The sequence below is a fragment of the Hemibagrus wyckioides genome, linkage group LG18 (genome assembly GCF_019097595.1).
Source record: "Hemibagrus wyckioides isolate EC202008001 linkage group LG18, SWU_Hwy_1.0, whole genome shotgun sequence".
Classification (NCBI taxonomy): Eukaryota; Metazoa; Chordata; class Actinopteri; order Siluriformes; family Bagridae; genus Hemibagrus; species Hemibagrus wyckioides.
Genome location: NC_080727.1, coordinates 17840916 through 17970000, shown reverse-complemented (window position 1 = coordinate 17970000; position 129085 = coordinate 17840916). Strand labels below are relative to the sequence as shown.

General features: G+C 38.7%; 5 protein-coding genes and 1 non-coding gene across 13 annotated transcripts; 4 read left to right on the top strand and 2 right to left on the bottom strand.

The window, feature by feature from the left end:
* Window positions 1-11633: 11633 nt before the first annotated feature.
* On the bottom strand, window positions 11634-15409 carry znf346 (zinc finger protein 346). 2 transcript variants are annotated; one of them, XR_009207181.1, is made up of 8 exons: window positions 15265-15409; window positions 14733-14836; window positions 14460-14555; window positions 13731-13884; window positions 13408-13623; window positions 12820-12919; window positions 12351-12460; window positions 12130-12266 (listed from the first exon to the last, which is right to left on the bottom strand). XR_009207181.1 is itself a non-coding variant. In XM_058414699.1 (7 exons), the coding sequence occupies exons 1-7, from the start codon at window positions 15320-15322 to the stop codon at window positions 12122-12124; spliced, it is 873 nt and encodes a 290-aa protein (XP_058270682.1). In that variant the 5' UTR covers window positions 15323-15409; the 3' UTR covers window positions 11634-12121. The 2 variants fall into 2 exon arrangements, 1 of the variants encoding a protein (XP_058270682.1); XM_058414699.1 differs by lacking the exon at window positions 12351-12460 and having other exon boundaries at window positions 11634-12266.
* Window positions 15410-16927: 1518 nt separating this feature from the next.
* uimc1 (ubiquitin interaction motif containing 1) lies at window positions 16928-29616 on the top strand. 3 transcript variants are annotated; one of them, XM_058415840.1, is made up of 18 exons: window positions 16928-17366; window positions 17531-17606; window positions 17701-17825; window positions 18801-19091; window positions 19211-19663; window positions 20533-20599; window positions 20854-20987; window positions 21085-21447; window positions 22452-22706; window positions 23019-23074; window positions 23182-23300; window positions 24225-24280; window positions 24418-24658; window positions 24738-24798; window positions 27190-27298; window positions 28401-28449; window positions 29026-29071; window positions 29151-29616. In XM_058415840.1, exons 1-18 carry the CDS (start codon window positions 17238-17240, stop codon window positions 29341-29343), a joined length of 2823 nt encoding a protein of 940 aa, XP_058271823.1. In that variant the 5' UTR covers window positions 16928-17237; the 3' UTR covers window positions 29344-29616. The 3 variants fall into 3 exon arrangements, with proteins under 3 accessions (XP_058271823.1, XP_058271820.1, XP_058271821.1); XM_058415837.1 differs by having other exon boundaries at window positions 23016-23074; XM_058415838.1 differs by having other exon boundaries at window positions 16929-17366; window positions 23016-23074; window positions 29154-29616.
* LOC131369672 (small Cajal body-specific RNA 14) lies at window positions 20639-20767 on the top strand. Its single transcript, XR_009207320.1, has one exon. It is a non-coding gene; the product is annotated as a small Cajal body-specific RNA 14 (non-coding RNA).
* A 4089-nt stretch (window positions 29617-33705) lies between the features above and the next one.
* On the top strand, window positions 33706-45931 carry zgc:77151 (uncharacterized protein LOC337153 homolog). The gene is made up of 10 exons (XM_058415806.1): window positions 33706-33857; window positions 36694-36954; window positions 38333-38501; window positions 38619-38855; window positions 39581-39693; window positions 39793-39937; window positions 40055-40107; window positions 41402-41499; window positions 41592-41748; window positions 42568-45931. Exons 1-10 carry the CDS (start codon window positions 33837-33839, stop codon window positions 43807-43809), a joined length of 2496 nt encoding a protein of 831 aa, XP_058271789.1. The 5' UTR covers window positions 33706-33836; the 3' UTR covers window positions 43810-45931.
* A 10114-nt stretch (window positions 45932-56045) lies between these two features.
* Window positions 56046-116911, top strand: dbn1 (drebrin 1). Of its 3 annotated transcripts, none has more exons than XM_058415124.1 (15): window positions 56046-56251; window positions 95890-95945; window positions 98514-98626; window positions 99237-99311; window positions 101661-101807; window positions 102347-102424; window positions 102953-103104; window positions 103185-103242; window positions 103487-103540; window positions 104660-104774; window positions 106735-106818; window positions 110299-110394; window positions 112969-113375; window positions 114119-114224; window positions 114926-116911. In XM_058415124.1, exons 1-15 carry the CDS (start codon window positions 56169-56171, stop codon window positions 114976-114978), a joined length of 1677 nt encoding a protein of 558 aa, XP_058271107.1. In that variant the 5' UTR covers window positions 56046-56168; the 3' UTR covers window positions 114979-116911. The 3 variants fall into 3 exon arrangements, with proteins under 3 accessions (XP_058271107.1, XP_058271106.1, XP_058271108.1); XM_058415123.1 differs by having other exon boundaries at window positions 56047-56251; window positions 99237-99326; XM_058415125.1 differs by lacking the exon at window positions 106735-106818 and having other exon boundaries at window positions 56052-56251; window positions 99237-99326.
* Window positions 116912-120266: 3355 nt separating this feature from the next.
* LOC131368714 (proline-rich protein 7) lies at window positions 120267-128763 on the bottom strand. 3 transcript variants are annotated; one of them, XM_058414782.1, is made up of 3 exons: window positions 128553-128763; window positions 125953-126683; window positions 120267-121815 (listed from the first exon to the last, which is right to left on the bottom strand). In XM_058414782.1, exons 2-3 carry the CDS (start codon window positions 126251-126253, stop codon window positions 121364-121366), a joined length of 753 nt encoding a protein of 250 aa, XP_058270765.1. In that variant the 5' UTR covers window positions 126254-126683; window positions 128553-128763; the 3' UTR covers window positions 120267-121363. The 3 variants fall into 3 exon arrangements, with proteins under 3 accessions (XP_058270765.1, XP_058270766.1, XP_058270767.1); XM_058414783.1 differs by lacking the exon at window positions 128553-128763 and adding an exon at window positions 128409-128545; XM_058414784.1 differs by lacking the exon at window positions 128553-128763 and adding an exon at window positions 126989-127768.
* Window positions 128764-129085: the final 322 nt, after the last annotated feature.

Below are 129085 nucleotides of genomic sequence, written 5' to 3'. Positions count from 1 at the left end.
TTCACCACACTCGGGGAAACAAAGACTCACTTATTCTGCCAGCACTGACAGCTGAAAATATCTTTAAGCTTAGGCTGTGGCAATGAGGCTCTGCACGTGTGAAAGAGGGAGAGAGAGAGAGAGAGAGAGAGAGAGAGAGAGAGAGAGAGAGTAAAACAAGAAATTGTCATATCTTTATAAATTAATTGCTTTATGAATATTATTATAATTATTTTTGTAAGTTATTTTTAGGCTTAAGATATTTTGTGGCATTTTATTACATTTATTTCTTGCTTATGAAATACCAGGTAGTCAATACAAATTCTAGACAATTTCTAGAAACTTACAGCCTTAGTCTGATCTAATTCAAAAATACTGCTGCGTGTCACCTCCTGTTGTTGGTGGACGGCTGTGTCCAGAGGAACAGCAGGCCTCCCATGTGTGACCGTGGCCACAGGCCCAAGCCTCTCTCACCCCTCCAACACAGCTGTTGTTTTCAAGGCTCAGGGCTGCAGGTCAAGACCCAGAGACAAGCACAACAGCCTCAATGCAGCCTTTGTCTCTATGTAAGTAGACATACTTAAAAGGTGCGCCTTTTGGCCAAGTATCTCGACACACGAATCATACTGTGAAAGTCCGCGGCGGCCATTTTGAATGAAGAGTCCCTGTGTCACGATCACAATGTGGGACACCATCAAAGTTAGAACATGAAATGGTGTACAGTACTATTAAGAAAGGACAGGGCTTTCTAGAGGATACGTTTCGAACCTGTGTGCTTGTTGTTTTAATGTTAACAAAAAAAACATCTGTTCGTATCATGATCATTGTTTGAGGAATCTCTGTTGCTATTACAAGCTTGAATACCTATTAGCAGCAAAAATGTGCGATCTGTTAGAGATCCGTTTCACATTTCATGACCTTTATTAAGAAATTAAGAAACCCCACCGTTTACCTTGGAAACGAAAATGAGCGTGCATGCTCGGAGAAACAAGCAACAGATTGTTTAGCTCATGTATCAAGCATAATCTGTTCTTCTTAAATGATTTAAAACGGTCCACAGTAAAAGAAACCACCTGGCTGAGGACACCGGATTCTCTGCATGCTTTCTTGAATGGATAAACTTATTCCAAAACCAACTTTTTTTATTTTCATTTTTCATGAGCACTCTGTTCTCTCTCACAAAATTATATATTCCTGCTAGCTTTTTTTGCCCTAGCTGGTAGGAGGTAAAGACTATGTGGCAAATCACTTCCTGAGGAAATGTCTCTACCGCTAACAGAGCTCCTGGAGCGACTGTTATGGTAATCTGGCCGTGTTTAACGCTGCAGTATGTCTGTAGCCCGAGCAAGGAAATGCACCATGAAACGCAATAGCTTAAGGCAGGAAGCTGGGATCCAGTGAAGGAAGTGACAGGAAGCAAACATGGCAATCTCAGCATGTCTCGGCTCCCCTCTCCCTCCAAATAGCCTGCATCTTCGGCGGGGCCGGACTTAACCCAGTGGGGCAGCGTCTTGTTTTCAGTCGGAGTCTCGTCTCTCCTAATTTTACAGCTGGACAGAGAGCTTCAATGGAGCCACTGAAGCCACGGCTAGACAATAGACTGTTAGCCAAGCCAGCACACCAATCCAGGATTTCCTGGCTTACGGCACAAAAAAAAACTTTTCACAGTCACTGCACAATGAACGCTTTAGGAAACGAGTGTAGTAGCGGTAGTTGTAGTAGTACTCACAATCAGAGTTCTGAGATGTGTGCTTTGGAGTTATTGTTTGTACGGTCCAAAGCTCTTTCTCATCAAGTCAAGCCATGACTGCAATCGAGCCTTTTGTTATCAATACACAAACCACACACAAACCAGAGAACAGAGATGGATAGTTCATCCAGCTCTCTAACACAAACGCATGTTTGGGTCTGGAACGCTCGCCCACCATATGCTCCTCACGCAACTGGCACAGAACTTGCCGGACCTTGCTGATGGGCCTTAACTGATACAGTGCCAGCCTGCCTTGCTGACCTCCCCTCGGGGTACGTCTTGCCAGCCTTTCCCCCGGATTAACTACCTATTTCAAAGAAGGATCCCGACGGTTTGAAAGGGAATACCCTTGTATTCGTTTGTGTGGAGCTATTCATACCTCTCGGTCTTATCCGTCTATTGAGCATGATCTTATTCTTCTTAATAGACCCATCCTCTGCATGCCACTCCAGTCATGTGGACAGCACTTCCTCCTGAATGACTTGTAATCGGTCGATTTTACTGCCAAACGCCACAGGAAGATACCCACTCTCCATTAAAAACAGACATCTGAACAGAACCTATTTCCATGCAAATGTGTAAAGGCTCGGCTTGACACCGTCACGATTCTGCTGTTTTTGAAGTCTCTGTTTGATCGTGTAATTGGATGCTGTTTTAAACCTCCACAATTGCTGGTAAAGGGCTTTGTATTTTCATTATGTTAACCATCTTTTTACAAAAATAATTGTTAATAAAAAGAGCTTGTGTACTTTGCAGACATTCTCTAAGCCTCTCTTTATCATCGCTTTTGTTTTTGGTCACTCCTCAGTCACAGGACTGCTGGTCAAAGCAGTTAGCAGTCGCTTGGGCAAATGCTGACATCCTTCCTGCCCATTCTTATGTTGTCCAATTTCTGCCCTTCCTATCACCCCTGGTAGAGGATTTAATCTTCTTAAAAAGCAGTGCTGTAGGCTGGAGACGGAGATGTCCCGAGTCAGACGTTTGGGTGGCGAAGCAGACGGTCAGAAGGGTTCTTGGACCGTTCAAAAGTATCCAAAACAATGGCCATTGTGTGTTTGGAACAGGAGGAGTCATTGATTTAAAGCAGCAGAGTAAAAGATCTGTCTTCCTTAAACTCTTCAAGATTGGCTTCAAGATCGCAAGGACAAAAGCACCGCTCAGGTACAAGACCCAGAGGCGTGACGTGCGGTGACAAAGACATTGTGGACCTCAGTTACCACATTGTACACCGATTCTTTTGGTTAAATCAAATCATTTTTAAAAACAAAGAAAGCGTCACAAAAATACTGACCCAGAATCTGAAACTTGATGTACAGAGAGCATCAAATAAACCCTTTCAGCCTTTTTCAGATCAGATTTATTGCATGAACGTAGCCCAAAACCAAATATTAGTCTTGTTATTTTATAAGTACAATAATATTCTAGCTATTTGTTAGAACCATTCCTGAACTTTCCACCAACATTAGATCCAAGGGACCAAGCATAATATTTATAGACTTCATATTATTTCTAAAACTGGCATAGCCTCCACACGCATGTGTAAAACCTGATGATCCATGTGAGATCGAGTCCAGCCTCTGAACAATCTTAGTTTTGAACGATTAAAAAATAAGGCTCATAATTTATAACTGACATTCTAAGCTTTTTATTCCTGACAGAACTCATTAGGTCAGGAATAGTGGACATTATTTATAAGCTGATTGAATATTAAGGTTTGGATGATACTAATTCAGTACAAGGGAGTAAATTCTCTGAGCTTTGATAATAGCGGGTTGTGATTTCCAAGAATTTTAACAACACACATATCACATATCCCCTGCTCATGCTTCCTGGACCCTTCATTAAGAACCACTGACTTATTGTGACTCTTTTAGCCATTCATCATTTCCTTCTTCTGTTTCCTCACTAATAACAGATGCTACTACATTATTGGATACACATCCCGGACCTTTATCCCAACCTTAAGATCGAACAAGTCGATCTCTCGCAAATGTTATGCTGTTTTCTGCCAAACAGAGGTGCTGAATCTGGAGAATCATTTGCCTAGCTGTAGTACAAGATCCTTCGAAACGCCTCTGAAAGAAGGGTATTGTCCCGGGCTTCTTGCAGGACGGCTCTCTTTTGGTCAGCCTGCTTTCATTAGCTTTCCGTGTACAGGCCATTGCCACAGATCTGCTTCACATTCAACGGATCAAAGCGCAGGGAAAGGGCTCTGTAATGCAATAATGTGTGTCCACGGGGGGAGCCGTTCTCTGGGAAAGTGCAATAGGTTAGAATATCACTGAGATTTGCTAGTAGACCGTAACTGTTCACCTGTTGTCTGGTCCGGCTGGGCATTCGCAAAAATCACGCCATCTCCGCTTCCTCAGACACTTAAATGCTAGAAATGATATCCACATGCTGCCGTGTGGAAGATGCTCACTTGTGTTTGGGGCACCTTTCTTAAAATAACGAATATTTATTGCATTTAGTATGAACATACAGGATTTATGTTAATCAAAACAAGCCATGTGAAGTGGGAGCTAAAATTCCAGCACCATATGGAAAATCTTGGAATATTTTTTGTGTGAATAAACAAAACCATGGGATGGAAATGTTTAATGATTTTTATATTTCTTGATTGAGAATCTGAGCTATTTCTAGGACAAATTTCTGCTATTCATCATACTAACTACTTTGTAAGAAAAACATTTTCAGTTGACACACATTTTCAAGCGATAGATTTGATTATACACAGATTTTAGACAAATTAGCTTGACTGTATGCTGTCATTAAAGCAAAAAACACTGGAAAAAGAAATTTAGAGATTCTACTTTTCACCTATGCAGTTTGCTGATCATTAAAAAAAAGAAAGGCTAAGAAAGTATAAAGTAAATATAAAACGACTTTTTACAGACCAGCAAGTGGCTAGTTATTAACTATAAGAGCTTATTAATAATAAATATAATACTTTAGATTAATAATAATGGTTGCTTTGGTGTTTTTCACCCAAAAATAGCAGACCCCCAGACCACAGGATGAGACTCATTGGTGTAAAAGAAAGAAAACTGACTTTTTTATTCACATACAACAAAATGGCTTCTGTATTTCTCTCATCTCTTCGTCTCTCTCTCTTTCTCTTTCTCTCTCTCTCTCTCTCTCTCTGTTGCAGATCACGTGACGTGGCCCTGACAGGTGGCTGTTCGAACTGCTGGTTCACAGGTTGTGGCACTTGCTTCTACCCCGACTGCTGCGGATTAAACGTGTCCATCTGTCAGAAGAATTAGTCATAATCTGCAGGAATTTTCAGATTGCACGGCGTTTTGATCTGGTGGGAGAAAAGTAATCCGAACCCCACAGCCACCTGCAGCCGGCCCGGACCTCAGGAAGTGGAGCGCATGAGACTTTCGGGAAAAGACTAATCCCTGTTTAAGTGTCACATGCGCAAAACTGGCCACTTTAATAGGAATACCAGCAGCCATGAGATTATCCAGGCAGCCAATCAGGTGACAGCAGTGCTATGAAAACCTCAGCCAGTGGTCTCTTTGATGGTGGTGTGGGTGATGGTGCCAGACAGGATGGTTTGGGTATTTTGGAAATCTTCATCCAACCAGAGAACACGCCAGACTGGTTCATGTTCACAAATAAGCACTATTGATGTCTGTAGTCAGGAGAAAAGAATCCCAGTATGCGCAACATGTCAGACCTTGAGGTGGATGAGCTACAACAGCAGAAGACCACACTGGGTTCCTTTGCTGTGGGTCAAGAACAGGAATCTGAGCCTGCAGTGGACACTTAAAACGGATTGGCTAATGGTTTGATGACTCGATTTCTGCTGCAGGGTCAGAAATTTGTTTCCACAGCATGGATCTATGTGGCTGCTGGTGGTGAGGGTGGTGATGGTGGTGGTGGTGAAGGTGGTGGTAATGGTGATGGTGTTGGTGGTGTAGTATTGGTGGAGGTGTAGTGATGGTGGTGGTGTTGGAGATGGTGATGGTGGTGATGGTGTTGGTGGTGGTGGTAATGGTGATGGTGTAGTGATGGTGGTGGTATAGTGACGATGGTGGTGGTGATGGTGGTGGTGGAGATGGTGGTGATGGTGTTGGTGGTGGTGGTAATGGTGATGGTGGTGGTGATGGTGATGGTGTAATGATGGTGGTGGTATAGTGACAATGGTGGTGGTGATGGTGGTGGTGGTGGTGGTAATGGTGATGTTGATGGTGGTGGTGATGGTGTAGTGATGGTGGTGGTATAGTGACAATGGTGGTGGTGATGGTGGTGGTGGTGGTGGTAATGGTGATGTTGATGGTGGTGGTGATGGTGATGGTGTAGTGATGGTGGTGGTATAGTGACGATGGTGGTGGTGATGGTGGTGGTGTGGGGAACGTTTTCTTGTGATACATTGGGCCTTTTAATATCATTCAAACATCGTTGAAATTTCACAATTCATCTAAATATGATTGCTGTTGGTGACAATTTCTAATTAATGCATAATAGCTATAGTAAATAAACTATAGGAGCTAACAGCTATAAACTGTTTGCTCTCTGTCCCACATTCCTACACATCAGGAAAACATCCGTGTTTATTCCCTGCGCTGTTCTGTTCTCCGGCCCTGCTCCAGACTCATCCTTTACAGTTCATCGACAGAACAGAGTGAACTTCAGTCACCAGGCAAACAAACGTTTGACCTTCCCTTATCTCCAGCTCGAAATTTCACCCCGTGTTTATCGGACTACGTCAGCCCAGCATCCGATTCAGGGGTTTCGAAACAGCGTTGCTGCAGCACGACGGGCCGCGAACATTTGGCAACAGTGGAATCTTCAGGGACGTTGCGCTTTCGACATGATCTGTTTGAGTTGAAACCGAACATGCAGGTTGTGTTTGTTTTTAGAGGATAAACATTTCAAAGATATCGCAAAACCTCAAGAGGAAGATCTGCTCTTTTTGGAGACTGAATCATGGCTAGTTTAAGCCACAGAGAAAAACATATGCAAACAGCTGTGTGCTTCCTTTGTTAGCCTTTGCACATCTAATGAGCCTCAGGAAAAAAAAAATATGACAAGTTTGGTGACTGAAACAGATTTCCTGGAAATCCCCAAAGTTAAACATTTATGTGTACCACCCAAGGAAGGAATAATTTGCATCTGCTGTTGTTCCTACACACGTACCCGAGCTAACATAAGCGTATAATGATGTTAATAAACTTCTAAAAAGAAATAACATCAATCCATATATCCAGAGGCATTTTCTGCTCACTCAGGTAATAAAAATCATTCCCAAGACCCCGACAGCCCAAAACTCCGGGCTCCACATGCTCCGTCCTTGCCGTCTGTCATTCCTATCTGGTTTGCGTTCGCACAGCTTTGAGCCTTTGACCTCTAGACATCTCTGTCTCCTTCACACTCAGTGTGTGATACACAAATGACTGAACTGATTTGTGGATGTAGTAACTTAGTGGTTAAGGTATTGGATTACTGCTCAGAAGCTTAGGAGATAAAATCCCAGGTCCACCAAGCTGCCACTACTGGGCCCTTGAGCAAGGCCCTTGCTAAAAATATAAAATATAAGCTGCTCTGGATAAGGGCATCTCCCAAATTCTATAAATGTAAACTGAAAGGATGATTGAAATAGATCTAATAATGAATGGAAATGATTACACCTTAAAATCACAGGCATTAAAGATGTCGTTTTCACAGCAGCATGGATTTTCTAAAGCACTGATTTCTTAAACAGAGATAGAGGGTGGTAGTAGCTCAAGTGGCTAAGGCTCAGGGTTGTTGATCAGAAGATTGGGGTTCTTTACTGTGCAGTAAAGTATATATGACAAATAAAGACTACTTAACTGTTAATTTTAATATATCGCTAACGTACTTGAGAGAATTACGAGATGTAGTGGAAAGTGGGAAAAATCTCACTGCAGCAGTATGAGCATTGTGGAAAATGTAGGAAACGAAGTGAAAACATTCCTAAATGAAACCAAAATCTTCGAAATATTTTTTTATTTAATTTCGCTCAATTGAAAAAACATCGATGTGAAGCATTCAAGGGATATAAAAGCAAGCTTTCAGCATCAGGTCTACACACTACACATATGTAACAGCAAGAACTACACCCACTAACCATCCTAAAGCTTTCGGCTGCCACATATCTGCCATTTTCTCTCATCAAACTAGTTTATATCTTCACACCCAGCTCGTTTGTATCGTTTAGCTATACCGCTAGCTCGCATTTGAGCGAATGTTGTTATGTGGCTAGCCGTAGCCTAAATCGCCCTATGTTCCCTTTTCATTTTGCTTTGTGAATCTTTCTTCTTTAAGTAAAAGCCTCTTTAATTCCCAGCCCAGATCTTTCTTACTCATTTCACTCCTAATGAGATTTTCACCCACCGTCGGATTTGACAAATCCCTGTGATTTACCTAACTTTCGAAGCATTTCGAAGCTGAAAGGAAGAAGCTTTGTTTGTAGGGATCATCTAATTGCAGGGAACGTCTCCTCTTTCCTCCTGTCGAACTGGTGTGTATACGCAGCGAGTACAGGAAGGAAAACACTGTTTCGGATACACGTCACCCCCAGGGCCTGTCAGTTACCAGAAGTCATAATACAGAGACGTGTTTAGTGAAGAGAACGTGATTATTTTTCACAAAACCTGACCACGAGGGTTAGCAAAATAATCACTGAAGTGAGATATGACACTTAAGTGGACCTGGGCTTTATCTTTAATAACAAAAAGGTTTATTATTAGACTCGAGACAATGAACTAACCTTTATACAGAGGAAAATAAACTCTGGCTGTATTGGACTAAAGGTTGTACACGGTCCATTCACCTCAAACGCTAGACAAACAAACTCGTTTGATAAACCAGACAGCCATGTGGACATAAAAATTTTTAAAAAATCAGAGCATCACTTTATTTCAGACTTCCAAAAACTGACTATTAATCTTCTAATGTTTTGTAATGCATTTTTTTTCTGTAAACGTGACCACTTTTTGTTTCGTCTACTCAGAAAAACGTATTAGCTGAAGCAGAGCAATTAACAAGAAATGTTACGTTTTTAATAATTCGATATATTTTCAGTCATGAAAAATGGCTTTCTGTATGAGCTCTAAAGCAGTGACAAACCCGGCAACGTGATCGCGAACATGAATGCTTACGGAAAAAGTAATGACTGTGTGTTTGGTTAGTTGGTTTGAGGAACACATTGGGAGTGTGTGTGTTGGCTGTATATAAAGCTGGGCTGTTTATACATTGTGGCGCCTCACACACTACGAAGCAGGCCACCCTCCTCCCCTTCATCCCTCCTCCTCCTCCTCCAACCAAGTAAATAGATCTTATCAATGAAAACAGTGAACCCTCCCTCTGCGTTTTTATGAATGGAACTTCTACCTGTGCCAAAAAAAGCATTCATTCACCTTTATTACAGAGAAGGAATGTACCATCGAGACCTGAATTTAGGGGGGGGGGGACTTATGAAACTATTCCAGGGCAACATGAGTTTAGAACCAAATTTTAGATGGTTTAATGTCTTGATTGTGACAAAATCTACACAAACACGCACATACATGTGTTCATGAACAGTTGGAAAAGCTATACCATAATTTGGCAACACAAATTTCCATGACTACACCCTCAGGAGGAATATATCATCAAATCGATATTTACATCAAATGCCAAGGGCACCATCTAGAGGTTTCTGATGCTTTCTGCATCTCGAGTTGAAGAAACACCAAGAAACTTTTTTTTTTCTTGAAAACAATTTACTAAACAAAAAGGTAGTAATTGGTGCTCACAATGTATTCAAAAAAAAAAAAAAAAAGTCACAGAAGCTGATCCATAAGGCGACAATACGGCACTTTTTTGAAGCATTTTACACAGCCCTATACGTTAAACGAACATCTGGAACCAGATGTACGTTCTCGTATGACACATTTCTGTTACAATGCAATAGTCAGTTCGGCTGATGACTCAAGCCTTTCACATTGCTAGGATAGGAGTGTGTGTTCGTTAATATCCTAGATGCTAAGCAACTAAAATGCTTGGACATGCAGGACGTTTGGCCCTTTGACCATACTTTTTATTACCGGAGTGTAAATATAAAGGGTTAGTGCGCAGCCTCCGCCGTCATCATGTATTTGTCACTCTTTTATTTGCCACAATTGACTGAATGTTGAATGTTTGCTTCTTCTATGGTGGAAGATACAGCACTGAGTAAACTGGTTTAAAAAAATATGGACCACCATGAGGTCAGCTGATTTAAGAGTTTTTCTTTTTACCCTTAAAGTCTTAACACTCTCTATACGCTGACACGTCGTCAGGAATATCAGTCGGGTCACATTATCTAGATGGAGGGTACCATACATTTTATAACAATACGCTTATTATATTATAGATTTTTCAAAAAGAAAAAAAAAAAAAAATCTGCAGACAAAAAAACGTCCCAGGCAGCGGAGAACTTCGGCTCAGGAATTTACACCAGAGGAAATTGTACTTGGCAATTCCCGCAGCCCTATAAACTAAAACAGGAATTTTAATTACGATTCTCGTATCCGTACCACTGCTCCACCACCTGACCCCGTTTTTAATCTACAGGAGAACACTTGAGATGTAGTGCTACATTGAAATGGTATACACTCCATCTGTCCGTCTGGCCATAAATAACCGTTATATAAATCGCTTTGAGAGGTCAAACGAACACATCCTTGAGACAGGACTGATCAGTTTACACGCATGATTACCGGCATGACGTGAGGACATAGACAGCATGTTGCTTAGTCAAATAAAGTTAGTCAGTCTGTTAAACTTAAGACACACAGAGATACAAAATGACAGAGCCGTACTGGTGACATCCTTCTTAAAGGTGGGTATAAGGTCCTAATGTGTGGCCATGATTTAGTAAGAGATCATGAACACGAGTGTGTGTGTGTGTACACACTTCTGGAAAAGCTGCTGCTCATCTGTTTCAGTTAGGATATAAATATCTATGCACACACTTCATTTGTTATTAATTACTCATACTATACACAATACCTAATATTTACCCAAGAACTCTGTTTCCAAAAGTCTAGTCCTATAATACCCTTAAAATATACTTTGAACAGGAAGGAAGCTACTGCATATAAACTATTTCAGACCTTTGCTCTGGCTAATCTAATCAGTTCATTTGCTGGTTACGTCCCGAGAAGACGAGAATGTAGAAAATGCAGTAAACGGTTTTGTTTGTTCTACACAATTCGCTTTTTTTAATAAAAATTAATTGAATCTTACCCCCACCCACGGTCATAAAGCCCCACCCACACGATCTTTGCGTCTATACAGGAGGCCCATCCAAACACAAACAAGCATTCTGGACATTTGGTCACTTTTCCAGTGAGTTTCTCAGCTAATGGGCTTCTCATAATACTTTTGTCCTAAGGTCATACCTTATTTTAAATCATTTCCATACTTTGCAGGTTATTTGTAAGAAAGTGACCATTGCTAGCAAAAAGTTGTAGTAATGATAAATTGCGCATGTAACATCTTTAGTATTCGTTGAGATCATAAGAGTTGAGCAGCAGCTAATCCCTCCAAGTGTGTTGAGGTTTTTTTTATATATGTAGCCACACTTAATTTTCTTCTTTCCCAATTACCATGCTATTCTTTTTCTTTAAGGAGCGATGTCATCAGCAGAGTCCTGCACAAAATAAGATACTGTTTCTATTTTTTTTTTATTTTATTTTTTTTTATAAATTATGCAGTAAACAAAAACTGTAGCTCAGTTTTAACTTGCAGGTCCTAGACTGTACTCTGCAATGCCTTGGTGTTTTTTGTTTGTTTGCTTTTTTTTTAAAAAAAAAAAAAGAACAAATATCTACTGCCCCCTATTGGACAAAAGGTAACAACTCCACACTCATGGAACCGAAAAGATCAAGAAGCTATGATCTCTTTACTCTATATATATAAAAAAAAAAAAAATGCTTGTATAGCAACGAAAACAAAATTGATTACAAAATAAAAATAAAAGATACAGCTTTTTTTTATTAGTATTAAATAATTTAGCTCTTGCACAACCCCAGTCTTAGAAGACCGAAGTACAACAGGGAGAGGGGGGAGAAAAAAAAAGACAAAAAAATTAAAATAAAAAAAAAAAACATGTCGACCCTCCAGGAATAATTTCAGTCATTACACAATTCTGTGCAGCAGCTGAACTACTGTATTATTATAAGATTATATTCTTATTTAAACACTTGTTTTAAAAACAAAAACAAAAAAAAAGGATGGAGGTTAGAGGTGTTCACTCATCTACCGCTGAGTAAGAACGACACACCGTACAGAGCAACGAGCGATGTTAGAGCAGAATCTGGCGTATTGAAGGGAGACGTTGCCTTTGAATGAACAAAGGCGGCTCGTTGTGAAAGTGTTGAGGGTGGTGATGCCTTACAGGCCTCCTGACTCATAGTCCTGCTTTAAACTGCCCCAATCCTCTTGGGCTTGTTGCTGCTGGTTATAGCCATACACATAGTCCGGCTGTTTTTTTACCAAGGGGCTCACAGTGGAGTTGCCACCTTCCTTGAGTCGAACGCTGTGAAGAGAAGAAAACAGGTAAGTCTTTAGACAAGGATGCATTGATACCAATATTTCCGCTCCACACAGTACAAGTACATGCCTCAAGGTATGATAAGGATCCTGATGTTTATTCCCAAATTTAACACTCATTTAGTTTAGTTACAGTCTCAGTGGGTTTGAAGGTGCTTTTCTTTTCCATCTTGTATTTTCCTAAAAGGGTTAAATTCATATAAGTAGTAATACTCAGAAGTAAATACTACGACTACATAGAAATGAAAAAATATAAGCATCATTTTTCCAAATCCTTCAGAATATATTCATCATTTGAACAAGAAAAATGGTGTTGGCTAATTCTAGCTTAAAGAGAAGCTAAACAGTAACAAAAAGCAAACTGTACTAAACATTTGACCTTTTTCAGAGGTAAAAATACACCTTCAGAGATTTTTATATGCAGCCTACACCAGAAAGAATCGTTTAGAGAAAAGTCAGAAAATCAAATTAGTTGGTATAATGAGGAACAATGAGGTTATGAAGCACGGATGATGTTTTAGCTGCGATGGTATACATACTGGTTCTTGTGTTTGGCGCCGCTGATATGAGCCTGGTACTGTTCCACTGAATTGAGCTCAATATTGCACATGGTACACGGGTATCCCTTTACTGTCGAGGCTGAAAGGGAAAGCATAAGCAATCACTTCTTCTGTTTCTCAGAGACAGAGTTTTGTTATGTAGGCATGCGACATTACATACAATACAAACAGTACTGAAATCATCAGCAGCATGAGCAGGGGTTTGTACTTATAAAATAAAAATGCCACAAGATATTTTTCTTGTCCAGTTCTTACAAGATAGTACATCTCCTTATCTGGCTTGTAAAAATGAAATAAAACTTCATTGAAAATCTAAAGAAGAATTTTAAGCTAGTAAATTTGCAAGCTAGATTTGTCATTATGGCTAATGACACTTTGTTCATTCCAATATGGTTATTATACATCAGCTAAATTCTAGGCTTGTCCATTAAAAAATATTAAACCTGAACTCCCATTGGCTGGATTTTAGATCCATACATCTACTTTTTCATCTGTGAACTGTTTTGATATGTTTATTGAAGTACTTTTCTATTCTCCTTCACCGTGATGCTCATGTTTCTACATCACCTGGTACGGCGGAAGGCCCGAAAGTCTCCATCAGTTTCTGCTTGGTCAAATGTTTTTTGTGCTTCTTGCCACTGTAGTGTTGTTGAGCCATGACTGGGTTGTTGAAGGAAGCCTGACAGATGGTACAGAAGCGGTTAGGGTCGTGAACAGCAGAGCCTTGTCCTTCTCTGGTCTGTACATCCACCTTTTTCACTGGAACAATGGGCTGAGGAATGGCTGAGATAGAAACCACACACATATATATATACACACATCATACATACATATATATCTTTCCCTGAAAAAATAAAATATGAAGACTTTAATGATAATCATATTCATACCAGGTGCCTGTACCCCGAAGCTTTTTAATCTAAGATTCTTGGCATGCACTTTGCCTTGGTAGTGAGACTGAGCCACCACTGCAGACGAAAAGCTCATGTTGCACACGTGGCAGGCTTTGTATTTCTCCCCTTCACTCTGCACGACCTCACCACTCTGCAAGAAATGAAACACAAGATGCAAATGAATTAAAAACATACGAGTGACAACTTAAATCCAGAGGCATCATTTAATGTTTACACAGGACCTGATTACTCTGTATCCAGGATTGATTCTGGGTAATATTTTTTTGCAAACTGGGAGATAGCTGGCACATAAGTTAATTGTATTTGCCCCAAGAATAAGATAGAATGGTACCTGGCACTAATAGGCCTTGGTTTGTGCTTCTTGCGGTTCCAATTTTTTGACAACTAGGTGCAAAAATAACACTATGGTTCTAAACTGGGCCTGTGAGCATGCCATGATTGTGCAACAGATAGAAAGCTGAGCAAATCAGCAGAATATTGTTTTTTTTTTTGTTTTGTTTTTTATTCTTGGTCTCACAAAAGGGGTCATTATTATTTTACATGAAGACCATCGATTACTGAATGTCTCATGTATATGGTGAAGCTGTGCAGATCGATGTATTGAGGTGGAGCAGAGAGCAGGACCACAGGACAAGCAGGACCACAGGACAAACAGGACTGCAAATAAACTCTGTAAGTAAAGAAAAAGGCATGTTGCTCTCTTACTTCAGCATCGTGTGATGAGGGTTTGAACCTCTTGGCAAAGGGTTCGTCTTCGTGGGTGGCCATGTAACGTCTTACTTTGCTTGCATGCTTCTTGCTCTGGAAATGTAAAGCACAACTTTGAATCGGTTCTATGAATCGCCTTTCTTTAACGGCTCTATGAATCAAATCCATCAATCGACTCCCTGAATCGACTCGCATGTTGCCGTAGACTCTAAATCAAAACGATTCCAGAACACAGACATTCGACTCAGCTGAAAATATAAAATGGGCTACCTGGTAATGTGCGAGTTTTTGTGACTCTGAAATGAGGACAGCGTTGCACACTTTACACTGCGACTCAGAAAACAGGTCGCCATTTTCCTGGATCAGTCGATTCACTGGAACAGAAAAGTGACTTGTTGAATAAAACGATTCAGCCAACTCAACAGTCTGAATGACATTTTTTTTTTCAATGGACGCAATTTATTTTTAAGTGATGGGTCAATCTTTCTTTCTTTCCCATGTCTTAGTGTAATGCATGAGTGTCGAGACTTTGACAATTCTTTTACTCCTACTAGAATAACCTAAATAAACCAACACATGCCCTCTCCTTAACCATCCAGCGACCTTGTGGTGTCTCTCCAAAACTAGCTAAATGCTAACTGGCTAAAATTCTGCACCTAGCTCAGTGGCTAACAGGCTAGCTAGGTTTTATGGGTTGCATTGCCTTAACCTATTTCCCAATCAACTACCTGCTATTGTGCATGTACCATATTAATCAAGGTGTTGTTTCATATTGAATATATAAGCAAGGGAGATTATTTACCCTCCGCTGCCCCCGAAGGTAAATAAGGAGAATCTCCATTCGGTCCTCGGGTCGCCATGTTCAATAAAGACGGTGTGTTGAACGTTATTTCCCCTACCCGTATTCCGTCTAATCTTACCTCCTGCGCTGCGATTGGTTCATAGGCAGAAGCAGCGTGCCGTCATTACTCTTGCACATGCGCATTTGGATTGCAAATATCACAATAAACACAGGCAGATGATATAATGTAAGGTTGAAGCTACTGAAGAAAAAGTCCATCATCTTTCTCTCACTGGTTCTGTAATGGTGAAATATTTTCTCTCATGCTTTAAGTAAAGAAGGATCTTTTGAAATACCATGTCCTTTACCTCTGTTTAATTTGTGGTCCCCCCCAACAAAGTCATAAGAGAGAGAGAGAGATACTGTATTCATCCCAAAGGGAAATTCACATCTTCCAGCAGTATCCACAAACACAGGTAATAGATAAAATAGAAAGGAATATAACAAAAATACTAAAAACCTCAAATTAGGGAACAAAAATATAACAAAAAATATATCAAATAACAAAATGTTACACAATTTAACAAAATATAGCAGAAAAATACTAAATACAGAGATTTAAGGAATAAATATTGATTAGATATTAATTAGATGAAAAACAAGATAAACTAGATAAAGATAAAGAATATTTAATAGCATTTAATATGCTATTAAAGAATATATTGTCATTGCTCACATTTAGATAGAATTGGACAACATGCATGTGAGACTATCATCTAAATGGAAACAATCAACTATCAAGTATAATTTAACATAAGGTTGTAAAATATCAATTAATAGCCTTTATATATCAGTAATTAAATTCAGCTGCATTATGTTGACATATGACCCGTAAACACAGATGGCAGATTTGTTTTAACCTAAAAAGGTTTTAATATACAGTATCATAGCACATCCTTTGTGTGATTATATTTCATTATATTTGTCGCACACACAACCATACACAGTATAACATGTCCATGTCATAAAAATAGAATCAATTAGAATTAGAGAATTAAAAAAAACCCTGAAATAACTATAAAAGTTGGAAAGGGATGAAAGATTTACGATGGAAGACAACGATGGAAATGAATGAACACAACAGAAATAAAATGATCATTCTGATTTTTAAACTGATGTGAAAATAGGTTAGTAAAAAAGATTTGCCCGCAATTTTAGTTCTTTTGATATACTTCTTGATCGTTCGCTAATTAACAGCGAGGCCTATCATCAAATATCGAATTGGTGGATTAGATATCAAAATCATGTATTGTAGCATATTCAGTCATATCGTCCAATATCGAATCGTTGGTTTAAGTATCGTGTCGAAGTGAGAATTAGGGTTGCCAGATCTGTATGAGAAAAGCAGTAAAGCTAAAAACGTGTCAATATCCATAACTCATATCGAACTCCCATACACCTGTAATAGAGTCTTATATACTATATTAAAATATATACTGCTATGTAGTGTTATATTTCCAAATAACTGGATTTGACGGGAAACCCTGGAGCGTATCCGCGTTTCCCTCCCCAATAGTGGTATGTCACGTGACTTGAAAATGGCTGCCGCATTCTATCGTACTAGATAGTATGAAGAAATAGTACGCTAGAAGGCATGGATCCTGCTATTTCGCATACTAACTAGTACAGAAGTATTCAGGAAGTCAATGTTTGGGCCCAGAAAGTAGTTGTGTAAAAGGTGCACTGCTTGATAGCTATTAGCTCTACAGTATATTTCCCTGAATGAAGGAAGCAAGTTACTTTCGTTTGGTAGTTACTATTAGTTATACTTCATTTCAGTCATATTTTAGAAAGGTCAACGAGGCGCGCGTTCAGAAGTATTCCAGTTAGCCAGCTAATGTTTAGCTGTGAGATGCCTTAGCAAGCTCGGTTCTTGCTAGTTAGAAAGAAGTGAAGTGCTCGGTGTGAAATAGTGTCTCACACGGTATCACATCATGCCTCGGAGAAAACGGACCACGGGTCAGAATGAAAGACGCAAAAAAGTTCGTCGACGAGATAATAACAACGAGGAGGAGGACGAGGACAACACGCTGGTCATCTCCGACTCGGAAAGTGACGAAGAGGTGTGTGTGCGTGTGCGTGTGTGTGGGTTAACTTGGCTTTAAAGTCTAATCGTGCACATTTATTTACAACTAAACACAATCCTCTGACAGTCAGCTGAGCTTGTGTGTGTGTGTGTGTGTGTGTGTGTGTGTGTATACTCTGAAATGCAAATATATCCCACAAGGAAGAAGACTGTGCCATGGCAATGACTACAAGAACAGCACGACGCATAGAGAGAGAAAAGAAGGCACATGTGCAAGGTCTCAGCTCACCACAGACCACGTTACCATCAAATATTTCAGGTAAACATGTTGTATAAACCTATTAAATTTTTTTTGCCATTTGTGCACTCAGACATGACCGAGGAAGAGATGTTGGATCTGGCTTTGAGACTCAGTAAACAAGAGGCAAACTCTGCAACCCAGAGAGAACAAGTGGACGATGACAACATGAGAAAAGCTATTGCAGAAAGTCTACAGGTAAGATCATTTATCTCGGCATGTCTTTCGCCATTTGCGTTTACTGTAATAAACACTGCCTGGGTAACAAAAAAAACCACCTCACACACAGTAATCCAGTGCACCTTCTTTGTCCTTGATTGCATAACAAAATTTGTTTTGCCCATGGCATTGTTTCAACACCTTTATGTGACGTCACAACATTTGTTTCCATTCGTTTTTGGCTTGGATTGGACTTGTACTGACGACAGGAGAGTCAACCCACTCCATAAAGACTTCTTTCAGTCTGCGGTTTTTATTCAGGACTCTCTGTGTTGGCCAATTCAAGTGTGAAAATGAATCCTCATGCTCCCTGAACCACTCTTTCACAAATTGAGCCTGATGAATCTTGGCATTGTCAACCTGGAATATGCCTGTGCTGCCAGGGAAGGAAAATATCTGTTCATCAGTACATTCAGCAATTCAGCTGGCTTCATTTAATTGCTGTATAACGTTGCCGAGTCTAGACTTGACCAATTGATGCAATTGCAGAACACTTTCTAGTGGAGCCTTGTACAGTAGGTGGCCGGTGCATCTCCTCATGCGCTTCCCTTCTTACCCTGACGCACCCATTCGCTTCACAGTCCAGTCTTTGTCCTTATGCAAATAGAAGGCAGATTAGATTCACTAACAAGTGGTTTTGTTGTCGCCACACCACTGTTCCTGTAAGTTATCATCGCATTGTGTGTTGAAATGCTTTTAATTTCACTATTAAGCATAGTCGTGAGTTTCACCTACTGTTGTTTTCTTTCATGATGTGACTTCATCAAGCGGTTTAAAGATCTCCGATCCTTGCAGTGAACTTCACTGCAAATCAAATGGAGATTGTGTTTTAAAAGTTTTTCCACCTCATTATTGAAGAATTCCTGTATATGAAACTTATGAATGATTTTTAGATTATCCGTACTGATCTGTATGACTTTTTTTGTTTTATCTTTTATACCCACTGATCCCCAGGTCAGCTGCAGTAAATCTCCAGAAAGAAGCTCCAAGCGAACCAGGTCCGTGGCAAAGCCTCACCAAGACCGAGACACTGTGTCAGCACACGTTCGGTGTAAGCTCTCCTTTCCTAACGAGGATGAGAAAGACGGTGTGAACGATGACGAAGATCCAAAAGCACAAAGTGCTTTAAAAGGTCCTGAGGAGGACGGTCCACTTCCGCCGATGCCTGATCTGTCTCAGAGGTCCTTGTCACAACCTTCACCTCCAAGTCCGACCCTTCCCTCTGTGCCTTCTGCAGCATCTCAAGTTAGTCACTTTGTATCGCTGTCTGTTTCATTTGTTAGCAAGCTTACACTGCTGGATGGATTCTCACCCTAAGTAATGATTTGTCTGAATAAGGTTGTTTACTTTCTCTTATTAAACAGGAATGCCGTTCTTCACATCTGGCCAAACAGGAATTTAATGCACACTGTCCAGAGGGTGCGTCTTCACAGAGCGACTCTCCGCTCAAGAAGTCGCCCATCTTCCTCCGTCATTGCAGCGTAAGACTGAACCAGAACCTTCTGAGCGCGAGCAGATCCTCCAGGAACTCCCCACATACAACCAACAGCTCTCTCAGCTTAACCAGTCCAGACAAGTCCCAAAACAGCCCACCTCCTCCCAAAAGTCCTGTTTTTCCTAAAACTGACTTGAAAAGTTGCACTAAATCAACACGTGATTGCACTTCCCACAGCAGCTATACAGACAGTGTACGGAAACCTGAAGACACATTTCAAGAATCCTCAAGCCATAAATGCAGAGATTCCCCAAGACGCCTTTCACGCAGCAGGAAAGCTCAGACGTCGTCGCAAGCTTCAGTGTCTGAAGATGACAAACAGGTTTGTAAAGGTGTTTATTTTTCCAGGATTCAGGATACAAGATAGAGAGGGAATGTCATACACAGCCATCTTTGTTAACAGGAGCAGAATCTCCTTCAATTAAACAGTTTATTATATTTATTTCTGAGCTCCTGTAGTTGATAGAATCCCTTGAATTCTGTGAAGTGAATTGTTAATAACACAAGAACAGGTTAAACCTTATACTTTCTGTGATAAATAGCCTAAACTGTATCGTGCACATAAAGAATAAAGCACGCTTATAGGAAAAGAATCGACCTTAGGGTGGTGTGATGTGGCACTACACAAGCCAGATGTTGATTACTTCTTATAACAACACGTCACAAATCCTTTTATTCCACAGCTATTTGAAAACATTTCATGCTTTCTAACCATTTATGGTTACATATAATGTCATGGAATGTTCAAAAGTGTTGCGTCTTAACATTATAGCAGCTCTTATCATTGGTTTCTTCACCAGCTTCTATTTTAAGTTGTGAAGACACAAAAACATGTTACAGAGAAACACTAAACGTTTCCATGTTACACATTTCATACTTTAACTATGCTTTTTGTTTAAAATTATATCAGTCTTATATCCTTGTGAATGAGTGTCCTGAGTTACTACAGAAACTAAACGAAAGAATAATATGGCGTTAAGTGTCATAGATTACGAACAACTTTTGACCAATCAGCTTTGAGAATTTTGCTGCGATATTTAAGCAGCGACTGATACAAATATCATGTTTAAAATGAATCAGTTCTGGCAGAAATTCTATGATTTAAAAAAAACCTTGTGTATCTTTATGTTGAGTGCTTTATTATTTATTATTGTTATTTTCAAATTATTGATATTTTGCTTTAAATTGCAGGAAGCTGGCAAGGTGCAACAAACAAAGGAAGAAACCTCTCGGGGAACCGGGTTAAGCACTGTGTCAGGTAGAACGTTGTCTGTTCTCTTTCCTTTTCTGTGTGTGTGTGGTGTTTTCACCATGGCTGCAAAACCGAGCAGTGTCCTGCAGCACGTATGCACCACACAGAGTGACTGGTTCCTGCCGACAGGGCCTGCCAAGTTATTGGGCTTCCTGTGCGATGGTTCCATACAAACAATAACCACATGAATACCTTCTTTAATTTTTTTAAAAATACCAGATATCCGGTTATTAAATCGAATCTTTCCTATTTGGTTGCAGACACAGCACCGAACATGGACGCGTCTTCTCCTGCAGACGCCTGTCGTTTGGATGAGTATGTCAGTCACATGATCCTTCTTCTGTCAGATGATGATGATGACGACAACAATGATGACGATGAAGAAAACGACAAGGTATTTATAGAATTATAGTATAGTGGTAAATATGCCACTTAAAGACAGAACACACTGTGAGAAGGTACGTGATATTTATGTGTAGCATGTTTTACAGATTATTCCTCCAAGCCCAGTCTTCCCTCAGGACCGTGCTTCATGCACAGGCAAGCCGAAGCTCTCGCCAACGCAACGCTGCTTCTCCTCACCCACAGCCACACAAGATCACACCAAATCCTCTTCCCAGGCTCAGTCTGAACAGCCAAACGTTTCTAAAAAGTCTGCAGACTCTAGACTCGCACCAGCAGCGGAAGGGAAAGATGTAAGTGTTGTATCGTATTACTGGGGCGTCCCGTTCTGCCCCAAGGGGCAAAGCCCGGATGATTACACCCAAGTCATCCTCACCCAGCTGGAGGTGTATGAGAAGAGCCTGAAAGAGGCCCAGCGACAGCTACTGCACAAAGCTGACTGGGGTCTTCCTGTGAGTTTACACTTTTGTATAATGTACTGCTACATGAAAATCTTGTATTCTTTCTGAATTCTGATATTTTCATTGAATCCACAAAGGAAATATAAGTGACGTGTAGTGTAAAGTAAGTGAGCTTCCATCCAGTGTCCATGTGTGAATTGTAAATGATTTGTATGAGGGTTTCACAAGAATTTCTGTGTTAATGAAAATCCTGTAGATTCTAAATGAGTCCTCCTCAGTGTATGTAAACTTTTGCACAACTTAAAATATTGACCACTGCCAGGTGAAGTGAATAACACTGATGATCTCCTCATCATGGCACCTGTTAGTGGGTGGGATATATTAGGCAGCAAGTGAACATTTTGTCGTCAAAGTTGATGTTAGAAGCAGGAAAAATGGGCAAGTGTAAGGATTTGAGCGAGTTTGACAAGGGCCAAATTGTGATGGCTAGACCACTGGATCAGAGCATCTCCAAAACTGCAGCTCTTGTGGGGTGTTCCTGATCTGCAGTGGTCAGTATCTATCAAAAGTGGTCCAAGGAAGGAACAGTGGTGAACCGGTGACAGGGTCACGGGTGGCCAAGGCTCATTGATGCATGTGGGGAGCGAAGGCTGGCCCGTGTGATCCGATCCAACAGACGAGCTACTGTTGTTCAAATTGCTGAACAAGTTAATGCTGGTTCTGATAGAAAGGTGTCAGAATACACAGTGCATCACAGTTTGTGGCGTATACAGCTGCATAGCCGCAGACCAGTCAGGGTGCCCATGCTGACCACTGTGCCCTGCCGCCAACAATGGGCACATGAGCATCAGAACTGGACCACTTTTTTTAAATCCGGTGAAAATTTGTAGTTCAGTTTGTTTTACTAAAAGATTAAAAAATAGAATAAATGATTCCCTCATGAGCGTCATTACGATACAAACACTTTGCTTTACAGCTAAACTGCAACACACATCTGTTTTTATATAATTTAATCTTTTAAAATGCTTAAAGGTTTGGTGCTCTTCTTCATGCAGGTGTTCCCATGCCCGGTAGAGAGGCCACATAGCAGGAGGCTGAAGCGCCACAGAGCCCCTCAGCTTCTGGATGATGAGGAGGAGGAGGAGGAGGAGGAAGATGAGGGACGAGACGAGGACGGAAAAGAGAAAAAGAAAAAAGTGGCGCAGAAGGAAAGGGAAGCGTCTCAGTCTTGTTCGGAAGAAGCAGCGGAGGACGGTCAGCATGAAACCTACGTCGTCGTGTCCTCTCCTGAGCCGCAGGAGGAGCGTGGGGTGTGTGGTGTTCTTTATTAAAATACACCTGATCTCACCAGGCAGGATGTTAAACTTACTGTTTATCTTCATGGGTGTGTTGGATATTAGATATTCATATTTGTTTGTGATTTAGTAAATATTGCTTTTGGCCATGGTTATTATATATATATATATATATATGTATGGACATTTATTCTTTTTTTATTCTTTTTCCAGGAGGAGGCTCTTAAATTATTCTTTCTGTTTAACTAAAGAAGGGAACGTGAATGTTTGTTTTTCATTTATCTGTCCATTTAAATCCGTATATGCTTTATTTCTGTTCCACAGCAGAAATCACCTTTACTGCTTAAGCAAAAGGAGCCTACAAATACAGCAAAACCTTCTAGGTAACAAAAGTCTTTTACTAAATTAAACCAACTCTCTTGGAGCATTTTGGCACGTTTAACCAACACCCAATCAACCTGGCTATTAAACACAATGATTTCTTTTGTAGTTGTAGAAAGCCTATTTCTCAGGACCTTTCTGAAGACACACAGATACAGTCAGAGCCTGATGATCCCGGAGAGGAAGCTCAGAACGGAAGTTTCGATGTGGAGAACGCTGTGTGTCCAGGTATGTAGAGGATATAACGTGACTCTCTGTAGAAGATATCATGATGGGTATAAATTCATCACATTTCAAATTTATTCATAAATTCACCTCCGTAATGTTCAGTTTTTCCCCACATAATACACACAAAAACGAGTGCTTTTCAATGTTAAATTTCAGCTTTGTGATCAGAATGAAAATCAGACTCTATCACCAGCTCTACTCCTCATTCATCAAGTTGCTGAGAGTTGCTAAAAGTTCTTTCCACTCTGGATATTAGATTCAAGATTCAAGAGTTTGATGTCACCGGTAAACAGGAAACTGTCTGTTACAACATGCATTGAAATTTTTACTCTGTGAAATCTCCCCACAGCCTGTGACATAAATTCTAAAGAGACGATTTGTTTTAACATGTTACCGCATGTGTGTGAGTAAAATTTCTCAGCTATTTTATGAGCAGAACGTTCCCTGGAGATTTGAAACTCGTATCTAGCATGATCCACGGCCCTCGTCGTTTATTTCACATATTTATCAAAAAGAAAAGTGAAAAAGAAATTAGATGGGTTAAAGATTTACATAAATATCTAGAACAGTGTTGCTCTTTCCAAGTATATGGATAGGATATGTAGTATACTTTATTTCGTTGTATTTTGTGTTTGTTTTTAGACACACGGTCTCGTTCTATCGAGAGACTTAATACCTAAAAATATTTTTATTTTAATTTCATATATAAAGCAAGGGAAAGTAAAAACAAATGTTACTGTTACCTTCTGCCGGGAGGCGTCCAATAATCATCTAAAGAAATTATAATAATAAAATCAACCAAATTTTGTTGCATGTGATCCAATAATAAGAATTATCATTAAAATCATAGCCTTGATGATGCATTCATCAATACGGAGATAAGCTTGAACCGTGGTCATGTCTCTCCCCTGTGTTGAAATACAGAAACCCAGATGACAGAAGACAACACACCAGAGCTGATGGTGACCAGTCCTTCACAGGTACTGTGTATCTGTCTGTGTGCTTCATCTTCACGTCAGACTCCTAACATCACTGTAATAACATGTGTAATGAAGTATTAATAGCTGTTTTTACTCAATCATTTATCAGTATCCACTCACCGTTCTTCTCTCCGCAGTTACAACCCGACATTGACGTCATGGAGGTGGATGAAGTGACAGATCCACCCCCTGAAGCTGAGGAGAGGATGGAGCAGGAGCGTCCAGGTGAGGAGCAGTCATGGAGGGAGTCTGTTCCTTCTCAGGTAGAGTGTCCCATGTGCACTCGCTTCTTCCCTCTCTGTAAGATCGAAGTGCATGCGGCCTACTGTAACGGCACGGTGGAGGAGCAGGAGCAGGAACAACAGGACAACATTTCAGGTCAGCAAGTTTTTAGTTTTAACAACATGATTTAATACAAAAGATTTTTTTTCTAACTCCTGTATCCTCCTGTATTTAGGGAGTGCTCGACGGAAAGGTTCGAGAAAACCTGCTATGGAAGACAACGTGAGGTTTGAGAAGTAAGTAGGTATCACAGTGTCCCTTCATTTCATCTGCACGTTCTTAAACAACTGTCATCTGGCTCAACTTACATTTTAAGCATGAAAGGTCTTCAGGTTTTTAACCGGTATGTTCTCAAGCTATTCCTTGACGCCCCTAGACCGTTTTTTCCCCTCTGTCTCTGTGGATCATCTTGAAGAACTCATCTAGAAACTCTGCTAAAGACCATCAGCTTCTTAAATCTTAAACTGGATGTAGTCCATGATATTCAGAGCACCTACTATACGATTAGTAATATATAGGGTGTAGGGTAAGAGTGGTGATACCCTGACTATCAAAGGCATGTTCTCAATACACGATGTATATCTGTAGCTATAGAAACAGCATTGTATATCTACAGAAATGAATTTATTTGTTTTGTTATGTTTAAAAATAGCACTTTATTTCTCACATCATTCATAACTACTAGCTTTAGAATGTATGAATACATAATACTGAAAATGAGAAGGAAAATCTCTTAACACAAAACAGGAAGTCAGAGTGGGTTATTTCAAATAGCTCCTCCCCCTTTTAAATAGCCAGTAGCATTTAGCTTCCTTTATATACTGGATTAAGTCATGGCAGTTAGTTGGGAGGCGGGACTCTTAAGATTCAAGAGAGCGTTTTAAGGTGAGACTCTAAGATTAGTAAAGATTTAGATCAGAAAGTCACATTGCGACATCATATATTATAATATTGTTATGAGAAGTTAAAAATAAGGATGATTGCCATGTTTTTCCACAATAGTTTTGGACCCTTTTCTTAAAGGCTGCCAATTATTTAAGAAATAACTATAAAATGAGATTTTATGAAGCATTAAAAGGTAAAATAATATACACTACTCACAAAAAGTTAAGGATATTCGGCTTTCGGGTGAAATTTCAGGATGCACCTAAAATGCACTATAACCTTTACAGGTGAACTGAATTTGACCTTCTCTACACTTTTGAATGCACATGTCCAACTGTTCAGTGTTTCAGTACTTTTTGCATAACTTGCTGTTCTCTAACAAGGTGCTTAACGGCAAAATTCACAACTGGTGTTTGATTCATGAATCGACCAATAAATGTTCTGGTTCAATTAGAATTGGTATTTCAACAGTCCTCTTCATCATGCTGTTCACATTTTGACATCATGAGACCAAGACCACACCTAACAACTGATCAACAGTACCTCGCCATTGCGAGGCTTCAAACAGGATGTTCTCAGAGGGAAGTGGCCAAGTGTCACAGAGTGTCATCAGCAGGTTGCGATAGAGATACAGAGAGACTTAAAAGTGGCATAAAAGTGGACGTCCTTTGGCCACATCCCACGTTGATGACCGCTTCATTGTGAACAGTGCCCTGCGGAACCGGATGATGAATGCCACTCAACTCCAGGCACATTTAAGGAAGGTGAGAGGAACCCAAGTGTCACGTCAGACCATTCGAAACTGTTTACATCAGCGTGGTCTGCATGCTAGACGACCAGGCACAGGCGTCATCGTCTTGCATGGGCCAGGGAGCATTTACACTGGACCAGGGACCAGTGGGCCTCAGTGTTGTTGATGAAAGTCGATTCACGTTGACCAGAAATGATGGCCTCCAACGATCTTGGAGACGTCAAGGAGAGCGCTATGCATCAGCCACTGTTGTGGTGGTGTTACAGTCTGGGCAGGTGTGTCTACTCAATACAGAACTGCCCTACATCTTGTGACAAGCCAATACTACCTGAATAACATCATTAATTGCCCTTAATTAATTACCCTGGATTAATTAATCCAGTCGTTGTGCCCCTGCATGAACAACACAGGTCTAAATTCATCTTCATGGATGACAATGCTCCAGCTCATCGAGGTCGCATCATTAGGGAACGGCTGCTGGAGGCTGGGGTACCTCAAATGGAGTGGGCTGCACTTTCTCCAGACCTGAATCCCATAGAAAACCTGTGGGATCAGCTGAGTCGCCGTGTAGAGGCTCGTAACCCTGCACCCCAGAACCTCAATGACCTGAGGGCCGCCCTTCAAGAAGAGTGGAATGCCATGCCTCAGCAGACAATAAGTCGACTCGTGAACAGCATGAGACGTCGCTGTCAAGCTGTAATTGATGGTCAAGGACACATGACAAATTATTGAGACACTGACATTTACTGTTGTGGTATACCACCACTGTTGTTGGCTCTTGTTTCAATAAATTATTTGAGATGAGGAAATCACCATTGCATGCTTCTACTTAAATGCCCTACTTTCATGATATAATATCACTGTAGCATGAACGTTTTACATTTTCCATAAATTTCACCCAAAAGCCAAATATCCTTAACTTTTTCTGAGTAGTGTATATATACATATACTGATTTGTTTTTCTTTTTTGTTGTTGTTTTTTTAATATCAGATCAGAGCAGCGAGAGAAATGCTTCTTGTGTACAAAGTTTTTCACAAGTAAGGAGTACAACCATCACGTGGAACAGTGCCTTCAACAGAAAACACTCGGACCAAAGCAGGTAAGCCTTCTGAAAACATACACCACCTGTGTTTCTTTCAGAGCTTTGACTCTAAAAGATCTGTCAGTATTTACACAGGAAACGTTCATGTTCAGATCAGATAATCGAGCCGATCAGATCATGCAAATGTTGGATCAAAACACCTTTTAAACACAAGCACTTCCTGTTGGGATAGAAAAATGCTGATACAGTATAACATACAAGCCTGGGATCATTAAAAAACGAGAGAACGGCAAGCATTGAAATAAATATCTTACAGAAGTCTGGTTACTAATTATAATCGCATTAAATACGGCAAATTCATATTTTTTATAAATATTTGCTTATAAAATAGCACTTGATCCAGCAAATTATTATTATTATTATAATAGCGACGAGTTTTAGGCAATTAATGACTATTTATTTATTTTATTAAAATCTCCTTCACCCTCTTTAAATAGCCACGAGATTGATAAATTGAGGCTTTTATTCAACGTTAAATGATGAATTTGAATAATAAAAATGTAAAATTGATGACCATATCCTCGTGTTCATGGACAGTAAATTCATAAATAATACAATGAGTATTTTAAATGGTATTTGTCATTAAAAGGCATTGCATAGTTCTTTTTTATTTGTTTGCGTTTCTTTTTAACATGCAATATTTGCTCTGGACTTGATTCTGCTCCTCACTCAAGCTGATGTCATGCAAGAAGAATGGGTTTAAAGCTAAACATTGCATAACTGTGACACGCCTATGTTTTAGGCAAATTTCACTCGCACTGAAACGACTGGATAGCTTCTGTACTCCGAGAAAAGGGAATGTGTAGTGGGTCGGATTTAGAAGAACATGCTGCGTATAGTTTGCATAAAAATACAGTGTTTGTCCTCAAAACATGGTTTAATTGAAACAATTATTTAAAAACTTAATTATGTGCGGTGACTGTGATCAGTTTGTGCTTTGATTTTAGTCAGGGCTTTGAAATACGCTGATTCTGTTTGTTTTTGTTTGTTTGTTTATGGTCTAAATACCATAGTATTGACTGAACTGGAGCTGACTCTAACTCACGTGAGAGACGTCCACAAAACGATCTTCAAATCCCTCTTCTTTTTGTTTTTCCAGGGAAACGGCTTGCTTTCTGCCTTGAATCGGACAGAAACGCTGCATCTGGGTACGTAGACTTATATCTGATGTATATCTCGTCCATGAGTCAGGTAAAAATGAAGAAAACCGATAATTGTGTCAAACCATTTCATTTGGAACTCATATTTTATTCAATACATTAATATTGCATCCGCTACAGTGAACTTTTATTATTCGGTACGTTTCATATTCTGACATAAATACAGTATAATATACAACATGTAAGAACATTCAAGCAGCAATATAATGCAAAACACAGAGAAAGAAGAAGGTAAATCAATTCTAATAATGATAAGAAATAAAATGAAATGGCTGAGGTAGTTAGGACAGTATGACATGGGATGAATGATCTTGTTGTATTAATAATGGGCTTTACAGAAGTCCATTCCTTTAGGGAGTTCGGCTTCTGAAGCTCCAGTTCAGACGTGATCATTTGATTCTTTCATACAGCTTCCAGATGTTATATGATGGAGGATCAGGCTTCTAGCCATTTGGATGTTAATCGCAGCTGTTAGTAGGATTTGTAGAGGATCGATTTTCTGTAACCATTTTGATGCCAAAGCTACAAAGCCACATCTAAATACAATCTTTAAACTCATTTCAGATGACAGCGGAGCTGGACCTTCTAACACTTCAAACAAAAACAAACGGTGGGTTTTAATCAGTTCACGTGTACAAGCAGAGCATCCTGAGCTGTTCATATTAAAGCTGTGTGTGTGTTTTCCTCAGCAGCCTCGTAGACACATCCGTGACGCCTGGTGACAGCTCGGATTCTCAAGCTTCGGCAATTTACATCAGCTCGTCTCCCATCAAATCCTTCACTCCCATATCCGAAATCAAGGACTGCCTCATAAACTTCCAGCAGCAGTACTCGGACAGGACCAGCCAGAGACTCGGGAGGAAGAGGAAATTCAAGAGATAGCATTAGAAGGATATACTCCAAAGCATCAGTTATTGCTTTTATACCAAGGCTACGTTGTGTGCCCTTTTTTATATATATATATGTAATTTCTATACTGTAATTAATATCATTAAATGATTCAGTCATGTTATTTAAGGTGCCTTGTTATTTTGAATTTTGTAGATATATTATGGAATGTTGTATAAGGGCAAAAAAGAGAGAGAAAGCATCGATGAAACATTTTTGTAACTGATAATATCAAATCGTTATAAAATAAAATTGTTTCTTGTTTAATCTTATCTTTTTATTTGGAGTTAAATTCAAACATTTCTTATGTTTATTATCGTACACTAAGGTTGTGAGACCTGCTGTGACGCCCAACACTAATCTGCTTCCACTCTGAGTGAATACACTCCGTATTCATCACGCCATTAGCATTCAGCCGTAATCAGGGTCATTATCTTGCTAGCAAACGTTTGAAAGATGGGAGTGTTTTGTTTTTCTGTTTCGTTCTTTAAGTCTAAATGCAAACATAAAATCTTACTTTGAATGAAGCTGAATATATAATAACTGAGAAGTTCACAATCATGACAGAACTCTGTGTGTTATTCCAGCAGGTATTGAAATCTGAGAATACTTTGAGGATTTATCAATAAATACAAAGCCTTTTTTTTTTTTCTTTTAATGAACCAGTGTCAATACACAGTCTTTAAAGAAGTGCAGGCAAAAGTCTGTAATATTTGTATTTGTCAAGGAAAGACACACCTTCAGAAGCCACACCTGATTACATGTCAGTTTTTGGTTAATAGCTTCATCCTTAAAATATGTACAAGTATATCAACATATTTTGAAGGCGGATCAGAAACAGGTTTTCAGATGCATTTTAAATTATGCCACAGTTTGGAAAATTTGGGTGGTGACAGTTTTCCAAACTTACTTGTCCAGTCTGTCCCTGGTGTTGTGTCCAATTCGTGCTTTTGGATGACTGAAGTGAGATGCTTAAGATGCCTTTCTGCTTGGCCTGTTTGTAAAGAGTGAGTATTTGAGTTACTGTAACCTTTTCTGTCAGCTTGAACCAGTCTGGCCGTTCTTTTCTGACCATGACATACTAAAACCAACGATGACTTTCACCCATTCTGATTTTTGACGAGAGCGTTAACAGAAGCTCTTCACCTGTACCCACATGATTTTATACCCTCAGGTTGTCTACTGGTGTTCCTATTAAAGTGCCTATTGATTGTAGGTGCGTATAAAATCACTGATACACTTTTCGATGCCATGTGCACTTTAAAGACCTGGGTATGACCCACAGTAATTAATTAATTCATCTACATATAATCAGTGACAGCAGTGTACAGCATCTCTGCTCAGTTGTGCAGATTAGACGTGTGGATTATTAAGGAGAGCTCAGCGAAGGTTAAGAAGGAACTGCGGGCCAGATTTCAGACATTGATGTTGAATCTTCTTCTTCTTTTGGCTTTTCCCTTCAGGGGTCGCCACAGAGAATCATCTCTCTCCACCTATCCCTATCTTCTGCATCCTCAACACTTGCACCCACTAGCTTCATATCCTCACCCCAATTTCCACCGGCGCCCTGTAGGTCAATGGTGCCGATGGCGGTCGTTGTTAACCCGGGCCTCAACAGATCTGGTATGAAATTCAGAGTACTGACAATTCGCATGAATAAATTTAGCAATGTTTTATGCCAGATGCCCTTCCTGATGCAACCCTCTCTATTTATCTGGGCTTGGGACTGGCATAGAAGTCACTGGACTGTGGCCCACATGGCTAGATTATTGGCTGATGTTGAATAAGTTGATATATTACTGGAAGGAGAATATCTAATTCTGTGTTGCTGGTGTTTCAGGATTGGGTTCTGGCATCTGAAGAGAAAAATAATACCCTTTTTTTGTTTGACTTTGTTCTGTCTGATATCTGGTGACAGTAACAGGAAGTGTGATGTCAGGAGCATGAACGAGAGCCGCCATTACTGTGTGCGTGTGTGTGTGTGTGTGTGTGTGTGAGAAAGAGAGAGAGGGAGAAATGAAAAACTGACTTTGACTAAGCAACCTATCAATAAGCTGAACTCAGAATTATCTTCTTGTATACAAAATTAAGCAATTCTGAACAGCTTTTTTCAATCAAAAGTAAGTGTTTAAAAAGTCAGAACAAAAAAAGGCTGACAAATTTAACAGACACTGATAAAAAATCTTTAAAAAATATATATATTCCTGCACACCGAAATTAGCTTATTTTTCGCTTCTGCATTATCAAACCAACTGATTGATAGAAGATAACGAGCTGTCTGTTCTGTGTAACAGTGACACCCAGCGTTCAGTGCGAGGAACTGCAGCGTAAAAGCTGCAATGTATTTTTTCTGGCGGTTTTAAAAATGGCGGCGGCCACAGAATGATTCTCCAAACTTTCAGCCTTATTAAGATCACACGTTTCCCAGTATAGAGGTGGACTTACAAGTGTGTTAAAAAAAACCATACACGATTTATTAAACATCAAGCACCAAAATGACTTTAGAATATGTGATGCAATCGTTGTTATTATTAATCAATTTTTCTATCATTAGGTTTCTATTGTATGAGACTCTTTTGTTTACACTGCAGAACATGAGACAATATCTTGAATGTAGTTAAATGCATATAGTGTTTTCTATTATGAGATTACAATAAACCATGTATATTACTAAACTTTTACACGTATAGCTCGATATTTTTGAACTGATTTCTTACTTGAAATAACCTTATTCTGTTGAACTGTGATTTTTTTCAAATGATCAAATTGTAAGCATGTATAAAGTTAAAAATGTGTAAAAGCATCTTCAACAGAATAATAATACACTTGATTTAGATTTAGAATCTCATCATCAAAAAATATACAAAATGATCTATTCATATTTAAGATATTTTAATTTGCTGAGATATATTTTTCAGTGTAATTAAATAAAAAAATGTTTTTAAAAAAAGAGAGAAAAGAAAAGAAAAGAAATGCTTATATTCAGACTTTGAATATTAATGTGATTTGATAGTGGAGCTTTTGTAACTTGAAACCAGAAATAACTGTGTGTATATATATTTTCTTCTTCTTGTTTTTATTATTGTTTTTAAGTAGAGACTTCTGGAAAGATGGCAAGATTATTCTCAAACTTCTTCAGAAAAAAAAAAAACCCTAAGAGATTCAATTTGAATACTTCATTTATTATTATTTTTTAACTATTATTTTTCATTTGGTCTAGAATTCAATTGTGTATAGAACCTCTATACTAAGATTTGTAACTCTAGTTTGTTATCGATGATGTACATAATAATAATAATAATAATAATAATAATAATAATAATAATAATAATAATAATAATGTAGTTTGTTCACTTTGTTTTTATTTATTTAAAAAATATTAATAGCCTAATTATAATTGTTTAATTTTTTTTTCATGTATATTTAGGTAGATTTCATGCAGATTATTTTTTTAGCAAAATGATTCATGTATTTGAAAGATATTTTAAAAAATCCTATTATTATATTTAAAAAAAATCATATTATTTTTAAATTAATTAATTGTATGTATTATCTCTCTCTCCCGCTCTCTCTCTCTCTTTCATAGAGTCACTTTATATTATACGACGTGCTTGTTTCCGCCTCTACGCCTTTATATATATATATATATATATATATATATATATATATATATATATATATATATATATATATATATATACATACAAAAAACCGCATATAGCGTGGCAACGTCACGTGATCAGTAGCTTCACTGCATTTTACGACACTTGCCGAATTAAAGCTTGCCTTCCTCAGAGTAGGAGGGGGGAAGAGAGAGAGAGAGAAAGAGAGAAAGAGAGAGAGAGAAAAAAAGGAAATCTGTCTAATACCCTGACTTTCACAATATAATCAAAGAAATAAAACATCAAACTTTGTCCATTTGTCCAGTAAACAACCCCAGAATACCCCATGTTGACGTGCAAAAAAAAATCTTTCAATGACCAAATGCTGTGTTTTTATTTTAAAAATTATATATATGTATATTTAGATATATAATAAAGAGGAACATTAATCAAATGGGTTAATGATAAGCTAAATATTCTTTATTACAGCCTATTTGACGTTGGAAATAAATCGAGTCTGGCCACACCTAGATCCTGCCCTATTATGACACACAGAAAGAAAGATTGAGAGATTTTTTTTTTTTAATGTAGTTTAAAAAGACATTTATTTATTTATTTATTTTATTTTTTTATTTTTTTTGCTTTGTAGTGTTTCTATGGCTACATGCAAACCCCTGGGATTGGGCACAATAGAGGCAGATACTCGTGTGAATAACGATGTGTTTAGTGAATGTATATGTTTTATTCTTTCTTTCTTTTTTTGCCTTGTTATTTAGTAGATGTGTAACCCGATAGGGGGCAGAGAGAGCGAGAGCGAGAGAGAGAGAGAGAGAGAGAGAGAGAGAGAGAGAGAGAAAGGGGGGGGTGAGGGAATGTTGGACTGCAATGGAGCAGAATGCCATACAGGTAATGGAAACTCCAACTTTATATTACATTAAATCAACCTCTCGTTTCGTTTGCTATCCTCGAACAATTCATTCAGCCGAACGGTGATAATTTTCAGCCTTAATCTCAGAGGTCGCTTGATTTATTTTAGCTCGTGTAATATCGCCTTGTTTTGTTTGAATTCGCCTAAAACGCCGATTTGATACTCGTCCTATCAAAAGCCATGGACGTTTTTCTGTTGATTTGAACGGGAAAGTTTTTTTTGGGGGGGGGGCTTTGCCTTTTAAAAAAGTTAAGCCGAATTATTTTTTATTGTCGCCTTTCGATTTGTTCGACATGTGTTTCCCTGATCGCTGTCGAGTCCAGGCTATCATTATTATTTATTTTTTGCTATTTTCGTTAATGATTAATTTCTTTGTGTGGCGTGTCGGCTACCTAGCCCCCCCCCCCTCTTCTACCCCCACCCCCACTACTGCACTTTCTACATTTTTTTTTTTTACCCCCATAGAAATGTTTCATTAGTATTCGTATTTATTTTTTATTTCTTTCTGTTCGCTCGAATTCATATCGAGCTACTCGGGACATTTCCTCATTTTTATAAAATGCCACATTGTAGCTGTGAGTTCGCTCGGTCGGTCGTGTGAAGCGAACAAAATTAAACAGGAACTCTACTTTTTATGATTATTAATATTATTATTTTTTAATGACGTGAGATTTTTTTTTCACCAATATATTATATAATATTATGTAATAGACTTGACCTCGGTGGAGAGATCGATTGTTTATTTATGTATGTATTCTATTTAGGCGTAACATTTATGTGGCACTCCATTTTCTATATATATATATAAATAAAAGAATTTCACAGATAAGTAGGAACTAATTGGCAGCCCGAACACAATATTTCTTAATAAGGCTTTTACAAAAGCACAAAATGGCAGCTATTAGCCATTAGAAACATTCAAGACGGTAACATTTTGTTCTGATACAGCGAAGTAGACTTTAGGAAGTTGAGCAAAAAAATGACTTTAAATGTAAGCTAACTCTTACTTCTAAAGGAAGTTAGTGTCGTTGAATAATTAACATATAAACAGCCTGAAGCCTTTATCTTGTCTGGTTCTTTTTTCCCCCCCTCTTTCATATTACAACTATTTGCTGAAACTATTTTTTTATTATTTTTTTTTTTTACTTTAATCCTAGAAACAGCCATGTTACATAATACTTAGAAAAATAATCCTCACAAGAAGCACCAAGGTCAACTACTATGGGCTTTTACTTTGAGTATCTCTGCAGCCATGTTTTTTTGTTGTTTTTTTTCCCCTTCTTTCTACCAAACCTCCAATGATTTGGTGGTTTTTCTAGCGCAGAATCACTATACGGAGAAAAATGAGTGCTATTATAAAAATATACATTTTATTTTTGGCTTTGTAACCCAGCCTTAGTCATGGCCTGACACTGTTTTCCATGGTTTCAGAGCTGCACATGTGGCTTCTAAAGCTTTGCTCCCATAGGAGAAACCCTGCAGGGGGGTAATGGAGGCCCCGATGGAGGCGGTGGGGGTAGGAAAGGCCGCCAGTTGCTTACTTCCTTTCTCCCCATTGCTTTGTTAAAACAAAAAAAAAAAAAAGGCTCGGATTTACGACTGTGGAAAATATATATTCTACGTCACTTGAGAAGTTAATAGCCAAGACATAGCTAGCCTGTATGGCCTCCAAAGCTCTTATTAGGATTTACCCAAAATAAACAGAAAGAACTCAAGTTTACTGATATGTAGCTACATATTTCGGGCTTGGCTATGGGAGATTTTGTGTTATTTCTCGATTTTGTAGTTTTTAGGAAAATCTGGGCAATTTTCTATCCAAGCTGTTCCTAAACGGCGATGTCTTTTTTCAGCCAGAGAGAATCAAGATGTTTTTGGTTTACAGATGACTGTATTATCCCCCCCCCTTATTTAGAAGGCAGTGTTGTCTGTTTAAAAGAGTTAAATAGAGAGACGTACTCATAGAATCGAAGCTGAAGAATACAAGATCTTCGTCAGCAGTCGGTGATGTTGAGCTGCATAAATGTGATGGTTATTGCATAAATGTGATCATGTGAGGAAGGTGCATGTTGACCTTTTCATTTAAATCTCAGGGAAAGGGATTTGTTCTGTCTCATTTGGCCATTTGGAATGGAGACGTTTTATTACTCTTTATATACCAGAGCATTGTTGAATTCTCAAATCAGAAAATGTAAGATTTGATTCATTTCCTAGAACGTCTCGGCTCTGACGTTAGTGTCGGCTGCAAAAAGGCTTTAACTGCTATGCTCCTTGTTGTATGGTGGAAAAAAATGTTTTGGTATTTGACAAAAATATGTTTATATGGTGAATTTTTCCAGTCATGAGATGTTTAACATTTACAGAAGGAATCTTCAGTTTTAACAAAATCAGTGCGTTTTCAGGTCTTTCTGGAAATTGAGCTTGCTGGTTTCTTGGTAACGTGACAAACTACATTTTTTTAGTCTTCTTAACACAAAAAAGAGAGGAGAAGTAGAAAAGGAATGTTTATAGCTGCAGTAAACAGGAATTATCTTGTTTTAACCTGAAACACTGAAAAAGAGCAACTTGGTTCTTAAAAAAAAAAAAAGAAATTGTAATCATTAGCACATTTCTTGGGTATGTGAGGATTAATTAAATTCAGGATGTGCTCTTATTTTGTGAGAGGGATCAACTTTGGTGTTGTGACGACGGCTTTGTTGATTCATTTTCTCTAACACACCTCGTCATGTTTTTGTTTCTTACACGGACGCTGAGTTATCACGTGACTTTTCTTCGTTCCTGTAGCTGAATCCTGTGTTATTGTTCCCCTCTTGTCAGTGGTTAGGCCCCCCGTGCTGCCTGCGAGGCTCCTTCGCCTTCTACAAGTCGGTGAGCTGCAGGCCCGAGGCTGGCGGTCCTGTTAAAATCTGGAGACTCGGCGAGTTCTACTACGTGCGCTGTGGCCCTCAGGAGCCGGTGTGTATCGCTGAGATCACTCTGCTGTGGGAGGATCAGAGACAGCGTCACCCTCTGGCCAGTGCCAGACTCTATTACCTACCAGAGGACACCCCCAAGGGCAGGACTAAGGAACATGGAGAGGTGACTTGTCCAGATGCTATAATACTCTACATTTGTCTGTTTTTTTAGTGTCAGGGTGAATACACAGTAAAAACACAATTAAGGACAAGACATCATTTACCCAGAGTCTATCAATAATATCAGCGTTTGTGTCTTTGCCAAACAAAGTATTAAAACCTGCTTTTCCCCCCCAAATCTGGCTGTAAACCAGCTACTCTGGAGGAGTTTTATATCTGTAGAAGAGTCAGGCTATTGTTAAATTGTTTATCACATACCTCACGCACCTCTCAGGTGGATCATGTCTCTTATTTTTAAATCACATAACAGTGCTGGAGATCATCAAGGTGGTTTTTGTTATTTTACAGTAAGTCAAATTGTCTGGTCAGTTGAAATAAATTGGGTTCACCAAAAATACAGTCATTAACAAAAAATGTCAGTAAAATTAAAAGTTAATCAAACCAGGAAGTGACATAATAAACATTGTTTCCAGTCTATTTGTGGAAAAACGGAAAGAAGGGAATCATGCAGCTCTGATGACTCGACTAGACGAATGTGACGGTGGTCTGTTCTGAAAATTTAATCTCTAAGTCATTCCTGTTTGCAGAAGAGTTTCTGAACAGCTGTGTAGTTCATGTAATGTAGGAATTTAAAGCAAAAGGTTGTTATAAGCTAGAATGGATAAAATAACCCGATTTTTAAGGCAAGTCATTGGTGAATAAACATTTCGGGCCATTAAAAGGGGACAAATTTGTTTATTTATTTATTTACATACATGTTTATTCATTTATCCAAGTTTATGCTAGACAATTGTTCCAAGCAGAAATACAGATAGTAGAAGTACCTTTTGTATTTGTTTTAAAGACGCCGTGGAATTTTTTAACACTTGGGTTTTGTCTAAATGACGGCACCAGACGAACCCTAATCAGTAGCAGAAAAGTCAGAACATTGATTTCCATAAAACAAAAAAGTTACATGGACTAACCTCAGAGCACAACATGGACTAATTTACTGCCATGTTCTGAGCCAGACCTCATTAAATACACTGTGTTTTGTTTTGTGTTTTGTTGTTAGAGTCTATAGAGTCATTGTGCAAAACGAATGACTCCTGACTTTAAAACCCTTTGTTTTAATATTTTACTGGAAAGTTGGAGTTGCAGCTCGACGTGTGTGTGTGTGTGTGTGTTTGTTTGTTTGTTTGTGTGTGTGTAAGACTGAGTCATAGTTTTGGGAATCGTTAGCAAATCCTTTTCAATGCAACAAGTAGGATGAAATTTCTTTTTAAGCTAACACTTTGAACTTTTACTCTGAAGCAGTAAAAGCAGATTCTTCTGAAAGATGTGACTTTTGAGGAGTATGATCCGTGATGCACGGCTGTTTTGTGCGCATGTTTGTGTTTCAGGACGAAGTCATCGGCGTCTCTAAGAAGGCCGTGGTGCGAGTGGAGCATCTGGTGAAATGGACCTGTCCGGAGCCACCTCAGTGGAAACAGAACACCACGAACATCACTGACCTCTGTGTACTGAATGGTTCCTCTTGTTTAACAGATCCACAGGAAGTGAAAACCAAAGGTGATCTCCAGGGCTGTAATGGTGAATTGGTCTGCGTAACTCTGGTGAGAGATTTGGAGAACCAATGTTGCAGTCTGACTTTTTTTTTTTTTTTTTTTTTTCCCCCCCGTCCTCCAGATGATGTTTCAGGAGTTCAGCACAGGGTTAAGGTGCTCAGTTACCCGCAGTACTGCCGCTTTCGCTCCTTGCAGAAACGGATCCAGAACAACACAGCCCGACCCAGTCCGCAAGACCCTCACCTGCTGGCTTTGGGCTGGATAAAAATGACTCTACACAACACCCAGATCCTGTACTGCAGAGACACTTTCAGCCATCCGAGTCTGGGCACCAACCCGAGTTTAACGCCCGAGTTTGGTGAGTTTATTTTGCATTTAACGAGTATTTTAAATAAACCAAACAGCCCTCAGCTATCAGCACTTAGATGTGCAATATCATCTTTGGTGTAATCTTCTTTCATGCCACAGCATGTGGTTAGATGGCATGTGGTTAACAGCAGCTCTGATTAAAATGTTGTGTTTCTAGAGCAACCGCTCATCCATAAAGACCTGTACCGTATAGTGGAGGTCCACGTAATCTGAGGCTTAAACAGATTAACAGATGAGTTCTTCAGCATGAGAGAATAAAAAAAAAACATTTAATCGCCGATATAGTTATGTAAGGATTTGTTTCGTTTAACGTTTATGGAAGGAGTCTCCAGTGTCAGAGGTTCGTAACTGTTAGTAAGTAAGCGCCAGATCTTTCATAATATTAGATGTAACTATAAATGGTTAAAAAGCATGGCGTGTCATTCATTAATAAATAAAAAACAGAGTCGTAATAAACTTTGGGGTGCTTATGGTATCTCAGAATTACACTGGACCATACAAAGCATCCTGTCACTGATTATTGGCAAGTGTTTTATTCCTGTATTATTCAGACAGAAGTCTCCTGTTTAATGGCAAGTGTTTATTTAATGAATGTCTTTCCTCTCAGTAAATGCTACATGTACCCACAATGGGCTAAATGAAGCCATATGGAACAAATAATAAAATAAGCACAACTTTAAAATGGCCGCCTCATTTGTGTTGCGTTTGTGACAGGATGCCTGTCCGTAAGCCTGAAAGGAAGACCGCGGAAACGTCGCGGCAGAGATGGCGACGGAACCGATCAGCAAAACCTCAACCATTCCGAGTCATGGAGGGAGAGAACGAAGGCATGTCTTCGAAGCTATTTATATAGAAAGCATATAATTAAGCATTAAGCATGATGAACTGGATTATAATCGGAGATTAACGTGGGATGGTAAATGCAGGAAAACGTCATAAGCAACGTGGAGACGATCGACGGTCACTGGCTTCCGCATCCTGAGGAGAAGATCTTTCTGGATCAGCTGTATCTCTTCATGGAGCGCCGAGGTTCCCCCATCTGCAAGGTTCCTAACCTGGGCTTTAAAAAGAGTGAGTATTAGCTTCCAGGATACGTCAGGTTAAAATTAGCGATGTCCGACTTCCTCTTTTGACTTTTCTCCATTACATCTATAATGATCTGTAATGATCATTATTATTTGTCTGCAGTTGATCTTTTCCTGATGTACTCAGTCGTCAATAAGCTGGGAGGATATGAAGCGGTGAGTTTGAAATATTATATAGCGTGTATAAAATCAAATTTTTTTATTTGTTTAGTTAATGGGAATGCTTTTAAGATTCTTGTGAATCAGTGTGACTTTTGATTAAGTGGGGTTCTGATTTTATGCGATTCTGATACAGTGTGAATCTGATTCAGTCTGCTAATGATTCAATATGATTCTGATTCAGTCTGCTAATGATTCAATATGATTCTGATTCAGTCTGCTAATGATTCAATATGATTCTGATTCAGTCTGCTAATGATTCAATATGATTCTGACTCAGTCTGCTGATGATTCAGTGTGATTCTGATTCAGTCTGCTATTGATTCAGTGCAATTCTGATTCAGTGTCTCAAAAGAGGACAATAAAACCTTTTATTTAAAATAATAATCAAAACTGTCAATATTGTAACTTTTTATGTACATTTTGTTAGCCTTCATTTAAAAGTTTTTACTCATTTCATTTGTTTTCATGTTGGCTCTCCTCTCAGGCCCTTTTTTCAGTGGATGCAGGCAGAGCGCTGTTTAAAAATAACAATAAGCTTATTTTTGTCTGCGTTAGATTAATTAACTTTATACGTTCATAGACTATGACCATTTGTGTTTTATAATAGTCATTTCAGAGAAATTTGGTCCTTTTAAATGGCCACAAAATTTGTGAAACCCTGGCGCAGGGGCACAAATAAATCTTTCACAACAAAACCTTTACTGACTTTGTAATTTACTTGGTCTGTACTGAATTATGGCCACTTCTCAGGACGAGAAGGAGTTTTTCCTCCAACATCGGATAGAAACTTGCATTGTGTTTTTTTTTGTTTTTTTTTTTTGCCTTGTTTGTTGTATTCATGGAGTAACTTCTTTTGGTATAGCGGAGCTTATGCACAGCATACTTCTTGTCCAGTTGTCATAAAATCATGTAAAAGCAGAGTTTGTTCATTGTCGGATCTGAAAGTTAGCTTCACTAATTTTATGTAGCTTATCATGGATGCTTGAGTATGTGGAAGAGGGCAGACTGTACTTACGTCTGAGTTTGTGATGCCGGAAATATTGGCAGTTTAAAAAAATATGAACTTGGTTGAGTAAATTTATCTCTGAGGTGGTCAGATTCGGTTGATTAATTCCTTAAAGGATGCTCCACTAAAGTGCCCACCTTGATTCTCCTTCATCATGTATGGTCAGCGTTACTATAGTAACCAGCAGCAGGAACAACAACTGGAGATTTTGTAGTACAGGTCTGGTGACTATAAAATCATGTCAGGACTTGAACTTGAAATGAACTTGTGCTGTGTCTACAGGTGACCTCTCGACGCTTGTGGAAAGTGGTGTACAACGAGCTAGGAGGAAGTCCGGGCAGTACCAGCGCTGCCACCTGTACCAGACGACATTATGAAAAGTGAGTCACCTTCCATTACAGCAGCAAGTCCGTGGCTCTGCCCTCGCGATCCTCAGCTCACACGGTGCGTTTGATTTGTTCTTGAATCTCAGGTTGATGTTGCCATATGAGCAGCACATAAAGGGAGGAAACCAACAGCTGAACAAACCCAAGGCTCCGGTCCCTTCATCTGCTTCGGCTGCGTCCATCAGGAAGGTCGTGCGAGGGAGAGTTCAGAGTGCTCAGAGAAAGAACGGGGTCACTAGTCAGGTAAGACCTGTTTTGAGAAATACCTGTGGAATAAATCTTAGGCATCATGAGCGATACAAATCACCCTGAAGGAAACATTTGTGATGCAGGGAACACAAGAAATCACAGATTTTATTCTGGTGGAATTAATCACATTGGTGTTTGATGTTTATGGCATTTATTCACACACAACAGACGTTTCGCAGTAAAAGTGCAGGCTTTTTATATTTTATTAATGATTCATTTCTAGGCAAGTCTTCAAGATTCAATTCTTTTCAAGAAAATAAATAAATTGCTCCACAGTCCTCACTTTACAGCAGCAAACATCACTCGGCTGTTCCCTGTGCCAACCAACAGTTAGTTGAAAAAAACAGTGACACGTGTCATGTTAATGTCAGGGGATATGTTATCTGTGATTATTCTGTCACGATTCATTCTTTGTTTCAACTTTGCTTTTCATATTTTTACAAAGTGTAACACACACAAAACCAGTTTAGCCAGCCTGTGAAGTGCATTGCTAAAATTACAGCTAAAATTTCCAAATCAGATATTAAGGTTTTCTGTAACATACATGATATCGAAAAGTTTTTTTTTTTTTTTTTAAATTTTCTCCATATAGTACATAATTGTCATGAAGCAACACCGTTAACGTTAGTTACTAAGGTGTACTAGCAGATTGATCTATACCACCAACCTGGTGGACATCTAAACTTTTTAAAATGTTACACAGAAGCAAGTTTTCTTGAAAGTTTCTTTGTTTAATATTAAAGAGAACAGTGCTGAATCAAGTGTGTAAATTATTTGACTGATTTTATTTTTTTTTCTGATCTGCTTCATTAGGCAGCACCACCAGATGGCGCCAGGGCGCGGAAAAGAGGACGACCTCCTGGGAAAAGGACCGTTAAAGTTCTGGTTCGGGGCAGAGTTGGTAGACCCCCGTCTCACACTAAAGCTTCGAGTGAAAAGGTAGTGAGTAAAGTCCAGCCGATCACAGTCATTCAGGAAGTAAGGATTTCTCCAGCACCACCACTCACCACCCACATGCCCCAGCAGCAGAAAGCTGAGGAAGATCTCAAGGTGAAGCAGGAGGATGAACCTTGCTTATTGTCTGGACAATCTAAGCTACAGATTGGAGGCTCTCTGGAAGCGTTCAGCCCCACTAAGGGGATGTGTCCTCTGGACTTCTTCAGATCTCGTTTGGGTCTCAGTGGTGTGACTGGTCCGGAGAGAACTCAGGAGGCCTCGATTACAAGCCAGACCAAAGCCAGGAGTCCAGAAACACCAGAGAATTTGCAGCACCAGTGTTCTGGATGCAACTCTGCACATCCACCATGGACTGGAGGCCCAAGAGAGGGCCTGACCGCCAAACCTCAGCTGCCTCCTCTGAAGATCCTCCCGTTGGACATTGATTGTAGCCTTCAGTTGCACCAGCTTATGCACACTCGCATCGGCACGGCACATATGGACACGTTCACCAAGCGTCTCTCGGAAGCATTGGCTCAGGATCTTAGCAAAACCAACGGCCATGCCGTGCCTGTTTCCCAGGAGCAGGCTGTGCCTCTAAACTTGAGCAAGAAGCCCACCACCAAGAGGTCTTCAGATGACGTGGATTCCCAACGGCAAAGAGACTCTGAGGCCAAGCGGCTAAAGATGGAACCCGTAGATCTTCGCCTGACTCTAAAGCAGAATGGAGGTTCCTCAGGACAAATGGTAGTCCAGGATGAGCCAGCTGACCTGAGTTGTCCACGCAGGGCCAGGGCTCTTCAGGACAGGACTAGCTTAGACTTGACTGGATCTCAGGATTCACAATTATCTCCAAGATCCGATCTTAATCCTTCCACAGACTCCGTTTTCCCTTTGAGCATTGTCTCGTCATCGGGCACCACTCTGAAATGGCAGGAAACCGATTTGAACCCCGTGGATCTGAAGTTGGGCGAGACCCCTGAGAGACTTGGCGTTAATCAGAACACAGAATCTTGTCCTAAAGCTGAGCAGCTCTCCCAACATATTTCTTTCAAAGATTCCAACACAAGGGATTATAAAGTTCCCTCTCTCATTTCCAAGCCATCCCAAAGCTGTTGACCTGCAGACATGAAAGCAGATCAGAGTGTAATCTAAACGTCTAACTTACCATTCCTCACTCCTCTCTGTCTACTAATATATATATATATATATATATATATATATATATATATATATATATAATGACATATAGACACTCACTGGACACTTTAATAGCAACACTGTTCCTTTCTTCATTTATACAATCACATGGCTGCAGAGCTTCAGTAAATGTTCCTGACTGAGAGGAGAGGAACCCCTATATGGCTTCAAACTGTTATAGCTCCTCAACCTAATGGTTCTTTGATTTGAGATGCTTTTCCGTTCAGCATGGATATAGAGTGATTTGAGTTTCCGTTGCTCGAGCCAGTTACCAAAATGAAATCTCCTTTTTTTTTTTTCCCCCATTCATTTGTTTGATGTAAAAGACTCGAAACTTCATTCTTTCGGTGCCTGATTTGTTGCACTGCTGCTACCCGATTGGCTGATTCGGAGAGTCAGCATTAACGAGCAGGGGTACAGGTGTTCTTATTAAAGTGACCAGATTTAGTTGGACTATCCTGCTTCTATGCCAAGTGTCTCAAACACTACTACTGTACTCCTTCTGGTCTGGGCGTCTTTTCTTTTTTTTTTTCTCCTAACAAAAGGCCAATTGTCTTATGCAGTCAAGTTTTTTTTTTCTCTCTCTCTCTCTCTCTCTCCCTCCAAGAACTCATTAGTTTTTGAGCGGCTCAGCCAACGAAGGTCACGTCACATGACTCTGGAAATATTTCGATTTCTTTCTCTACATATTAACGGTGCTGTTATTTTGACAATACAGGAATTCTGAATCATATATTTTAGAAACGCTCACATTGCGAATCACAGATATTTGTGTTAACTTAAAAAGCCAGTTCCAAAGGAATTGGATTGCTACTGTAGCTTATTTTGGTCATTGTCAGAAATATGCTATTTTAGGCTTTATCGTTATTGCTTTATAAGGGAGTCTTTTACTCCCATTTTTTGTTTATTTCCTGGACTCCCGTTGGTTTTATCGTTCTGTCTTTTTATACATTTGTCTTTTCCTCGGCTAATGAAGCTCTACACGTCCTTTCTTCTGCGTTTGCAGAGTGTTATATTTGGTGGTTGTTGATATTAAACTCGTGCAATTAGTAGTTTTTAGTTTTTAAGGGTCCAGCGAGAACTTTTTAAAGGTTTTTTTAAGGGCATTGATTAGATCTATATATACATACTTATTATTATTTTATTAATTTTTGTTAAAGGCTTTAACGTAGACGAGTAAGGAGATGTTCTCGGTCAGCGAGGGCTCGTTTTCTTTCTTTCTGTACGCAAAATTCCTGAACATGTTTACAGAGCAGGCGATACGGAGACGTTGGGAGAGCTTCACAAACAAGCGTGTGTTTCCTCTGACCGGGCAGAGGTTTGATATGTGGCATGAAATCGCAAGTGGATTTTAGAAAAAAATGATTATTATAAAAGAAGAATATGACTTTGCAGATTGGAAAAATGCTTGGATCATTTTATTTTAATTAATAAAAATGCATTCTTTATTGAGTAACTCATTATTCCTGCAAATTCGTGCAATTCAGCTTTTATTTTTATTTTATTTTATTTTTTAAAAATCTGGTCTGAAAATTCCCCCCAGGGTTCCTACATTTTCTTTCCCTGTCGTTATTGAATATCAGAATTGAACTGAGCAGAAGAAATGACGTTGCCGCTTTAATTCAGCAGCACTCTTTAATAAATTGTGTCGTTAATTCATTAGTATATTTAATTGTGCAGTATTTGTCATGGATTGTTGATTTTATTTTATTATTCTTTTTGGCGAATTTCAATTCCAACCCTGATTGAAAGCTAACTTTTGTTCTTCACCGTCTGTTGTTGACACGATGCTCCTTTCAAGCCCGTGCTGATGAATGTGGACCATCCAGTCTTGTCTGATTTGTTGTTGCTTCAAACACCCAAATTCCTGCTACACAATACTGTGGACTGTCTGATAGAAAAACTCCTTCTATGTATAATTTTCTTTTATTTTTTTGTTTGTTTTTATTCATCTTTTACAAGACATATTTAAAGGACCTGGAGAGAGTGGCTGACAACACCATTACAACACTGAATATTTATAATAAAAACGTTACTCTCACGTTTCTTCGTGTCACGTGTTGCCTGCACCGCGCCTGTGTGGCCACTAGGTGGAGATGTTCTCTCACGGGCGTTTCTCTGGTAGGCTTTCTGGCCTACATGAGGACACGCATTCCACCATTTTGGAATGAATGTATTTCACTTTTTCCGTGCACAAGAGGGATATATTTTTTGTAAAATGGCTGTCATTATCAGTTTTAATACATAACGATTGACGATTTCCGAGTGCTGTTTGTAAAGGGTGTTTGAAATCTGTTACAGATGAATGAGTATTTCTGGGATTTTAAAAAATAATTTCTGCACACTTCTGGGTCCCTTCATGTAATGTTTTAACAAGTTTTCAATAACTGGGCTGTCAGTCACATCTGTGTGTGTGTGTGTGTGTGTGTGTGTGTGTGTGTGTGTGTGTGTGTGTGTTTGTGCTCAGCTGTTTGGCTCTCACCGGACCACCACACTCCCGCCCCCCCACCTGTGCAAATACATACAGAATAAAGCCAGGACGGAAATGAGCACATTCCATCGCTCTCTGAACAGGGACTGGGTCACACAGGTTAAGCTACGAGATCAAAACACACTTCAGACGTTGAAAAATATTAAATACAAAAAATAAAAAAAATCTTCATGTTAATAAGCATGTTAAGATATCTTGAATAATAGAGACGTGTCTGATTATAAGGTTACTGTACAACAAATACAAGACTATTTAAGATTATTTCATATTTTTATAAATATAGTTACGTAAACGTGTTCTAAGCTATTGGCAGATCAGCAGGCCTCATTTAAGAAAAGAAATCTGCCAACAGAATCAAATTTCAAGTTTGAAAAGTGTTTTAAAAGCTGGAAATTGGTTTAATAATCTTTATACTTGGTATGTTGGTGACATATCTAATTTCAACATTTCATTTGCGCTCTCACTCTTTTTCTACACATGCTATAGTCATGCTTGTTTTTAATTATTTTTTTATTTTGTGTTTTTTTTGTTATTCTCTTTTTAAAAAAATCTCTATGGCTCTAATAAATCACCATAAAAAATACTGTAAACTGTTATATATCAGAATTCACTGCAAAAATTTCTTAAGTATCTAATATTCCTTATTATGAGATTATAAATCAGATTTATTGGATTATTCACAGATAATTTTGCTTTCAACTAGAAATAAATGCTTAATATCAGAAACATGATGCTGCACAGACTATGCTTGAAATCTACAAATAGGATGTTTAATAATCTTATATTTGGTATGCAAGCTTGTAAAACATAATACACGATAAATATGTCTGTGTTTAACATATTTCTACTTGCCTTTATTTTTTTGTAATGTAGCTGGATTATATTCAAAAGGGTTTTCTTTATCTAAATGAAGCAGTCCTTGGTTTCAAAAGGTTTAGGCACTCTTGTAATAGACCTATAGAAGCTATAATAACACAGGAAATTGCAGATATATATCTGGCAACCCAGATCTGGTAACCCATTTGGTAAACACAGTCATTTTACCTGTTTACAGCATAGTACTTTATTGCTATAATGAGAGAAAATCATGTGTTCTGAAGAAGAAGGTAGGTTTTCTATGGTAGTGCTTCTATTCCCCTTCACTGTGCTCACTACTGTACTCGCACAGCAGGAGCGTGCGTCTCGGTCTAATCATTAGCCTATCGCTGTTTGTCTTCTCGCTAAAGTTTCATTACAGAACAGCGAGAGGTCAAAGAATCAAGGACACAGCTGAGGACTACACAATACATTACACTACACTCCATTGCAATGCGTTACATTACACACCACCATACTACACTACCCTATACTATACTACATTACATTACATTAATTTGCATTACATTACATTACATTAAATTACACTAAACTACATTACACTACACTACACTACATTACACTACACTATATTACACTATACTATACATTACACTATACTATACTACATTACACTATACTACATTACATTACACTACATTACACTATACTACATTACACTATACTATATTACACTATACTATACTACATTACACTATACTACATTACATTACACTACACTATACTATACTACATTACACTACACTACACTATACTACATTACGCTACACTACATTACACTACACTATATTACACTATACTATATCACACTATACTACATTACATTACACTACACTATACTATACTACATTACACTATACTACATTACATTACACTATACTACATTACACTATACTATATTACACTATACTATACTACATTATATTACACTATACTATACTACATTACATTACACTATACTACATTACACTATACTATATTACAATATACTATACTACATTATATTACACTATACATTACACTACACTATATTACACTATACTATACTACATTACACTATACTACATTACACTATACTACATTACATTACACTATACTATACTACATTACACTACACTACACTATACTATACTACATTACACTACACTACACTATACTACATTACGCTACACTACATTACACTACACTATATTACACTATACTATACTACATCACACTATACTACATTACATTACACTACACTATACTATACTACATTACACTATACTACATTACACTATACTATATTACACTATACTATACTACATTATATTACACTATACATTACACTACACTATATTACACTATACTATACTACATTACATTACACTACACTATACTATACTACATTACACTACACTACACTATACTACATTACGCTACACTACATTACACTACACTATACTATACTACATTACACTACACTACACTATACTACATTACGCTACACTACATTACACTACACTATACTATACTACATTACGCTACACTACATTACACTACACTATACTATACTACATTACACTACACTACACTACACTATACTACATTACGCTACACTACATTACACTACACTATACTATACTACATTACACTACACTACACTATACTACATTACGCTACACTACATTACACTACACTATACTATACTACATTACACTACACTACACTATACTACATTACGCTACACTACATTACACTACACTATACTATACTACATTACACTACACTACACTATACTACATTACGCTACACTACATTACACTACACTATACTATACTACATTACACTACACTATACTATACTACATTACACTACACTACACTATACTATACTACATTACACTACACTACACTACATTACACTACACTATACTATACTACATTACACTATACTACATTACATTACACTATACTACATTACACTATACTATATTACACTATACTATACTACATTATATTACACTATACATTACACTACACTATATTACACTATACTATACTACATTACACTATACTACATTACATTACACTACACTATACTATACTACATTACACTACACTACACTATACTACATTACGCTACACTATACTACATTACATTACACTATACTACATTACATTACACTATATTACACTATACTATACTATACTACATTACGCTACACTACATTACACTACACTATATTACACTATACTATACTAGATCACACTATACTACATTACATTACACTATACTACATTACACTATACTATATTACACTATACTATACTACATTACACTATACTACATTACATTACACTACACTATACTACACTACATTACACTACACTATACTATACTACATTACACTACACTACACTATACTATACTACATTACATTACACTATATTACACTATACTATACTACATTACACTACACTACACTATACTATACTACATTACGCTACACTATACTATACTACATTACATTACACTATACTACATTACATTACACTATATTACACTATACTACACTATACTACATTACGCTACACTACATTACACTACACTATATTACACTATACTATACTACATCACACTATACTACATTACATTACACTATACTACATTACACTATACTATATTACACTATACTATACTACATTATATTACACTATACTACATTACACTACACTATATTACACTATACTATACTACATTACACTATACTACATTACACTACACTATACTATACTACATTACACTACACTATACTATACTACATTACATTACACTATACTATACTACATTACACTATACTACATTACATTACACTATATTACACTATACTATACTACATTACACTACACTACACTACACTATACTACATTATGCTACACTATACTATACTACATTACATTACACTATACTACATTACATTACACTACACTATACTACATTACATTACACTATACTATACTACATTACACTATACTACATTACATTACACTATATTACACTATACTATACTACATTACACTACACTACACTATACTATACTACATTACGCTACACTATACTATACTACATTACATTACACTATACTACATTACATTACACTATATTACACTATACTACATTACATTACACTATACTATACTACATTACACTATACTACATTACATTACACTATATTACACTATACTATACTACATTACACTACACTACACTATACTACATTACGCTACACTATACTATACTACATTACATTACACTACACTATACTACATTACATTACACTATACTATACTACATTACACTATACTACATTACATTACACTATATTACACTATACTATACTACATTACACTACACTACACTATACTACATTACGCTACACTACATTACACTACACTATATTACACTATACTATACTACATCACACTATACTACATTACATTACACTATACTACATTACACTATACTACATTACGCTACACTACATTACACTATACTATACTACATTACACTACACTACATTACACTATACTACATTACACTACACTACATTACACTATACTACATTACACTATACTACATTACACTACACTACATTACACTATACTATACTACATTACACTACACTATACTATACTACATTACACTATACTACATTACACTACACTACATTACACTATACTATACTACATTACACTATACTACATTACACTACACTACACTACATTACACTATACTACATTACGCTACACTACATTACACTATACTATACTACATTACACTATACTACATTACACTACACTACATTACATTACACTATACTACATTACACTATACTACATTACACTACACTACACTACATTACACTATACTACATTACACTATACTACATTACACTACACTACATTACACTATACTACATTACACTACACTACATTACATTACACTATACTACATTACACTACACTACACTACATTACACTATACTACATTACACTACACTACATTACACTATACTACATTACACTACACTACACTACATTACACTACACTACATTACACTATACTACATTACACTACACTACACTACATTACACTATACTACATTACGCTACACTACATTACACTATACTATACTACATTACACTACACTACACTACATTACACTATACTACATTACACTATACTACATTACACTACACTACATTACACTATACTACATTACACTACACTACATTACACTACACTACATTACACTACACTACATTACACTACACTACACTACATTACACTATACTATACTACATTACACTATACTACATTACATTACACTATACTACATTACACTACACTACATTACACTACACTACATTACACTATACTACATTACACTACACTACACTACACTACACTATATTACACTATACTATACTACATTACACTATACTACACTATATTACACTATACTATACTACATTACACTACACTATATTACACTATACTACATTACACTACACTATACTACATTACACTACATTACACTACACTACATTACACTACACTACATTACACTACACTACATTACACTATACTATACTACATTACACTATACTACATTACATTACACTATACTACATTACACTACACTACATTACACTACACTACATTACACTATACTACATTACACTACACTACACTACACTATACTATACTACATTACACTACACTATATTACACTATACTACATTACACTACACTATACTACATTACACTACATTACACTACACTACATTACACTACACTACATTACACTATACTATACTACATTACACTATACTACATTACATTACACTATACTACATTACACTACACTACATTACACTACACTACATTACACTATACTACATTACACTACACTACACTACACTATACTATACTACATTACACTACACTACATTACACTATACTACATTACACTACACTATACTACATTACACTACAATACATTGCACTATACTACACTATACTACATTACACTACACTACATTACACTACACTACATTACACTATACTACATTACACTATACTATACTACATTACACTATACTACATTACATTACACTATACTACATTACACTACACTACATTACACTACACTACATTACACTATACTACATTACACTACACTATATTACACTATACTATACTACATTACACTATACTACACTATATTACACTATACTATACTACATTACACTACACTATATTACACTATACTACATTACACTACACTATACTACATTACACTACATTACACTACACTACATTACACTACACTACACTACATTACACTACACTACATTACACTATACTATACTACATTACACTATACTACATTACATTACACTATACTACATTACACTACACTACATTACACTACACTACATTACACTACACTACATTACACTACACTACACTACACTATACTACACTATATTACACTATACTATACTACATTACACTATACTACACTATATTACACTACACTATACTATACTACATTACACTACACTACATTACACTATACTACATTACACTACACTATACTACATTACACTACACTACATTACACTATACTACATTACACTACACTATACTACATTACACTACAATACATTGCACTATACTACACTATACTACATTACACTACACTACATTACACTACACTACATTACACTATACTACATTACACTACACTATACTACATTACACTATATTTCACTACCCTACACTATCCTACACTATGCTGCACTATATTTCACTACCCTACACTATCCTACACTATGCTGCACTATATTTCACTACCCTACACTATCCTACACTATGCTGCACTATATTTCACTACCCTACACTATCCTACACTATGCTGCACTATATTTCACTACCCTACACTATCCTACACTATGCTGCACGATATTTCACTACCCTACACTATCCTACACTATGCTGCACTATATTTCACTACCCTACACTATCCTACACTATGCTGCACGATATTTCACTACCCTACACTATCCTACACTATGCTGCACTATATTTCACTACCCTACACTATCCTACACTACCCTATAGTACATTTCACTACCCTACACTACCTTACACTACACTTCACTACCCTACACTACACTACTATACTACTAATATTGTAGTATATCTGAAGAATGTATTTCTTAAACAATGTTAACTAACAACATGTGCTACGCTGATGTGAACACTGTCTCCATACCAACAACATTAATCAAAACTAACAAAGGGTAACTAGCTAGCAAAGATGGGCAGATGCTGTTGCAGCTTCAGTAGGTTGCTAGGTTCATAAGCTAGCTAACTCATGTTTATTCAATTTATATATGTTTCTAATGTTTCCTAAGTGTTACCTGTAGATTATAGCAGCACTTTGATCCATTTAACACCATAGACGATCGACACTGAACATCAGTCTGACATCTGTACTTTAATCCAGAGATTTCATACTGATGATACACACTTTATCAAATCATTATAACGCTGTATAATAGCTGATAAAGTGTGTATCTTTCTTCACTGTCTCAGACGTTGTTATAGATTGTGTCTATAGATTAGACACATTTATATGTTCAGCTTTATTTTGATTAGGTCTCAAAATATTTAGTCAATTATTTAAAATGAGTTAAAATTCACCCATAGTGTCTTTTAATATTTTAATTGATTTCTAGGTTAAGTGATTTAATTATATTCAAAACGAAGTAGAGCTACAGACCTGAGCTCACGCACTGCATGGTGTGTGTGTGTGTGTGTGTCTGTGTGTGTTTGCTCCACTGAAGACCAGAAACGGATGAGTGAGAAGAAGGAATTAATGTTAAGCTACTTAATGGGCAGTGGAGTGTCAGGAGGAGATTATTCCAGGATGAAGCTGAACGCAGTGAGGAGGTGGTGTGTACAGTAGTAGGTCAGTGCTGTGGAGGCAGGGCTATAGGGTCACACTCTAATCACCGTGGCTTAACGTATATATTTATCTGTGTGAGCATGTAGGCTTTTCTTTTTCAGATGAACCGACGTGGACCTGCTGGCCTAAAACCACAGATCTTAGCTTTAGCCGATGTTTTGTCCTTTGCATTACGTTATCCTTGTGCAAGAGCACCATCATGTGCTTCAGTTAGGATTCATTTCCTTTTGTGCCTGACTTTCTTTTTCTTTTCTTTATTTTAACGTGACCACTAAAATGAGATCATGGCTTGTGTTTCATGCTGTAACCAGAAAACTTTAGACTATCTGTGGTTGGATTTTGCTTCTCTAGTTATGCACTGGACCAAAAATAAGAGCTTATGACCAATTTCTGATCAAAAAGCACTTTAAAACGTATATAGAATAGGCAAAATAATCGATAAATAAACAAATAATCTACTCTAACTTATTAGATTACATATTTTGCATATATCTCTTAATATGTGCTCTAGTCTGTATGCAGCTATGCTTCGGTTGACGATAACAGAAAAAAAGAAGTTTCTAAAGAAATCACTGAAACAAGTCTTCTTGTGTGACCTGGTTTGAAGCAAGTGGGCAATCATTTCAGCATGCAATTTGCATAATATAACACTAATTAGTAATAAATTAGCATACTTGTTAGCTGTGCTGTGTGAAATCACCAAGCATGTATTTTTCCACTAGACTTTTTTTTTTTTAACAGTTAATTTAAATCAAAAATGTGTATATAGATTTTTCTTTAAAGGTGCAGTATGTAATTTCTTACAGCCCTTTGCTTCCTGCAAGGAAAACTGCAACTGTTACATGTAAAAAACATCAACAAGGCATCAGCTAACCCTAGGCCTTCTGTGAACCTTTTCATGCCTCGTGAGTTGCCTTTAAAGAGGTGGAAAATTCTAAACACATTTCAGGGTCAGAAAATGTAAACAGAAATGTGAATGAGAAAATAAATGCTGCATGACAGTATTTTAATCACCATTACAAATATTTAGATTTTTTTATTATGTGGTAATTGCAGATGTAAACACTGTTCATTACAGTATGCACCTTTAAGTATAGTCTGGTTCTCATCTGCATTGCCGAACCACATTCTACTTCTTTTTTTGTTTTTGTTTTTTTAATTTTGTGAACGTCAGCTTGCTATTCAGAATCAGTGCACGTTCACATGTTGGCAGTTGGCCAGCGTGTGTGTGTGTGTGTGTGTGTGTGTGTGTGTGTTTTCTATCTTAGTGGCGACCAAAGTCCCTTCAAGGATAGGAACATGTGAAAGTTTGGATTTTGTGTGGAAATACCAAATCCTTCTCCTTTTTCTTTCTTTCTTTCTTTTTCAATTAATTAATTATGTTAATTAAATATTAATTAATGGATTTATTTTATTTTTTGACTAAGGTTAAAGTTAGGTGTATCATAGTATTAATTACCTTCGTTAATAATTGCATGAATGCAAAGTCCTCATAATACACACACACACACAGATATGTGTGTGTGTGTGTGTTTAATATCTTAATGGGAAAGCATCGCATTAATGATCCCCAGTAATCACGACAATGGGGGTCCTCATAAGTATAGTGATACAAATGTGTGTGTGTGTTTCTTAATAGGGAAACAGCGTTAACGATCCCCAGTAATCATGACAATGTAGGGTCCTCATAAATATAGTGAAACAAGTGTGTGTGTGTGTGTGTGTGTGTGTGTGAGTGAGAGAGAGAGAGAGAGAGAGAGAGAGCAGCAGTTGGTCTAGCTGGCTCACTCTCTTTGTTTCAGTGCGCAGTATCTCTCTCGGCTCTCGGCTCTTTCTCTCTCTCCATCCTCACAGTGCTGCTCTGCTCTGGATGACTGCAGAAGCAGCGCCATGGCCGTGAATCTCAGCAAGAACAGACTGGCCCTGCTCACCGCTTACCAGGACGTAATCGACGAGTCCTCACCCACTGACTGGTAAGATATGATCCGGGGCTTTTTATTTTTCTGGCCCGACTCGCTGCTGGCTTCATGGCCGCTGGAAGTCGATGTGCCTCGGAGTGATGCTCAGGCTGTAGTCGGTGATCTGGTGAGCTCATGGTTCTGGACGCAGCATCCCTGAGACCTCAGTATAGACCAGATCTTTGGGCGTTTGATCATTTGAAGCTAAACTTGATTATTCTGGTAGGATTGGTGGGTGAAAGATTTCACTCACATCATAGTGGCTGGAAGGATTTACACTGCGGTCTGCTGCTTAAAATAGCCAATTATTATATAAACCTATACATATGTAAATTAAATATGAATTCTAAATACATAAACGCGAGCTACTTTTAAATGGTTGCGGTTTTGTCCCAGCTGAAAGGGCGAGGCGAAATAAGTGTCAGTTCTGCGCTGTAGTCTAGTATCATTTTCCTTCTTTTCCATCTCTTAACACTACTTGTACTTGTGTCTGCGTTGCGTTTCTTTCTTTGTCACGACTGTAACGATGGACTGGGGCAGTGATCCAATTCTCTTTGTGCTTGGGGTTTAAAAAAAAAAGGGGGAAAAAAAAAGAAAGACGATTTTTCCCCCTCCTGGTGCAGCTGCAAACTGCCACTGGGGCACATGGTCGATATTACTGAGGTGCTTGATCTTTGTCTTTGGTGTGGACATGACATAAAAAAACCCCCACCACTCTCCATGTCAGGTCTATAGTGATAGTTCGGATGATGCATCCGGGTTCTCCTGGAATATTTTTTCAATCGGAATTCCTTTCATGAACACACTACATCGATTTCTAGCCTGCTGAAGACATCTGTGTGTAGAATGCCTCTGTCTCAGTTACTCCATCACTCGTGTTGCATAAAGAGCGAATAATCGAATGGGTTCAGGATTAGCAGATTGCACCAGAATTTCCATCACAATGACACCCAAAAGTTTGGGAAAGAAGAGACGAATTTTTCTCTCTTTGTGTGAGGAAACAGGGCATTTTGTTGTTGCAATATCTGCAATACGGCTTTTTCCCCTCTCCCAATCTTTGCGGTATATCTCACAACAGTAATGGTTCTGTGTACCAGAGATATGCCCACTCTCTGCACTTACACTTTGTTTGCCATAGCCTATGTTTGCCTAAATTAGATTAGATAAAATTCTGGTATCGTTATTTTTAATGATTAAAAAAAAAAAAAGGCACCCAGTGACATTTAGTTCTATAACAAGCCCACGTTGGTGTTAAAACCTCCAACTTGGCAACCCTACACAGATCTGATTTGTAGTGTTTAAGGAACAGAAATTCATTACATGTGACGTTTGCTAACAGCTTCTCATTGTGCACTGCAGTGCGAGAATGTGAGTCCAGGTATTAAAGAAGCTATATGTCATTTTCAGATACATATAAAAGGAGCTGCAGTTCTAATTCAAATACTGACCAGTCGTTTTTTGTCTCTCTGAAGCTGTTTTCTTTGCCCTCTGTTGAAATAATTGATTTCCTGTTAAGGGAATTTTGTCAGAGCTAAAGTGGGGGTGGAGCTCATTTCTGGGCCAGAAAATGAAATCACCATTGTGGAGCAAAATTGTTAGGTAGTGGTTTCTAACGTGACTCTGAAATTTACGTAATACGTAATACTGTTACAGATCGTATGAGTCACCATTAACATCTGTTAGTTAGTTGAGTAAGACGCCAACGTAAGAGATAAGCATGGTGTTTATTCAGGAAAATCCATTAATAAAAAAATCCCATAAAAAACCAAGACTCAGACGTAAACTACAAGGCAAATTGTACCAGAATTAACCTGTCAAGCTAATATTAAACTAACACAAAACAGCTACACTCAAGTGAGTGACGTTCAAATGACAAAAAAAGGGTGGAGACAAAACCAGGAAGTGAGAACAAAGACACATCACAATAAAGGGGGGGTTCATGGGTGCGTCTCAATCAGCTCCCTAGTTCAGTAGTCAGGGCACTGAGCAGGGAATCGGACATTTTCTTTCTCTCTCTCGCTCTCTCTCTAAATCGAAAAACCCTTCCCATGCACTGGAATGTTCTCTCAATAAAAAATCCCACCAGGGAGCATCCCAAAAACCAGGAAGCATCAATGCTTACTACATTCCCTTACTGGAAATTATGTCATTTTTTATGGAAAAAGAATGGCAGTAGCTAGTTATGCTTGTTATAACTGATATACGTCGGCCATTTTTCACTGTATTTCATGTTCTATATATGGTTTGAATGATTTAAAAAAATCCACTAGCTAGCCTATGATCCTGTTTGAAGATAATGACAGAAATTATTGTTTGTAATGTCACAGCATACAAACATGTCAATGATATCGGTGCTGCCTTTTGCTGAAAATCCCACTTGAAGTCAGGTAAACAAATCAAACATGGGTGACCCCTATAAATAATTTACATCTAAATTACTCAGGCCCTGAGGCCTAAAAAATTGTTACTCAGTCATACACTGATTTATTAGCACTGGATCAGTAAAACAGCATGTTGACTGACTAAAGTGATGTTTCTATATTCCAAAATAATTGACCTTGACAGGTTTTCCTTCCATCCTCCTCGTTCTTCTACCTGGAAAGTGTCCCATTCACCGGTACACTACACCCTGACCACTTACACACTCGTGTGCTCATCAATAATCCTTCACAAGCATGAAACCTGAATCCAAATTGAGCTGGCTTTACTGTACAGCCTGCTGGAATCAAACACTTCACAGAACTCACTGAACAATACGCAACACCTGAAGGGAAGAAGGGTGAAAGGTAAGCAGATTGATCCTTAAAGGAGATCTTGAGAACTTCTGCAAGATGTTAACGGAGTGCCTTAGGAAAAGGCTCCAGGTTCGAAGAACCTTATATCAGTTATTGAATATCAAACAGGAACGGAATCATTGTTAGATGATCTGCTTGTGCTCAGGAGGAACTTTAAGCGATAAAACGTCGTCTTATTTTTTCCAGCGTAATTAATGGCCACGTTTTCCCAGAGTCTGATATCCGCCGCCCGGTTTATATCCTGTTACAAATTACAGTGGTGAGAAAATCCTTGATTACAGGAGAAGGTTCATGGCTTCCGGTGTGTGTAGGTAGAACAGAGTGTATCAGGGTATGGAGCTCGGACATGACAAAAATAACTTTAAATATAAAATACTCATTTTCTGTGGTGTATTAAATAAAATGAACATGTTTATCAATGTTTTTTTTGAGATCGGAACATATTATTTAAAAAAAACATGATGTGAAAAATAGAATCGAGTCAAAACACAAGATACAGCTACTTTTTTATGTGTTAGCTGCTAACAATTCCCAGAGAGCTAACGTTAGAAAGTCAACGAAAGTGATTAACATCAGAAAACTTTTTTTTATTTGTTCAACCCCTGTTGGTGTAACAGATATGAATGTACATGAATTCTATTCAATTATTATTCTATTATTATTTATTGAAAATATATATCATTTTTTAAAGGCACATCATATCCATCATTGGTAAAAAGAATAGAATAGAAAAGAAAAGAAAACAAGCATTGTTCCAAAAACTATAGCCAAAAACAATTTAACATGACGTGGATTTAATTCCAACATACAGAATTCATGTGCAAGATTCATATCAAGGAAACCCAAATCTGTATCTAGCCTTCACACCACCATCATCATCACAGTCATCATGGCCACCAGGAATATTTATAAATATTTGCATTTTTTTGGCTTGATCTTTAATCCCTGACATGCTGCATGTTAAACTCTGCGCTGCTTGAGATGAGTAATGAAGTGGTTTTGATTGCTCCATGGAGTTCGATGACACAGGGGCACTGATTGGTGTGACCACACGAACTAGCAGAGATTTTTTCCACTGCTTGAATGATAGACTAATCAGCATTACACCAGATGTCTATATAAGGCACAAACATGCTTATTGCTGGAATTGAACCAAGCGAATGGACCAAAGGTTGCCAGAAAGGTTCTGAAGAAACCAATAAAGAAATAAATAACAGAAACTTTCTTTCGTCTGCTTTCTTCTAGAAGAAAAATATTTAGAGTTCAGATGTTCTGTTTTTTGGTCCAGGACACGTGAGTAAGACGAAGACAGAGACGCAGTGAGAAGCATCCTTGTGTAAACCGTATAGGATTTTCACTTTGGCTACCAATGGCGCTTGGAAATAAAGGCACATTTCTTTCTTCAGAGCCGAGCTGGAAAGCCGACAGGCTCGAACCTTTGTTCTTGGTGCCTTGGTCTTCTGAACGATACACAAATAGAGCTGGAGGAAAAAAAAAAAAGTCTGCACAGGGAGCCCCAGAGACGTGTCTCCTGTTTGCTCTCGTCTGCCAAGAAACGTCCGAGAAACCGGCATAGAGCTCTGCGAATTCTCACATGAGTGTGTGCCACTCTCTTAAGAGTAACGGTTTTCTGTTTGAGAGTGATTACGATAGCACCATGGGGAGTTTCAGCTGGAAGTCCAGCACTCTAATTCCTGAATTCCTCCTGGATAAGGTTTTAATCATGTTCACGTTCCCTGTGATTGATTACCGGTTTATCGTAGTAGCGAGAGGTTTTTTTTTTGGGGGGGTTGGGGTTATAAATTCCCCTTGTTCCTTTTCCTTTGGAATGTGCACTCCTACATATTCATGCTGGACTGAAATTTAGGCCAACTGCTTCAAAAAGAGTTGGCAGCTGTTAGTCATGTACACCCGTGATGTATTTTGAGAAGATGAAGCGACGTAATTGACGGGAAGACACACTTCTTCGCGCATAATGGAGCACTGTGTGGGAGTACGCTCTTTTGGCCTCTCTTCTCATGGACTCAAGGCTGTCTGTGAAAGATACAGTGATACAGTGGATGACTGGCTCATAGGAACAGAAGAATCCAAGAAGTGAAATGATTCAGGAAGATCTTTGCCTAGCTCTTGAACTCTGGCACTACTGGGGAGAAAATATGTCCACCGTCCAGTTGTGACAAGATCCAGGCAGCGCTGGGGTTGTAAATAAATCCAGATCCAGAGTATTATCCAGATTTCCAAATTTCAGGGCTGCTGTTGTTCCTAGTAAGGAAAAAAAAAACTCATCTCAAATCTCATGCTTGTGCAATGACGTCAGGTCGTGATGTGAGATGAGGAGAGCTGAAATCTAATATCTAGCCATCGTTATTAGGGTTAGGCTATGCGTTATATCACAGTGTCTCATCAGTGGCATAATACAAAAAGATGGATTACACACACACACACACACATTATTAACTTCTTAATAATCCCCAGGGTTCGTGCCATATTTCATCAGAATAACAAATATTCAACCCTTTCTATTTCTGTTTATTTTATTTTTATTCTTTTGAAACATTTAACCAAAAAAAACTAAATTGTTTTTTATGTGAATATTTACCCAAAAATATTCGTAAAAAATTAAAATTATTTAATTTTTTTTTTTTACTTTTGTGCAATTTATATTTGGATTGGACAAAGTGCACTTAGTCTAGCTACTCTTAGTTTACTCTAATTAATAAATAAATAAATAAATGAATAAATGAATAAAAAGTAAAAAAAAAAAAAAAGCATTCAAATTCATTTATAAATAAATACATATGGTAAAAATAAGTCAAAATAAAAAATAAATAAATATGACTGTCACTGATTGGATGCATGAATCTACAATTTGGGTTTGACAGAAATCAGCCCCAGCTTTGCTTTTTACCTTCTTCATGCACTTCTTCTTACATCCACTGGTGGCACTGTTGCGCTCAGCCCTACAGACATCCAAATCAAGCTGCTGTTTATTAACAGTGATCGGATTAACAGTAATCTGACGTGTCTGTCAAAAAAAAATGAATCCTTTTCATATTGAAAGGTGAGGGATTAGCTTTGTTAGCACATTTATATGGGTTGTTGCTAAAGATTGTGTAGCATTTAGCATCTTCTAAAAGCTTCATTTCTGTGTATGTGTGTGTGTGTGTAAAGCCCGAGTCTAATGGAGGAAAGGATGAAATCTCTTCAGTGAGTTTCAGAGAGTTGAGGTTCATTAACGCAGGACATCCTCTCTCTAGCTCGAGCTCTGAAGTGATGAAGCGTAAAGAGAAAAGTTTTTCAAACTGTTCGTATTAACGAGCAAAAACTTTCTTTCTTTCTGGATGATTTACAAAATAGTACAGACCTTATTTCAGGAAATGAGGCATTTTTTTCGCAGGTACTTTTTCCCTCAAATTATATCACTAGCATGCTTCTCATTCCTGGATAGATCGGAACATCTGTTAGTGCCCACCTCTGATGCTAATCCAGTCTGATGTTGATGAGGCCTCTTGCTAACATCTGGTTGCAGTGATAAGCCGTCATATGGCCATGCTAGCATGTTGTGATAATAATGACTCTACTTATAGGCACATGTGGGCAACAGAAATCACCCTCATGCAGGTCATTTGAGCAGATTGAAAGTAGCTGTGTTACTGAACTGATAAACACAAATGGATTCTTTCTGTCACGGCGATTTCCAAAAACGTACTAAAGGTTATCGCTCGTGTCTCTGAAACGGAGTAGGCTGTTTATGGTCCTATTTATGAACATTCTTCTTTTCAAAGGACTAGATTATTTCTTTCTCTAGAAAAAAATTTTTTTGGCTTGTGTTTGAAAGGCTATGGGGTCAGCCAGAGTGCCGCTGGACTTCTGTTCCTATTCCCGCTGGGTTTCGTGGCTCGTGCTCCAATCTGTCCTGCTGCAGCTTCCCTCCAGGAAACACTCCTGCTAAAATAAGTTTAGTGTTTTTCCCCTCAGGTGCCAACTCTTGACATCTTCCTTTTCCGAAACTTCTCCCTTTTGTCCCGTCTAGTCCTGCTTTTCTCTTAGACACAAAGACATGCGCTTTGGGATTAGACTGACATATACCCCTGCATTCATGCTAGCATGTCACTTGTAGGATACCTTGCTATTGTGCTGATGTGTTGCTGCTTGTGAGCGTGTACTGTCCGTGTAGCATTCTCAGCTCTGATCAGAAAGCTGATTACCTACTAATTGTTTAAAATGAATGTTGAAAACAATTAGCTTTGATTTGCAACACAAGCTAACTGTATTAGCTGTGTACGCTTATCAGAGACACCATCATACACCTATAAAGCTTTAACATTCTTTTAACTAGTCAAAAAGTCAGTTGTTTGATTGATGTAACATGCCAGGCTATTATATATTATAAAAAATAACAGCACAAGCTATATATATTAGCTTGAGACACCTATGACTTGCTTCTTCCTTCCATTCTTTTATTTTTCTTCATAACATCTCTGTATGCCTTTAGTGAGAGGTTTAATGAGACAGGATTAGAAGAAAAAGTTTTTTTCTAATTGCAGGAAGGAATTAAAATTTTGATAGAGGAAATTAAAATCGTCTAAAATTGAATGCTGATAAGTTTTTAATAGCTAATACAAAGCCTGACATGTTAAATGTCAATCACACAACCGACTTTTACATTGAATAGTTTGGAATTTAATGTGTTTGACTAGTTAGACGTTCCTAGCTTTATAGCCGCCGCTATTCAGTACAGTTAGCTTGATCAGAGTGAGAGTACTTAGCTAGTACAGTTAACTTAATCTGCTAATTATAGTGAGAGTACTTAGCTAGTACAGTTAGCTTAATCTAATAAATTAAGTGAGTGTATGTAGCTAGTACACTTAGCTTGATCTGCTAATCAAAGTAAGTGTAGCGAGTGAGTATTCCTAGCTAATTGTGTTAGCATATACTGCTAATGAAACAGAATGTACCTCGCTAGTACTGTTAGCTTAATCTGCTAATCAGAGTGTGTGTATGGAGTGAGTATTCCTAGCTAGTACAGTTAGCTTGTACTGCTAATCAAACAGAGTGTACCTAGCTATTACAATTAGCTTAACCTCCTAATCAAAGGGAGTGTACATAGCTTGTTCAGATAGCTTGTATCATAGTCTGTCGTCTTTTTTCTTGAATGCAGGGTTGTGTGTGTGTGTGTGTGTGTGTGTGTGGTGCTCTAGGACGTACTGGACACTCGCTGTGTATCTGTCGGCTCTTCTCAGGCTCCATTTTCTTTCTCATGCAGTGCATCTGGCTGTTTCATCACAGCTTCCACAGGACTTGGTGTACATTACGCTTTCATCCATCTTTCATGCGTGAGAGATCAGAACAAACACACATTATATAGACTATAAATAGACACTACCCATAATGCCACGCTTCACAGTGAGCTTTCTGAGAGTCAGAAATTCAATTACGCTCTCGAACGCATCTCCAGACTTTTCCAAGTCATTCATCATCTTCAAGGATTCCAAGGACCTGAGCGTCTGATGGATGTGGGGCATCAGATCTAACGTCTTAATGCTTGTTATTTTTGTGTGATTTTTGTTAATCACTTTTTTTTTTTACCCACAGCCCCTGTTATGAGCTTTAATTCCAACTGCCAGCTCAGTTTGGGACGCTGCCCAGACCGATTGTAGAAATGATTAGTGTTTATTCGCGGTAAATGTTACTCTACACGTTATCTGGAGCTCTGCTGAGGAGTTCATTCTGCTCAAAAACACAATCCTGGATCACAGCAGATTTCAATTATACAAAGGACACAATATTAAAATCCGGCTCTGTTTTTTTTTTTTTTTGCATGTTACTTTAAAAAGGATGTTAAACTCGATGGAAGCTGCGGGTGGAAATCTTTTATAAATCTATATTAGGATTCCTTGAATCATAAACAATCTTTTTTTCCTATTTGTAATTTATCATAAAAAATTAATTAATTAATTTTAAAAATTAAAAAAGTAATAATAATAATTTCGTTTAAAATGAGCTCATTGTAGGATTAAGGAGAGCGGGAATATAACCAGCTGTCGAGTAACAGCTGCGACAATCACAAAACCTCAGCAGGATGCTTTTTATAAAAAGAAATGTTTTATTTTTGGATTAATATCAACATGGTCGATATTTCCGACTGTGTCCGACCGAGTCTGAGCGTGCCTAATCATCATCGTCATCATCATCTGTTAACATCATTAACAAAGATGATCTGACATTTTTTGGAGACTTGTTTAATTATCTATTTTATTATTTATTTTAATTTTTCAGCCACATACCTATCAGCCAAGTCAAACATAAGATGTATTTTGATAGATTCTATTTCATATTAATGAGCTCTAAATATTCAGCATTTTTCCTGACAGGAAGCCAGATTATGATTTGGAGAACATGATCACACACAGACATGTTTCTGATTTATTTCATGATTTATTTATTTATTTATTCTTTCTTTTTCTTTTTTTTCTTTAATCTTGAATCCTTTTTTTATGGGTTATCTTACACCCCGCCTTGTAATTTCAGCCTCGTCTCAGTCGATCATCGGCGTGCGATTTGACAAATGTTTACGCTGAATAAATATTCGACCATCAGTGTATCAGTATCCTTTAAGCTGCAGTCTGAACAGCAGAATATTGCAGCCTGAGGGTCCTCACTGTGTGTGTGTGTGTGTGTGAGTCTTGTGAAATACACATTTGATATTTGCCGTGTAATTTAGCCCTCTTTGAAGCATGTTGGGATTTGGCCAGCTGTATTAAAGCCCTTTACGCTCGCAGGTTTTTCTGTTCTGATCTAGATCTCTGTAAGTTCTGCAACATTAGCTTTATTAATGGCATGCTGACATTCTTGTAATCATTTACCGCATGATTCATGCTAGAAGTATAGAACACACACAGGTGTGTGTGTGTGTGTGTGTGAATTTGGAAGAACACATAAGTAGGATCAAAGGCTGGGATCAAAATTTCCAATGTGCTAAAAAGTGCTTGTGTGAATCAGGCGGCGTTTTTAAAAGCAAAATCACCTTCACGGGATTGATTGCGGCTCCTTTAACGGACGAGGAGCTCGGGAGCGGCAGGATATCTGCAGTGTCTGATCTGATCGATTCTCTATTTCTGGCATTGTATAAAGTGTAGGTTATGGCATCGTATTCAGAAAGAGTGCAGCTGTGATAGTGGTGATGATGGTGGTAATGGCTATGGTGGTGGAGGGTGAGGAAGTAAGATTGTTTTCAAGGATAAATAATTTGGAAATCATGCTGTAGAAGAAGAGCTAGAGGAAGGGAGGGTGAGTTTCTCTGAGCTCGTAGCCCAGGCTGCAGTGTGCTGAGGTAAGCATGCAGCATACAGAAGCCTACACAACCATAATGGGGTATGCCATCAGGGATTGGTGGTTAAGCTTTTATCCCAGTCTGCTCAGGCATTCTGGGTAATTTCTCTAATCCACCCTTTCTGCCTGGATACAAAGATGAGTTTGACCAAACATTTTTACCCAAGAGTCTTATACAGTATGCCTCGTCCTTGTTTTTAGCATCTCTTCGATCAGATACTCAACCTAAACTCCCGGTGTAACTCAGAATAACATCATCTACACTGTGTGATATCTGGTGTTGTGTGAAAAGCTTTTAGAACAGGGACGGAAAGCAGAAGTACAGACTGCACCGGGGCCTCGTCATTCTTGGCAAGAACTCCATCTTTCTGCTCCGGAGGGGGCTGCCGGACTGCTGCAGTGGAATTTTAATACCCTTCGGACATCAATCAGGTGGAATGAAGCCCGTCTCATTCAAGCCGTGTTTCCTGTGTGCTCGGATGATGGCTGGCTTTCTGGACACGCATGTCAAGGATTAATATTTGACAGCCAGACCTTTTTTTAAGCTGACGTTTAAGCCTGATGTTAAGCCTGATGAGCTGTCTAATGTATTTAATTTATTCCTTATGATTTTTCTTCTTTAGATGTTCTGATGTGATGTTTTGGTTTGTTTTTGATTCTAAATCCAAACTCTGAGACGGAAACGATCCGTGACTGATTATTTTAGAAGGAGTGCCAATAAGCTATAGAAACTCAGAGGTTATGAAAGGCTAAAACTTACAAGGAAACCTGTTCACCTGCTCAGGTGGCAGCATGAAGTCATGCGGTTACAAGTCAAGAGCAGTTAATGTTCACAGGCAATTTTTTTTTTCTACTTTTCACGTCTGAAGTTTTGGTCAGCTTGTAAGCTCCGTATAATCAGATTGACTGACCACACTGGAGAATGTGCATTTTGAAATGCTTTTCTGCTCAGCATAGTTGTGAGGAATGGTTCAAAACAGTTGTAAAATGTCACTGTAGCCTTAAAATCCCAAAATTAAAGTGCATCGTGTGGATTTGACTTCAAAACCATGTTTACTTGAACCTCTGACCCTAACATTGTACTTTACAGTCTTCACAACATTGCTATTTTTTCTTATTATTTTTCTACTTAGTTACTAAATATCCAGTGGTGCTGGGATTTTAATTCCCAACCTTCTGACCATTAATCCAATTATTTAACCATCACCCAAGTCTCACTCCTAACAAGACAAAAACAAAACCAGGAAGCGTATCAAAACCAAAACACAAGAAACAGGAAGTAGAGCACAAAACAAAAAAAGGTACACAAACCTAATGGCTCCTTCTCTTTCCTTAAGTGTAGTTCCTTATTTCCTTTCCTTGCATTTTAACTCCTTCCTCTGTGATTTGAAGAAAGGATGGCAAACGTGACATAAGAACTAATAAGACTTCTTACTGGGGTGTTGACAGACCATTAAAGCAACGGAACATATGTTCAATGAATAAAATCTTCACCATTTTGTACTTTTTGTGGAGATTTGCAGAGAATTTAACAAGCCAAACGTCACAGTCACACCTCTTAATTTATCACAAAGTAACTAAAGCAAGAAAACTAACCCCCTTTATCAAGTTACACCTTAAATTAGATTAGGGTTTATTCAGCCCATCCTTCTCCATATGCTTCAGGAAGGACGTGCAGGCCGCTCGGGGCGAGCATTCTGCGTCAGATTTCCCCTCCAGCCAGAAGAGACTGGACTGTGAAGTTCTTGCAGCGTGTTTGAGAGAATCTTTCTGACAGATGCTGCAGAAAAACCTCTCAGAGAGTCTGAGAGTTGCGGCGTGATCCACTGCAGCGCTACAGCAGGAGAGCATTGAGGTTCGGTTTCTGTAAAGCGAGTATCAGTTATATAACGAGGAAATCGTGCTGCTAAGCCAGGAACGCTTCTCGAAAAACATGAATTATGTCCATGACGGACATCATTTAGATGAGGCCGTGATAAAAAGCCTGGCTTGGCAGACATCTTGGAAAGTTTGCATTTTTTTTTTCCTTTTTCTGTGTTTCTGTGGTTAGCTACACGCTCGTACACGCTGCGTTATGAAAAGCCATTTCCAGTTTTTTATGTTCAGGCAGATTTAGAGTGTCATATAGGCAGCGACTGCCGAAAATGGCATATAGTGAGAGAATATATTAGATTATTTTAGATTAGATTAGATTAAGCTGCAATTTAAGGACTAGAGCATGAACGTTAAGAGATGCCAACTGCTTTTTGTCATCATGACATCCTCATAGCTTTATATGTTCTTCCTACATGTCCTTGTGCAGACCCTTCTAACTGCCTCGGCGAGCCTCCATCTTGTCTTCGTCTACAAATACAACCCCTTGTTTTTAGATCAGATTCATCTGCTACACTTCTGCGCCTGTGACCAAGAAACAAATCTGTGCCAGGATCCCGTAGAAGAAGGCTGCTGAGTCAAACCCTGGCACCTTCTCCCCCAGGACACACCATGCCTGCGGTTGCTACCCAGTGTCTTCAGAGATATTTTTTTTTGTCTCTGCTTTTCATCCATATGTACACCAGTCTGTATTTTCTATTAGCCCGCTAATACACATAGGTTTCCGCCACAAGGCGGTTTGTCGGACGGTTCGACATGCTGTTTTCTGCCTAAGACAGATGGCTAGTCAGTATTCAGCGTGAAATGGCGGACCAAATTTTGTTTGTTTGTCATATGCGCTGTGTGGTTTCAGTTGCTGACTCTGGGGAAATTCATAGAGCGTTTGGCTTGAGGTTCTCACTAGTGAATATAAGGTCTGCATATGCACGGCTGTGTGCCGTTTGAATGCTTCAAAAGAAAACGTCTTACGATGCGCTAATACGTTCAGCGATGTGGTGCGGCTAGCTACATGTAGCAACACTAATAGCTTCATTACATTTTCACTAACCACCAGCTGTATTCTGAAAAATAATAATTTCCTCATTTTCTGTTTTCACAACCAGTTCATCTTTTATCCAAAAAAAATTCAGGAATTCTGATTAGCATGAAACGATCTCAGAATAAAAGGATTGCTCCACAGCTACAACTGACAGACAGACATTTAATATATGTTCAATTTACAACCGTGAAAGGTTCACATGGCTACTGATACAGATTTATTTGTAGCCGGTGCAAAACCGAGCGCGACTGCTGACTTCAGGTCCAATTTAGCCTAATAGCTAGCGTCATGTATTTAATTGTGTGTGTGTTTGTTAATGTTAACTATTTAGCTAGCAAGATTTTTCCAGAAACACACTGCTTTTTTAGTCTGGTACAGAAATTGAAAAGCAAAATGTTTGCTATTGCATTTAATATATTTATAATTTGCGCAATACAAGAGGTTTACATGATAAAACGAGAATATCTGTTTATTTTCCCCAGTTGATATAAAATGAAGTAGCTTCAGTGTAGGTAGATATTTGTTCTTTGTTGCATGTTATATAGCTGTCTGCTTTATAAAAGGGTAGTTTGTCTGTAGTTTAGCTGTTTTATTTGATCACTAGTAGTTTATAGTGTGTCAAGTCCATAAATGCTAACCAGAGAGCAGGAGTCCATGTTTTAGAGCATTTTAGGGGTAGTTAAAAATAAAAAACATGCTAATTTTACACTTCCACAACCTCATGCTAAGACTAATAGTTGCTCATTGTTTGTATTTAAACATTTATTTAATAAAACGGTGACAAATTTCTCTCTACAATAAGCAGTAACCTGATGGTTGATGCTATAGTGTAGTAGTGTAGTAGACTAGCCTTTTGTGTTTTTTTTATGAAGTTTCAGTCAATTAAACCTTCTGTGAAGCCGTGCCCTTGTTCGAGGTCTCGTAAATAGTTAACAGAGCAAGTGAACAGATGTATCATCTACCAGATTCGTAAGCACTAAGGGGGTAAGAGGGTTGACCAGGCTGCTGTGTTCTGGATCCTGCTTTGTCTGTCTTTGTAGCACATCTGTCAGGTCTGCTTCACTGATAAAGCTGGAGTGACCCTTAGTGACCTCAGCTTCCCATGAGGACATGAGGACATACTTGAATCAGGTGCCTGACCATCTGACTGAAAAGACATTGATAGCATGACTCAGCATAACCCGCAATGAACCATTTAATCGACTATAAGAAGCAGATTACCAGCTGTGAGGTCAGGAGCTGCTGACTGGCAGTGGCAATTGTGAAGACACTGCTAGATTTTTAGGAGCAGCTAAATTAGCATGCAGTAAATAAACAAAAAAATAAATATAACATTTTCAGTAGAATCCTTTCACAAACGTCCGAAAGTTTTACTGTTGATCTGAAACAGAAAACAGTGTATTTAATCTCTGATTATTTCTCATAATTAATATTAATTTGTTGATAAGAGTTCATCGTTTTTTTTTTTGTTTTGTCTTTCAGCAGAAAACCGAAACTTGACCAGTTTTTGACCATTTTTTTTCTGTGTTGTTAAATAAAGCAACTGGTTTTAATTCTCTTCTTGCCTAATGTTATCTAAAGTGAAGCCAAATGTACATCAATAGAGACTATTTCCTCCATTTGTTAATTAACTCAAAACATTCTTTATTGACCGTGAGAGAAAGCGAGAGCACAGAATGGAAAGAATTGGAGAGAAAACAGACTGCTCTGAGGATAGCAAGATAATATAATAATGTAATCTGATCAGAGATGTGGGTTGTAAGCATCGTCACCTGAACACGCCACTCACCGATGACCTCCTCACACTTTCCTCGAGTGTTGCTGTTTGCAGACACAGTAGTGGGTAGTGCTGCTGAGAGCAATCGAGCAAGAAAAAATTGTCCTACGGATCGTAACTAGCTGCATTTCATCACATCTCAAAGCTCCTGCTGAAGATAACACCACACCATGTCTCACACCGATCTCTGACCAATCTCGTCATTGATGCAGAAATCCGACTCCTTGCTGGGATTATTTTTGATCACTTGGTTAAATAAGGCCTAGAACAGATCGTTCCTCTTGTTATTCTTCTGGCCATTTCTCATGGCTCGTGTCCATCAGTAAATTGTTGCCGAGTCTGCAGGCTTGCCACTGAAGGACTTGGCAGATTCTGCTAGTACAAGAAGCCTGCAGTCTGCCTGTCAGACATTTTGGGCCAAGTTCTGTGGAGATATTATATTCTCCAGAGTTAATCAAGCATTTAACACATCTTTTTCCTAAACATTATTATTATTATTATTATTATTATTATGTGGTGGAGTAACATAAGATCTTTATCTCTTTATGCCCCGTCTTTATCTCTTTAAAGCTGTGAATATCTGTATTTTCCAGAATGTGTAACATTCGAAATAACAGAAAAAAATGTACACGTCCTTATTCAGAGCTTTTGCTGTATGAGTATTTGTCGTATTTGTCACAATGTTATAAATAAACTCCTGCAGTGTGCTCTTTGTTTGCGTAAAAAGCTGCAACTTTTCTGCTGCATTCTGCCTTTGGATTAAATAAAGCAGCGATCACCGTAAAACTGATAAATCTGATGTGCCGAGTAATAAAACTGTCCAGTGTTTGTAAGTGGGACATGACTAGATGCCTCCAGTCTTACTGAAATGAGTTCGTTGGTTATAAAGCTGTCAGCAGATTTGCTTCTGTTTGCAGACTGTATGATCCACTAGAATCCCTGTTCATTTAATCCTGTGCAGTTATTTATAAATCATCAGGACAGTCCTGCACTGAGGTTATTTTCTGGTTATTTACGAGCAGGTTTTAGCAAAAATTAATAAAAACTAAGTAATAAGGGTTAAAACTGGGAGATATAACAATATAATATTTGGGTTTTTTTTTTTTTTTTTGCTTTTCTGAAATATGGTGGATATTGTCATAATTTTATCAAACATTTATCATTATTTGAATAACACCTATATTATTTTATAAAACTAATAATGATAATAATACTCTTTTTTAATAAAACACCTGACTGGAAAATTTTATTTAAAAATGTTTAAAATTTATAAAATTGTAAAAGGTTAATATTTGTTATTTGGATATAACTATGTATGAATAAAGAATAATTAAAAAAAAGCTTCAAAATCATATTTAAATATTAATATTACATATATTGAAGTCATCAAGCAGTATTTTTAAATGCATTGCCACTAGAAGCTTATCTGTTCTGCTTAGCTTTTACTTTTTTTTATCCCAAAGTTATCTATTTATAATTGTTTGTGTCTTTTTTAATCTTTATATTAGGTGAATACTCGCCATATTTGATATATCAATACTAGCCATATTTGATATGTATATATATATATATATATATATATATATATATATATATATATATATATATATATATATATACTTTGCATGTATATGTCATTTTATCTCTCGTTTTGCTTATATATTTATATATTCTTTTTGCTGCTCATTAGCAAGCCAAGATATCAAGATACAAACACCACCTAAGAATGGCTTGAAAAATGTGTGCTGTTGCCAGATTAATTAAAGATGACAATGACTAATCGCTCGGATTTAATACCCAGAGCTTGTGAGACACCTTAAGGCTTTTTAGTCATTTCAGCAGGCTGAGGTTCGGATGTCACGTGGACTTGAATGTAACATTTGAGAATGACTTGGGGACACGAGGTATGGAGATGGCTTGAGATGGAAATTGGGCAGTTGCAGAGCAATTACAGTTTGATAGCATTTGTCAAAGCAGCCTGAAATTGGGTGACTGGAGAGGAAAATTTGACCTCAGCCAGAGATGAAGTGATTACCCTGAAACGAAGGCTGGTGTTAAAAGTGTCTGATCTGATAGCCTGAAGTGGTGAGGGATATCAGGAGAGGACAGAGAGGAGAGATGGTTTATGATGAGTCTCGTTCTCATTAGAAGTGGAAGATGAGATTTTTTTTCTAACCATATCACTTCAATCGCTTCTTCTGTGCATTTTGTGATTTGATTGTCTGTGATCAGGGAAGTTGTTGTGGCTGAGATCCAGATTTGCATTACAAAAATGTTCCTCTGTGGGATTAATTTTACATTTAAACGTAATCATTTTAGCTTTTATGCCAAATCTTAACCGTATATCTGTTTAGTGCTAAAAACATTCATATCTTTGTTCGGCTTTAAATCATGCTCGCTCATTTATTATTTATATTTTGTTCAATTTAGTTGTAGCCTAATTTAAATCATTCTATGAAAATGCCGTGTGTAGTACTACACATTTGTCTTTGTCTTTATATATTTATCAAACTCACACCTTCATGAATGTAAAACCTCTAGCTACAATTCTCTGAAGACAAGACTCTGAAGTCCAAATCAGATGAAGTCTAATTATAATTCGGTAACATTGCTAGCACAGAGATCCATCAATTGCTAGGGTCCTCCAATTTGTGCATAAACAAGACAAATAAATGAAGAGAATGAGAATATTTTAAATTGTTATCTTAGATACTGTCTTTAGACCTAACCATAGGCACAGGAGCGATCTGTTGGTGTGTAGGTAGAAGCGAGAGCTTATGTTATGAACATAGAACTTAGACAAGGACATGTCAGGAACCTTGAGGGTGAAGTCCTGAGTTGCCGTGCAGATGTATAGTCTTAAAGCGGGTAAGTTAATGCATTGTGTAAACATTTACTTTTCCATAGATATAGAATGTCATGAGTTTGATTTTTGCTGCAACAGAAAGCCAATAGAGCCATCTCAGTGGGAGGGTCACATGCAAGAACACTGTGAGGTTATGAGCCAAACAAGCAGAGTTCTGAATGGTTTGTAGCTGAGATATTGCATAAAAAAATGATAGATGAGCAAGCAGAGTTTCAGTAAGCAAGGCTAGAAATAACTCCAGCTTGTATAAGATGTTTAGTCAGAAAAGGTCAGATTTTTTTGATGTTTTGAAGGAAGGAAATCTGCAGGATCTGGTATTTGATGTGATGTGATTAAGTGTGATAAGTCCATTATTTAGAATCTCTCCAGAATTCTTAGCCAGGTATGATAGATGGAAGGATGGAAGGGTGCAAGAGTATCAGGTGGGATTGACGCCCCACTTGGTGGAGTTCCTCGGTAGGTCCATCAGATCAGTTCGGTTTTGTCAAGGTTGCGTTTCTGATGATGAAGAGATATCACAATGTTCGACTGCTATCTTTTGGAAGATGTAATCACTGTTTAGTGCAAGGTGAGCATGTTTGGACCAAGTAGCTATCCCTGAGAGACTGTGACGCTGTGAGGTGATAAAATGGAACCTCTGGACGATGAGTGGTACAATCGATCCTGTAGGTGTAATAAGATCCAGCTCAGAGTGTAGCTCTCATAGGCATCAAATATGACCAGAAGGATGAGGGTAGTGACTGAAAGAAGAATCATTTAAGGGTCATAGAAAGCATTGCCTTGTAATCTGGTTGGTGTTCAAGAAGCCAGTTAGTTGAAGGCATGATGATGGTTGTCCAAGTTCTCCATTTGTTTTGAATAAGAATGGATGGAGATGTGACGTGGCCAGGCTTTAAGATAGGAGTCAGATTGCTTGATACATCATACCAAGCAGCTTTTTATTTATACATAACACCACAGTGAAATTCTTTCTTTTCATATCCCAGCTTTGGAGGTTGGGGTCAGAGCACAGGGTGAGCCATTAACCCTGGAGCAGAGAGGGGTTTGCTCAGGGGCCCAGCGGTGGCCGCTTGGCAGTACTGGGGCTTGAATGCTGACCTTCCGATCAACAACCCAGAGCCTTAACCACATGAGCTACCACTGTTCCCAGTGTCATAAAGTGTAAGGTTGCTGGAAGTTATTTAAAGATGTTTGAACGATATTGGGTCAAGCAAGCAGGTTGGAGTTGTAGGTTGGAGTTTTTCCATCACAGCTGGACAGAGGAGTAAAGGATGCCGGAATGCCAATGCGATGAATGTCCTTTTACAAGGTACCAACTATGTTTTTCAACACAGCGGTCTACATTTAATGGCTTTTTGTACTCAATACTCGCTAGAGTTCCTTTAAGCTTCTTGGAGAGTCTATTAAGTTGAATGGACACACTGCCATTTGGAACAGCGAACACAAGTGCACTGGTTGTGCTCTCACTTGTTGGCTAAATGTCACTCTGCAAGAGCTCGTCTCGGAGGCCTTCGCTGGTCATATGGAGCAGGCCGTGTCCTGAAAGCTTTCTCACCTCCTTCCTGGAACTCAATACAGCCATCTCTAAAGAGGAGGAGAACACAAAGTCTCTGTAAACTGCTACTCGCCTCTCAGAGTGCTTACATGCCTGCGCTGCAGGAGGGGAAACGGAGACCACAATGGGTCCAGTGAGACAGAGAAGCAAAATAAAAAGCAAAAACATGTTGGTTTTCCTTCCCCTGCCCTTTTTTTCCCGTCACAGATATTAATTTCTGTAATGGCCCACGTTTCTCTAACGAGTTCTAAAGTAATGCATGCATGAAATTCAGAGAAAATAAAAACCACAGCATTCTGATGTGTGGCACCAGTTCTTTTCTTTTTGCTTTGGAAGGAATAAGTGAGGATAGTGAGGTTCATCCAGAACACTGTAGAATCTTAATCCATGGAAAATGTTTTGTTTTATGAATCTGTTGGTTTCTGCATTGTCAGCTACTTGAAGGTTGACCAGCCCTCCTTCTGGTGGTTTTAATTGGAGAGCGGTGGTGTTATTATGAATGTTATTATGACCAGACTTTTTCCAGTAATTACACACAAGAAGCACAGAACTGACAATGTGGGTGTAAGGTTTTTTTGCCTGCAGAGGTTATTATCATGCAGCTGATTTCTGCCTTAAATATTTAGCCATTTTCAGCAAGATCTGATTAGGACGAACAGCTATAATCATTCTACTAATTCTGTTAATAGGATCTAGGATCACTGTTTGAAGACGCTAGAGTATTATTTCATGGAGAATACGCATCCTTCCATAGATGCCAATGAGAAGCTGAATATATTATGCAGTAGCTTGATATTGCATCAGCTTCTCACACATCTTCTCTGTTATGGCTCAGGCAACCACAATGCAGCGCGTGTATTGAAGCGAGTGCTTAGGCAATGACATCAGTGCCACATTACATAGACCATCGCTGGTCCTCTTAAGGACAAATGAGTGAAGTGTGGAAAATAAAATGACCCACATTTCTGATGTCATTAACTTGGGAGTTGTTATGGTAAATACATCATGGTTTCAAGATGGTGTCTGAATGCAAGATATGTGGCTCCTTTGAGCCAATTCATATGTCGATAATTTGGTGCAAGGCCAGGTGTTCTGTCTATTTGGACTTGCTGTGACCTTTTGAGTTATTGCAGCCCTTTGCAGTCGCTAATGCAAAGACACTACCTGTATCAGTATCTGTGTTCGAATTTAAAATGGGAATGGGCGTGGCCTAAACCACATCTTGTTTAGAGATGGATTTACAGTGCTGATCCTTCTAATGCACACATTATTTTTGTTTGTACCTACCTCCAAGTTTTCAACAAATTTAATGAGTTAAATTTTGCAAAATAAAGACATCATTAGCTTAATTAAAAGCGATCACAGTGATCCTGACCAGGCAGTTACTAAGGATGCACCAAAATTACAAAGGTCCTTCTTTTGCTCTGCAAGCTTCATATCTGACAGCATGTAAGTAAATCTCTTTTTGCGTGAGTTCTTTGTCTCGATGTAGGCTTCTGATCTCAACCAGATGAACCGTTCTGGCAAGATTTAGATCTAGATTTGTATGCAATAGCATAGATCTAGATTTGTATGCAATAGCATACAATACACTTTTGTGTTTGCTTACACCTCAAACGGAAAATATGTATTAAACTGATGGAGAACTTTAAGGAGACATGAATCCATGAATCCAGTCTAATCTAATCCAGTGTAAATGGGTTGAACATCAGTGTGAGTTCTGAGAAGCAGAACATTGTGTTTTGACAGTTTGCGTGGCTCGCTGGGAGCTTTATCGCCTCTAAAACCTGATTATCCACACTCTAAAATGGGAGTAATTTCATCTGATGTCTTCCACGTAGATTTCACAGGGGGGGGTTTGGACTTGCTGAGGCGAATAAGTGGTCACACTTTGGTTTTTTGACAGACCCTTGGCAACGGGTGCAGAGGCACGGTTTTGCTTGCGGTTTTCTTCCCAGACTTTATTTACAGCTGACCATCTGCTGTTGGCATGGCTGCGCCATATTGTCTATGTTCAGCGGTCAGATCGAGTGAGGTCATTGGGGCTGGAGAAGGAACATCCACACTGTCACCTGGTGGTAGAAATGTGTACTGCACTGTGAAACTGTCTGCAGATGGGGGATTACTTGCAGATAGTATGCACAAGAATGAATATTATGTTGGGAATACTGTCCAGTCAATATCTGCACCTGCCCCAGAGGTATGTCATTCACAAATATTAAATTCAGTACAGAGTGATAAAGCTATCTTACGTAGGAAGTGTAAAAAGGAAGTAAATGATCATTAAGATTTCAAAAACATCATGATGAAATTGAATACTCTCTGTATTAAAGGGGTTTGTTTTATTCACAAGAGGATAATGGAGCATGAATGCAGCAAATGGAACCTTCCAGAAAGCAAAAGAAGCAACATTGCTACTGGTGAAGACTATAGGAGACTATCTGTAAACATACAGAATTCATGAAAAACTGATGCCAGAAAATAGATGACTAGCTAAATTACAAAGCTAGTCACAATGAAAATGCTGTGTTAACTCAGACTAGAATAGACTTGTCAGACTTGTTAGCAACTCTTTGGAATACATGCTAAGCACTGTTAGCAATGAAATCAAAACTCAACTAGCAAGCCATTTTAGCAAGTGAGTGTAAAAAAAAAAAAACTAGCAAACTAATTTATGCTAATTTAAGTTGTTGTACATTGGTTACATTTGCTAGCTAGTTATGCTTTGCTTCGTACAATTAGCTAGCTAATTTAACTAGCTAAATTAAACTTATCAGTTGTAGCTTTCATGGCTAATTGTTTTAAATAGGAGCTAAATGAGACACTAAGTTCAGCAAAAAACACTGAAACAAAAACCTTTTGGTCAAAATGAAGATGTCTGAAATAAAAAGTATGTTGTTTTCCACTTGGAAGGTGACCCGAATAAGAATACAAGTATCTTGATGAAAGTAGAAATAATAATAATAACTTAAAAAAGTACAATTACACAAGTATTTTCCATTCCTGATAGCAAAACATTGTAATTATAATTAGTGAAACCACTCAGCAATCAGCACTAATGACATTTGACTCTTTTTTTAATTCTCGCTTCACCTTCAGCATGAGTACTTAGTTTCTCTGCAAACCAATGCTAATCCCCGACTATTCCCTGAGTTTTATTTGAACACTGCAACTATAGTCAAACACTGTGCTTTACTGGAACATCTTGCTATATTTTATTCGCCCAGAGTTCGGAAAATGGGGAAAAAAGTCAGAATTCCTTTTCACTGGTTGCTAGGAAAGGCTAGGAGAAAGGCTTGGAGAAGTCTTCAGAGATCGCTATTTTCCATCTGCTGGAAAAAACGAAAAGTGTACGATCCGGCACATTGCGGAGTCAGAACAAGACCAGTGGGACTGAAATAGCTCGGCTGACTGACTCTGCGAGTGATGTGACAGGAGGAGCTGGAAATAGAAATGGTGCGATCTTCACACGACTCGAGAACGAGCTTCAACCTTCTTCGTCAATCCAGGAGCTTAAAATTTCGCCTCTTGTGTTCTCCTGCATTTCATATGGAATGAACGACTGAGTGTATCGTGTACAGTAAGGAAGCCAAGCAGCAGCTAGAGACACACACCGTATGCCTTCATTCAGCTTCATGTACATTTAGTTGAGGGATTAAAAGATGGTCCTGCTGCAGCATTTAGAATTAGAATTGCCAGAATTGATTTTTTACAGTCTTTTTGGTCCTTTTAAGCAGGCTGCATCCAGCACGGGTTTCCCATAGAATACTTCTCTCTCTTTTTATAGCCACAGCTGCAGAGATCTGAAAAGGAAGGCTGAGGACTAGAATTAGACATTCATCACTATCCAGATGACGCCGCGTAAGTGTCACGATGTGAATGGTTTCGAGTGGATTGGCTCCTTCCTTTCAAAATCGATTTATGCAGGGCATTGAGCGCGAGCTCGACAAACAGCCACTGAACTCGAGACCCTAATTATAGAAAGCCTTATAGAGCGAATTTATTTTTAAGCACATCCTGTAGATAAATGAGCAAGGCACGTGTGTGTGTGTGTGTGTGGTCTAATGTCACCTTTTATGTTCCCTGTGAGGCAGAGTGTGACCTGTTGTGTGTGTTGTCTACACTTAATTAAATACATTCACCGGCCAGTTTAATAGGAACAAGTAGTCAAGCAGTCAATCCTGGAGCAGCATCAAATGTTTAGTTAATGTTCATATCACACATCAGAAACCAAAACAAAGCATCCGGTTCTATGGATTATTGACGGGAGGAGACTCATGTAAACCGGTTTGAGCCAACTTGTAGCTCAAACAACAACTCTTTAAAGCCGGGGTGAGCAGAAAATCATCTCAGAACACAAATCATACAACCAAGTCAACTTTTCTTAAAAGAATAATAATGAATAATGCACTTATTATTATTGTGTCTGTATTTGTATCCTTTTCGAAAATGTTATCTGTTCAATCTGGGTATTAGATATGAGTATCCATAAATCTGTTATAAATCTATAAGTGAAGTGTTAGACATCCTACACACATACACACACACACACACACAGACATATTGCTTTTCCTGATGTCCTGACTGCTCGCTCTGCAATCTCAGGAGACCCTGAAAAAAAGCCTGAGATGTTCTTTCATTCTTTCAGCTGTGAAAGTAGATATCCGACAAGACTGCTCGCATCTGGGCTCCTCTGGAGCTCCAATCCCCTTCTGCCCACTCACCAGTCACTCTCAGACCCTAAGTCACTCGACCTCCAGGTTGTAATTACAAGTAATTACTCCATAACCTTGTCCAAAATTGCTTGAGATAATGACTACGAGTCCCTCTGCATGGTGGGGGTGGGGTTGGGGGGGATGTATCTGCGATCATGCCTCTATTTATTGACACCAAATGCATTTGTCTCAGACTTTTTTTTTACTTGCTAAGACTTTGCTGTAGCCATGACTATATATGGATACTTTCCCTCAGCTCCAGGCTTAGTTCCCCGAACACTCTTACTCATCACACATTCCCAGACTGAAGAAATGTTTCTGGACCCTCCCCATCCCTCCGTCCCTCCATCCCTCCAACCCTTCCGTCCCTCCCCATCATTCCCTGAAACTTCTGGAGCAGATGCTTGCTGACAAAGCAAAGGGAAGTGATTTCATTATGTGTCTGAAAAGCCTGAGGGTGACGTAATGCGACCGCCGCAACCCTCCCTATCTCACCCCTCCAACCCCCCTACCCAATCAGGACAAAAGGCTTTGTGCTTGCTGGAGCTGTGAAATGTTTTTTCCTGCTTGCAGGAAAGAGAGAAGCAGTGATTAGCCTCAGGGAGATGTAAGGATTACACATTATAGTCAGAAGTGTTAGCAATCTTTCCTGGACTGATTCTGATTACATTTGCATTTTTTTTACATTCTCAGGCATATTTATGAACTGGAGCTTTGAATTTGAGTCATGCTGCATGATATAAACAGTACATCATGTGGAAGGAATAAAAAATGTCTTGAAATGTCTTGAACTTCCACAGTTAACTTCCTGTTAGCGTTGACGTTATAGCAGCTGTAAACAGTCTTTCTTTTACCAGCCTTTCTTTTACCAGCCTTTCTTTTTTCTCTCATGAAGTTAATAAGACATAAAGAAAACCGTGAAACTTATCGGGATCCATGAAACCGCGAAAAAACTCCTCTGACCTGAAGATGTTGTAAAACTTACAAACTAACAAAGCACTGAAACTGGAGACTCCTTCCATAAATGCGAAAAAATCCTACAAATCTGTGTGTGTTGTTCAACACCGATTGACCAATCAAATACAAGTCAAGAGGTCTTAATGTTTGTAGCAAACATTAGAACATCAATTTCTACAGATATTAGCACCTTGCGATGAGAGGAGACTCTGGATCGACTGCTTTGAACTGACTTGTAGCGCAAATCATCACCCTTTACAGCCATGACGAACAGAAAAGCATCTCAGATCATTTCTTCTTTTTGTATCTATATTTGTATTTTTGAATCATTGTAGACAGACCCAGGCCTGTTGCTAAATGGTTATAAATTACATTTTATAAGAAATTATACTCTTTTTTAATACAAAATAAACAAATAACCAGTGTACTGTGTAGGTCACAGAAATTCTTCTCATTTATTATTAGAAAATAAACATATAAATAGTGTACTGTGTAGATCACAGTCATGTAGTCAGGATGCAGTCCAGAAGAAGCTGGAGCTGGCTTTGGGAGCTGCAAAAGCTCAACACACATAAGAACCTTTGCCTTGGCCCATTTCTATGGGGTGTAAAGCAGAAAAGAAATAATGTGACAGGCGAGAAATTCGAGTTGAAATAACGTCCTCGTCTGGCATGTGTCGGAAAGTAACACGAGGGGCTGTTCAGCTCTGTTCTGCTTCCCTGCATGAGGAGTCGTGTACGATCATAATTCCTGGTTCTGAACCCGAATTCGGATTTTTCCAAATATCAGACAATCTAACGCTTGTCGAGCGTGGTTTATGTCAAGAACATTGGCTCTCCTTTTTATCAGATTGTCTGCATTCCATTTGAAGTGCTGCTCTGAGAGCAGGCCAGACTTTTTCAGACAAAAGCTGGAAAGCATCTGTTTGAATTTACATCCTCGTGTTCGACACATCTGAGTCCCACAGTGCGTTTTTCCGATCCTTCCTTCCTTCCCTCCTTCCTTCCTTCCTCTGCAGGGATTCCCAAGTAATGTAAAGCAAACAATCATCATTTTGGAACTGGAAGGATGTGAATATAAACACATCATTAAAACACATCATTCCAAATCATGGGATTTAACTGAAAATATAACTCTCACATTGCTTAAATCTCAAATTTGAGGCCAAAACAGAAACATCATGGATTCCCAGGGAAAACTTCAGATCATTTTGATGATTAATTTACCCTGATTTTAAAAGTTTTACTTAAAACGTAACTATTTACGTAAGATTCTAGCTAGTTGGACTTGCTGGCTGTCATTAGCTGGCCAAACTTAAGAACTTAACTATTTCTGGAGAACATAAACATTTTAGACGCATCACTTTAATCATCATTTTGACTCCACATAACTTTCCCCCACATCCAGGTATTTAAGTAAAACATAATTTGACTGTAATTGTTGGACCCTGATTCTTCACATTTTGGTCCAATCTACCTAAAACCAAATGATTTCAAATTCGAATTTTTGAGATTTGTTCTGAATTTTTAAAATTTCAAAATCATGAAAATCGCAACATAAACGTACGTTTATTACATACTGTTCGAAATCAATTTGGCGCAATTTACATTTAATATGCAATACATCTGTCCGCTCGTCCACCTCAGTCTTGGCAAAGAAAGTTGCAGTCGATCTGCGTTGCCGCCTGCAACCGTGTCTTGAATAATCTTGAATAATCGCAGTCGTTTTCCGTAGCCACAGCTGGCGGAATCCACCAAAATCTTTGTCGTTGCTTGTAATTGCATCAGAGCCATTTTAGGTAGAGTGGTGTGAAACACAATTCCCTCATGTTTACGGTGTGGAAGAAGAGGAGGCTGGTGGTGGTGGTGATGGTGGGGGTCACTGTTGCCATGACAGCAGGGAGGTACAAGCTCGTCAATGGGTGTGTGTGAGAGCCGAGTTTGTGCTTCTGTGTGGTCCGCGAAAACAAAGTAATGGAAGCCTGTCAAACTCTGAGCTGAGAGAATGGCTTCACTGTGATAGGTTTTTTTTTTTTTTTTTTTTTAAACGGCCTCTCGTTCTTTCAGCGTAAAGGATGGAATGGATGGCGATGGTTCGGGGGGAAAGAGTGGTTGGATTCCTACCCCTTTGGGGTTTTTTCTAAAGGATGAGGGGGGTTGATCACTATTCTGAGCTGCTCTTGTGTGTATAATGCACTCAGTGTGTTCCTATTGAGTACTTACTATTCCAGGAACTGTAGCCAAACCTGTGCAGAAGAGCAGGAGCTGATAAAGCAGCAAAACAACACACACACACACAGACTGGACCTACAAAGCCAATGCTGACCTGCTAATGCTGGCAAACAGGGCAGTGGTTCATGTTGAAATTAGGCCAAACTTCTCAGGGCACTCCACTGATCTCAGGAGGCAGCGCTACGCATCTTAATTAATTACTTTACGTTTTTTTTGCTATGACGTTATTTTTTATGTCTAAGCAGGAAGTATTGCCTTGAGCTTATCGTTAAGGTTACAGACCAACAAATCCGAGTTATCAAAACAGACGACTAGCTAATACAGTAAACTTAGTAATAGACTAGCTAGTAAACAGCTAGTAATATTTGTCACAGGTAGAAGGGAGTTCTACGCACTACGCACTTACACCATGCACTATGGATTCTAGTATCTAGTATATGAATTCTCATCAGCTCAAATGAAACACAAGCCTTTTTTTAATAAGCAGAACTATAAGCCGGTTTCACAGTCGATGGCATCGTGAATGTTTTTTTCTCATCCAGTATCAGTGCCCCGCCTCTTTCCTTTCAGCTGTAGAAATCAATGCTGATGCAAATCTGATCCCCAGATTCCACTTTCTCACCACAACAAACACTATCAGGTGATTTTGTTTCACTAATTTTGTGAGGAAGGTTTGGTTGGGGAGATGCAAGCAGCGAAGGATTGTCTGTTCTGCCAAGAGAACTGGAATATGTAGCTATTTTTATACTTTGTGTCTCCAGGAATGATTTGTTTTTAGTTGTTCCTAAAAGCTATATAAATATGACATGACCAGTTCTTCCAGAAGTGATATTTTTATTCATATTTTTTGCTCTCGCTCTCCTACACTAATAGACAAAAGATAAACCGGATTCAGAGATCTGCTTCAGTTCCTCCCTGCAATTTCCTCCCTGGTTTCTGTTGGCTGTTTTTTTCTGTCTACTAATTACAGAAGGACTCACACGATGAGATTTTTAGTTATCATGCGTATCATACGTATGTATTTCATCTACTAAGCGTACAGACAGCTCCGAAATTATTGCTACTAAAGATGGTTAAAAAATGTCTTTGTAGTGAATGATCTTAATCTCACATTGAAAGCATGAGGGAATTCGAACCTGTCTGGAAGTTATGGTGTTCTAGGAAAATAAAAAAAATATATACTATTTATATATACTATAAGTATATACTATATATTACACAACACAATATGTATTTAGTGCTCTGTGCAACAGCAATAAATTCTCTATAATTAAATTTTGAGATAAGAGAAAACAAAGCAAGAAATACATCTCTCTAGATCGTCTTCTATCCTCTTCTTTTTTGCTTGCCGGTTACAGAATCATCGAAATCCATTTCCCACATACTGTAAGCCCTTTAGTAGAATATTATCTCAGTGGATTAACCCCGCCCCTAGCAAGAGTGAGGCCGTGTACGACCGCCCCTCTCGCCCACCCTATGAGCTGACCCCGAAAGCAGGAAAGTGGGACAGATGTTTTTGTGTGCAGGGCTTTTGAAGCGGCGTGCATCCGTCCTCTGGTGATGCGCTCATGCTCTGAGGCACACACACGCTGCACCCTGTTGTGTGTGTTTGTATGGATGCTTTGAAACATCACGGTGGAAAGATCATAGCGAATTGTGCGAACACACTCCCATGTGTTGTTAGACAGATAGACTGACTGATAAACAGATAGACAGACAGACAGACCGGCAATCCTGGTTTGGCATTGTCATGGTAACGTCAGGGCTGCTGTTGGTTACCTTGGTGACAGGCCAGTGGGGGGTGGAGGAGAGGGCTTGTCCTAACATGTGATGCAAGGAAGGAAGGGAGACAAGGAATTGTGTGTGTGTGTGTGTGTGTGTGTGTGTGCACGTGTGTGACTCCCTGTGGTGATTCTGGCATAGAGCCTCTCCCAGCAGGCTAATGGGACACACCAGTACACGGAAGCAGATGTCTGTTGTAGTGTTTCAAATGTTTCTATTGATTTTTGTTTTGTCTTTCCCCATCCTCCTTTCCTCCCTCCCTCTCTCTCTCTTTCTCTCTCTTTGTCTGTCTGTCTGTCTCACTCTCTCTGTCTGTCTCTGTCTGTCTGTCTCTCTCTCTCTCTGATTTTTATGGTAAAAGGCGGAGCTTCCCATCATGAATAAGTCAATGATTTTGGTTTACACCACTGTTTTTTTAAGCACAGATGAGTCCTGAATTATTAATATCTCAATTTGGGGATTTGAGGATAACCAGCGAGGTTGGGAAAGCTCCAGTCCCGAGGGGCGATGCGATCATCAAACAAGTGCTTAAATACACTTTAATATAACATTTGTTTCTCTTTATCTTAATTGTAAGGCTACATTTGTCCTGCTTCAGTGTCCGAATTCAGAGTGTAAGGGTTTAAAGATCCACATGTCCCGTACCTCCTTGTTCTCCTTGTTCTCTCTGCGTCTGCCCTCCACAAGCACATTCAATACTTCCTCTTCATCCCCTTTCCCTTCGGCTGTCAGACATATTTTAATTTTAGAACACGTTTTCTTGGGAAAAATCATGTCCTGACAGCAAATTATGTTATGTAAGTGAATACACAGAGACTAAGTAGAGTTTCTTTCCAGCAGGATTGTATCCTGGGTGATGATTTACAGTTTCACAATAAAACTGAAAGATTCACAAATGAAACTAAAAATCTGACTTTAATAATGAGACAATAATGATAAAAAAGCCTTATACAGTATGTGGTGCTAAGTGTTTTAGCTATGTAGTAGAATCTATTAATGCATAGTATATAGGTATAGAATTTAAAATATATATAGATATAGAATATAGGTATAGAACTTAAAAGGTATAGAATTTCTTAAATATATAGAATTCTGGTTATCCCCCCCAAAAAAGGAAAAAAATTAAAAATGTAAAAACATTTCCTTCTGAATTACATCAGGGCCATTTCTAGATTCCTAGATTTCCTGATTAGAAATTCTAATCAGCCATTTCTATACAACAAATGTGACATACCCTGAGTCATCTAGCAAGGGTTTAGACATCTCAAAGCAGATGGCCTGTTTTTTTATTTGCTGTATTTTTCATCTGGCTTCTTTCCTAATGCAAGCTTGGGCAACACTATACGAGGAATAACACTTTGTGCTGTCCTTTTACATGAAAATAATCTACCCGAGGTGTTTTATTCCTCACAGCTATTACAATTTTTACATTTATTAATAACTGATATAGCAGTGTTTATAGCTACATTAGATGTTAGGGAACATCTGTAAGACAAACTAGTTTGTGTTATCGCTTACGCTATAGCGGCTATAACCAGCTCACCTCTGTCTCTTTATTCTCTCTCAAAGTGCAGAGAGAAAAAAAATAGGGTTAGGGTTGTGGCCAAAATATTACTATTATTATTATTATTATTATTATTATTATTATTATTATTATTATCATCAGTATTAATAATAATAATAATAATAATAATTGACATTTGTACTATTATTATTTAGCTTTATTATTTATTTATTTAATTTGTTACACTTAATCTAAGCATTTATTTAAACTTAATTTAATAGTTATCAATTATGAAACTCCACCTTAATTTTTTCACAAGCCCATGTGGATTTTTTTTCCAGCCACCTCAACATCCGACAGGTTTTCCCAGCCCAACCACACACTCAGCACCACTCTGATTAATATGCAGCTCATGATTGTGTGCGTTGGCGTTTATCCGGCGTTCCTGATCACACCAGCTCAAAATATTCACACAACAGTATTTGATAGAAAGCTCACAAATTAGCATTTAAAATTAGCATCCGGTTAAAAAAACAGTGAATGTGAGCACCCTGTGTCCTTCTTCAGCTTTGTGGGAGCAGTGCTGCATATCAGACTAGCAAAACGAGGTGGTGTAATGACTCCGCCCATTTCCTCTGTGCTTCTCAGCAGCATCTTTCTAAAACTCTGCACTATTCCTCACTTTTATCTCCGTCTTTCTTTTTCCGCTCGTTTTCACGTGTTCTTCAGTATGATCATCTAATCTTTGAACAGAATTTCATTTCCTATAGCAATAACTGTCTCCTATTTATTTATCGAGTGATCTGTTAGGAAACGAATTCCAAATAAAAGCCGTTCTTTGGAAACATTTGCAAAAACAAGCTGATTAGCTAACTGCTTTTATTGCTTTGTCATGTTTTCTTCTGTCAGCTTGGCTTCATTATTCAAACAGCTGGCCAGCAGCCACCGTGTGCCGCGTTCCAGCTACTGTTGTACTTTTATGCAGCTACGCCACTCATTCAGCTTCTAACGCTAACGCAGGCTAGTGTTTCTTTTAATTAGCCCCAGCATCTAGTTGAAGTGAATGTCTTATACGTATCTAACGTTCAGAGGGCAGAGTCAGACCTGATACGCATTCAGCTCCTCCTACTGGTGCAGAGTCGTAGGCTTTGTACAAAGTAGGGTTGGGATTAGCTGTTAGCGTCGTAGGAGGAGTTAGATCAGGTCTAGCTCCACCCACTGAACATCTGCTTCCACACCATTGACTGTCTTGATATTTTTTTCATCTCTCAGCTTCTTTCTGCACTTCCACAACGACGTTCACACTTTCTTTTCCTCTTTATCTTTCACTAATAAAAATAACGCCGTTATTTTTATGTGTTCAAATAGCGAACTCTCCAGACCCTCCTGGATTTCGAGTCTCCAGGACAGGAACTGATGACTACAATCTGCTGTTATTTTTTTAAGGAATAGTGAACTGAAAGTAACTCAACTTCCCTTTAAGATGTTTTCTGCAACTCCACATGACTGCTAAACATGTGAAACACTTTCGATATTCAGTGGAATATAACCTTCGCTAGAGGTGGAGGAAATGACAACAACATCGTACCATGACTTTTTAAAATACCGTATAATATTTGATATCAATTCTATATTTATAAAAAAATAAAGATCTAACCCTGAAAAAGAATTTTTAAAAATGTCAACCTCAGCTTCCAGCCAGGTTGTAATTAAAATGAATAAATAAAAAGTAATAAAAAAATAAAAAAGATATTGTGATATCTGTGATGTCATGGACGTGACTGCCTTGGACTTAATTTCCCATCATCCTTGTCAGACTGCAATAAGATCACGTGACCCTGTTACATGCCTCATTTATTTAGCAATTTAGCTCTTACACCATTCTTGTTTTGATTTTCTTTATTATATTATTCGTAATTTTTCTGTAGTTTCTGTATATAATCGTTCCAGCACTCTAGTTATGCTAATATTCCATTTTTTTTTACTTTTTGCTAGCTGTATTTGAATTGAATTTTTATTTATTTATTTTTTTGTATATACTTTGTTTATCTGAAGCTTATTCCTTATATACAAAAAACAGCATCATGGCCTCCCTGTGTCTGTGTAGAATTCTCGTTGGATGTCTACATCTTATAAAGTATGCTAGCAATCAGTAACGCTTGCTTGAATAAATAACCGAAGAAATCTAATCCGAATTATTTCTCAGAATCATGTGATTAGTAAGGATTTTTCGCTTGGTGTAGTGTTAGCTAGAGAAACTTGCTTGTTCCTGCATGACATTAGACGTACTGGGGGGGCACTAGCATAGCCTAGCATGGCGTGTGACACCCCACTCACTGCTCACTGCTTGATCTTTAATATCAGAGAAATCGTAGAAATACCATGTCATAGTTTTTGTTTGTGTAGTGTGTGTTGTGGGTCGACTGAGCCTGCCGTAACACATCTATAAGTGTAAAATGATCAGAGGCTTGCTAAAGCGTCCTCTATGACACAAGTCTGGATAAAAGAGTAACATTGGACCAAATCGGACCAAACACACAGTGCAAAATCGTATAAATCATACACATAAGGTTAGCATAAAGGTCAGAAGTGACACGTCTATGAGCCATAACACTGCATTTGAGGAAGAGAATAAAAAAACACCAACACCGTAGGTCACGTCCTCATCGAGGGTAAAAAAAAAAAAACCCACATGACCGTCACATGACCTGTAACTACATAAGAATTGCGAATAAAACACACCATGTGCATGTAAACAGACAGAATGAAAGAAAGTTGTTTCTAACGTCTAAAGAGCTCTCTGATTTTTTACTAAGCTAACGGCGTCACCAACAAATCCGATTAATGTGTGAATATTTCCTTACATGGGCCTGGAAAAAAAGATGGAAACTTTTCTTGTTCTGTGTGGGTCAGCTTTCTTTTAATTTAATAAGAGATTCAGAGATTTTTGATTTCCTGCATTCCTCTAGGGAAGGGAAGTCATTCTGCTGACTTGTGCTGTTATTTTAATACACGCACACACTCACACACACACACACACACACACACACACGCTTTGCAAGGTGTAGCTGTATTAGGATTTTGTTACAACATGTTTCGTGATAAACTGCTGCGTATCTATTCGATTTTCTCCTCAGCCTCACACTTTTATAGCATTTATAGATATTTCTATTTTTATGAATACAAATCCAGTTTACATTCAGATTCCTGGACTTCATTTCAGTCTTCTGTTCCTGCAGCCCCACAGTGAGCACTTGTGGAGGTGACCTTCAGCATGTTGACTGTTAATTAACGCCATCGGTCGCGTTCGTCTCCCTGTTGGTTCTGTGGTTCTGGCTTTTAGTGTAATGATCAATTCTCTGAGCTCCACTCTCTGTGATTGAAACGGGATTCTTTACAACGTCATACGTGACCTAGTTTCAGCTTTAACCTTGGAATGTTGCATGATATGCACTAAAAATTTGAAAAATATATTAAATATATGTGGTGAGCCTGTGTCATGGCTGATGAACCTGATGTGATCTTTTGTTTGTTGAAGGTTTGGAATGTTGAGATGCTTTTCTGCTCAACATGTTTGTAAAGAGTGATTATTTCAGTGAACTTCCTGTCTGGCTGTTTTTCTCTGATCCTTTGTCATCGAAACAATCTGATCAGAGCTCATTTTGACATCATTCTGTAGAAACTGAGCCTGAAAAGGTTCCAGGATATCGATATTTTCTAAAATACAGTACACAAATACAAATGCCACACGGTTGCAGGCACTAAAACCACATTTCCGCACGTTCACGTGAACGCTAGCCGGATTTCAGTCTCGTGTACTGTGATTACATGATCAGCTCATTGACTCCCCGCACGAAAGACAAGCCGTTCCTATTAAAGTGGCATGTAATGAGTGTGAGTGTGAGCATGCTAGCGTAATAGCTCTCGAACGAGACGTACTCAGGCACAAAACAAGCCTGGTTTCTCATTAATACGAGTTTTATTTCACATGTGGTTTTGCTTTGCGAGGCTGTAGGCAAGATATGTTCGTCGACTTCCTGGAACAAACTCCTGCACTCTAACACAGATTGTTTTTTTGGCTGACCGGACATGACCAACCTCTTAGTGACAATTGGATTAGTAGATGAAGCTTGGATGTGGATGACATGATCAAAAATCAATTCCCGAACGAGGAAGTCGTTGTATTCTGAGTTGGACCGCTTCCCTTTGAGTCAGGAACTGCTTAGCATGTTAGCATGATCGCTGACCCATACATACCACACTCCAGCTCTATGACACTCTGAGCTGCGTTTCTGGGTCACGGGAAGCTTTTATGAATAATAAAGAGTCTGCTTCTGAAGGGAATTATTTATATCACTCCAGTAGAAAAGTCTGCCTCGGCGAGTCCTTCTGTATTTCTGTCCCTCACAGAATAAAAAAAATAATAAAATATATTGATAAATAATAATTAACGTGTCACGTTCTGAACAGCTCGCTCAAGCACAAAAGCCTGGTTTCTCGTTAACACGCGACGCTTTTCATATGAGCTTTGAATTTTCTCGAAGATACTTTGCTGTTAATGTACTAGAGTAATATTTTTGGAATAATAGCACTGCGCTAGTGAAAATGAATACTTTCACTCCTTCTCAAGTACATCTACAAAAAAAAAATAGTTTTACTGCCTGCTTGTTAATATTTACCTTCAAAATATTACAAATAAAGCACTGCAAAATGTTTATTTTTTTTCGCTAGCTTTTTTCCTCAGCTAGTTTGTTGGAAAGGTGGCTAACTAAGTACATATTGTAAATCAGCTTGTTGAATTAGCCAGCTAGTTTTCTGAATTTTGTTTGGTCAATTAGCTAGCTGGTAAAGTGTTAGTTAATAAGCTTGCTAAATTAGCAAGTTAGTTAAAAGTAGATTGCTAGTGTTTTGTAAATTAGGTTATTAAATTAGCTAGCTAGTAACTCTTTTTAAAATACGTTTGTTTACAAAAATAAGTTGTACATTCACTAGCAAGTTAAATATTGTAACGTTAGCTAGCTAGGTATGTTAATTTGTTTGTTCAATTAGATTGTTAGTAAAAAATTTTTTTTAGAAGGTTATTTAATTAACAAGCTAGAAAAATGTTGTAAATTAGACAGCAAGTGTGTTTTGTAGATTAGGTTGTTAAATTAGCAAGCTAGAAAAGTTTTGTAAAGTAGCTTGTAAAATTATCAAGCCAGTTCAATGTTTGCTAGTTAAATATTGTAAATTAGCTAGCTAGTTTTGTTCATTAGTTTGCTGACTAGTGAGTTTTTTTAATAAGCTTAATAAATTAGAAAGCTAGTTTAGTATTTTAAATGAGTTTGTTAAAATTGTTAGTGAGTTAGGTATTGTTTTCACTGCTAATGTGCCTTTGCATCCATTCCAAAAGGTTATTAAATGTTAGCTAATCAGCACGTTAAATTCTAGGCTTGTTGTAGTTAGCAGAATATTTACTTTATGACTAATCCCCTAGCAAGCTAGCTAGTTGAAGCCTTGCATATGTTTAAATTTAGATTATTTTTTTTTTACCCATTCAAATAGATTTCTACCTCCATACTTTTATTCAAGGCAAAACTTAATCTACAATGTCTCCATATTTTTTTCACCTTAATGGGTTTTTTTTACTCACTAGCCTTATTTTCTCTTCTATACCTTTCACTCAGTCTTTCAGCAGCATGCTCTCATGTGCTTGCTTTTCTTTTTCTTCTGTTTGCCCTGCTGGACCGTGTCCAAGGCGACAGGCTGGGAATAAGCTAAGGTTGAGTCAGGCCAAGGGCTTGATGGGAACGCTCATATTTGGTTAGCGAGCGAGATTTTCCCCCGGGGCCACGGCTGCTGATCATTAACAGGTTATAGGAGAAACAGCCAGAGCGAGGTGAGGCAAGAAGAACAGATCGATTCTGCACCACAGGGTGGGGGGGGGTTTAGACACGGCAGACGTCTCCAGCTCTATCCTAAGGCTGTTGTGTGCTTGTAAAGGTCACATTAGCACTTTATTTTCACATTCTTTGGTGATGTATTTGTTTTCATGCATTGGCAAGTAATCCAGTCTGTAATTAGTAACCAGAAGGAACCTAAGGACTGACCGTCGGTTGGAGTGTACAGTCGATCCGTGATGTGATCTACTACACTGATGACGTTTGATCTTCATTAATTATAAATAAATCTCTAACCTGATTTAGAAACTACTGCCCATAAGAAGAGAGGTATCTATCTCAGATATATGAGGAAACTGCCTCCAGTTGTATCGGGTGAACTTCAATTGCCCTTGGAATCACAATTGGTGTACATGGCAGTTAAGGTTAGAAACACCAGTATGATACCATACATCCATTTACACAACCATCCTTCCATATTCACCCATCCATCCATCCATCCATTTATTCACACAATCATCCTTACATCCATCCATTCCTCCATCCATCTATTCACCCATCCATCCATCCATCCATCCACACACTCATCCCTCCATCCATCCATCCTTCCATCTATCCAACCATTCATCTATTCACTGATTCATCCATTCAACAATGATTCTTCCATCTATCCATCCATTTATCTACTCACCCATCCATCCATCTATTCACATAACCATCCTTCCATATTCACCCATCCATTCATCCATCCATCCATCCATCCACACACTCATCCTTCCATCCATCCATCCTTCCATCTATCCAACCATTCATCTATTCACTGATTCATCCATTCAACAATGATTCTTCCATCTATCCATCCATTTATCTACTCACCCATCCATCCATCTATTCACATAACCATCCTTCCATATTCACCCATCCATTCATCCATCCATCCATCCACACACTCATCCTTCCATCCATCCATCCTTCCATCTATCCAACCATTCATCTATTCACTGATTCATCCATTCAACAATGATTCTTCCATCTATCCATCCATTTATCTACTCACCCATCCATCCATCTATTCACATAACCATTCTTCCATCCATCCGTCCATCCATACATCCATCTATTCATCCATCCATCCATCCATCCATCCATTCTTCACTCATCCATTCACACAACCATCCGTCCATCTATCCAGCTATTCACCCATCCTTCACTCATCCATACATCCAACCATTCACTCATCCATTTACACAACCATCTATCCATTCATCCATCTATTCACACAAGTGTCCATTCATCCATCCATCCAGACAGCCATCTATTCAAACAACCATTCATCCATCCATCCATCCATCTATTCACTCATCCATTCATCCATCTATCCATCCATTCATCCATCCATCCATCCATTTATATATTCAAACACCCATCTACCCTGCCCTCTGTTCAACCTTACACCTTTTCATTCATTCATTCATTCATCCATCCAGCCTTCCATTTACGCATTCATCCATCTGTCTATTCAAACAACCATTCACAATGCCATCTATTCATCCATCCATCAATCCATTCATCCATCCAGTCACACAACCATCCATCCAAACATCCATTTATTCAAACAACCATCCATTCATCTATTCACGCATCCATTCACACAACTATCCTTCTATCCATCCATCCATCCATCCTTCCATCCATTTATCCATCTAGAACTATGTTAGGAAAGATTATCATTATAATTTTTGAGTTCCAGGAAAATGTTTAGCATTTCCTCTACTAATCTTGTGTTCATTAGATTCTATCTATTTTCCACCCACAGGGGTGTGTTCTGTTATTCCGCCTTATCTTCTTATCAGTAAACATGCAGTGATTTTGGCTGTATGTCGTCATGCACACTGTTCTCTTGTTTTCAGGGAAAGAAATGTTTGGCAATCATTCATTTAGTAGGAAGTTTATTTTTTTAATACATTGTTGAAAAGATCCTAGAACACAGCGTAACTTACGCGTGACGTATTGTATGTCGCTTGGCTGCATATTTATGTGTATTTATGCTGCAGTTATGTCAGTATCATCAACCTGCTTGGAGCAGTAACACGATGCCTCTACACTGTACTCGTATTTTAGAATTGATGCAGTCAGTAAACCCAGAGGAGTCGGGTTGAGCTCGTCATCCGTAATGCTTCCTACCGATGCATTAGACCTTCTGTTCATGCGTTTGTTGTGCTGCTTAGCATAGCACCACACTCCTACGCCTCACAGCAATGAGAGAATGAGATCCACAAAAAAAACATCAAAGCGCTGCCATTTTAGCTGCGTCTAGGCTATATTGAATCTGTCGTACTTATTCCTGTCAAATATACTGTATTTCTGACACAGTGCTATATATACCAGAGCATTCATGCAAGCGCTCGTCTTACAGGTCCAAACAGCAGTTCTTTACATTGTCTCTCCCATGTGACAGACAGTAATGCCATATTTTCCTGTGGGTTAACAACATCCTTGACCTAAAAGCAAAGGATTTTACCCTCGGTGGAGAGGGGTTTTTATTTTGCTTCTCTGAAGCTAAACGTATCTGAGGTTTAAAGAGAATGCAAGCATTTAGTGCTTGGAAGTGAACTAAAAAGAATGTGTTATTTAAATGAAGGTGCATAAAATAGCACTGGTTGATTATCATAGCATGAAAGTTACCAATAATTACATGTACAAGCCATTTAAAGACTTTCTAACAGACTTGCACACAAAAAAAAAACAAAGAACATTTTGTCCATTTTGCCTTAATATATTAGCAACCTCGTACATTTACAGAGTAGCGGTAAAGAGAATCACTTCACATGTGACACATGTGGGTGCAAAATAATACTGTGTGAATTTTTTAAAAGCCTGTTTTAGGCTTTTTTAAACTCAAATTCTCAAAATGATGCCCTGCTCTCACAAAATGAACAATTTCTGACTGTTGGAAATGATGTGTTTAATATTGCTGAGGTAAATTTTTAAACACGTCTGATAGCCATAACATTTTAAACACCTTGGCTGACTTCAGTCTTCTGTGAATCTTTATTGTGGCTAGTTTTTAGGAGCCTCTTTGAGATCTGAACGTTCCGATTAAAGAACATGGATATTAACTTCTCTTTCGAGGTTTATTACATTTGATCATGATTTGATTGCACATGAGTTCTCTATTCATGATAGTAATGAATCAGGACATTATTTGGTACCTTTATCGTATACCATTGATCAGTGTGGTTAGAATATGTTTCCATGTCTTCTTACAATTACAGCTGTGTTAATAAAGTAGTATTTGATGTTTTCCTTAATCCTTGATTCTAACCGTCTTTCTCTGTGTGCTCTCCAGGGCCTTGTACACATATGAAGATGATAGCAACGATCTGACGCTGGCATCATCAGGAGGTAGGTCAATTTATCCTAGCTGTAATTTATCCTAATGTACATCTGCCTCATCTAAAATCGCAATAACTCTGTCATGGTGATGGAGAATGCTCATTTGCTACATGACAATTAGCATAATTATCCGTGACATTAAATATCCGTTTCGGCAGAGTGACGTGCGAGAGCTTCGTTCGATGATTGTTTTGTTCCATGAGAGTTTGGAGTTTGAATCAGGACTGCCGATTTCACTGCAAATGCCATCTCATTATCTGGGTTATGGCTTATCTGATAAAAACAGCATGAATTCTCTCTCTCTTTGTCTCTCTCTGTTCAGTATACCTGTAATTTATCAGCACAGTGGAACAGGGTGACATGACGAGATCTAAGGCCACCTTTCAGAACGTATTGTTGTTGGTAGAGGAGTCTATTCCAGTGAGATTGCACCACAATTGAGGTCCATACATTGTTTTGAGTGGGAGCCAAGAACAAATGATTGGGGTGATGCTATTACACTACCAGTAAGAAATAACACGCGACACACCACAACGAAGTGGAGTGATACGAGCGAGCCTGATGCTTACTGGAGTTACGTGGTCTGAATGTTATTTCTGTTATACAACAGCAATTTGCAGTTTTAAACGTATTAAAGGGTTGTAAAGTATTATAGTAATAAATGATGCATTAACGTATTAACATATTAACCATACATCAAGAGTTTGAACATTTTATACTTACGGAGTGTCCAGGAGACAAGTTTGGTCCTCTTAAATTATAGCACTTATATTATAGCAGCTATAAATGTGCGTTCTCTCATCAGCCTCTATTTTTCTGTCTTGAAGTTAATAAGATAAAAAAGATCACAGCTTGAAATGTTAGAAACCACAAAATGATCTGTGGAGACTCCTTCCAGAAAGATTTATATCTTTTAGATATAATCAGCCATAACATTAAAAACACTGACAGGTGAAGTGAATAAATAAATAAAAAGTAATTTCTCGACGTTGATGTGAGGCAGGAAAATGGGAAAAAAGTGTAAAGATCTATGGTATGTGCTGGACAAATTCCACAGAACCTCCACCTCAAGACTTACAGGATTTACAGGATCTGCTGCTAACCTCTTCTCGAGGTCTTGCGGAGTCCATGCCTTGACGAGTCAGAGCTGTTTTGGGGGAAGTGGAAACTTAGTGGTTAAGATGTTGGACTGCTGAACGGAAGGTTGGTCAAATCCCAGTTTTACCAAAGCTGCCAGTGCTGGGCTCTTGAGCAAGACCCTTAACCATCTCGCTTGTTAAATAAAAACAAAACAAAACTGTCTGCTACATGCCATAAATGTGAGTGTTTTTTATACTAGAATATTAGACAGGTGTCTAATATCCGAATAATAATAACCGAATATTTTAATGTTATGGCTGATCGGTGTATGTGTTATAGGAGTATATATACTGATAATGATGGAGGGTCTGCCGTACGAGATTTTATGCTAGAGATGGAACTACTGTCAGCTGTTCTGTTATGGAAAATTAATCAACACCTTCTGATTTGAGAATTCAATCACGCTGTGTTATAATCACTTTTACTTGTTAGCGATAGCAAAGGGACTGGGACTTGTGCTTAGCCTGAGCTGCAGGAGAGGCTTGCATGTGTTAGACGTGTGTGTGTGTGTGTATGTGTATGTGTGTCTCCAAGTCTCCTGCCAGAAGCCTGGGTCTGACTGTCTGGTTCTGATTTAGCTTTTAAGCTTTCAGTACAACTGACAGGAAGTGAGTCACTAACCCAACTGTCTGCTCCACTAATTAACTCCACGGATCCTTCGGCTTCGCAGGTTGCTCACACACTTAGACGGACAGCCTCCCGACACGCACTTAACCTCATCTTGGATTATAATGTGCTATAAGAGTGGATCGTCTGTGATGTTTGTTTTTTTGTTTTTTTATTACAAGACTAACTTTAATTCCTCTCCAGAAAGCAAATAATGTAGAGGCTTTTGCAGATTTTCAGTGGAACGAACAATTAAAATGGTTATTACTTTTAATATTAAGGTCATTAGGTAACATAAACGGTTTTAATAAACTTTTGCATAGTAAAATCAAATCCTTCACATCAGCTATCATTTCAAAAATACAATTCCTGAAACAAATCCACTTTATTTCGTTTACTCTTTCTGATTTGTTATAGGATCTGATATCCGTCATGTTGTCTCAGCTCCGCCTTCTTTTTTAATTTATTGTTGGCATAAGTCTGCTATCGAGTATCATATCTGAGTCATGTTTATTAACAATGTAGATGAATGTCATAAAATGAACATGTAATGTTTTTCTTCCAATTTCTGAACATTTTATGATTTAACGCATCAGTTAAAAACAACGTCCAACAACATCCGCGAACTTTAGCTAAGGGCACAGAAATCGCCGCCGTTCCTGTTTAATTATACGAGGAAACCAAACTCATAATCTCAGTTCAAATTTGTCATTGCGCAGCTCTGATTAGAGCCTACAAGATTTTCATTCTGTAAAAGACAAACGCTGTTATGATTCACATTGCTCTCAAGCAGCTTTTCCCGAGTTCATTGTTCATGTCTTTGACTCCCAGATGGCGGCCTGGCAGAAATCATGGTCACCTTCGATAACGGCCGCATCATGTATGGCTTCTGCAGCCTAAAGGATCCGACGGCCGCCCTGCCTCGCTACATCCTCATCAACTGGGTGAGTCAGGAGAACTGAAATCTCAAAGCTGAGAGGGTTTGTTCTTCAGAGAACGTGTCAGTGTTCTTGCCCTGGGCTGATGGCTCATTTTAAGTGAGGGTTTCTTTTTTCAAAGAGCAAGCAGGAGAGAAATAAGCATCATTACAGCTCACTGTGTCCCATGAGCTGCTGTGATTCTTAAATCTGACACGCTGAGCGCGGTATTTCTCCCCACATTTATTATAGTCATTAGGAAGGTTCTCTCTGTGTGCCAGCGTAATCAGTTTGTATTGCGTGAGTAATGTTCCTTTTGAATGGGTACTGATCATATTGTTAAAGACAAAAATATAAATATAACACTCACGGTGCACTCCAGGTGAATTGTTATGTGAAAATGAGCAACCTCGTTTAACCACTGAATTGAGAAAACGGTATTCGTCTCAGGGTTTTGTAAAGACTTGTGGTGGGTGGTTAAAAAAAAAAGAAAAGAAAAAATCCCTTCGAGGGCTCCAATCTGCTGATGTTCGTCAGTAATTTTCCTCACTTTTATGCAGCTGCTTGAGTGTGTGATTGTGATCCCTGAGGACCCCTGTGTGTTTAATGACAGTAATTATGCTGTATGTATGTTCAGGTTGGGGAGGACGTCCCTGATGCCAGGAAATGTGCCTGTGCCAGCCATGTAGCCACCATTGCGGAGTTTTTCCAGGTGGGTCTCGCTAAGGTAAAGTGACCACTTTTCTACCTCTGGAACAGGTAACCTTGTGCCGTGTCTGTGTCAAGTACATGATTATACAGTAATTAAAGGAGCAGTTTGTAAATTTTAAAGACCTCTTCTTGTTTGCTGTGAAAACACTAAGAAGCACCCTTACTATTAAATAAGCTATTCATTGCTTGGGAGTCACCATTTTTGATTTTTAAAAATAATGGATGCGGGGCTAATTTCTGCTCTGTAAAAATGTAAACAGATGTCTGATCTGTTGTGCAAAGAGAACTGTGGTAAAAAAAATAGTTTTTATACTCAGACATTGGCTGGTTTTCTCCCAGATTTATTCACTGACTAGGAACATTAGGGTGCACAAATTAATTTTGTCACTCTAGGAAGACCTTTAAATATTACTTACTGCATCTTTAACTTTTACCTATTAAACCTTGTTTCATTTGTTTCCTGTTAACGTTGTCATCAGCCTTGTTTGTGTCATCTTGAAATTACAGCCTTTGACATAACAGCTCCTGTTTTTATTTTTATTTTTTTGCGTGCCTGATTTGCATCTTCATAAGTCTGTTATTATTCCTCAGCCGTCTATCACACGTCTAAGCCGCGCTTGTTCAGATGAGTGAGTTCACCGGATACGTGGGTGGTCATCATCGCGTGTCTGCTCGAGGAGGAGACTTCTGTATATAACAGCCAGTAGTAGGAAGACGATGATGTCTGCAGATGACTAATGTGGTTTTCTGCACGGTGTTTACCGTGGAGGTGTGCGCTGGTTGTAAAGTGCTGCTTTTTACATGCTCCGTCTCATCCACCTGGATGTAGGAGAAATCCTCCAGGGAACTAGATCTCCTCTTGTGAACTCTTAAAATTTTTTTATTTTGTATCATTGTCCAAGCCGAGCTTTATTTAGCATAAATCTCTGTTTTTGTGTTCTCTGACACAGAACCTGGTTTCGGTCAAAGTTTCAGTCCAGTAGCATCTAGAGATCTAGACAGGGATAGAGCCTGATCCCTTCCCAAATGATCCCATCACCCCTTGCTCTGTGATGTTGTGCACTGTGTGGGTGTGGCTCTGTGGTTAAGGTATCAGGCTGATCATCAGAAGATCATTAATTCAAATTGTTGAGTCATTAAGCAAGATCTTTAACCTTCAGATTGTGCTCACATTAGAATTTTCCAGAAAGCACCTAAAAGACACTCAGGACATAAGACACAAGTTATGATTTTGAGAGAACAGGTTCTGTTATTTTTTATTTTTTTTTGCCTGTGTTGCATCTTCATGAATATATTATTATTCCTCAGCCATCCATCACATCTTCATGATCTTCATGATTATAATAAATTAATTTAAAATATTTTGAAAATATAACAGGTAACCCTGATCATCTGGACAGTTCCATCCCTACAGTGAAAAATGGTGGTGGTGGCATTTTTTTGGAAGAGCTGATGGAACGTCATCAAGAAGTCCAAGAAGATTGTTGAGGAAAACCTGCTCAAGAGCACACACACAGAACCTCAAACTGGACCCACAGGAGAGAGACCTGACATAAAAGGCTCAGACTTGAATCTGAAAGAAAAGGATCTCTGGAGAGAACTGAAACTCACTATAGCCCGTCTAACTTTCCCAATCCAAACTGATCGAGCTTGAGAAGTTCTGCAGAGAGAAATGAAAGAGGATCCTCAAACCCACATGAACCAAAATGGGTGTAAACACCTTCCAAGACGCTTCGAGTGTCCAGGGTGTGAATACTTCTGTAATTCAGACATTTTTTTCTTATACCCAGTTCGTTCTCATCGTATCGTATCCTTTACACCCGACTGAGAAGATGATTTCGAAACGCTCCTCGCTGCACTGAATGACTACAGTAAGAGAAAATAACCGAAAAACAAATGCTGTTGTCTATTCTAACAGAACAATACAGATGATAAGGGATAATTATGATGACAGTATTGATGACAGAGATATCGCATGTACTATGTAAATATCCATCGTGGAGCTCAGACTGAACCGTGGCTTTGTTGTGCAAATGAGCTGCTTTATCTGCTTCCCTACACACTGGACATCCACTGCATTTATTTTATTCAGAGAGGTTCCTCTGAATTCACCTATTTTTCCCTTTCATCCTCCCACGGATACTTTGAAGTCCTTTCTGTAGCTTTAACACACTGCCTCGGTTCCACTGTGCCACATACACACACTCACACACACACACACACACACACACACACAGAGTCCTTGCTATTCAGTACACAGTGGCCTGGGGGTTACGTGCTTTGGCAGGAATTGTGTTGATGTGTGTTTTTCTTTCTTTTCTCTTTTCTTTCTCTATTTCTTTCACTCCAGGGAGTTGACATCATCATCAATGCCAGCAGCATGGACGACATCGACCCCTCCGCCATCGGGCAAAGATTGACCAATGGGACGGGGCCGAGCGCTAGCCCAGTGCTCAGCCGCCTGCGAATGAGAGACGAGGAGAATGCGGAGCATGTTGTATGTGATTTGGGATGGGAGGGAATCCTTTGTGTGTGTGTGTGTGTGTGTGTGTGTGTGGTTGCTCATGTATATCTCTAAGTGTGTTTAGTTTCAGAAGGAAGTGCTCAAGTGCATTTTTCTTACTAACCGCATTGTTAGAGCAGGGGGAAATGAAACAATGCTCTTCTCTGTGAACAGCCAAAGCAGGCAGTGACTCATACACACTTCCAAAGCTGTCCAGCTCTTTCCGCCTGTTTATCTCACAGATCAGCATGACCTCCATCCCCGTCGCAGCCTCGTTCTTCATTTAACCGCTTAATGAATAACACAGACAGCGCAGCTCTCGTCGCACAATAAACAGAGATAAAGTAGCTTCAGCTCGCGCGGCAGCGTGTCCGAGGAGTCTGTTCAAAAGTTAGCGCCTCGTTAAATATTTCACTGTAGCTCGTCAGACGCGGAATAAACCGTCTCCGTCCTGTCACGTTTCTTTATCTTTATCTTTAATTGTGTTCATAATTAGATTATGTTTTCTCCTCTTTTTTTCTCTCCTCCCACAGGGCACCACCTACCAGAAAACGAACGCGGAAATCGAGATGAAACGGATCAACCGGGAAGAATTCTGGGAACAAGCCAAGGTAGAGATTGGATTCTGTGGAAGCTTGATGCGAGCAAGGACGCTTCAGATCCGAGACGTGAATCAGCACAACCTGTGCTAGCCCACTGCTCCTGATCTGATTTTCTTTTTCAGCCTAGCATTCATGCAGCTGAGCGAGGAGCTGTTTGTCATTTTAAAGTGCATGTCTACAAGCTTTCAGAGCCACATTTTGGCCTCATAAAATAATTATCAATAATTGGTGCTGGAGGCTTAGCCTTCATTTGTGGCTTGGAAAAAAAGAAACGCCCAGATTTCTGGCCTATATTTTTTGATCTGCGCTGATTATAAGATATTTAAAGAAGAGAGTACAGTTTTTCCCTTGAGCACGTGGCAGATCTGATTCCTGGTTAGTTCTTTATGCTGAGATGTTTACTCGTGTGTTCAGACACGTTCCAGGATGGATGTCAAAGGGGCGAGTGCTCTTACTTTCTGTCACCTTTCTCCTGGATGGTCATCCTTCAGTGTCTGTCAATCACTCACACCATTTTCATTTGCAACTCTTTAACAGCGAGAAGAAGAGCTAAGGAAGGAGGAAGAAAGAAAGAAAGCGGCAGAAGAGCGACAGCGCTTCGAAGAGGAGCGGATGGAGCTGGAGAGAAAGGAGCAGGAGGAGAGAGAGAAGAGATACCGCGAAAGGGAGAGGCAGATCGAGGAACACAGGCGAGAACTCTTGACACCACAGACATCTTCATGTGTTTTTTCTTTCACTGAAAACTGAACGCTCTGTCTTCTTTCTACAGGAAGAAAATGCAAGAAGAAGAGGAGGCCAAAGAGAGGTCACGACCTCAGCCCTTGATTGTAAGAGTGTGTGTGCTTCACATGCTTCACTCAAGCATGTAAAAAAGAAACAAATTTTCTGATAACTTGAAAGTCACACCCATGAGGAACACTGCACACAAGGCGTGACATGTTTCCATGTTGCACAAGTTCCACATGTTTGGCCCAATAGAAGAATTAACGATTAAACCTTTCTACAAATTGAAGAAAACTAGACTCTGCTGCCCCCTGCTGGAAACTACAGCAATTTCTCTTGTTTCTCCAGACAGAGCCCAGTGGCGAGGACCTCTCTCAAGACAAAAGGGAGTCAGAGGTCGAGGTGAGTCGATTCCATTTGTTCGTTCCAGAACTCTTAAAACAATCACAAAATTTAAATGAATAATAAATCAATAAGCAAATCGATATCTTTGTACAAATTCTGGGCAAGCCCATCTCTAGTGCAAGCCGTGAGACGGGAATCTGGCGTAGATGTAGGTCAAATTGTGGTGTTGCGTCAGATAGAAGCTCTTCTGGGCTTTGCATATGGGTCAGTGGGATTCCTCGTGCTGTTTCGGGACTAGGACGGCGTGAGGAAATAGCACACTGGCGATGGCTGACTTTTTTTCTTTTCTTTTTTTTACAATATGAGCCAACTGGAAATAACTCATGCTGGATATCATCATAAATAATTTATAAATAAATACATCAGAAATCATGTTTCATTAATAATTTCAGGATATATTTTGAACACATAAAAACATGATCATTAATCCCAGTATTGCATTGATGGTCTAAAGTTATTGAGGGCCTTGGTAAAGGTTATGAAAAAATTGACCGTTTGCTTCATTTAATGCTGAAAGTAATGATTAATAATTTTTAATTGATGTAAAATTAATTCTACAAAATATATATTCTAAAAATCTATATATTTTTAATTATCAGATTTTTTTAAAAAAATCTTATTTTGTGGTCATTTGTGTGTGGATTTCAGCATCGATTTGTTTTTCTCTATATATAATTTTTACCAAACATGCCAATAATTTTGGAGCTATTTCTATTGTTTTGAGTATTAAAAAAATCTCATGGGAGCAATTATGTTTTAAATATAACCTTAACAGCAAATACAGGTATTTTTAATAATTATTTATTAAATTTGATAATGTTCTGTATCATAAGTGTTTTCGTTTATTTAAGATTTGATTGTAAATATGTAAAAAAAAATACATATATATATATATATATATATATATACATAATATATACATATATATATATATATATATATACAGAAATAGCTTTATCTTACTTTTTTATTATTATTATTATTATTATTATTATTATTATTATTTAATATCCTCTGTCTGGAAAGTTCTTCAGATATCAGACATTATTTTTTTAACTTTGCTATGAAAAAGTTTTTGCTTACATATTAATGAAGGAGAACATTTTGTGTCTTCAGGAGGCAGCGGCGATAATCGCTCAGCGCACAAGCAACCCGCGTGAGTTCTTCAAGCAGAGAGAAAAAGCTGTAGCCACCAGCTTGGACACATCACCCATCATCTCACACAGGACCGGTAAGACCATGGGGATGGGGAATGAGGGACACATTTCAGCGTTTTTATGGGGAACAGAATGAAAACCCTGCTAACATGGAAGAACTAGTCTAGGAAGTCCAGCACTAAATGTTTTGGTTAAATGACTATAAAACTATACACAAATTATAACAACTGTTATAAACATTTTAGGATGATTTAGAAATGAGAGAAACACTTACCAAGCTGTTCTTGTATAGTTTTCTTTTTTTTGAGCTCAGTAATGCAGTCCTTCTGAATTCCTTCTTCTGAAAAGTCTCCAAGTAAATTAAAAGTTTTGCTCAGTTGCTCTATAAATACCTCTGTCTGCCCTTAGTCCTCCATTATAACCATGTTTTAAATAAACAAGTTTTAAGTTGTTATTCTTATAATCCTGTTCCTCTATCTGATCGATATCTGCGGTGGATTGGGATTAGATAAAGATTAGAACTCGCTCGGACTAATCCTTGACGCCGTTTTTAAATCTTATTCGTGTGTAACTATGGTGTGTGATGGGAATTCTCTCTCAGGCGTTTTTGTAGAAAACCGAACGGTGCGACCGCAAGAAGTCGTCTGCCGTACGGACAGGACTCCGGCGTCACGTGTCGATTCTGTGGGGAAGATTCAGTGGCAGATAGAAAGCAAATCGCACTGAGGGTAAAATGTGAAATGCGACACACAGACGATCAGCTGATCTGTCTTCAGGGAAAAAAATAAAGCAGGCAGCAGCATTACAGGCAATCCATGCTGTTGCATTATATTGCACTGTTTATGTTAAATAAAGCTGACAGACTGTATTACGTTTGGTTAGTGACAAAGATAACGTGACACACTGAAAAGCCAAAGTATTTTTCTTGCGTTGATGGAAAACATTTGTAAAAATATCGGAATTCTTGCTCCTTACGAATTTAACGCTGATTTGTGTAATTCCCTGATGCAGTAGTGTTATGCTGAAACACAGTCATCATCCAATCACAGCCCTGAGATGTACTCGGGGGCGTGGCTATAATCCGGGAATGACCTCATGAAAGAAATAAAAGAACACTGTGTTAAAGCTTGTTCTTTCTTTCTTTCTTTCTTTCTTTCTTTCTTTCTTACTTTCTTTCTTTCTTTCTTTCTTCCTTCCTTCCTTTCAATTTTTCATGAATTCAGTCTTCAGTTCAATCCAATATTAAAAAATCATCAAGTGCTTTTCTTGTATCTTCCCACGTCATGAAAGTGTCTTGCTTTTCAGTGCGTCATGTTGTCCTCATGCGACACATCGCAAGCTCGTGTGTGTCACGTGTCGGTGCGATTGCTTTTCTGTCTCACGCAATTTTCTCCTTAACTTTCAAGATCGTAACTAAAACAAGTTAGATCTGAAAGAAGACGAACATGACATCCGTGTGCCATCCGTAATCCAGAGCCTCATGAGTCTGTGCTCTGGATTAAAAGTTAATGTTTAAATGTCTGTTTGGTGTGTGTGTGTGTGTGTGTGTGTGTGTGTGTGTGTGAGAGAGCAAGAGTGCTAAAGTCTCCGTCTCTAGAGAGCACTCTCGACAGACTATCAGTCTGACAGTTGTACTATTTTTGCAGGGTGTGAACATATAGAACTAACCACCTTTTTTCTTTCTTTCTCTTCCTCTTTTCTCTCCTGATTTTTTCCATATTCTGCTATTCATTCCACTTTTGTGTTTATTTATTTGTTCATTTTTTATTTTTGGTCGATGCATCCCACACACCGTATGATGATCTTGGACCTGTCCACAACATCTTCCCTACTGGGAAAAACCCCCAAAAACCAAACATGGACTCTGGCATCACGTCCATTCGTCCACCCTGATCTTTCTCTTTCTCTTATTGCATTCTTTCATTCTTTCTTTCGTTGTCTTCATCATGCCCCGGCTTTCCTTTGTGTCTTTCGCATGCCTGTGCGTCTTGGTGTTGTGTCCCTCCCTGGGCTCCTTGTCTCCTTGTTTACCAGGCCGCTTGGACAGTCCGTTCTTGAAGCAGCAGCACAGTCTGTGTGTGTCCAGTACGTCCTCCTCTCGCACCCCAGGGCCATTTGGTAGGTACTGGACTGAGCCAGGTTCATCAGGTTCATCAGCGCAGGAGCACTCGTGTCTCTCTGCCCTATAGCCCCTCACTCTTACCCCCTCTGCCCCCACCACATGCACCTCTGCATCACTTACTGATGTGTTTGCTGTATTGGCTGTAGCTGTACTGCACAATGGACTGGATCTGACAGCTATTATTTTTAGAATACATTTCTCTCTCTCTCTCTCTCTCTCTCTCCACAGCATAAAGGTGCTAGTGTTATGAAAATATGCATGCTATCTTACCAGCTGGTATTTTAAGCTTAGACATAATTTTTTTTTTATTTTATAAAAGATACAGACTCTTCATGACCCTCCTTTGTGTCGAGTAGTGTTTTGGGTCGTCATACATGCAGTTTGCTTTTTATATCAGAAAGTACTGCTGTCAAAACTTTCCCAGAACATCGTATCCCCTGCTGTATATTTAGACAGCACTGTTTTTTTTTGTCTCATTTTCATTATATGCAGAATTCTAACCTCCAAAAAAAGTCAAATAAATACAGAGGAATGCGCTTTCTGCCCTCTTCCGCATACACGATGTCAAAGATGCCTGAGAACAGCTCAGACTGGCATCAGAGAGAATAAAACCATCAAGAATTTTATGACATCGTCCTCATGAACTCCTGACGATAGAGCAAACTCTTTGCCGTTGTGTCACTCAGGAGCCCAACTGTGTTGTCATTTATGAAATGATTCGGTTTTATGGCAAGACATGGCTCATCAAAAGTGAAATAATGTCATATACAATGTTATGTAAAGGCTGATTAGTTGTTTCATCAGTCTAAGCTTAATGATCTGCTGCTCGTCCTTTGTCCTCCATCCTCATGGTGAAGGATGTTGTGTACCATGGCGTCATTACCACTGTAGAGAACGTCAGGAGTTTTCCTCCTTCCACTGCTTGAGAAAACTCCAGAATCCCTCCTAAAATTCCTCCTTCATTCATTTTAATCCTTCTCATAATTAAGTGTGTCAAGCATGCATCCGGACAGATTAGCACTCCGGTCGAACCCACCAAACAATGATTTCAATTTGTGTTATGATATTTTATTAGAATCAGCTTGTAATTTTATTGAAATGTTTAGACCTAAAAAGTGTAAATCTCTGTTATTCCACTAGGAGGCAAAATAGAAACCTTAACATCATTTTATTTCATTTCATGAGCAAGCTGCTGGTTGTTGCCGTTCGTTTATCTGGAAGATGCCCATATATGGAAGTGACTTTTGGCCATGTGATATATTTTCACTTGAAGACATTAGAATGAATAAAAATTAGAACGTTAGATAAAAAACCCTACTCCGTTGAAGTGTATTGTATTCAATTCTATAATCTACAGCCTGTAAGAGACGACATAATAGATTCTGTAAACTTTACAGTAAAGGGGTACTTTAAATAAAGTAAAGGGTTTGTAGAGGGGAAGATCTTGCTAGAAACTCATTCATCCTGTCTTAATTTATCTCCGTCTGGAAACACGATCATCGTCCAATTAGTGGATGGCTTTAGAGTCATTCATTAATTTAACCAAGATCCAGGCTTCTCTGTGCCCTGTGTATTTCCTTGTGGATTTTGATAGAGTTAAGTCGTTGATTACACAAAGTAATGAGGTGCATATATATATTATATATAAATATATTACCCCCTCCTTCTGCACGCTTCCTGTAATTGGACGGTACCTGCCCCGCCTGCTCTACTTGCCCTGTCTGGGCTTCTCCTCATGTCCTGACCTGTGAGTGTGTGTAGCATTGCTTTAAACGTGAACATGTATATCCTCTGTAGCGTTCACCAGATGATGGCATGTTTCTTGGGCTGACAAACTGCAGCCTCACACACACACACACACATTCACCAATCCGTTCTCATCTCACAGCGACTGCTGTTTCTTCATGTTACCACAGCGTCTTTTTCATCATCGCTCTCTGTTTATTTTACAATTATGTAAGGTTCTCGTGCAGTACAGAACCGTCCGGCTCAGACGCTTACATAATTGTACCTTCATGTGTGCTACGAGAGTGTTTGCGTCTGGATTTCCGGTGCTTCTTGTTTTACATGGACGACTCGTTGTTGACCTGCTGTGTGGGATTTGGGATCTGTTGTTACTTACAGTATTAACCTGGCTGTATAAATGAACCAGTCAACAGCCAGATGTGGGAAAAAACGAAGCAGCGAGATCTCCTAATGTACTTGTCTGACGCTATACTTACAGTATAATGCTGCAAAACCATATGGTACGGTATTGCTCACAAAACAACAATAAATCAGGAGCATTTTTGGAGGAAAAACCCTTCTGTTTATTACAAACACTTGTAAAGACAGTGAATATAGGAATGTCCGAAGATTTATACATTGTGCATGTGTACTTCACTGATTTTAATCCAAAATATGGTAATACTTAGAGGAACATTTTAATAATGCCATCAGTTTTAACAAGAGACCCTGGAACACCTGCCAATCAATCAATCAATCAATCAATCAATCAATAAACAAACAAAGCAATAAAAAAGATTTTGTGAGGTGCTTGGAAACAGGAAATGGTAGAAGAGCACTCCTGAAAATGGAAATAATAATAAATCATTAAAAATGATGCCCACATTTATTTGAAATGTTCTGTACTTCAACTCTTTTTTCCCCAGAGGACAAAAAAATTAGTTTTCTTTTGTTCTTGTGTCCATGTTGATGATTGAATGTCTTTGTCATGTCCCACTCCACAGTGGTGGTTAATATGAAGCTCATACGAAAGTAGACCCTCAGGACTTTAAGAAATTTGTAGTGTTTCATGAGTATTTCTGTTTTTAGCCTACTTGGGGCAATATATTCATAGAAAAGTTCAATAGGAAAAAATTATTATTAAAAAATATTTCCACACAAATATTTGTATCTTCAGACCTATTCCTGCTCTCTGAGATGCTCCGAGTGCTTGTTCATCTAAAAACCAGCTCAAATTTGATCTTCAACCACTAACATTCTGTGTAAGGTTATCCAACAGAGGGAAAAACACACGTCTAAAACACGTGTTGAAAGCCAACAGAGTCCTGACTCATTTTAGATCAGATAAAAAATAATATTTGTTTATACTGGTATAGAGATATACATCATTATATTTAACAAACAGATCCATGGGAATGTTCTTCTCTGATCGTGTAAAACATTAAGCCATACTGGAGGCCTTGGCTTTGTTGCGTTTATCAGCTTGTCAGCTCTGTCACAGCTCCTGCATGGGCGCTGATCGTGTGTTTTTTTGTTCATTTGTTACTCCTGCATGTGTCATGTGTTTTGTGTGTTTCTCTTTGGGGCCACTTTCACACCATACTTGCTGTTGCTGTTGTTGTGATCACTCTGTTTGTGTTTGGTGGGAATATTTTGTTATTATTCGTCAGTTGTTATTTGTCAGATTTTGCGATGTTGCTGACTCGTGCTTTCACGCTGAACCTTGTCTCTGTGTCTCTCTGATTGGTCAGATGACTCCCCTGAAGGCGTCTCAGCCACGTCCCCGACAACCATCCCTAAAATCGCCATTCAGGAAGAAAAAGATGACAACAGCCAGAAGGAATGGGGTAAGAGCCAAGCCTGGGGTTCAGTCTTTATTCATATTGTTACTTCACATAAACCGCTGCATCGACAGAACGCAATATTACATTCTTTACATACTACAGATTCAAGAAAAGAGCAAAAACCTACAGACTAAATAATAATTCTAGCAGATACTTTTTTGTTGTTGTTTTATTCCAGTCCTCAGTGAGTAAAGATTTTAGTGAGTCATTTATGGAGGCTTCGACACTCGACTTCTGCTATCTGTTACTAGGTCATAATTTTTTTATTATGAGTATCCGAATAATAAGCAGGTAAGAGATGACAATGAGCTTGTTTTGAGCAGTTTTACATCTATCATCAATGTCCAGCTGTGTTGAATAGAGCACGTGTGTTTCCCAAACAGCTAATATCATTAACCAGGGTTGCCAGATTTCAGCAAAATTTACATTTACATGTAAATTTCTGGCATTTGGCAGACGCTCTTATGCAGAGCGACGTACAAATGAGCTTTGAAGTTTCTATCAATGGATACATTAACACTGTTTCAATAAGGTCACAGACTTAGGATACCATCTACAAACTGTGTTGGGAGTTTATTTTCTATTTCTATAATAATCTCAAGATTACATGAAGTTTCTTCCTTTTTTTGCCTTGGTAGAGAAAAAAGTCATCACATATTTCTAACATATTTATATGTAGACATTTTCCACTCCATAATCCCCCTTTTTCCATGTTTCCAATCTTCACAATATATCTTACAACAGAAATGGCTCTATATATCATGGATATACCATGGAAATGTATTCGATTTATTCAGATCATTTGACACCCAAATGAGAATGAGGTTTCCTTCTGAGCCTGGTTCCTCTCAAGGTTTCTTCCTCATATCATCTCAGGGAGTTTTTCCTCACCACTGTTGCCTCAGGCTTGCTGATTAGGGAGAAATGTTAGGGATACATATTTTTAAAATTTTTCTTTATAAAAATTTTAAACTTTATAATTTTTTTTTATCTTTCTATATTTCTGTAAAGCTCCTTTGACAAATAAATGAAATATACAAATAAATGAAATTGAATTGAAAATTTTAATTCATGATTAGATCTGGCGGATTTTTACATTTGTTTAATGTGGTGTAAAAATCACAAGACTGGCAACCCTGTTCCTTTAACTGATCTATTTGCTTTTCCTCCTCCAATAAAAATGTTCATGGCACGAGCATGGGGCAGCATGAGACTTGCCCTAATGGGCCTCTTAGACACATTAGTGTGTGTTAGTTGCAGTTTCCATTTTTGGCCACTAAGAGGTGCTTTGTGGGGAAGTGAACACCCTAGAATATGATCTGCATATTTCTGTCATTGTTTTAAATAACCCTGAAGAGAAAATGACAAATTTAAACCGTATAGAATTGTGACTGGGGAATGTCAGATGCATTTCTATGAAAAACTTCCATCCTGAGGTGTACAAAGTGTTCTGCAAGAACTTGTGTAAAATCGCCTGGAGGCCATCTGAGAGCAGCTTGATTAGCTGATGGAGCATGTCCAGGACAGATGACACAGCCTCTGGTCTGATTAATAAGCTGCACAGCTGGGAGGATGTTACTGCTCTCTTGTCCCAGATCGACTCTCTGGAGCAAACAGGCCCAAATGACTACTGGGACTCGTTTGTTTGCTGAGGCTTCATTTGCTTTCACAGCTCACTGCTTTTCTGGACGCTTGTTTGTGCAGCCCAGCGACACAGTTTGGTGTCCTGTGGTAATGCGCTCCGTCGAGATTTCTACTGTTACTGTAAATTACTGTTCATTATCGGAACAGGAACAGCATACAGTCGTAAATATGTTTTATAACACCAGCGGTGCTGCCTGCAGAAAGATGGAAAAAGATGGCAGGAGTGTGTGTGTGTGTAAAAACAAATGTGAAAGAACAAATTTGGATTTAACAGTACTAGTTGCTTTTAGAACAAAGTGACCTGTATAGGGTGGAATATTTGAAATATATACAGATAATAATATGGATAGTACAGGTAATGTCCTCCCAGTGCTGGACTGGTTTCCTATCAGGAGATCATTATTGCCTCATGCTGAGCGTTTCTGAGGTTTTTCCTCTTTGCTGCTATAACAGCCTGCACTTTTCTGGAAAGACTTTTCTTTTCATTACTTTTTCGGAGGATGGCTGTGGGGATTTATTTGTTCAGCCACAGGATCATTACTGAGTTCAGCAAGAAAACAAGCCTGGAGCAAAGTTCCAGTTCATCCCAAAGGTGTTCAGCGGGTTTGAGTCAGAGTCAGGGCTCTGTACAGGACACTTGAGTTCTTCCAGTAGAGTCTTACCACATAGCAGCATTGTCATGCAGGAACAGGTTTGAGAGAAAGCCAGTGAGGGGAAATTGTAATGCTACAGCAAACAAAGATGTTCTAAACAATAGTATGCTTCCAACTTTGTGGTACCACGTATGAGTGTGATGTTCAGGGGTGCACATACTTTTATATAGTATAGATTTCTTGACATAACAAAATCTGCCTCCTTCACCCACAAGGAGTGATTTTTTATGCAAATACTTCATGAGAGTGATATGTCTGAATATCCTGTGCTTCTCTCCAGCTCCTGAGTCTCCTGAGCGAGTGCCGGTGCAGGAGTCTGAGCCGGTCCAGACCGACATTCCACAGGCTAATCCGACGGAGTTAAAATCCACCAGTGCTGAGGACACACTGCTGGATATGTGGGAGAGCAGCCCGGCGCCAACAGCCACGCCCTGCCAGGCCCCACATATCATGGACCTGATGGGCGATGCTGACTCGTCCCCCAGCCTCCCTCAGCCCCTGCTCAGCTTCGACGACGTGCCTGATGCCCCGCTGTGCCCCTCAGCCGAGGACGCGCCCTCAAGCCTGGTGGACGTGGCCGAGTCTCACATGACCCTGAACTACCAGCAGGCCTCTGACAGCCAGGAGCTGGACGAGAGCCAAGAGCTGCTGACCAACGGAGACTCACTGCTCAAAGAAGGGACTCAGGTGAGAAAATGATCACATGGATATAGTGATATTCAGCAAAAATTCGATATATTCCTCCTGGTGTTTATCTATACTTTCATTTTTAATTCTGACAGCTGATTGGCTGAGCTGTGTTTAAAGTTGTTGTTAAATCCTTCACATAAACTTACACTGTAATCATACACTGTAATCTTTGTCTATGTTGCTTAGCAACCAATTTAACCATTTGGTTAATGGACTAGATATTAATAATAATAAATAATATACAAGTGGATGATCGCTTTTTTGTTGCGTTACTGTGTTTTATGAACCATACCTGCTCATTTTGAGCTATTAACATTGACATAATTAAATAATGTTCATAAATAACATTTATGTTTTAAGGCTGTACTCTTTAAAGATTTTAAGGCTTCTTTACTTCTGGAGTTTATAGTTTCCCCTGTTTTGGATCCTAGGCTTTTGTCAGTCTCTAAACATCATTTTAGTCCTCGGGAAAAATAATATTAACCAATAATATAATACCAAGATTTACCGCCGTCTTACTGGGATCTCATTTTAGAGCTAATTTTGAATCGTTTCTATAGAATTGATCAGGAAATGTAATTACATGACCACTAGATGTCGCCAAATCCTATCGTGCTCATTTAGCATGTTTCAGCCATTGCTAGCAAACATGATAAGACAGCTCATTTAATCTGTGACAGATGATAACGTTGGCTACTGAACACATTCAGATGGAGGTGTGTGTGTGTGTGTGTGTACAGGCAAGTGAAGGCTATTTCAGCCAGTCACAGGAGGAGGATTTCGCTCAGGCTGATGAATGCACCGCGAAAGTGAATCCCACGCCAGTATTTTACAACAAACCACCAGGTGAGACGTCACTAGAGTTCCATAATCAAAACAAACACTGACTTAGTCTATAATCATCACAAACGTACCAGGAGTTTATTTTATATATTTTTATAATTAATGTAATGCGTGATAAGTCACATGCAATGGCTTACGTAAATATTCACTCCCTTGACATATTCTGTTGATTTCAGCCAAAAACGACACCTTAATAAGATAAAACACTGAATTATAAAGAGATGGCCACACTGCTATTATTAACAGGTCAATAAACACTGAGTCAGAAGCTGTTGAGAAGCTTATTAATGATTTCACTGTATTAATCTCAGAATGTTTTATATTTTAGTGTTAATTACGTCTGTATAATAAACACAGCTAATGAATTTTCACACTTAGTTATAACGTGTAATGCTTTATCATTTTTTATGCATTATAACATTTTATGAGCGTTACACAGGCCAATAGGCTTAAACATGATCACGCAACAGAACGAGGTAAATGCAGTCACTCTTTACCACCCTGTTGAGCAGAGAAGTATCTCTAAATGACATTTTTTCCAAATTTTGATGTTTGACGTGGAAAAAAAACACCCTTGTATGTGTGGTTTTATACACTGCCTTGCTGCAATGTGATTGGCTGATCGGATCAATGCATGAAGGTTCCTATTAATGTAATCGTTTATCGAATCTAATCTTATCTTATCTGCTGTTTTCTCGCTGCAGAGATTGACATCACATGCTGGGACACGGACCCTGTGGTGGACGACGACGACTAGCCATACGACTCCCAGGAAAAGAAAAAAACAACTTTTACAAAGCTGATTACAAGCTTATTACGATACAAATCTGTATGATATTTTAGCAAAAAAAAAAAAAAACAGAAACAAAAAAGTTTAGCCACTGAAAAGGATCCGGGTTATTGTTAAAGATGCCAGCGGGTTTCAGCTCTCTCGGTTAGTCTGTGTGTGTATGTATGCATGTGTGTGTGTGTGTGTACAAGTCATTATTTATTTCCGTTCTCTTTTTTGCTATGCAGAGTATAGCACGGTGTGTATTTAGCACTCACCTGTGTTGTATCGACTCCCTGTGCCTGACAGGTGTGACCAGTAGCAGATAGAGCGTCCTGTTTTAGTGATGTCCCAGAACCGCAACGGAACAGACGGAAAAAGCTTCGTAGCTCCAGCCACGGTAGTACCAAACTTCCCCTTAGACGCTCAGGCTAGTCATTAGCACCTTTCCGTCATTCCGGTAATTCTCGCCAGTCCTTTAAAGCCAATTTCGGGTTTTCCATCTTATTTGAACAAGGACAGTTTGTCCTGGTGCGTTCACATTATCGGTTTGAATTCTGCGCGATGAAACCAGACTTTTTAGTTTCTTAGATGCTGTTATTATTTTTTGTTCCTTAACAGGTGACGGTTTGTCAACACCGCTTAATTTGCTTCATTTCTGGTGCCAAGGGTTTTCGGTGATTTGATGTTTTCACGCTGTCGTGTCGTGTATTCCGATTTAGATTCAGGTGCCATAGGTGTATTCTGACTACCTATAAAAAGTCGTAGGCTGTTTTATTTTTTCGCAATAGAATTAGAATCGATTCGACTGGAGCTTAGGCAATAACTATTTTTATGCACGTTTAGCTGTGTGTGTGTGTGTGTGTGTGTGTGTGTGTGTGTGTGTGTGTGTGAGCTTTTTAACGAGAGACTAACATTTCCTGTGGATATTGGAATTTGTATATGGTTTTATTAAACCCACAGCTCTAATGCGTGACGTCGAAATCCTTACCAATGCGATTCGACTACCAAGTATTCCGAACATTGTGTCCGATCAGTCTGATATCCCGGATCCTTCTCCATCATATCCACGGTTCCTTCATCATATCCAGCTCCACGACCTCCTGGTAGACGATTCGGTTTAAATTAGCGCTCGTCTGTAGCTTCGGTCTTCCGTAGTTTCGTATTTCCAACGTGTTTTTTTCTTTATTCTTTTAGAGCCTGCGGTTTTCAGTACCACCCTCAGCCTCGTCGTTTTAGTTTGTCGTTTATTATTTTTTCAATTGTTATTAGTATTATTACGATTATGATTACTATAAAAAGAGGTGAAATAAGCAATAATACTAAACTGATGTAGTGTTGTTTTGTAAATAAATCCGACGCGGGATGGCCATGACGAAACGTGTCATCGGAATGAAGAGAGCGGCGTCGGAGGGGATGTGCTTTCACGATACGTTTCTTAACGTTTCTGGATTTTCACGTGGCTGGTTTGCGACGGGAGCCAACCCGCATCTTTAGCTCTAACCGAGGCCCTTTTGACGTGATTTCAGTGTACTCTTTACCCTCCGAGCTCCTCTGTAGTGATTCTTACGCTTTCTTTCTCTCACACACTACTAGGAGATTACTACAGTACTACCAATACTATTGCTACTATTACTACTAATATACTACTCCAGTTTGCCCTTTGTCCCTGAAGCAAGGCTTAGCAACTCCTAAAGTCTCTCTTTCTTTCTTTCTTTCTTTCTTTCTTTCTTTCTTTCTTTCTTTCTTTCTTTCTTTCTTTCTTTCTTTCTTTCTCTTTTCATATTATTTTCTATCCTTCCCCTTTGTTTTTTTCCTTCTCTGTCTGCTTTTTCTGTCACATGCTGTTTTTGAAACAAGCACAAGATCTTTTGTGACATGCTACGTGCTTCTGTATGTTAATAAAAGATTTCAAAAACAAGCCAGTCATCTCACTGGTGAAAGAAAATGTATATATATATATATATATATATATATATATATATATATATATATATATATATATATATATATATATATATACATATTTTCCACATTCCAAGCTGTCCAGTTAACATTTAATTAAATATAATGGTTTTAGAATAGTTTATGGACCAAGCACTTTATGGAGTAGCACACAGCTCCAGCAAAGGTGGTCTTTCGCTTTCTCACACACACACACACACACACTGTATGGTATATGTTCAGACAAAGAAAACCAAACTATTTGGATCAGAAGTTATTGAATAATACACTAATACTATAAGCATTTTTGAGGACAAACATCAACTCACAGGTTAGATTTAAAATAAAAAAAGAAATTAAAATGAGATCCCTAGGGACAATTTTGGAAACAATATTGAGCTGTCTAGTGAAATGAATGAATGATTCATTTATTTAAAGTGAAAAGTGCAGGACGGATGGACGGACTGATGGATGGATGCTGTTTTATTATTCTATGTAAACAGACTCACAGGGCTCTGTTTCAGTCGCTTAGCAACACGCTGGCAGAAGAGCACCAGTTTACACCTCTGTCTTTTGCCTCGCTGCCCGTGGAACGGACGAAGACAAAGAACTAATGAAAACACATGGGGTAATAAAAAACACTTGCGAGAACATGAGCAAAAACTGTAAAGGTTCCTTGTTTGTCAGATTTGCTCATCAGTGATTCTTTTTATCGGTTTGATTCTGATTAAAGTGCAATGAGTTTCACTTCTGTCTGATGCAGACCTTTTGAGCTGTTTTACATCCAAGCTGCTAAAATATAGACCTGTTCACCTCAGGGTGAAATGATAAAACTCAAAAAAAATAAAAAATAAAAATAGACGGCTGCTGTTAGGAAGCCTGGAGTATACAGTAGATAAAACCAAAAACTGCATTAAACAGAAAGCTGTGTGTTAAAGTGACAGATTTTTAGAGCGTCCTTGTGCTGTGAAGTGCGAGTTGCAAAGAATATTTTCTATGCAGATTTAAAATATTGTTGTTTCTTTTTTTAAAAAAACTTGTCTATATCAGCCATCTAACATTCGTCTACAGCAGTTAACGTTCATCTCAAGCAGCTATGTAACATTCGTCTATATCAGCTATGCAACATGTCTATGTAACATTCGTCCGTAGCAGCTATTCAAGATTCGTCTATAGCAGCCTTGTAACATTTGTCTATAACAGCTATCCAACATTCGTCTACAGCAGCTATGAAACATTCATCTAGATCAGCGAGCTAACATTTGTCTGTAGCAGCTATCCAACAGTCGTTTATAGCAGCTAACATTCGTCCATAGCAGCTATGTAACATTCGTCTATAGCAGACATCTAACATTCGTCTGTAGCAGCTATCCAACATTCATCTATAGCAGCTAACATTTGTCTATAGAAGCTTTGTAACAGTCATCTATAGCAGCTATGTAACATTTGTCTAAATCAGCCATCTAACATTAATCTATAGCAGCTATGTAACATTTGTCAGTAGCAGCTATCCAACATTCGTCTATAGCAGCAATCCAACATTCGTCCATAGCAGCCATGTAATATTCGTCTATAGCAGCTATCCAAAATTTATCTATAGCAGCTATCCAGCATTCGTCTATAGCAGCTATCCAACATTTGTCTATAGCAGCTATCCAACATTTGTCTATAGCAGCTATCCAACATTTGTCTATAGCAGCTATCCAACATTCGTCTATAGCAGCTATCCAACATTCGTCTATAGCAGCAATCCAACATTCGTCCATAGCAGCCATGTAATATTCGTCTATAGCAGCTATCCAAAATTTATCTATAGCAGCTATCCAGCATTCGTCTATAGCAGCTATCCAAAATTTATCTATAGCAGCTATCCAACATTTGTCTATAGCAGCTATCCAACATTCGTCTATAGCAGCTATCCAACATTCGTCTATAGCAGCTATCCAACATTCGTCTATAGCAGCAATCCAACATTCGTCCATAGCAGCCATGTAATATTCGTCTATAGCAGCTATCCAACATTTGTCTATAGCAGCTATCCAAAATGTATCTATAGCAGCTATCCAACATTTGTCTATAGCAGCCATGTAACATCCGTCTATAGCAGCTATCCAACATTCATCTATAGCAGATATCCAACATTCATCTATATCAGCTATCCAAAATTTATCTATAGCAGCTATCCAGCATTCGTCTATAGCAGCTATCCAAAATTTATCTATAGCAGCTATCCAACATTTGTCTATAGCAGCTATCCAAAATTTATCTATAGCAGCTATCCAACATTTGTCTATAGCAGCTATCCAACATTTGTCTATAGCAGCCATGTAACATCCGTCTATAGCAGCTATCCAACATTCATCTATAGCAGATATCCAACATTCATCTATATCAGCTATTCAACATTCATCTATATCAGCTATTCAACATTCATCTATATCAGCTATTCAACATTCATCTATATCAGCTATTCAACATTCATCTATATCAGCTATTCAACATTCATCTATATCAGCTATTCAACATTCATCTATAGCAGCTATCTAATCCTTCTGTGGTCAGTTATGCAGGATTCTGGCCTATGGGGTTTAGAATAAAGGTTTTCACTCAAACAATTTCAGTGAGGTTTTAGATTTCGTTCAGTGAAAGATTTCTAATCCGTGGAATATAATAATAGTTGAAAAGGTTAAAGGTTCATGCAGCTTTCCGGTAGAAGATACGCACTAAATGTAGAAAAGAGAGTGTGTGTATATTCTTGCAGACCCAAACCCATAGACATCATGTGCCTGTTTAAATGCTCAGCATTTAAAAAAAATAACAAATTAGATAAATAAAGTGTTTCTCATCTCGCACCCTTAATAAATTCTAATCAAAAGTCAATTAAATTAGAAAGAATTGAATGGATGGTTGAACGCAATGTTCATATGCTGAGACATTAACAAAGACAGCCATTAGGATGAACGAGAGAGAGAGAGCCAAGCGAGGCCAGCGAGGCGAAATAGCAAACGACGGTAAGAGACGATGATGCCGTCAAAATGAAATCAAGGCTTTTACACAGTGCAGCATTCAGCACTCTGATGAAATGTGGCCTGCATTAGCAAATTAGATTTCGTTACCTCAGCCCCGAAAAAGCCCTATTAAAAAATACGACTGTTTATCCAAACCTGAAGTGATGCACAAATACATTCAAACGAATACTGCTGCAGGAAGTGAAGGAGAAACAACTGAGAGTAAACATCTGTCACTCAAACATGTGGGAATGTGAGAAATAGAAGTTCATCTGTCTCGTAAACAAAGCTTCACGTCAGAAAGAAAAACAAGGTGAGAAAGGAAATGCTTCTGAATTTTAATTCACATTCTTTAAGTGAGGTTTCGTTGTAACCATGTGATCAGTCTGGGAAACAAACCGGGACATGAAAAATGCGTCAGTATAAAAGTTTTTAAACACAAAAAAAAATCGATGGCTGTCTCTCTTTTTACCCGCATGTGCTAATGAATTAAAAGCCACAAGAGATGTTTCAAGCAAATGAAGACACCAGACGCTCATCAAATTGTTCTGTTCAAATTCTTCTTGTAGCGCGTGCCATTATCCTGAAGAACGTTTTACCTTTATATGGACTAGATCCTCCAAAAAAAAAAAAAAGTTCACCATTTCATTACCTTGTCAGAGCAGCAAGGTCATTTTTCACAGTTTATACAGTACACTTTGTACGCTTGAGCAGCATGATGAACCTCGTCTGAGAGTCAGACTGCACCAGGATAGTTGCTTAGGATTCTTATTATTATTATTATAATCGCTATCATTATTTATTATTTTTTACAAAACCATCCCGTTGATGTTGTAAAGAAGAAAAGAAACCTCGTTTGATTAAACAGTACAGTATGCAAAGTGAACTAATTCCTGAAAAAGATGTCGAACGAAAGCCAGAAGGAGTGATGAATCTTCTCACAAAACATTAATAACGCTCAGAGTCGAGCGGCTGTTCGTTTAAGTCGCCGGTCTGACGCACTCCGACTCCCAGGCTTGGATATGGCTACAGTACAGACCATGAATGTTTTGCTATGCCGTGGCCCTGTGCTGTATCTAGTTTACAAAACAGAATTTCAAATCCAGCTTATGTTACATCAGTCCAAGGCTGTCGAGGAGGAAAAAAAGGGAAGAAGAGAGGCCCAGGAACCATGGCAACAATGCTCACATAATAGCTACGGCTCTGCATCAGGCAGGGACGCCACACAGCGAAAGAAAGAAAGAAAAAAAAAGAGCTGGAGAAATACATCTGTCATACATATTCTTCATCCTGAGAAGAAGAGATAAAGAGTCCTTCAGAGAAACTTTTCTTACTGAATCATCGCACACACTGAAAAAAAACCCTGCATGAAGGGCTGATGATTTTCCTCGAAAAAGTCACACAGTGGTCCACAGGACGGTTCACACCGCCGTGCTTCGTCCCAGCAGAGGGAAAGCAGTGGGCAGGCCGTAGCTGTGGTCCAGAGGCCGAAGGCTACGCAGACCCAAGTCCATGTGAACACGCCCATCACGGGGCATTGTGGCCATGGCCGAAGCATGCGGCTCCAGCGCCATGCTTGAGTGGTTAAGGTCCACGTTGGAGAGCAGGTGGTCCAGCGAGTCCCAGCGTCTGGCCGAGGGCAAGCGGATGAGCGACGAATAGCCTCGCTCGGAAAACACCGTCACAGGGGCCATCTTTCTGGTCTCGGAGTCCTGGTGCTCCCTGGAGGATCTCAGTACGGGTTTGGTGTACGTTCCACCTCTGGGATCGGCAAGGACCTCGCTGTAAGGGGGAGGAGGATCCTCCATCAGAACGGCCTCCTCGTAGCAAGGCGGCTTCCCACAGGCGTCGTTATCCACAGGGAGGATGGTAGCTGAGGGACAGAAAATACAGGCAAATGAATAAAGTAGTTTTTCATCATTGTTTGTTTCATTATCACTACATCTGCTCTGATATCACACCACACACCTCCATATCCTTCATTATCTGATCATCGTAGTGTGTCCTACATACCCTGTATTTCAACACTGGTAAAACATTGTATTTCAGCCAGTGCAGTGATATAAAATCATTTTCAGTATTTCAGTATTCAGTATTCTTTAAGTAATTGCAGGTCATGACAGCATCTTTCCAGAACATTCTCCAAGTCAGGCTTTCATGCATAAATTTTTATCAAACATATGAAAATTTTAGAAGACTTTGATTAGGATGATACACAAGCGACGTGCACATTAAAAAAATCATAAATAAAGGTAAAATAAAATCATAAATAAGTAAAAAAAATATTTATACCACTGCACAAAAATAAATTACAGACAAATAAAGCTGAAACATATTACACTTTTGTTTTTACCATTTTGGTGTCCCTAAAAGATAAGAAATATATATTTATAAATATTATAAATATTGTTCTCAACTAATAATATAATTAAATTAGCTCAATTAATTAATCATTCATCATTTCGTTTTAAATGATAGTTTGTATGATAATTTAGACAACAATGCAGAAGTGAGCTACTGTAACTTACACCTCTGTCGGCCATGTTGGACCGGAAAAAGTAACACTTAACGGATTTATTAATACGTTTTTCTAAAAACAGCCTTGAGAGTGGAAAACGGATGGGTTGATGTAAGCGCTGGAGAAATCGAATTCTACTTACATCTACTGAGATCTACTGTAACATATAATAGTGAGAGCCTTCCTCTGACCTCCGAGCATCTGATCTTTTTCTAGACACAAGCTTTAAAATGCTGAAGGCTGCAATCGGATCTCCGTGTGTATCGGGACACGAGCAGCTTTGTTGGAAGGAGGTAATTTCAGAGAAATGAAAAGGTTTCAGACCACAGCATCCTGTCTTCCTGTCTTTTTTTCCGTTGGTGATTTCTTACACCAACGCAATTCATTTCAATTCAATTTATACGTTGTTAACGCTTTTAACAATGGACATTGTCGCAAAAAAAAACAACAAAAAACAGAAAGACTTTCACAGGAATATAAAAAAAATCCGAATTAAAAAAAGAAAAAGTTTAAAATTTTATATACATTTATCTCTAATGAGTAAAGCCGGAGAAAACAGCAAATCTGTTATTGATTAAGAGGCTTCGCAAGCATCAGCAAGACAAGTTCCTGTTAGCGCTTACGTTATAACAGCTGTAAGATTTCATTTCCTCATTGGTCTTTCTTTTTTTCTCTCTCTCTCTCTCTGCTCAAGTTTATTAGGATTTAAAAAAAAACAGCTTGTGTAGAAAATCTTGCCTCTCCTGAAGACGTTCCTGACTCTTACACATCAGCACTTACACATTCAAATTTTATTCAAAATCACTTTATTATTAGCTTTAGATAACGATGAGCACCCAGTCTCTATGAGCAAACCAGCCGTTACTATGGCAACCATAAACGTATCTGACAGTGCGCATTAATGTTACAGCTAGATGTATTAAAAATAGATACGTGGCTTCTGATATGAGACATCCACAGTAAAACTTCTGACCAATCAGATTTGAGAATGAAATATTTCACTGTGGTATAAATGATAAGAAAACAGCTTGCTAGGCAGCATAAATGTGGACCTGGCATTTTTATTCAAGGCTGATCGCCTGTAGAGCTTTTATCTGCCCTTGCAAGGTTACACTTCACTCCAGCAGATGAAAGCTGAGATAGATTTGCCCCCATGAAGAAATAAACCCCTCACTGAGGCTCGTGAAGTTTTATGACGGCTAGGGCTGATGAAAAAGCACCGTTTGAACCTTATAATCTTATATTACACTTTGTGCACTGGACTTCAAATGCTACGTGAGGTCCACACAAGCCAAAAGCAGAGGAGATATAATTTGATTCTTCTTGGAAAACCTAAATGTTCCTAATCTCCTCCTCCGTTTAGAGACGGTTCCCAGAGACTCGAATTGTTCCAAACACTACCTACACAATTAGGTTGAATTCAGACGATGTGCTTGATTGTGCACAAGCTCCCGCTTACCCCGACGGACCGAGCAGCTCAGACCATCTGGCCTTGATAAACCTCAGAGATGAAATTTTGAATGAGTAGGCTGCTGCTGTGTAACGAAACGCACCTACTCACTGCTGAGTCTCTTGAAGTTGTCATGGAAACACAAAACCAAAGGCTTAAAATCGAAATCAGATATTAGTCATGTGTCTTAGAATGTAGTGTTGTACAATGTAGTGTTATATCCAAACCCACTTCTGTGGCAAAGAAGAAAGGGTTCAAACTGACAGAAAAGAGTTTAACTACTCTGTACAACTGTCATGAGCTGAAAAGCATCTCAGAATGCATGACGTGTCCGAAGTAGCCTCAGATTCCTGTTTTCGACTGACAGGACCGGGCCCTGACATGCTCTTCTGCAGTTGTAGCTCATAGTGCATTCTGAGATGCTTTTCTGCTCATGACGGTTGTACAGAGTAGTTAAACATGGCTGATCTGAATGGTTATTTATGTTACCATTGCCTTCCCGTCTGTTCATTCTCTTCTGATTTCTCTCACCAATGAGCCGTTTCCATCTATAAAATTTATTTGGTTTTTGTTTTCCATATCAATTCCAAAGACTAGTGTGTAAAAATTCTGGGAAATCAGCAGTTTTTGAAATACTCAAACCAGCCGTGGCATCTGGCACCGACAATGCCGGTGACTCGTTGTATAATTACATGAACATGCATGTACAGGTGTTGAATATAGTGAGTGTGTATCAACACTGGCTCAAATCAGGATTTGCACTCAGAATCTAATCACTAAGATACCTTTCACGGCAGCAGTTTAGTCCAAAATTGAGCATGAGAATGTTCACATGAAAAATCAGTAACGTCACAGCTGTCACACGGACCAGGAAGGACATCACCTACAGGTACAGGTACCGAACCTGAGACGACCAGTAAGAGCTAATGTGAGTTCGGCAAGCTAGTGTACAAGCTACAAGCTTTGGCAAGAGTGTACAAGCTATTCCTAAGAATGTAAACCGAAGATGTTATCATTAGTTTCCATGACACACATGTAGATTGCTGTGAGGCTGATTGATCATTTCTTAAACTCATAGCTGTAATAAAGACCTGGCTTGCTGATTGATCTTTAAACCATAAACTATCTAGCATCAGCTACAAAGGATCTTTTTCAGATCTTGCATATTTCCAGGCAGTGCTACGTACTTAGCTTGTTATTAAACAGACTAGTGATTCAGTCTAAACAGAGTTTCCACTAAAGCTGTTTCTTCTAGCACTGAAACTGCAGGGGCTGCACCATCAATCTATTGTGCAACCTTCACTTCTGCCTGATTTGTACTGTTTGCCATGTTGACCTCTTATTCAGTCCCTGTCTTAATGTGTGGCCATCAGTTCTATGTGTTGTTCAAAGGGAAATTCTTCGACCCAGCCCAGGGATCCTCTGTATCTGGCGGCCTGCCTGGCTGCAGGAGTGCATGATTAGCCCAGCTCTCTCTGCTGCTAGCTCACCCATGTACTCTTCTGCCCACTCGCCGCCCACACTGCTCTCTGTTACCATGTTTTGCATGAAAGAATTTGGCTACGTCTGCGTGCCTTGTGCGAGGTGCAGACATTTTCTGCTGTACTGCCCACATGAGCAAAAACAGACCAGGCTTATTTAATAGTTACAGAGTCAAACATTTAATAACAGAGCTTACTGTTGGCGCGTGACGTTACATTACACAAGATGAATCTTCTCGACTTGGATTGACATGGACAATCTTGAAGGTTTTCTTGAAACTTAGTCGCACAGGTTATTTCTTTTCCTAATAATTGATCTCTCATAAACTAAGGACATCAGTGTTCCACTGATTCGATGTATGCTGAAAGAAATATTCCTATATGTTCTTTCTTTCATTCTTGAGGTCAAATGATTTTGCAGGACAGTGAAAGTGACCCTGTGTTCCATCACTGAACATGTTCTAGCTCGGTATTTTGTTCTGCTTAGACCTTTTGTTCATTTTTAGTGAGATGAAGCATGAAATCATATAGCATAAGGATCATAAAGAAGTATCAGCCTACCTGGTGGTGGTGTCCAGCTCCCTTGAGGAATGGTGTGAGTGACTGGCAGCTGTGGAGACATCATTTGAGGTGGTGGACAGAACTGAGATGGTTCTCTCAGAGGGTACGGTGCTCCTGTACAATCCAAAGGCTCCATCTCCAAGGCCCTGAGACACTGCTCCCTCAGCCTCTCCTCACGCCGGCGCTTCAGTTTACGCTGCACAAAGCTGCAGAAGCAGCAAACCATTACAATAAGGGCCCAAATCAGCCAGAATCCAGCAAAACAAGCCAGGAAAGTGTAGGTACCCTGCGACATCACCATGATCGTATCCTTGACAATGACACAAGCCTCAGGTGAGAAAACCTTGAAAGTCAGGCTTGTTATTCTGCCAAAATCTTCAATTCGCAAGTCTCAAAAGCACGCCGGCATGCCTTAATATCATATTTATCTTCAAATCCTCAAATCAAACAGACCTGACAGTCGGTTAAGAACATTTTCTTCAAGTGAATCACAGTTCAACTCTAAACATTTTATCCCATGAGGAGGATTTCATTAAACTAAAAAAAAAAAAACAGTGTGTGAAGATAGAAGGCTGCAAAGAATCCAATCCAATCCAAAAGTAAGAAGAGTTTTCAGAGTAATTTCCACAACGGATGTTCCTTGAGAGTCTGGCGAAGCTGAGATTCCCTCTTGGATCCTTGGTATGCAAGATCAGGACTTTTCAGCTCTCCCGAGGATGCCAGGTCACGCTCTGATCGAAAGAAAGGAAGGGATATGCGAGGAAGAGAAACAGCATGACTTAACAACATGTCATATTTTTAATCCAGTGAAAAATCTTTTCAACCGATGGAGACTACTATAAGCGTCCTTACACTCACAGCTGATCTGTCATGATTTTTACAATTAAAACACTGAAGAAAAAGAGGTATTCTTATAGCAGAATGAAAGGAGTGTGTGATGATGAAAGGAGTGAGCTCTCATTTAGCATTTTATAACCGGAGAGCTGAAGCGTAATAGTAACTGTCAGCATGATGCCTCGTTGACTTTTAACAATACCTCTAATCATGTCGATTCCTGTGTTTCCCTCCTACAAGCCGATATGCCATTACTGCCTGCTATTAACCTCACTTATACGAGCGTCTCTCCTGCACACATTCGCCGTCTCATTATGTTTCCAGCACGACTCTGTAGTCCTATCTTATGGCATTTCAAATTCCCCTCTTGCTGACCTTGAGGAGAGAGATTATATCAATGCCTTGCTTTGTTTAGCACTTTCTCATCACTGCCTCTGAATCACTGCACTGACTCTATAAAAAGCTTTGATCGCTTCTCAGATTCTTCTCAGAGCGTTTTCTGTCCACATATCATACAGTCTAATTACGCCTGGCTGCCACAGGCTGCGTAGTTCATCACCTCTGCTTGATTACATCACTGTTTGGTTGGCAGGTTTGGAGTTTCGGGTGATCTGCTGGTGATTTATATAGTCATCTGTACTTTTTTTTAATGTGTATCAAATAAGGTTTACGGAATAAAACACTACAGCGTGTGCGGTTAAAGAAAAGAATCCATCCTGAAGTGTTTTATTCCTGTTGCACCTTAGAAATCTGCCAACAATGCCAAGTTTTAATGCATTAACGAGCAACACATCGTGATTTTTTTAACAAATCAAAGTGATATTTTTATCTTAGCTCCTGTTATAGCAGCTGTAAACACATTCTCTCACCACCTCCAGGTTCTGACACTGGAGACTCCTTCCACGGCTATTCAACTGTCCTTCACCATATCAGTCATTACACATTATAAACAAAATATGCTTAATATTAAGCTTTGATTTGAGAAGTTGTTACTATAGCAACGATTTATTACTCACTATCAGAGATGATCACTGATAAGTTGAAATTTCTGACCAATCAGATTCGACACGTGTATTTAACACGGTATAAGGCGATGGTAATACAGCGGCTAGGGCAGTTCAATTAAAAAAAAGAAAAAGAAAACATCCCTTCATTAATCATTCAGAGAGACGCACGTGCATGAATAAACAGGTCAAAATATAATAAGATGTTTATGATAACACTCTTCACGCACGACGTGCACACTACTGCGTGTGATGCTATGATCAAAACAGCATGCTAGTGTATTAAACAGTATAACAGTACAGTGTATGGGCTAGTGGGTTGTTTGGGTCTGATCAGTGATCCAATTAAGATTCTACTCCTTACAAGCATTTGTGTTCATAATAATAATAATAATAATAATAATAATAATAATAATAATAAAAATAGTTGGTGTGAGGGACAAGGTAAGTTTTTGATCCAAGAAATATCTGATCATTATAGCTGCCAGACATAATAATAATAATAATAATAATAATAATAATAATAATGTGTGCGTGTCCCCACAGCGAATGAATCCCATATGTGACACCTGTTTTTTTTATTTTCTGTCACAAGTACATTTATTTCCAGCGTCTCACCTGTCAGAGATCAACAGCACCAGCAGCTCGATGTAGTTTAAGTTGCTCACGTTTTTTAAGGTTATCACAAAAACAAGGTTCCACGAGCGCGAGGGCGCGCGCACACACGCGCTCGCACACACAGAAATACACACCCATATTTACCTTGATGAACTCCCTCGTCGTGTGTAAAGATCCGATACCTGCGTGATTTGGCGTGAGCTGCTGATGAGGCGCACTCTCGCTCAACGATGCTGTCACGAGCGGAGTGCGTCGTGCTGCGCGCGCGCGTGTGCGCGTCTGTGTGTGTGTGTGTGTGTGAGAGAGAGAGAGAGAGAGAGAGCGTGCGTGCGCTTTCAAACGATTCTCCAAACCATATCAACTTCCCACTTGCTCCTCCTTTCGGTTTTAACAGTTTCCTAAAAAACCCAAATAATGGTACTGTCACGATTACTTCATATCTGAGTCATGGTACACTGGTAAAGCTATTCACGACCCAAACATAAGTGTTGAAAGAGAAGTCCTTTCCTCTTAATCACACCATTTCACAGGAACTTCCCTTACCTGATCACAGAAACCTTCTGTTTCTCAAAAACCCCCCAAAAAAACCCCACCTCTTTATGCATTTCTGGTACTTTGGGATCTTTCGTAAGTGAAAACCTTTTCCAGTTATACCTTATTTCTATTTCTGGTGGTAA

What these genes read in the sequence shown, in the direction of transcription:
- znf346 (XM_058414699.1), bottom strand. Translation starts at nt 15,322, where the DNA reads ATGGCGACCCGAGGACCGAATGGAGATTCTCCTTATTTACCTTCGGGG. An exon ending in CCTCATCACACGATGCTGAA is followed by an intron (nt 13,885 to 14,459) that starts GTAAGAGAGCAA and finishes CATTTCTTGCAG; the next exon opens with AGTGGTGAGGTCGTGCAGAG. An exon ending in GGCGCCAAACACAAGAACCA is followed by an intron (nt 12,267 to 12,819) that starts GTATGTATACCA and finishes TTCTCTTCACAG; the next exon opens with CGTTCGACTCAAGGAAGGTG.
- uimc1 (XM_058415837.1), top strand. Translation starts at nt 17,238, where the DNA reads ATGCCTCGGAGAAAACGGACCACGGGTCAGAATGAAAGACGCAAAAAA. An exon ending in CTATTGCAGAAAGTCTACAG is followed by an intron (nt 17,826 to 18,800) that starts GTAAGATCATTT and finishes ACTGATCCCCAG; the next exon opens with GTCAGCTGCAGTAAATCTCC. An exon ending in ACAACAGGACAACATTTCAG is followed by an intron (nt 24,659 to 24,737) that starts GTCAGCAAGTTT and finishes TCCTGTATTTAG; the next exon opens with GGAGTGCTCGACGGAAAGGT.
- zgc:77151 (XM_058415806.1), top strand. Translation starts at nt 33,837, where the DNA reads ATGGAGCAGAATGCCATACAG. An exon ending in TGGAGCAGAATGCCATACAG is followed by an intron (nt 33,858 to 36,693) that starts GTAATGGAAACT and finishes CCCTCTTGTCAG; the next exon opens with TGGTTAGGCCCCCCGTGCTG. An exon ending in AGCTGGGAGGATATGAAGCG is followed by an intron (nt 40,108 to 41,401) that starts GTGAGTTTGAAA and finishes CTGTGTCTACAG; the next exon opens with GTGACCTCTCGACGCTTGTG.
- dbn1 (XM_058415123.1), top strand. Translation starts at nt 56,169, where the DNA reads ATGGCCGTGAATCTCAGCAAGAACAGACTGGCCCTGCTCACCGCTTAC. An exon ending in AAAGGGAGTCAGAGGTCGAG is followed by an intron (nt 103,541 to 104,659) that starts GTGAGTCGATTC and finishes TTGTGTCTTCAG; the next exon opens with GAGGCAGCGGCGATAATCGC. An exon ending in CAACAGCCAGAAGGAATGGG is followed by an intron (nt 110,395 to 112,968) that starts GTAAGAGCCAAG and finishes GCTTCTCTCCAG; the next exon opens with CTCCTGAGTCTCCTGAGCGA.
- LOC131368714 (XM_058414782.1), bottom strand. Translation starts at nt 126,253, where the DNA reads ATGGTGATGTCGCAGGGTACCTACACTTTCCTGGCTTGTTTTGCTGGA. An exon ending in GAGCTGGACACCACCACCAG is followed by an intron (nt 121,816 to 125,952) that starts GTAGGCTGATAC and finishes TCTGTCCCTCAG; the next exon opens with CTACCATCCTCCCTGTGGAT.